General features: G+C 44.6%; 12 protein-coding genes across 22 annotated transcripts; 7 read left to right on the forward strand and 5 right to left on the reverse strand.

Annotated features, from left to right (window-relative positions):
- The first annotated feature begins 11,411 nt into the window (after positions 1–11,411).
- Positions 11,412–14,273, forward strand: LOC124467224 (1-acylglycerol-3-phosphate O-acyltransferase ABHD5). Of its 2 annotated transcripts, none has more exons than XM_047019424.1 (7): positions 11,412–11,658; positions 12,108–12,193; positions 12,341–12,755; positions 12,837–12,991; positions 13,081–13,192; positions 13,586–13,643; positions 13,820–14,273. In XM_047019424.1, exons 1-7 carry the CDS (start codon positions 11,618–11,620, stop codon positions 13,907–13,909), a joined length of 957 nt encoding a protein of 318 aa, XP_046875380.1. In that variant the 5' UTR covers positions 11,412–11,617; the 3' UTR covers positions 13,910–14,273. The 2 variants fall into 2 exon arrangements, with proteins under 2 accessions (XP_046875380.1, XP_046875379.1); XM_047019423.1 differs by having other exon boundaries at positions 11,413–11,658; positions 13,463–13,643.
- A 3,945-nt stretch (positions 14,274–18,218) lies between these two features.
- LOC124467037 (SNF-related serine/threonine-protein kinase-like) lies at positions 18,219–29,875 on the reverse strand. Of its 2 annotated transcripts, none has more exons than XM_047019110.1 (8): positions 29,741–29,875; positions 27,564–27,895; positions 27,243–27,461; positions 26,876–27,122; positions 22,630–22,771; positions 21,833–22,045; positions 21,236–21,370; positions 18,219–21,008 (listed from the first exon to the last, which is right to left on the reverse strand). In XM_047019110.1, exons 2-8 carry the CDS (start codon positions 27,684–27,686, stop codon positions 19,565–19,567), a joined length of 2,523 nt encoding a protein of 840 aa, XP_046875066.1. In that variant the 5' UTR covers positions 27,687–27,895; positions 29,741–29,875; the 3' UTR covers positions 18,219–19,564. The 2 variants fall into 2 exon arrangements, with proteins under 2 accessions (XP_046875066.1, XP_046875067.1); XM_047019111.1 differs by lacking the exon at positions 29,741–29,875 and adding an exon at positions 29,584–29,728.
- Positions 29,876–31,155: 1,280 nt separating this feature from the next.
- Positions 31,156–33,183, reverse strand: rpl14 (ribosomal protein L14). Its single transcript, XM_047019112.1, has 6 exons — positions 33,101–33,183; positions 32,218–32,319; positions 32,011–32,105; positions 31,772–31,871; positions 31,423–31,476; positions 31,156–31,252 (listed from the first exon to the last, which is right to left on the reverse strand). Exons 1-6 carry the CDS (start codon positions 33,101–33,103, stop codon positions 31,190–31,192), a joined length of 417 nt encoding a protein of 138 aa, XP_046875068.1. The 5' UTR covers positions 33,104–33,183; the 3' UTR covers positions 31,156–31,189.
- A 380-nt stretch (positions 33,184–33,563) lies between these two features.
- Positions 33,564–41,187, forward strand: abcf1 (ATP-binding cassette, sub-family F (GCN20), member 1). 2 transcript variants are annotated; one of them, XM_047019547.1, is made up of 27 exons: positions 33,564–33,789; positions 34,479–34,528; positions 34,651–34,728; positions 34,901–35,036; positions 35,200–35,234; positions 35,346–35,438; positions 35,965–36,024; positions 36,364–36,459; positions 36,544–36,609; positions 36,788–36,871; positions 37,112–37,210; positions 37,301–37,423; positions 37,516–37,616; positions 37,717–37,802; positions 37,894–38,033; positions 38,216–38,364; positions 38,541–38,624; positions 38,710–38,834; positions 38,948–39,060; positions 39,156–39,330; positions 39,452–39,526; positions 39,622–39,692; positions 39,778–39,810; positions 39,912–40,080; positions 40,207–40,271; positions 40,357–40,429; positions 40,624–41,187. In XM_047019547.1, the coding sequence occupies exons 1-27, from the start codon at positions 33,729–33,731 to the stop codon at positions 40,794–40,796; spliced, it is 2,613 nt and encodes an 870-aa protein (XP_046875503.1). In that variant the 5' UTR covers positions 33,564–33,728; the 3' UTR covers positions 40,797–41,187. The 2 variants fall into 2 exon arrangements, with proteins under 2 accessions (XP_046875503.1, XP_046875504.1); XM_047019548.1 differs by having other exon boundaries at positions 33,568–33,789; positions 34,482–34,528.
- On the reverse strand, positions 41,182–43,015 carry mrps18b (mitochondrial ribosomal protein S18B). 2 transcript variants are annotated; one of them, XM_047019549.1, is made up of 7 exons: positions 42,909–43,015; positions 42,471–42,633; positions 42,293–42,390; positions 42,122–42,190; positions 41,880–41,946; positions 41,701–41,760; positions 41,182–41,552 (listed from the first exon to the last, which is right to left on the reverse strand). In XM_047019549.1, the coding sequence occupies exons 1-7, from the start codon at positions 42,987–42,989 to the stop codon at positions 41,356–41,358; spliced, it is 735 nt and encodes a 244-aa protein (XP_046875505.1). In that variant the 5' UTR covers positions 42,990–43,015; the 3' UTR covers positions 41,182–41,355. The 2 variants fall into 2 exon arrangements, with proteins under 2 accessions (XP_046875505.1, XP_046875506.1); XM_047019550.1 differs by having other exon boundaries at positions 42,471–42,630; positions 42,909–43,014.
- A 673-nt stretch (positions 43,016–43,688) lies between these two features.
- Positions 43,689–54,923, forward strand: ppp1r10 (protein phosphatase 1, regulatory subunit 10). Of its 3 annotated transcripts, none has more exons than XM_047019171.1 (19): positions 43,689–43,719; positions 43,890–44,181; positions 47,795–47,903; positions 48,149–48,235; positions 48,686–48,821; positions 49,043–49,094; positions 49,248–49,337; positions 49,446–49,583; positions 49,691–49,796; positions 49,918–50,021; positions 50,117–50,226; positions 50,326–50,485; positions 50,617–50,760; positions 50,883–51,129; positions 51,323–51,398; positions 51,481–51,699; positions 51,800–51,929; positions 52,296–52,682; positions 52,777–54,923. In XM_047019171.1, exons 3-19 carry the CDS (start codon positions 47,797–47,799, stop codon positions 52,944–52,946), a joined length of 2,463 nt encoding a protein of 820 aa, XP_046875127.1. In that variant the 5' UTR covers positions 43,689–43,719; positions 43,890–44,181; positions 47,795–47,796; the 3' UTR covers positions 52,947–54,923. The 3 variants fall into 3 exon arrangements, with proteins under 3 accessions (XP_046875127.1, XP_046875128.1, XP_046875130.1); XM_047019172.1 differs by having other exon boundaries at positions 43,701–43,719; positions 43,890–43,962; XM_047019174.1 differs by lacking the exon at positions 43,689–43,719 and adding an exon at positions 45,678–45,761 and having other exon boundaries at positions 43,892–43,962.
- Positions 54,924–56,878: 1,955 nt separating this feature from the next.
- On the forward strand, positions 56,879–59,643 carry agr2 (anterior gradient 2). The gene is made up of 8 exons (XM_047019656.1): positions 56,879–56,989; positions 57,231–57,363; positions 57,568–57,631; positions 57,960–58,012; positions 58,378–58,454; positions 58,593–58,656; positions 58,761–58,844; positions 59,005–59,643. Exons 2-8 carry the CDS (start codon positions 57,246–57,248, stop codon positions 59,052–59,054), a joined length of 510 nt encoding a protein of 169 aa, XP_046875612.1. The 5' UTR covers positions 56,879–56,989; positions 57,231–57,245; the 3' UTR covers positions 59,055–59,643.
- A 177-nt stretch (positions 59,644–59,820) lies between these two features.
- Positions 59,821–65,674, reverse strand: tspan13b (tetraspanin 13b). Of its 2 annotated transcripts, none has more exons than XM_047019654.1 (6): positions 65,455–65,674; positions 64,140–64,307; positions 63,283–63,363; positions 61,232–61,345; positions 60,949–61,059; positions 59,821–60,751 (listed from the first exon to the last, which is right to left on the reverse strand). In XM_047019654.1, exons 1-6 carry the CDS (start codon positions 65,515–65,517, stop codon positions 60,677–60,679), a joined length of 612 nt encoding a protein of 203 aa, XP_046875610.1. In that variant the 5' UTR covers positions 65,518–65,674; the 3' UTR covers positions 59,821–60,676. The 2 variants fall into 2 exon arrangements, with proteins under 2 accessions (XP_046875610.1, XP_046875611.1); XM_047019655.1 differs by having other exon boundaries at positions 65,400–65,674.
- Positions 65,675–66,421: 747 nt separating this feature from the next.
- Positions 66,422–77,017, reverse strand: bzw2 (basic leucine zipper and W2 domains 2). Of its 4 annotated transcripts, XM_047019868.1 has the most exons (13): positions 76,913–77,017; positions 73,622–73,692; positions 71,891–72,067; positions 69,594–69,697; positions 69,339–69,404; positions 69,116–69,251; positions 68,843–68,952; positions 68,326–68,496; positions 67,616–67,762; positions 67,234–67,372; positions 66,950–67,072; positions 66,787–66,821; positions 66,422–66,742 (listed from the first exon to the last, which is right to left on the reverse strand). In XM_047019868.1, exons 2-12 carry the CDS (start codon positions 73,683–73,685, stop codon positions 66,793–66,795), a joined length of 1,266 nt encoding a protein of 421 aa, XP_046875824.1. In that variant the 5' UTR covers positions 73,686–73,692; positions 76,913–77,017; the 3' UTR covers positions 66,422–66,742; positions 66,787–66,792. The 4 variants fall into 4 exon arrangements, with proteins under 4 accessions (XP_046875824.1, XP_046875825.1, XP_046875822.1 ...); XM_047019869.1 differs by having other exon boundaries at positions 66,422–66,821; positions 68,326–68,472; XM_047019866.1 differs by having other exon boundaries at positions 66,422–66,821.
- Positions 77,018–77,270: 253 nt separating this feature from the next.
- Positions 77,271–83,311, forward strand: LOC124467294 (ankyrin repeat and MYND domain-containing protein 2-like). Its single transcript, XM_047019533.1, has 10 exons — positions 77,271–77,466; positions 77,880–77,944; positions 78,831–78,969; positions 79,113–79,211; positions 79,406–79,566; positions 81,014–81,228; positions 81,474–81,609; positions 81,775–81,903; positions 82,091–82,214; positions 82,358–83,311. Exons 1-10 carry the CDS (start codon positions 77,400–77,402, stop codon positions 82,540–82,542), a joined length of 1,320 nt encoding a protein of 439 aa, XP_046875489.1. The 5' UTR covers positions 77,271–77,399; the 3' UTR covers positions 82,543–83,311.
- Positions 83,312–85,628: 2,317 nt separating this feature from the next.
- Positions 85,629–87,358, forward strand: sostdc1b (sclerostin domain containing 1b). The gene is made up of 2 exons (XM_047019336.1): positions 85,629–85,995; positions 86,344–87,358. The coding sequence occupies exons 1-2, from the start codon at positions 85,803–85,805 to the stop codon at positions 86,793–86,795; spliced, it is 645 nt and encodes a 214-aa protein (XP_046875292.1). The 5' UTR covers positions 85,629–85,802; the 3' UTR covers positions 86,796–87,358.
- Positions 87,359–103,968: 16,610 nt separating this feature from the next.
- Positions 103,969–111,280, forward strand: meox2b (mesenchyme homeobox 2b). Its single transcript, XM_047019753.1, has 3 exons — positions 103,969–104,918; positions 107,910–108,082; positions 110,705–111,280. The coding sequence occupies exons 1-3, from the start codon at positions 104,444–104,446 to the stop codon at positions 110,927–110,929; spliced, it is 873 nt and encodes a 290-aa protein (XP_046875709.1). The 5' UTR covers positions 103,969–104,443; the 3' UTR covers positions 110,930–111,280.
- The last annotated feature ends 28,243 nt before the right edge of the window (positions 111,281–139,523 follow it).

Raw genomic sequence — 139,523 nt, forward strand, 5'->3', positions numbered from 1 at the left:
TTATTAGTGAGATGGCTCATCCCTGAGTGCATTCAGCCATGCTTGAAATCTGGGCTGTGCATAGATGGTCGCCTAATGAGAATGGAACGGAAAAAAAAACGTATACATAAATTAGACAACGGTCCTTATCTCGGGACGAAATGTACGTGTGAAAAAGCGTATGTGTGTGTGCTCGTATCCACATGTCTATTGGTCTATGCTCAAGAGCACGCCTTCACTTTCAAAGCTAATGATTAGCATAGTGACAGATTCTCATCATGAAAGCTAGGTTCTCCATTCTTCTCTGAAATTCTTTAGGCTCTACAAATGGTACAGAGATGTAGCATAAATCAGACTTCACAGAAGCAGGCAGTCATCATCTCCTTCAGGAGTGCAGTAAAATATTGCTTGGTAGTTACAATGGAGCCGCCTTTTTACTGGTGAAAGCCCTTATACTTGTTTTATCAACTGCTGTAAATCAGAAATGGCAGCAATGTTTTATGGGTAGCAAGCCCCTGTCCCAGACCCCGCCCCCCCTCTATGACACACACACGCACTGGCGCGCACACACACACACACACACACACACACACACACACAATCACACATGTCTACATGAGTGTATTGGATGCAGAATTTTTTTGTGTAAAAGTAGATATGTAGAAAAGGGCAGATAAATTGCCGCTGTACCGATGCCGGGAGCTGGCAAGCAAGGCGTGCCAGTGGAGCACTAACTCTGATGACTCCCTTAGGTGCCAAGGCTTGTGGGGCGGTTAGGGGGGAAGCGGGGGGGAGGGGGTGGTTGGTCTGGAGGGCGCGGCACGGCATAGGCCCGAGCACGGGGTGCGGAGAGCTGTCGAGAAAACGGCAAGGTCAGCTAGTTCGGCAGACACACTCAGCACCTCAGCACACAGTTTCATCAAAAACAGCAGCCCTCAGTCTGGAGCGTGGCTAGGACTAACGCAGGTGTCTGAGCACTTCCCATGGACCGACACGTATTCAAGCAATAACAGTTTCAGCATTTTGCACGCACCATATGAGAATATATATAAAGAATAGAATGTAGAATGTTGACAGATCTAGAATCTTGATGCTTCAACATGCCAAATTCTAAAACTGCTTAAACTGCCCCGGCTAGTGTGGCCTAATATATGTGCACCTGGTTTAAAATAGTTCAACATTTCAGAGGGGAAAACACTCGGCAGACAGACAGAACCCTGGCAGTCTTACTCTGGCTATCAGACTTCCTTCATGTGAGTGCACGCATATATATGCACAGCGGCTCACACAGACGTACGCACTCCTGTCCGCCATTACAGGCCCTGTGCCAGCGCGGCAGCCATTTTGTGTGGATGTTCTGGAATGTTCAATTAGGATAATTGTTGCTTACGAGGACAGTTCCCAGTGTTTCTAGCTTTATGTACGCGAACAATATATCAATTCAATCACGCCAGAATTACAGTTCACTTATGGGAGCTTCCGGAATATGAAAGAGAGGTTCTTTTTGCTCAGCCTACAGTCTGAGGAGCCTCCCAGAGAACATGTGCTTAAACACGACATACGTATGTGATCGGGCAATCATGAGCGTGTCGTTCAAGTGTACGTTGGAAAATTTGAGCTCGTCTGGCCGTGCACGAGGGCGTTCCCTCTTCATCCCACATGTGAAGAAGGAGATGGAGGGAAGGAAGGAGGGAGGACAGAGGAAGAGGAGGATGTACACGGAAAAGGGAGGAAGCAGAAAGGGTGAAATGGGAGCAAGGAAGGAAAGAAACGCATAGCTTGTTCTTTTTCGCCTCTGTCTTCAGACAGAGACTGCGACAGCAGCATAGCCCTTATATTAGCTGGAGGGGCCGCTACACTCCCTGTAGAACATAGGACACCCCCCCCCCCCACCACCTGAATGTAGAACGTAGAACATACCTCTCTTCCCCAACATAGGACAACGCCTGCCAGCTGAACATAGAATACAGCACGACACCCCCCCCCCCCCCTAATTTATAGAACCCGCCCCTACTAAACCCCACCATCTGATTACAGAACCCCCCCCTCCCTTTCCCTTTCAAACATTGGACATCTCAACATAGAACATAGGACACACCCCCTCACAGAACAGAAAACCTCCCAGAAAACCGTCTGAAAAGCGCTCCATCACGCACTTCTATCGGAACATGTATGCACAATGCAAGGCATTAGGCACGCAAGCCTGTCAAATTGCACAAAAGTTCATGATAACGTTTTGTGAGGACCAGGTTAAAATGAGGATCTAGATATGAGCAAGAATGGATGACATGTATTAACACACCGGCTGGTCTAAGGTTGGTTTACAGATCCATCACAGTAAGAACACAGGATCACATGAATCCAAGTTATGTAAGGATCTTGTGGCAAACATGGCTGAATAAGGCTCAATATGACTGCACAGTCATGTGGACGGGGTTAAGCAAGGCTTTCCAGTAGCACAATGGGGTTAGGTCCTGCTGCACAGGGACAGGGTTGAGTGGTGTCATAAGACTCAGGGGTTGAGTAAGGGCGTCGAGACTCGTGAGGGGAATATGGAGGACATCGTAGAGAGCAGTGCACATTTTGGAAACACACACACACACACATTTAATGTCAGTACGCCTCGTCTGTCTTTCTAACCTCTTGTTCTGTGTCTTTCTCTCTCACACACATGCACACACATGCACACACATGCACACACACGGAGCCGATCAGCTGATATAAAACAGCTCTTTGTCTTTTTGAACTGCACGGCTACTAGCAGTTCAATCAGACATGCAGAAGCCCCTCCGGAAAATCATGAGCCATGTGAGACCGACATGCTACATACAGGTCCCCCCCCCCCCCCCCCTCTCCACCCAATGTCGAAACTGTTACACGTGCAGCCCCCCCCCCCCCCCCCCCCCTCTGCCCCCTCCCTCCCCTGTAGCCTCAGAAAGCCTTTACAGAGGGAGGGGAGACGGTATTAGTAGAACATGATAAGGAGCAGAAATGTTGACCGTGATCCCGTTTGACAGGGTAGTAAGCCCACCGTGGTGGAAGCGTGTTCGACGAGCTACTGGGGAGGAGAGAGAGAGATAAAGAGGGGTGTGTGTGTGGTGGAGGGAGGGTGAAGGGGGGGTGAACTTTCCCACCCAGCCATGTCTAGAAGACCAGAGCTACAGTGGCAGACATAGGGGAGCCTTTGTCTCCCACCTCACCCAGGCAGGGGGGGGAGCATGCACACACACACACACACACACACACACGCACATAACACACATACACTTTACATGCCGGGTGAAACGCACACCCTATAATGGCATGCACTCCAGCTGAACATAGGATGTGACAACGCCTATACAAAATAATGTGTGTCTGTGCGTGTGTTTGTATGTGCGTAGTGCGTACATATACCTTCCTTGATTGCTTATGGGAAATTCAATGAGTCCACAACTATGTTAGTAATCTATGTTAGTAATCTATGTTGAATCTATAAATAGTAAGCAAATATTTGTTAACATTTGCGAGATCTGCAGACATATATGTGCTTGCTCGTGTGTGCATGTGTGTACGTGTGTATGCATGTGTGTGTTTGCATGTGTGTGTGTGTGAGAGAAAGTGTGTATCCTCAGACTCACCTGGCGGTCCCCTGGAGCTGGTTGTCGTGGTGATGCAGCTTCCTCTGGGGTTTGCAGTGCGCTGGCACCTGATGTCCCCTTTTTTCTCTCTCTCTTTCACCCTCTTTCTCTCTCTCCCTCTATCTCTCTCTCTCTCTCTCTCACTCTGTCTGTCTCTCTCTCTCTGCTCTTCCTCTTTCACTCTCTTCTACCTCTCACTTTCTCTTTCTCTCTTTCTTTCTCTCTCTTCCTGTCTTTCTCTCTTTCTCCTCCATCCCTCTCTCTCTCTTCATTGCTTCATTCCCTTCTCTCTCTCTCTTGTCTCTTTTTACCACTCTCTCTCACTCTCCATCCCTTTCTCTCTTTCTTCCTCTCCTTGCTCTAGTGTGGGATCAGTAGCTGCACCCTACCACTGACAGAACAGTGGGAGTCATAGAGGAGGAGCCTTATGGAGGAGGCAGATTGTACCATTCTCTCTCCATAGATGAGGAGGATTTGAAGGGAAAACCTTATCTTCTACTACTCATACTCTCTGAAGGAATGATATTTCACCCCTCCGTCTGCACAGACATGGTTTCTCCCAGCTCCATGATTCTCTGATTGGAGGATGTGCTTCCTACTTCACTAAAATGTAAAATTCCAAGACAACTGATAGTACAACTATGATCCAACTATGAGTTTACATGTGTGTGTGTGTGTGTTTGTCTGTGTGTGTGTGTGAAAGAGAGAGCGAGAGATCAAGAGAGAAAGAGTACAAGCATCATGCATGTGCAAGCAGTGCACCACCGGCGACAGTGTATAGTTCCATTTCTGCTGGTGCAGCACATGTGGTAGCGGCATTTTAGAACAGTGTGTTAGAGACAGTATAGAGACTCTCATTGTGTGTGTGTGTGTGTGTGTGTGTGTGTGGGAGAGATATCATCATGGTCAGAGCGCCTTCATCATGTCCTATGGGATATCTGCGAGGGACAAGTTTCTGTCAGTGACACACTCACACATGTAACATGTCACAAGATGTTGTGCTGGGTTCCACTGGGGAATCGTGTCAAGATGTCCCACTTGACTGACATCCACCCACCCACCCACCCCCAACCCCCACTCTCCATTCACCACCACCTCCCCCCATTCAGCCCCACCAACACATGTTCTTGTATTTGAACATATGCAGATCTGATGTTCTCGGGTCTTTCTTCGCTGTATTCGATTGATTTAACTTGATCTTAAGAAATGAGCTTAAGAATAGGTATAGACCCGCCATTGACGACTGCTGTACAAGAGACACTGAGGAGAGAGAGGAAGATGGGAGGTCTGCCTGGAATTGAGGACACACACGCATGCATACACACACACACACAAAGAGAGTGGCACGAGGCAGACGACAGGGGAAGCTCACACCCTGGTGTCTCAAGAGAACACAAAAGAAATCCTGCTGACTCACTCAGCCATTGGCAGTACGGACAAACAAACTCACTTACAGCTTGTGTGTGTGTGTGTGCGTGTGTGTAAGCAGAGATGTGTCCATATCTCTCGCATCCTACTTTTGTTCTGTCTCCCTCGTCATCTGGAACACTCAAACCTCCTCAAAATCTTCTCCGCGTTTGCCTCCGACATCAATACAATGCTGTACTTCTACACTGCGTTTAGAAATAGGTCAATGCGTTACATTCTATTTTATAGTCAGCTGGACCAATGTGTGCCTGGTAGCACATTGAAACCACTCATGGGATTGTTCTCTGCATCTACATTCAAAACTGATAACTGGCGCATGTGCTCGTATCAAAAAGGCTGTGTGTTTCGTACCAACGCATTAAATAGATCCCCCTCTTTCATAGTGTTCTCTCTCCTGCTCTCCATTTAATTACCTTCTATATTTAACGGAGCTTGAGGTGCTATTTTAAGGCTCTATGCTCTTGTCACTGATATCGGAAAGAGACATTATTCAGAGAGGGGGAGCTTACTGTCATGGACTGATATCAAAGCAAAGACAGGTATCTGGTATCTTTTTAAGTAAGTGGTCTTATTTCCTGAGCCTAGCGAGCTAGCGCGGGTTGCTAACACAGCGAGTGTGCCTCTCTAAGGTGTGGTCTCTCATCCCTGGCGCTTCCCCCAGTCTTCTGTCTCTGTCACCACATGGACAATGATAGGAGCGTGACAAATATGACTTTGTCAGGAAGAAACATGGCCACTGAATACACACACACACACACACACAAACCTCCTCAAAGCCAGTATAGATCTTTGTGCTCCATATTGGTTGTGATTTATGATTGTTCTTCAGTAGCGGCCACAGTCATCTGGGAGATGATGGCCATATTGATCCTACAAACAGTTTAATTTACTACCAAAGCCAGCTATTCATACTCACACACACACACAGAAAGACAAAGCATGCATTCACATTTAAGATGCACATAGACACATAAATACGTGGAGGCAGACACACACACAAACAGCAGGAATAACCCAGCTTTCTGCTTCATCAATTCCCTACCTCCTCCACGTCTGCTATTCTTCCCATCCTCTTTCTGTCAACCCCCCTCTCTCTCTCTCCCCCCCTCCCTCTCTCTCCCTCTATCTCTTATCTCCCCCAGGCCATCTCATCCTTTCAGCTCTCCTCTCATTTTAACTTGTTCCTATACCATTCTGTATCTTCTCCTTTTCGCTCCACTTCTTCTCTCTTTGTCTTATCTCCTCCCTCTTGTATTCTCATCCTCTCCCCTGTTTGTGTGTTTGTGTGTGTGAATGCAAGAGAATACAGCTTGAAGACACTGTAGCAGAGAATGGTCAGGCGGGCGGCCATCACTCTGACTCTCAGTTTCTAAATCAATCCCACATCCGCTGGGTCCTCCTCAGGAAGCATTAGGTCTATTAGTCAAAGTGTGTGTTTGTGTATTTGTGTATTTGTGTGTGTGTGTGTAGAAGCCGCATACTCAGCAGTGACGGACCTCAGTGCTGTAGATCCTGTGAGGTCAGCAGGTGCTACAATAAGAGAGGAGCCATCTTAGCGTGTGTGTATGTGTGTATGTGTTTGTATGTGTGTGTATGTGTCTGTGCTCTCCTTGCTTCCTGTGGGTTTGTTATGGCTCTAAAATTAACCTCAATTTACCAGAAGACACTTGACCGGGAGAGAGCTGCCAATACTGCACCCTGTGCAAGGGAGAGAGAGAGAGAGAGAGAGAGAGAGAGAGACGCGATGTTGAGAGAGAGAGAGAGAGAGAGCGGAGGAAGAAATAGGGAGATATGAAGAAATAGAAAGGTAACTATACGTTTAACCATTTAACCTGCAGCACAGCCTGAGTATTGGTTGGTTGCCTTCATGCAAATGGGTATGTTTACATATTTAAGAAATGACATTTAAGTAGAATTTGCGACTAAACACAACACATTCACATTGCTTGTCATGTTGTAGGAGACAACAATCCTCCTCTCTGTCCTCTTCCTCTATGCTTCATTAAAATGAATGTAGCTCTTTATGTTTATATATATATGTTTTTTTTTAAGTCATTTTTAGCAGACCCTCTTATCCAGAGCGACTTACAGTAAGTACAGGGACATTCCCCCGAGGCAAGTGGGGTGAAGTGCCTTGCCCAAGGACACAAAGTAATTTCACACAGCCAGGAATCGAACCGGCAACCTTCTGATTACTAACCCGATTAACCCGATTCCCTAACTGCTCAGCCACCTGACTCCCTATATGCACATCACCTCTCTATTTATCTTATACACTTTGTCCTTCCTCTCTTTCTCTGTTTTGGTCTTTCTCCCTCTCATTCCCTCTCTCTTTCTCTCTCACTCTGTCCTTTTCTCCCTTTGTCCCTCTCTACCTTCCTCCCCAGCTCTCTTCCTGTCTCTCTCTCTTTCTCTGACATTTGTCCCTGAGGGTTTTTTGAATCCCGAGGTAGATCAAGTCTCTGCAGATCAATATCATCCATTCATCTGTGTGTAGATTAAACACTCAATCTCCCTCCCTCTCCCTCTCCCTCTCTCTTTCTCTCTCTCTCTGTCTCACACACACACACACAGGACACTGGTGGCAGCATCTCTGTTACCTCAAGTAGCATGGCCTCCCATTCACAAAATCGGAAAGAGAAACAGGAACAAGGGAACGGGCAACAGGGAAAAGAGTGAGTCAGCGGAAAAGAGAGGGAGGAATCAGAATGAGGAACAGTGGAAGAGAGACAGAAAGACTGGCCTTTATAAATCATATCCAACACTGGCGCCAGCCATGTATCCTAGCAACCAGACAGTCCCCCCCCCCCCCCCCCCCCCCCCCCCCCACGCCTGCCCTCTCCTTCCCACCCCCTCCTCAAACCTCCCTCTCTCGAAAGTCTGGAAATTCTCGTCATTCATGCCACACGCCGCTCTATCACCATCAACCCCGGCAGCCAAGTCCTCTACAGTTGCCGAAAACCTGATTAAAGAGTCGTCCATTCTCATCCTCTTTCTAAACCGCTAGGCACTTTAGAATAATAGCAGCCTCTAGAGCACAAAATGGCACAAAATGGCCGCTGTGTATGTTAAAGCTGACAGATATTCTGTAGGTGCTGAATGTGGTGAGTTAAGACTTGACCCCTTTAGGCCCTTTGAGAACATGTTGGCTCTATACATGGTAGTACAGTAGTACAGTAATAGTCTAAGCAACTTTGATTTGAGCCTTTGTAGACTAAAGCCATCCACCCAAAAAATACATTTCAAAGCACTACATCTAATTATGTGAATTAGCAGCGTGCTTCTAACTCAGTCAACTTCCACCTGATGGTTTATGACATTGGCCAACTCAATAATACTCAGTTATTTAGCGGTCTCCAGACTACTAAGGTTTTATCCTTCCAACGTTTGTCTCTGCGTTCACCTACTGTTCAGTGGTCTGGTACTTGTGTACTCGTGTGTGATTTGGGGCACTCAGCAGCAAAAGGAGTGGGGGGAGTGTTTGTGTGCACTTTGAGCTGGGTGACAAAGAGGGTAGGCATGAGGCTTGTGGATGGAGGAGGATAGGAGAGTTGAGCTGTGTGTGTGTGTATTGTATGTGTGGGTGTCCGTCTGTGTGTCTGCTGTGTGTGTGTATAAATGTATATACTGTGTGTGTGTGTGTGTGTATGTGTGGGTGTCCGTCTGTGTGTCTGCTGTGTGTGTGTATAAATGTATATACTGTGTGTGTGTGTGTGTATGTGTGGGTGTCCGTCTGTGTGTCTGCTGTGTGTGTGTATAAATGTATATACTGTGTGTGTGTGTGTGTGTGTGTATGTGTGGGTGTCCGTCTGTGTGTCTGCTGTGTGTGTATAAATGTATATACTGTGTGTGTGTGTGTGTGTATCCGTCTGTGTGTCTGCTGTGTGTGTATAAATGTATATACTGTGCGTGTGTGTGTGTATGTGTATGTGTCTGTGAGCATGTGCCTTTGCTGCTGCTGTGTGTATATGTGTCTCCTGTGTGTGTGTGCGCGTGAGTGTGGTGGGGGGGAAAGAGGGATGGGTGGAAGGGTTGGAGGATCTGAGTGAGAGTGGTCTAGGTGCATTTGTAACCACTCACATTGACTGCTCAGAGTCTGAGAGCCACTAAGTGTGGATGGCATTAGAGGGAGTCAGAGGGAAATTGTGTGTGAGATTGTGTGTGAGATTGTGTGTGTGTGTGTGTCTGTGTGCGGGAGAGAAAGAGAGTTCATATAAAGAGGCAACTCGAAAAAGAGAAAGAGAGTGAATGTGTGTGTGGGTATACTTCCAGTCAGTCTGATAAATTGATCAATCTCCCAGACATTAGCACTAGAACAACCTTATGGCATCCAGGGATGAGTGTGCCAACCATGGATAAAACTGTGTTTTATGTTTATATTGCCAGTACTGATGGCATCATTATACTTAGAGCATGCTTCCAGTTAACACTGAATTTGTTTTGTCATTAGGTTAATGGAAAACACCAACAACTCAGCATTCATTGGAACCATCACATCAATCACTTGGATATATATAGTACGTATGCTACATTCCACAGAGAAGAGTATTTGACAGACAAGAAGTCTACACTGCACAGTAAAGATTTTTAGATATTAGACCAATTATCCGCATTCCACAATAGATATTTTTAGATATAGACCAAAGTCTACATTCCCCAGCAGATTATTTGGCATTGGACAATACAATTGACAAATTGATTCTCAACACAAGTGTGCCACCTTGTGGCCATAGAGAAACATGACTCTTTACACGTGTGGGTGACCCATGGCTCCATCGCTTAATGCAGCCAGCAATTTGTCAGCTAGCTAGCAAACGTTTACTGCTTAAATTTAAGCCAGAGGTAGCTAACGATGTAGGGAATGGATATAAACACAACCCATGCTTTAAAGCGAAAGGTGAATTCACCTTTCTTGATGGTTTTATCACAACAGTGTAGAATAGTAGGCCTGCAGGATCCAGCTATCCATGATTCTCTGGCCCAACTTTTGCCGGAACCGGTTGCATAGTTCGTTTCTTGTCCCTTCCATATGCAATATTAACTTCTTTGTAGTCTTGTTGTTTTCATAGCTAGTGCAATATCCGTGAGCAGAACACTAGGTGACGAATGCTAGTGCAGTGGCAGCTATTTAGATGTATTTGTCATGAAGCTTGCCTAAACCACTTCACACGCACCACTTCACGTCCTTGGTTCTTGAAAAATACACCTGCCACATTTCAACGTCATACAATGCTCTCAGTTATCGCGATAGTCGAGCCACAGACACAAACACTAGTGATGGGAAGTTCGGTTCTTTTTACTGATTCGGTTCTTTGAATCTCGTTCAGTAAAATGAACGAATCTTTTTTCGAGTCATTTGTTCATTTCAGGAGGGGGGGGGGGGGGGGGGGGGGGGGGGGGGGGGGGGGGTTGGGGGCTATACGTCCACTGCAAAGGACGTATAGCCCCTATACGTCCACTGTAGGTTAGTGCATGACATGTGCACCAGCAAATACTATTTCAAAATAAATTCCTGCATTAAAATAATGTATCATGAGTTTGTATGATTTGGTCATGTATTATCACACTAGCATTTAATTATCACGTCAAACACTGCACTAAACTGTAAGTGTAAATGTAGAGTGAAAATAACAAAACCAGTCAGTATGATGACTTGAGCGAATATAATTCATTCACGTCTTACTAAAACAGCGGCCACGCGAAAGGGAATAAGGAAACTGTTTCCTCTACTAAAAAATACAATGCAGGTCACGTGAAAAAAGGATCCAAAGACTCGTAGAAAGACCGAGTCGGGGAAGGAACTAATCATTCGTTTCCTCTAGCTACAGAGCCTATGCAGGTCACGTGAAAAATGATCCAAAGACTCGTAGAAAGACCGAGTCGGGAAAGGAACGAATCGTTCGTTTCCTCTTGCTACAGCCTATACAGGTCACGTGAAAAATGATCCAAAGACTCGTAGAAAGACCGAGTCGGGAAAGGAACGAATCGTTCGTTTCCTCTAGCTACAGAGCCTATGCAGGTCACGTGAAAAATGATCCAAAGACTCGTAGAAAGACCGAGTCGGGAAATGAACGAATCACTCGTTGAGAGGACTCGTTACTCCCGAGTCCTTATAAGGATTCGTTCAAAATGAACGAATCGTTCACGAACGACACATCACTAACAAACACACACACACACACACGCAGACATTCCTAGATATACTTTGCTTCATTAGTAGGCTATTCTCCATTTAAACGAAGACCAGTATCCAATCACTGTCACAAAGTTCACATTTAAAAACAAGAGTATCAAGAGAATATTAAAACAATGCACCCCACTAGACTACAGGTGGTGAAAGGTCAAACTAATCATGCTGTTTACGATGTCATCGTGGCATCCTCAACTTCCCTGTTGTAAAGTGACATTTTGCCTTTATAGCCTCAGTTATTGTTAATAGACAGAAGAGAGATAAGAACATATGCGTTACTAAACTTCAAGTTGGCGTTACTAAACTTCAAGTTGGCGTTACTCAACTCCGACTTGTCATTACCATCACAGTGTAGAGTTGATCAGATGGAGTCAAGGGAGAGGAGCTGTCACTGTTCAGTATGCGGAGGATGGCGGAGGAAGTGCAACCCACGGAGCCGAGGTAAGTGCATATAAACAACTTTCTGTGAGGCATTACTGACACCTGTTTTGATATGCCAACACATTTCTAATCAAGTGTTTAACGTAGGCTACAAGTTTATATAGCCCGGGCAGCTTTGAACGTGTATTCTTGGTGTCATTTACTACGCTAAATGGTAATCTTGATGTCCCATTGCACGAAATATACAATCATACGCCTTTGTCTTAATTTGTAGATTCAGTTATCCATCCGACCATAATTGAAGTGTAAAAAAAAAAAGCTTTGAAATATTTTGTTGTGGTGAAAGAACTAATTCCTTCAAAACATCGGAAGCAATTTGACAGACGTATTAGCAAAGATAAACGGTCGGATTATAGGTCAAAGTTCAGTGACTCATGAGGTTTATGAGTTTTCTCAAAAGAACAGTTTACGCAATGTGTGTATGTGTGTGTCTGTGTGTATGTTTGCAGTTCATGGTGGATTTCTAGTTGGCTTCCTTCTTGGTGTCCCACGTCCATCTCAAAGCTCAAGGATGCAGAGGCAAAAATGCTCACGTGTAAGAAAGATTGAGTACAGTATCCCCATCTCTCCTCTTATGTGTGCATCCAGTCACATTTTTCTCGTATCTTTAATCCTTCATGTCTCTCTCTCCCTCCATTTTTCTCCCCTTGAACCATCCTCCACCATTTCCCTCTTTAAACAGGTGTCAGAAACCCATTTTCCAGGCAGCATGTGCGTATATCAGATGGCAACTATCTTTGGACCTTAGCCTTTACCTCTCAACAGCGATCTCTAGACGGGGCCCAGCCCAAACACCGAGCCCAGCCTCGGCTCAAGCCTCCCCTGGTCCTACTCCATGGTTTTGGGGGTGGCTTGGCGCTATGGGTCCATAACCTGGACGCTCTCTCAGACTTCGGAGCTGTCTATGCCGTGGACCTTCTGGGCTTCGGCCGGAGTAGCCGGCCCCAGTTTGGCATTGACCCCCAGCAGGTGGAGGAGCGGTTTGTGGCCTCCCTGGAGGAGTGGAGGGAGAAGGTGGCTCTGGAGCAGATTGTGTTGCTGGGACACAACCTGGGGGGATATCTATCTGCAGCCTACACACTAGCATACCCACACAGGTAGGGGAGCCTGAGAGAGAGAAAAGGTGTTTGTGCGTGTGGGTATTTACCATAAATAAGGAAGGTTGTGTGTCTGTGCAGGGTGAAGCACCTAATCTTGGTGGAGCCGTGGGGATTCCCCGCCCGTCCAGAGAAGACCGATCACGAGAGCAGAATCCCGGTGTGGATCAGAGCCATGGGGGCCGTGTGGAGCCCTTTCAACCCCCTGGCTGGCCTCCGACTGGCTGGACCTCTGGGTTAGCTAGCGCCCGACACCCAGTACCTCTCTAACAGGACCAAACTGGGTTTGTAAAGATGCTGATTTGGTTTATTTATTCTCCTCTAGGGCCAACGCTTGTCCAGACGATCAGATCGGATTTTAAACAGAAGTATTTGTCCATGTTTGATGACAACACTGTGTCTGACTACATCTATCATCTGAATGTACAGACTCCTAGGTTTGTACACACACATACATTAATACATGTATACATTTGATTAATTTAGCAGATGCTGTTATCCAAAACGACAAATAGTGAATATAAAAAGTACAGTAGAAGATCAAGGATCAGAAGTGCCGTCAGAGTCAAGGAATAATATTTCACCATACACATATGTACACAGACACACACAAACACACACACACACTCCCTACACACATGTACACAAAAACACACACTCAAATTCCCTACACACACAGAGTGCTAAGCTTCTCCCTCACTCTGCAGTGGAGAGACTGCATTTAGAAATATGACCATTCCTTATGGTTGGGCCAAGAGACCCATGCTGGAGAGAATTGGACATATCAGAGCTGACATTCCCATGTCCTTCATCTACGGATCCCGCTCCAGCATCGACAGTAACTCCGGATACACCATCCAGAAAACCAGGCCGGATGTGGATATCAATGTGAGAATTATCTGCCAATAGATAGCAGTTCTATCAGCGAGGAGTAATGGATTTAGAAATTCACTTTCTATCTTGTTTTTATTTTGCTCTCACACATTTCTTTCTATCTTTATTTTTCTCACTTGCTTTCTCTCACGCTTTTTCCTCTTTTCTCACTCTCTCTCTCTATCTCCCAGGTGATTAGGGGAGCAGGTCACTATGTCTTCGCCGATCAGCCAGGTGACTTTAACCAGACCATCCTCAAGATTCTAGCAGACATGGATTAGAGAAGGGAACTGGAGGAGAGAGACTAGCAGGAAGAGAGGCGGGGGGGCAAAGACAGAAGGAGATCGCTGAATCAGGAAGAAGGACCCACACACATGTACAGACCTGGTACAGAGTTGACTGTGATTCCAACATGATGATGATGATGAAAACAGTAAAGATGGCAGTTATGGCGACTTAATTGTGTCCTTCACGAAAGTCTTATGTGTCTCTACAGTATACTCAGTGAGTCGTGCTGATATTATTTAATCTTTCTTTCGAAAAATGTACGAGATGAGTAGGGATGAAAATAACTTGTAGTAACATGTACAGTTGTTGTCAAAGGATGGTCCGGTACAGGTGTGTCATTGGGATGTAAATAACAGTTGTAAATAAACATACAGTACAGGATGTTCCCTACAGTTCTAGTTTTGCTTATTCATTAGCAGGCTTTGCTGTATACAGGTCAGTGTGCCCTAAAGATCCTGATAACAAAAACTTCTAAAATGGAACAGAATGTTCTAAAAAATTATTGAGCAAGTTTCTGCCAGATGTTTTAAGGAGTAGTAGTTTGTCCCAATGGGAAATATTGGACTCTATCTAACTAGACCAAAAGCTAACATGTTGGTTTTACCTTTCACCTTCATTGAGTTTTGAAATTGAGTTGTTTTCCTTTTCCAAAAAAATGCACTACAATTTTTTGTTCACTCTCGAGTAAACTTCTCTCAAACCAGACCAGCAGAGGGCGATAGTGTCATCACAATATGTCTGGCTGCTGTGGGAAGGGACCCATCTGTCCGTTAATGCACAGCCTTACATTCTGTTACATTTACATTTTAAAGTTTGCTCGGCACGTTTGCGGCGGAGGCCCCCGAAGACGGCTTGTGCTCTCTCTTCCAGTGAGAGGGAGAGTGGTTAAAGTTCTGTGGATCCATGTCTGCTCAGCACCTGGTATTTAAAAGTGCCACTTCACAAACACATCTTATGTGTCACCTTGTTTTTAGCAGTGACATCCTTGCCAAGTCCTCCTCCCAACCATCGCCCCCAGAGCCGTTTCCTGGCAACAGGGTAGCCACGGAGACCAAAGACTTCACCAACACCAGCAAAAATATAGGAAGTGATGCATGTATGTCCTGACAGGGGAATTAAGGGTTGTTGATTTACTTAAGGATGGTAGCTGGTGTGTATTGAGTCAGCGGGTGACAATCAACGGCTACATACACAGCCACCGTACACAGCCACCGTGCATGGCCACCGCACACAGCCTCTGTGCACAGCCACCATACATAGACATACATGAACACAGCTTTGGATCTGGCTTATGTCTACAGAACCTAATATGGTTTCTGTACATGAAAGATAGCAAACACCCCCTCCCCTCCATGTGAATGCACACACACACACACGTACTGAGACTCACACACACACACACGTACTGAGACACACACAGACACACCAATCTCATTTCATTACAAGCTAAAACTCAGTGACAGGCGAGTGACAGGAGCTGAGTTTGGCCATAATTGAATTTCTGAAACACAGGGGAATTGGTCTGCAGTGCCAGCGATACACAGGCACAAACAAACGTGGACACACATACACACAGATGCACATACCCCTAATTCACATATACTCGGTGTAAGCTCTGAAAATGGCAGCCCACCTGGCTGCTTTCTTATCAGAGGCAAGAGCTCAAAACAAGGTCCTGGGGCCTTGCTGTCTTATCAATAGTCAACAGCAACACCACACACAGTGGCTGTCTCCTTTGTGCAAGGTGTTATGCAACCTAACACTTCTAAACCTCTTGCACAACCCAACACAGACACGGATGCAGCATTAAAGGTTAAGTTGATGGCCCTGACAGACCACTTTCTCTGCATTGGCAGGCAGCCAGCTGAAGTGATCCTCTCTCCAATCAGATTCTATTTAAGTAACCACAAACATGAAGCTTACCTCCAACTTTGCATAATCGCATCCCTCCTCAGTCCATTTGTGCAGGTGGTTACGAGTGCAGAGCTGCAACCAACCAAACTAGACAGGCAAAGGAACAAAGTGTATTTTGTATCGAACCACAAGAGCAGATTGTGTTCATTTGCAGGGCGGACAAAGACTAGTATAATGAGTCTCATTCATCACTCGAGCAACCCTGGCCTTTGTTGTCAAGTCCTGCAAATTTAACCTGGGTTTGGATGAAATGGTTGAGATGGATGAGGCAAGGTGCTCCCTGGAGATGAGCAACCAAGCAGGTTGTTCAAGTTAAATCGTTTTTTTAGTGTTAATTCGATAGTAATAATCATAGTTTGGGAAATTTGCCAGTACTTGCCAGTCCTGACCTTATGTGGTTTAACCGATCTGTCTAAACTACATCTCATTGATTTCATAGATCGCTTCCAGTAAGAACGAATGTTACGTATCGACATTTCCATAGTTACTGCACTGTTCCATAGTTGAATAATCAATCATTGATAGACAGTGGACCCACATGCAGTTTGCAGCCATGGGATATTTCTAAGAACTGACATTATGATGTCACAATAGTATCTGTTTATTCGGACACCTTTTGTCACATCATAAAAGCAGCAGTCTAGATTAGAGTGTAATGTCATAAAAGTGTTTAGATCTCTACCCTTTGTAAGGTCATATTCAAATTTCTTGTTTTCTTAGGATTCAGCATTATGCAATCTATTTGTCTTTTCCAAAATTGGATGAAAAGAGAATTGTAACTGAGATCGGCAATAGGCTCCTCACCTCTCATTCAATCAAACTGGCTGGTGAATTGCAACTCTCTCGCTCGCTCTCTCCTTCCTCGTGCTTCTCATGGAGTGACAGGTCCTAATGATTTCAGCTTTTAATTGTGACGGTGTTGGACTGACGCGTTGCATTTGGGAAAGCACACAGCAGTAAGGCTTTGCCAGCTGCAGAAAACATATCTGACACTTCTTTTCCTCTTCAAAACTGAAGAGACTGAATAGAGGAGTTATTTTTTCACACAATAGATCAGGATTTGTTTTCTTCTACAGACTCGGGGCTGAAGTTTCAGATTGCATAGTCTCTGAGACATCTACAAACACAGACGTATACTGTACATGAAAGTAAGCTGAATAAAGGCACACGCTGCCATTTCCTTGGTGTCACACAGTGAGTGGGAAACGGGTAAACAGGCAGCAAAACTGAACAAACACGAGCCTCCCTCGCTTTCGCTTACATCACTAAGCATACACACTGCTCATACACACAACCACACACAAACATGCACACGAGCAAACACACACACACATTTACACACACAAAACCACATCTATCCTCAAATGCACACACAGCTACTTTGTAATAGCTGTTGGGCTCATCCCTTCTCCAAACAGTCAGGGACCATGTACCTTGCTCGGCTGTGTGTGTGATACGGACCATGGGGATAATCACTCTGTCATTGGGTTTTCCCATTGTAGCTCTGCTCTGTCTGTGAGCTGTGTTTATGAATAGAGGTGTGTGGGTTCAGTCAGGTTTTTTGTAAGAATTTATGTCAACTGTTTCCCTCTCCATGTGTGTGTCTGAGTGTTGTTATACACTGCCGGGCCCCAAAAAGTTGCCACCTGGATATAACTAGGCAAATAGGTAGGTCTAGGTTCAGCAACAGCATGTGCTCAAAGAATGAGGTCAGCTAACTACCTGAATACACTGAATGACCAGGTTAGATTTTTTCTTCCCTGATGGCATGGGCATATTCCAAGATGACAATGCCAGGATTCATCGGGCTCAAATTGTGAAAGAGTGGTTCAGGGAGCATGATTTATCATTTTCACGCATGGATTGGCCACCACAGAGTCCAGACCTTAACCCCATTGAGAATCTTTGGGATGTGCTGGAGAAGGCTTTGGGCAGCAGTCAGACTCTACCATCATCAATACAAGATCTTGGTGAGTGATTAATGCAACACTGGATGGAAATAAATGTTTTGACAATTCAGAAGCTTATCGAAACAATGCCACAGCGAATGTGTGCTGTGATCAAAGCTAAAGGTGGTCCAACGAAATATTAGTGTGACCTGTTTTTTTGGCCAGGCAGTGTATGTGTGTGATGCTAAAGGTTGTAGGTCAATAGAGTTCACTAGCCTAAAAACGACAACATTATTTGTCCCCTGATCTGTTGTAGGACGTCAAGATGTTAAATCGGATTACAATGCTCCAGAACTTGCTGATGTGAAGATTAGAGGCCTTTCAGTAAAGCTCATAGATCATTCTCTCTCTCTCCCACACACACACACGACTAATGTATAACTGGTGTGCAACCTTAAACATTCACTTCCTGTTCAAAACAAAAGGTCCCAGACCATACTTTATTCACAACTTTTTAATTATTTTTGTACACTTTTATATCATATACATACAGTACGTTATGCTCAAGACAATAATTTTATGGCACATCCATTTTGTTGTACATTTTGTTTGCAGTCGTTGGTATTGCTGTTAGGCTACAGAAAGTTACTTAGCTAAGAGTTAGGACCCAGAAGTCCGATGGACAGGTGCTGTTCTCTGGCTGATAGGCCTTGATGGGAAGGAAAGTAGCGACGGCAAAAACACATGCACTGTCAGGTATATATCCTACAACCATCAACACACACCAATACATGAAATAGGAGGGCTGGTTAAAGGAGGCTGGGGGACATGTGGCTTTTGCCCCCTCTCTGTTGCTTTTGTATTGGTACACGCTACAGTTGTAGTCAACAGCCATGGTCCTAGAGAGATACAGTGCATGTGTGTGTGTGTGTGTGTGTGTTACATAACCCTCTACCAACCGTACATCTCCAGGACCAGGAGTGGAGAACACAGGTCTATGGGAAAGACTTTAAATAGAGCTAAACATACTTTATTAAATACTTACAAGTTCTCTAAATACTACAGTTTATTTCGACATATGTACAAGTCAGTGAGTTATCAGTGACTGAGAAGTGTGTGTATGATCCGTCCATGACAGTCCATAGAAGTACAAAACTAAGTGTGAAAAACTATCAGATAACACTTTGTACCCGCAATATGTAGCATTTGCAATGCCTTCTTCTCTATTCAAACGTTAGTCACATCATGGTCCTATCTCAAACCATTTCAGTCAGCATAAAAAAAGTTTGACATGATTGTCTAAAAACATGGGTTAAAAAAAGAACTGGCCTTTAAAAAAAAACTGCATAACACAATATAAACAACAGGGCAAATGAAAACATATTCTAAAACATTTTTGGGGAGACAGGGGAGAGAGGAGGGACATGGAAGTGATTAACAAACAAAAGATTGTCGTTGTGCAACATCAAGTAACAATGCAGTAGCATTTAGAAATCTCAGAGTGCACATAACCCCACCCTGACCATTCAGCCAGCTGCTGTCTCCTCTACAATTTGTGCCCACTCTGACCTCGTCAGACCAGACTCTGTGTGTGGAGAGTGACACAGCGTTTTCCCAAAGTGCTTCAAGAGGTAGAAAATAAATAAATAAACCAGTTGTCCACACACACACACACAGAGAAATAGTCACTTGACAGTGGAGTGAAAACTTAAACCCCAAAGCCAAAAACGATTTCTGGCATCACATGGGTTGGTTAGAGGAGGGAGGAGTGAAAGAGTACGGAGGGGAGGAGTGAAACAGAAGGGGGACAAGACGGAGGATAATGGTGATGGTGGTGAGGGGGGTCTAGATGACCTGGCAGCAGCTGTGTGGGGTGGGGGTGCAGAGGAGACCCTCTTTGGGGCTCCTGTGGATGTTGACCGAGAGAGTCTTGTCGGTCAGAGGCATCTGCATCACGCGGTTCTTCAGATTGTGGTGGTTCTCCCTGGCCAGGTCTAGCTCTCCCAACCTCAGGGTGCCCGAACAAGGGCCCTCCAGCAGGGGGTCGGCCAGGGGGTCCAGGGGGGTTTGGTGGTGGAGGTTCCCTCTGGGCGACGGACCACCCAGTAGGGAGACCTTATCCAGGCTGCCGGTGGAGCCCCCCATGCACATCCGCCACATGGGCCGATCCTGGGGCTCCCCTACGCCGCCGCCACCCCCTCCTCCACCCCCTCCTCCTCCACTCGTCAGGCTGTGGAACTGGGAGCTCAGACATAGGCTCATGAGCTTCAGGCTTTCTACCAATCCACTGCTGGGCTTGGCCGAGCCCATACTTTGACCCGCGCCTCCCCCTGGACTAGCACAGCTGGGGGGGCTGCCCTGTCCCGTTACCACCCTGTCTAACCCTTTGTCTCCTCCCCCGTCTCCCCCTTTCTCAAGCCCCTTCCCTTCCCCGTCTCCCCCACTGGCACAGCTGGAGGGACTAACGTGCCCTGCATCCCTCCTCCCTCCTGCTCCTCCTCCCCCCTCCCCCCCTTCCGAGAGACTCCTGCCATGTCTGTTGCCGTTGGCGACGCGTACCATGCCCTTCTCCAGCGGTCTCTTCCAGTGGCTTTCTGAGTCGTCGTCGTCGTCGCTCGTCTCCGAGCCAGGGGATGTCATGGCAACGGTGGCTGCCGGGGGCGACTCCAGCAAAGACGACATCCGGTTGTTCACGTTGGTACAGAGGAGCAGGGTGGGTTTGGTTGGAGGGGCAGGCGCCCGCTTCGAACCGCACTCCTTTCTCTCCTCCTCCTCCTCCCTCTCCTCCTCGTGTATCTGATTGAGGATGGGTGCACTCTTCCGGGACGCCAGACGGTTGTTGGTAGAGGAGGATAAGGAGGGGGCTTTGCATCGAAGTACCACCTGAGCAGGGATGGCCGAGGGGGAGGAGGAGTCCTCCTCCTGCTTCCCGTCCTCCTCCTCGTCCTCCTCCACGCTGAACAGGCTGGGGCTCCGCGGCTTGGAGGGGGCAGAGGGGGCCAAAGAGCCCAGCCGGAGGTGGTTGGTGTGGGGCTTGCCCTGGGGCCTGAGCCCCCTTCCCTGGTTCTGTATGCCAGGCTGCAGAGAGGGCCCTGCTGAGGGAGGTGCGTTCGAGTCGTTCTGTCGTCGCTGGTTCAGGTCCAGTAGAGCCGTTTTTGGACGAGGGCCGTTGTGGAGGCTCTCAGCACTGCGGGCAGGGGACTGGGGGCCTCCGGGGTGGGAGATGGAGGGCCCTCCAAGACTGTCCCCAATGTCTTGATGCACGTCCACCCTGGTGGGCCACGACTGCCTGTAAGCCGGATGTGAGGGTGAGGCGGAGAGTTCAGGAACGAAGCAGAAAACAAATTTTTCTCTGACCACTGCAATGCTTTCTTTCTCTCCATTCTGTCCTCATATACTTGCTGCCACATATTCTCCCACAATGTGTCTATTTGCGTGTGTTTTTTGCACAGTGTGCATGTGAAAATGCACGTGTGTGGGGGCGCGGTTTGTGCGTGCTTGCACATGTGTGTGTACCTGAACTGGGCTTTGCTGGGGCTGGCTGAGCGTATCTGGTTGTGCTGCTCTCTCTCCTGCCTCTCCCTCAGAGTCCTCTCTGCCAGCAGGAAGTAAGTTGCTGTGATGTGGTTGTACTTGTCAGACTCAAGGGCCCTAGGGGAGAGAAAGAGAGAGAAAATAAGTGCCATAATCAAGAAAATGCTGGTACATGGTGTCCTATAATTACTGGCGCGTTTCTATACTACACTGTGAGAATAATACTTAACATTAGAATGATGAATGTCTACCCTTCAAAAAGAACAAGCTGATCAAAGCCCTGACGGCAAAGTCCAACTGCGGCTCAAGATTAGGGGAGAAGGGTGGGGAATCCATTTAGCGTGACACCAGCTGAGGACCGGGCACTTGTGGCCAGGGTGCTAATGACAAATAAATGGATGATGATGGGGGCAAGGGGGGGCAATTAAGTGTGGCACCAGCTGTCCTGATTCATAGTGACAGATATCCAAGGATGTGGCAAAAAGACAGTTATTAAGACTGATGAAGCGGATTCATTACCTACTAATGACAGGTTCTCATTGGTGTGTGAGTGTGTGTGTGTGTGTTCACATGTCTCACTCTGTGATGGTGTCGCGGTCCGCAATGCCGCCTAGAACCATGCGTTGGATGATGCTACCCTGCTCCTCCTCTGATAGGCTGCGGTAGGACACGAGGGGTGTGGTCAGCTTGGTGGCAGGGGAGGGGTCAATGCCTTGAAGCCAATCGTGCGCCTCAATCAGCCCCAGAGAAGCGCGCTTCTTGGGGTCCCTCTGGAGCATATGACCTATCAAGCTGGAGAGAAAGAGAGAGACCACATGAAGACAAGGTGCAACATGAAATCCAACCATGGACACAAACATGCCTTGGGCATTCAGCAGATACAGACACATACACACTCTTTAGCATACTGTATGTTCACTCTACAAGAGCATGGGAATAGGCCATTTGGTTTGACAGGAGCCTGGTTAAGTGGTTTATCCTACAGAGAGTTATGCTCCAGTGTAAGCTCACAACAGCACCTAGTTATAAATAGAGGCTAGAGTTTAATGGATGCATTAGATCCACTCAACACGGTGCCACAGCGCTGGTAGTACAGGGGGTTGCAGTAGAGTGGGAAGCTGGACAGAGAGAGGGACAGAGAGAGAGAGAGACAGAGAGGAAGAGATAGAGAGATAGTGAAAGAGAGAGAGGGAGGGGGAAGAGATAGAGAGATGGTGAAAGAGACTGAGCAGAAGAGATGCTGTGCGAGGCCTCTCTCTCTCCATCCCTCCTTCGCTGTCCCTACCACTCTCCCTCTTCACACGTCGACAACCATGAAATATGCAGCACCTGCAGAGTACTCTCAAACTGTGTGTGTGTCTGTCTGTATTACTCACTCTCTGCAAGCGTGGGAGATGTGTTGCGGCACTGTGTATTTGCAGTCCATGATCATAGTGAGGGTCTCGCTGTCGTTGGCCTCCTGGAAGGGGGGCTGGCCGCACACCAGCATGAAGAGAATCACACCCAGACTCCAGATATCTACACACACACACAGAGAGAGAGAGAGAGAGAGAGAGAGAGAGAGAGAGAGAGAGAGAGAGAGAGAGAGAGAGAGAGAGAGAGAGAGAGAGAGAGAGAGAGAGAGAGAGATGAGCTTACATGTACTGTGTATACAGTGTTCATCACAGCACACAATGTCATCTGAAACAACACCTCAAAGTCATTTTGACTAAACATAAGATAACAAGGGGAGAAAAGGTTGAGTTTTTTTTTTACGCATCATGAGCATCCTCAGTGACCTACATAACTTATGCGTGTACCCATTCAAATGAAGCATGAATCATATTTGACCAGGACATCTGCATAAATACGCAAGCGCAGCCGGGACTGCTCCTGGGTGTTTGCACTCACAAATACCCAAACACACTCACTGTCACACGCCTGTGAAGAGGCACATGCTCGCAGGGACGAGTGTTCACAGGGGCGGATCTAGAGATTTTCATTTGGGGTGGCAGAAGGAAGTTGTTGGGTGGCCTCCTGGAGGCGAATCAAACCCAAAGTAGGGGGGTACAGTACTCCCCATGGTAAATTATTAAGCTAGAACATTGTAGTTTAAATTAAACAGTAACATTAATATTATTTATTGAAATGTTCTGTAATGTACAAATAATATTTTTCCATGGGAAGATTGAGGTTCATGTTGTTAAATTGTAACTTGTTTCACTACATGCTCTTATGGTTCTTCCTTTTGGGAACGTTTTTTCACAATGTCTGCTTCATGTTTTGGCTACCCGCAATGTTTGGGGCTATCTCGTTGTTATGATCAGAGACCTACGCACTTTTGTAAAGCTCTCTCTTTGGATACAAGCATCTGCTAAATGCATTAAAAAAAATTTATATATATATATTGAAATGTTCTGTAATGTACAAATAATATTTTTCCATGGGAAGATTGAGGTTCATGTTGTTAAATTGTAACTTGTTTCACTACATGCTCTTATGGTTCTTCCTTTTGGGAACGTTTTTTCACAATGTCTGCTTCATGTTTTGGCTACCCGCAATGTTTGGGGCTATCTCGTTGTTATGATCAGAGACCTACGCACTTTTGTAAAGCTCTCTCTTTGGATACAAGCATCTGCTAAATGCATTAAAAAAAATATATATATATATATTGAAATGTTCTGTAATGTACAAATAATATTTTTCCATGGGAAGATTGAGGTTCATGTTGTTAAATTGTAACTTGTTTCACTACATGCTCTTATGGTTCTTCCTTTTGGGAACGTTTTTTCACAATGTCTGCTTCATGTTTTGGCTACCCGCAATGTTTGGGGCTATCTCGTTGTTATGATCAGAGACCTACGCACTTTTGTAAAGCTCTCTCTTTGGATACAAGCATCTGCTAAATGCATTAAAAAAAAAAAAAAAAAAAATATATATATATATATATATATATATATATATATATATATATATATATATTGGGGTGGCAGCTGCTACCCCTTGCCACCCCTTAGATCCGCCACTGAGTGTTCACATACGCACGCACACGCAACAGCACACAACATGTACATGTACCGATTACACACGACCACGGGTGATTGCAAATCTGCACACAGGAAATTGGGTCAGTGTGTTCACTCATCCTTCATAGCCCCTCACATGTTTGAAGAAATGGGAAGAACAGTCTGTCTAAGTAGGAGCTCAGCTGAGCATCCATGCCCTCCAACCCTCCTCCCATCCATGCCCTCCAACCTCCTCCATCCATGCCCTCCAACCTCCTCCATCCACACCCTCGCCCCCTCCTCCATCCATGCCCTCCAACCCTCCTCCCATCCATGCCCTCCAACCCTCCTTCCATCCATGCCCTCCAACCCTCCTCCATCCATGCCCTCCAACCCTCCTCCCATCCATGCCCTCCAACCCTCCTCCATCCATGCCTCCCTGATCCAATGACACACATTCTGCAGAGGCAAGAAAATACAGCTACTGTAAACACGTCCACCAAACCCCGGTCTCGGTTTTCACTGTCCTCTGCTTTTGGTCCATACCATGAAACTTAAATGTGAGTTCATCTATCTTGTCTCGATGCCAGTAGTATGGAACACAACCAGGTGAACTGATGGCATTAGTATTGGATGTTTTAGATTTCACGTCAAGTTTGTCATAGTACTGTCAAACTTGCTGTCAGTGTCAGTGGTATGGTTTATTGATATATGAGATGGCTGAATTCAAATCACCCGTTTAATCCTGAAGGATAGTCAAGGCCATTTTCTACGGAGACCATGCTGGTGGAGAAAAACTAGCCTTGTTATCGGCACACTTTGGGGTCCTAAGTATCCTAGCAACAGTGACCCCAGCTCTGTCATTACCCTGCCGGAGGTCCACTAAATTCCTGGATAACTTTATTTATAAACCAGCAGGCTGACAGCTCACTGGATCACTTTATTTATAAACCATCAGATGGAAAGCTTTCTAGAGAACTTCCTTGAAGTACAGAACATGTCACAGTAACTCGGTCATTATCGTCCACAGCATGGATATTAGTAGTGACAGCTAGTTATGTGTTTAAACACCTCCTGAACCTCTCTTTCAACAACCCGGTGCTGAGATACAATCTTCTCTCGATAACAGCCAGCACCCCTTAATTTCCTATTTCCTTATCCCTGAGCCAATCTTGGCTTCATTCAATATCACAATTCCAGTCAACATTGTGCAATATTCTAGACAATGGTACATTCAACACAACTTAAATAGTTACGCAAGACATCAAAATTGCATTGGTACTATTACTGTGGAAAGCCAATGCTAATCTTGTCAAATAGACTGTTCAAATTCATGACATTTTCTTGACGCAGTTCCAAGTGAACACATTCGCGAAGCATGATAAGCATCCTTATCATCCAATCAGAGCTCAGGTCTCTGCTTATCAGCTCTCAGAGGCAGCTCTGTGAAGACAATCCCCTCAAATCTTCAGCAAACCAGCACGTGGGCTCGGAACAAACTGCCACATGCCCGCCAGGCTCCCTCACACCTGACCGGCAGATGTCACCTTGGTAACGGCTACCGTCTGCCCTTTTCGCTCCAGGTCTCAAACCTCCAGTGCTCAAGCCCTCCCACATGCTCGGTCCACGGGTCAAACCTTTTACACCATGTCCAAAACATACATGTTACATGACCAACTGAGATCAAACGATACTACAACACATTATACGACTAAATCAACAGTTTACAAACAAGCACAAACCCACACCATGGGCATGGGTTTGTTTTCAAATGTGGGGGCGACAGATTTGCAGTTTTCAAAATTCAACCTAAGCCGATGATACACTGTAAAAACACTGCTGATCCAAGCACACACCACATCTGAAATCTGGGTCAAACACTCAGACAAGATGTTAAGGGACAAATGACCGATACAGAGCCAACCAATCACTGCAGGCCTTAGCAGCCTACCACTAACCAATCACTGCAGGCCTTAGCAGCCTACCACTAGTTTTAAATCTAGTGACACACAGTACACACACAGTACACACACACGGTACACACACACACACAGTACACACACACACACAGTACACACACACACAAGCACGTGTGAGCATGTGCAAACAGCCACATGCCGTTTCTTAGACTTGAGTGTTTGTGTCAGTGTGGGCACTCGGATCATCTGCTCGGCACAAAAGAGGAGGACCACAAAAGAGAGAGAGAGAGAGAAAGAGAGAGAGAGGGGAGAAAAATAGGAGAAGATTGCCGCTGTTTCTCCACTCAGTCAGAAAAATGAAAACCATTTGTTGTTGCCCTCTACCTTTTGGTCGGACGCACAGGCCTATGGGTGGAGGGGGTGAATACTGATGCCTGTTCTCTTTCTCTCATACTTTCTCTTTCTTTTCATTTCATCATCATTATCAGATATGGGACTTGAGATAAAAGGACGTAATGTCCCAGAAAAAGTACTACACACACTGTGGACTATGGCCTCTGTTACAATAAACCCAGCACACAAAGCAAATCCACACAGACACATTAAAAACACTTTGTATACTCACAGCAAAGGCATCGCGTCACAATCTATTTGCGCTAAAGATAGAATGAGTACGTGCCATATCTCAAGAAAATACACACACACACACACCAACCTACCTACAGCGGGAGCATCGTATTCGTCGCCTAGCAGTATCTCAGGAGCAGAATATGCCAGGGAGCCACAGGAGGTGTTGAGGGTCTTCCCGGGCTGGAACTTGTTACTGAAGCCAAAGTCAGTGAGTTTGACCAGGCCCTGCTTTTCAAAGAACACCACATTCTCCGGCTTCAGGTCCCGGTGCACCACATGCAGTCGATGGCAATAGGAGATGGCGTGAACGATCTGGGCAAAGTAACACTTGGCCACCTTCCAGAGGGGAAAATTAGGTATTAGTGATCAAATACAATTAGGTATTGATTCAATACAATTTGTTGATTTTTTTCCAGCAGGAAAAAGACACACAAGCGAGCACACACACACACACACCTCTTCGCTCAGGCCTCCCTCGTGCTTCATGATGCAGTCGTACATGTCTCCGCCATCACCGAGCTCCAGGATGAGGTAGAGTTTGGTTGCCGTGTCGATGACCTCGTACAGGCGCACCACGTTGGGGTGCTGTACCAGCTTCATACAGCGCACTTCCTGGAACAGGTGTGCCCTGGCAACGGGGTCCAGCTTGGTCTTATCAATCACCTTCACAGCCACCTGTGACGGCCACACAAGACACAGCACCAACAAAAAATTTTGAAGATTACATTATTATCGTTGTTGTCTTCATCAACGTGGTGGAGAAATGATGAACAGTACCTTTTCCCCCGTGAAGACATGGCGTGCCAGCTTGACCACGGCAAAGTGTCCACGCCCCAGCGTCTTGTCCAGGTCATACAGGCCGGCAATCTTGCCATCGTGACCTCGTTTGAACCCCGCCATGGTGCCTGGGGAGTAAGAGGACAATACTGCTGTGCCCTGATCTGAGGTCAGCCGTCCATCATCCTGGTCACTGGTCCAGGACGGGAACAGAGGCGAAATTCAGTTTGTCCTAGATCACTTCCTGTGGACACCTTCTAACCAGGGGCAGGTTGGTGGACAAGATGTTAAGACCCCTGGAGGTAAATGCACTCAGATATACTTCTCAGATCCTGCAGGAAAAGATGGAAAGAAAGACAAACAGAGATAATAGTATTTAATCAGATATCAAGGAATTATCATCATATAGGCGTGCAGCAGAGCAGGTTACTTATTCATGTGTCCACACACCTTACACACACACACACCTCATTGTGAATTGCCAACTATGCATGACATTCCAGTACCACTGAGCCAAGCACGCACAGTCTGTGCTTCAGAACATTCCTGACAGGTGATTCTCACAAAGGTGTGTCATTTTCTCTAGGATCATCATAGTTACGCTGATTGTATCCAACATGACTTCTACAAAACAATGACACAACTATTTTACTTTTTAATTATTAGGAACAAGACATCATGTTTCTAGGACAAATATCAACAAATGTGTTTCTCTCGGTCTCTGGTTTCTTTCTTTCTTTCTTTCTTTCTTTACTCTTTCTCTTACAGTAGGTGTGGGCAATCCATTTTGGTTTCATTCATTCTCTCTTGTAAACAAACTTTTTACCTTCTTGACAAGACCCGCCGTGGGCGCATCAGACCAACCACAGCACTTACCCCCCTCCACCTCCCTGCCCAACACACCCAGCAAACAACACAGAGCTGAAGGATCAAAGCAGACCACACACTGAGCTGTCGTAGTCCAACCAGGCCACATCAGAGCCCAGACCAGGCTAACAGGATTATGTTGTTCAGGGTGGAGGGTTGAGTGATCTGATAAGCCCCGTACTGACAATCACCTTCAGAAATCCCACCAGCTGGCAACAACTGTACTTGTGTGTGTGTACGTGAGTGTACGTGTGTGGGCCTGTGTGATTGTGAGCTCTAAGCTCTGCAGATAAATGAGATGGAGAGAGTCAGCCACAGACTGCATGCAGCCAACTGGGCCACAAACCAGACCAGAGAATGTACCCGGAGTGGACACAGCTAAAATGGGTGCAAATTCAAATCAGACGTATACACAGACATGTTGTGTAACTGTACCATTTGCAAGTAGTCTATTGATTTTCTTGTTAATGGACAGTGTACATGGTTCACTGTAAAGGCTGGGTCAAGGTCTAATACCCGTAGACATTTCATTCATCAATCTTCACAACAGGAATTTGACAGCATGACAGCACTGAGGAGGCCCAAAGCTGTCAATCAAAATGACTGTCACATGAATCCCAGAAATGCAAACTCCTTTCAGAAATGAATACGTATAATTATTCAGTATTATTATTGTTTTTCCATTATTATTATTATTTGTAATATTGTTATTATTAGTAGTAGTATCTCTACTTTATATATTTGTATTATTATATAAACATTTGGGCCTAGTGCCTGAGAATGACCAACAACGATATTCAAATGATGACTGAAAAGGCTGCATCAAAAAAACATAGCCTACTCCTGCTTTATGGAGACCTTTCTGTGTTGTCCGTGTCAATATACCCAGGACTGCATCCAAGTTCTCACTGATTCAAAATATGATGGGATACATGCTGACGAAGCCAGTAAGCAACGCTCTATTACTGCATAAAGCAAAGGAGCGACCACAATGGAAACAGCTAAAATTCAATCTGCCTGCGCATATATAATCAAACATGCATTGGTCACTATTTGGCTTAGACCTCGAAGCATACAGTGAAACAAGACATGGCACAAACATGGACAAAGCTCTAAGAAACCGTGTACATGTGCTGTGAAGCGCTGCACATACCTGCCTGGTCAATAGTCGCTCAGGTGAAAGCTCCTGTTCTACAGCGTCTAATGTTGGCTATACGTCCTTTCGGTTATTTACGGCTGTTAAAGGACCATTTGCTTATTTTACAATCATAAATATCAAGCTGACAAGATTAGTCGGTAATGGAACTTACCACTGCAGCAAATAACAGCACCTCACGAAAAAAAATGTCCAACATCAGTGAATCTGCCAACTCTATCAAGCGCTTGAAGCCACACTGCGCATACTTGCTCGGTCCCATTCATCTCTGACGTCAGAAGTACGCACACCACAAAGCATGTTTATTTCTGTATCAAAAAAAAAAATGTTTATTCATATCTTACTGCTACATGAGTCAACCGCCAGCTTTTTTATAATCTCAATAGCGCGAATACATAAAAAAAAATATGATCTTACATTTACTTCATGGTCTTGGCCAGCCCCACAACAATGTGATTGTGTGATTTAACTGTTTGCATTACTGTGTGGGGGAGATGTGTCATGTCAGCTAGGTGTCATATCAGCTGGAGATCAATGAGAAAGACAGCGACATGCCATCCTCAACCATGATTCCACCTAATTATCCATGATAGTAGAATACATTTCGACAGAAAACGCATGGATGGATCTCTCATCTTTGTTCCCCCTTCTCACGTTGACACAACCAATTTATGTGTAGTTTAGATTTTCTCATGTAACTAATTAAGTAATGTTTGTATCCGACATCCACATAAATTCATAGCGATTACAACTCTGTAGTTACCCATTATCCGTTCTCATCACTGAACCAAGGCAAGGGCAATGTTCAGTTACGTAATATAAGCACTTTATAGTGTGGAACCTGTTTGTCAAGGGAGGCCCATACAATGAAGTACTGAACAGTTAGGGTGAACCTAAACCAAAGACATGTGCTTTACATAAGTAGTTCAGTGCAACTTCTCCAGTATTCAATGTCAAACATTATCATATGTACAACTTAAGTCTTTGTGCTTTAATAAAAAGATAAAATTACATACTTCCATGAATACCCTTGACATTTTGATTGCAGTTGTAAAACCTCATACTTTCTGGTAGTCTTTATTTACACTGTCATTTCCAATCTGAACAATTGACATCCAAGGTGTCATAGCACGAATATTAACCTTTTGCTGCCTTCTAGTGTTTTGGGGGGAGAATGACAGGTACTACTGATCCTAATCCATCTGCCAAATGCTTGCTACTTGATATTCAATTTCAATTACAACTGAAGGACAATTTACCTTAAAACGTCAGTTTGTAACATCCTGCATGCAGACTTTGAATTGGCATGACGAATGTAGTGTAGGGGTATAACCCTGAGAATATCTCATTTTGCTAGAGATGTCCACAGATCCCAGATCGTTATAGTTTTTCCAATACTGAGCCAATAAAGAACAAATTCTCTATTTTCAACACATTTACTTCTTTTTTTTTTATCCACACTGGTACTTGGTCACATGAGCCATCCACCATTGCATGGGCAGTGTACCATAAGCATACAAGCTTTCCAAAACAAGACTGGTGATGTAAACAGACTTGGAGACACAGGAGAACAATTGAACAAGATTGTTTATTTGGGGACAGATTATGCCTTCTTTGTGGCCTCCTTCTGCAGCTTCTTCACCTCGTGCTTGATGATCTTGTTCCTCTGAGGACAGGAGACAAAGGTAAAAGTCAGGAAAACAGCAGAAGCAAAAAGATATGCTTCCAGAAAAAAGGTTTTAAAGGTAGAGAAGACCAACACATTAGTTCATTGTCTTGTATAGGTCCTTTGATCTGGACCTGCTTAAGTACACAAATCAGATTGGTTTTACTCACCATCTTCTTGGCCTTCATCACCTTGTAACGGTCAAAGTCAGTCATTTGGGACCTCTGCAAAGAGAAAGAACAGAAGACGAAATAAGCGACCACACCAACTGGATTCTAAATTATTTCAATTTAAAACATATCAAACAAATGATAAAAAAAATATCAAGGACTACATTTTATAATGTCATGACAGAACTGTGTGGGGAGCTCCAATTCCATACTTTAAATGTGGTTTTACCCTCATGTTCAAACATGTGGGCACGCTTGTCCCCCCAATAACAAATCTCTTGAAAAAAATCTAGGTCACAATAACATTTACAGACAATAATACAGAAGTACATCAGGATCTTGGCATCACCTTTTGTCTGGCCTCGATCTTCTTGGCCCAGCTGCTTTCTGCCCACTTCTTGTTTACCTCGGCCTTTTCCCAGGCGCGCTTCACAAACTTCATGCGGGCGCTGTGAATAAAAAACACCTCAGGGGGTTAAATACTGGAGTGAGCATGACCATGTCTGAGTTCAACTGTGCCAACTGTCAAATGGAAAGAGTCAAGGGAGTTGAGGCACAGGGTTAGATAGGGAGGGGGGCATCATTTACCTGTGTGGTACTTTGATCACGTAGTCAGTAAGCTGCATGCACTTGAAGGGCATAGACTGCCTCTTCACCCCTGTGCATGGTCCATCCACCAAGGCCTGAGAGAACCAAAGTAGAGCATTCAGCACATTGGACATATTGCCATTTGGTTTTACCATTAGATATCAGGTGCAGTTGTAGCACAGGATGAAAATTATATAGGGTACTCACCCTGTTTTGGTCAATGACATCGACAATGGCTACTAGCTTGCCCTCGTGGGGTCCAAAGGACACAAAGGCGACCCTGCCAATCTCAACGTAGCGTTTGAAGACCTGAAGGGAAGACATGAGATATGTACTGAGGTTGATACTATTAACATTGTCAGGTCCCTACAGACGTTGGAATTGGACAAGCATTGTACACAATAACTATATCCAAATTACCTACGGCCCCCGCCCCCAAAAAATATTTCACAAGTTGGTAACCAATAATCAGCTAACATCACTACCTGAGTTTGAGTCAACTTGCTTTGGCTTGTCTCTCTGTGGGTAACGTAGGCTGCTTGCCATTGTCTACCTAATACGTATATTTGAGTAGTCGAGCTGTGTATTGTGCATACATACAACATCATTGATCAAGGGGCACACTGATTTTTTAAGCAACTTAAAACTGACGCTTATGGCAGTAGCATGTGTGACAGAACCATGAAGCTAGCTAGTTAACTTAAACACGGCTTCTGTCTGAAAAGTAGCACCACCACACTGCAATTAAGTCAGCAAGCTAAAAACCAACGCCTCCGAAGCAGACCATATTGTATCCTCACAGATTTGCTAATTCAGCTCTTCATTTTGAACATGCTTGTTAGACCTTAGTACAGAGATACCACTCGGTTGGGCGGCCCGTGGAGGACCACGTTGTAGCTTTACAGGCAGTGGGCACGACATTTCGAAAATATATAAACATAGGATACTGTTGTAATCAACTTACAAAACGTAACATAAACTAACGTATCGATATATAATGTATGAAAATACATCAGTAGTCGATCGTTTTGAATAAAAGTCACCTATGTATTCATATTTCTAAATTCCAGAAGCTTCATGGCGAACTCACCATGATGGCAGTCAGCGATCAGAAAGGCCGTAGCATTTCCGTTCGTGGCACATACTCTTTCCGCTCTGTATGTGCACATGCGCGTGTGATGTTACATTGGTTTGGAACATAAGTTCACATCATACCAAAGTAAACTGAGTACATTTAGTCAACATTTTAAATTGACATTTCAAACAGCTGATATAGCTACCGGCATTCGTATGATAAACATTTAATTAAAACCCTTGCAATACAAATCAACATAACATAACATTTACAAACAACAGAAATAGAACACGGTCGTTTCCTTCATAAATCTCTCCCCTTTGACTGACTACTCAATTAATGTGAGTGTGTATGTTAAGGGATCGTTACACAAATGTATTTATGTATTTTATTTTTGATTGGGTGCAATAGCTGTTGCAAATCTAACGATGGCGCTGTGAAAAAGATGGACAGTCAGTTGTCAGCCGGCTGAACTGCTGCAGCAGCCAGCATCATCATAGTGGGACACTTCAGGCCGCATGAGTGTGTCTGACAATACATCCTTGATACTGACTTGACAGTAATCAGTGTTGAAGCTGTAGTTATTTTACAAATAAAAACCAAACCTTTGGTTTGTTTATAATCGTAGAAATATATAGTCGAAATGCCGAAGAAATCGAAAGAAGAGGCAGAATGGGAAGGAGACGAGGTGGCACCAGCGGCAGGTAATGCAGCATACCCCTACTAGCCAGCTGCTAGTCCTATTAGCAACGATGCTAAGCTACAATTGTGCCTGCTGGCTAACTGCATACTGTGTCAGGAATGTATTTGCTACAGTTAACGTTGGTCACTTGTTTCACTGTTGCCACATACTTTAATCTCAGTTAATTGAGCATGCCCCACTTATGTAGGAACAACTTAACAGTTTACTTTGACTAATAAAGTTATCTGGCCATCTGAAAGTGACGGATGCTAGATATTAGCTATCAGTAACAGTTAGCTGTATCGAATGATGTAATGCCAATGTAATAGAGCACTACATCGTTTTAAACTACTAACTCAATCAATGCACATGGTGCGTATATAAACTACCATTGCAATATTGTTTTGCGTCTAGATGACAACTGCCAAAAATTCTTGTCGTCAGTGTTAATCTTTGTCTAAGAATTGTCTGTCATCGTAGCTAACCAGTGTCAGTGTGTTGACTGGTCCAGACTAGGTAGTCTTGCTCGCAAGCTAGCTAAATGTTTTGTTCAGCTTGCTGGAACGGATTGCTGTGTTGTCAAAATGCCCCTTGTTGCGCCCGCTCGAGTCATGTGGTTTCTGTCTTTGTCATTTCAATATGTTGAGAAAGACAGTTTGTTTTGTCTGCAATGTATTACATAAACAAATGAATTTACCTATCACTTCTTAGCAGAAAAATCGGTAAAGAAAGGAAAAAAAGACAAGAAGGGGAAAAAGAGTGTAAGTTTATGTTTAAGCTAAATTTCTTTTCCATTAATTATCTATGAATAAATGATGTTTCAGCATTAAATCCTAATGTATGAAGGTAGTCATGCTCAGGTACATATCATCCACTTTCACAGTTCTTTGAGGAGCTTGCTACAGACAACACAGCTGAGAAAGAGGAGGAAACTGCCATGAAGGAGGCACAGGGAAAGCAGGTATCTGTACTCTGAGTGACACTATGAGGCGACCTATGATGTATAGTGACTGTTACTTTGTATCATTCGCATCAATGTGGCCTTTAGATGTAAAGTTGCAACTTGATTTTGAATTAAGGAATGTTTTCAAACTTGATGTAGGCCTACCTGTTAAATTGTTTCTTTCTTTAAGCCCCAGAAAAAAAAGAAAGACCGGCGGAAAGGAAGAGGTGGAGACGGAGATGAGGATGATGAGGAGATCATGGAGCGACTTAAAAAGCTGTCCGTGCAGCCCAGTGATGATGAAGAGGAGGAAGAAGAAGACCAAAGTAGGTTGATGCGTGTCTACTGGTCAGAGAAACACATCAGCTGTGTGTATCCTTTAAGAGAATAGAAGGGAGCGTTTGCTACACACTACTTAGTTCATTTATATGGATGTAAATGAAATGGAATGTACTGGGTTTGGTTTCTCATCAAGTTTTATTCCCACAGTTGTGGCCCCCATGAAAGGAGGCAAGAAAAATAAGGCAAGTGTTTCATACAAATGTATGCTTTGATCTATAAATATAATTAACATTGGCTAGATATACTTTGTTTCTCCAAGGTTGCTGTGGTTAAGTATGGTGGTTCTCTTTCAGGGTGGGAACATCTTTGCTGCTCTTAGTCAGAGTCACAGTGATGAGGATGGTGATGCAGGAGGGGATGATGAAGATGATGCACCAGTGAAAAAGGTGTGTAGTTAACTCTCCATCTCTATACTTGTATCCAGAAAGAAACACTTAACTATTTTACTCACACAGTTTTTCTAAAATAGATGTTTTGTTAGTTTCTCTCTGTGTCTACTGTTTGAGATAAATTGGAGATTGTTAAATGTTTAGTGCTAAGAATGATACTGTTAGTGATGCAATAGGATGTAAGCCCTTGAATGATACTAACCTCATTTCAAAGTCTTGTGTCGTGTGTTTGTGCCTCACAATCTAATCTAATCCATCGTCTTCTACTTCTCCACTCCTGTCTTCAATCTGGCATCTGGCCAATTCTTCAAATCCTCTCTGTCTGACCAATAACCATTTCACTACTATATACACTCCATATCAGTTAGTTCTCTGTGTTTTTCATCCTGGAATTTCATCTGTCCCTGTGTATGTGTCTGTATATGTTGGAGTTTAGACAATTACATTCTTCACTTTCAGAAAGTCACAAGGCAAGTTTTCATGAAAACAAATTGGTATTTGTGTCTGGTCATCTTTAATACAGGAGGTTGAGAAGGTGCTTAAGGGCAAGAAAAAAGATAAACCTAAACCCAAGAAGGTCAAGGTGGGTGCCGGAATGTGTTACTGCTTTTATTATCTTGACCTCTACCATCACTGCAGCACTCTAAATCACCCCCCTCCCTCCACCTGTCTGCTTTCACTCATTCTTTCTTGCTAAAAGGTGTCTAATCACGAAGGGAAGGGAAATTACAAAAACACTTTTTATATTCTTTCTTTGCCGCCTTTTTAACATGTCACACTGACCAACCCTCTGACTTTTCTCCATGTTGAAATGTACAGCTCATCTGCTTGCTGCTGTAACCCCACCTCATGCTACGAGCCTGCGTTCTGTCCTTCCAAAATTGTGTTTCTCACATGTACTTATTTCCTGAAACGGGAGCAGCCTCCGTCTGATGACGAGGAAGAGGCTGAAAAGAAAGACGAGCATGAGAAGACGGCTTTGAAGAACAAGAAGACGGAAGCCAAGGCACCAGCGAAGGTGAGACAGGTGACTCTGACGGTTTCTCTCTGGACTGATGAGGACCAGTGATAAAAATAAAGACTCACCTCTGTGTCTCTGCAGGCACCTGAGGAAGATGAGAAGGAGGATAAGCCCCAGCCAAAGAAAGGCAAGAAAGAACAGCCAAAGGTAATTTAAGATGGATCAAACTTTATTGAGGTAATTGGTGACAAAAAAAAAGTGGAAAAGGTTTTCTTGGAGAGTGTGTTCTGGAATACTTTGTGGTCTTGCAGGGTGTGTGCTGCACTCATCAGGCTTTGACTTAATGGTGTCATACTGTTATTTTAATTGTACATTGCCAATCTAGAAAGGTAAACCCAATCGTCCACCACCCAGTGACGATGATGATGAAGATGAGGAGGAGAACAGCGACGGAGAGGACACAATGATGGTAACTATAGGGGAGGGTATAGCTCAGTGGTTAGAGCACTTGACTGCAAATAAAGGAGGTGTCAGGTTAAAATCGGTTATAAACATCGCTTTAGATACAATTGTCTGCTAAATTAACACAGTTTTGTACATATTCTTATTTGAATTCTGGTTTTCTGTACTAACTATGGAATATCAGCATCACAAAGGTTTGATGGTTCAATCCCTCAGTCAATTTCTTCATTTCTCCCTCAACTACCAGTGTGCTGAGGATGTCATTGCAGAGCAGGCTAAGGGAAAGGATGACGATGACCCCTTCGCAAACCTCAGCAAAAAGGAGAAAAAGAAGAAGAAGAAAATGGTAATCTGTCAGACTAAACCCACCATGCGAATGACAGTAGAAAAAAAAGAGAGAAATGACCTCTGACCTTGCTCGTGTGTTTGACTGCAGATGGAGTACGAGAGGCAGGTGGCGAGCGTGCGCGCTCAGAACGCCATCGAGGGGGACTTCTCTGTGTCCCAGGCTGAGATGTCGTCCAGGCAGGCCATGCTGGAGAACGCCTCAGACATTAAGGTGAGGACTCCTAAGTCCTGCTTCCTTTTCATTCCTGACGAAAGTACATATATGTCTTGGCTGTGTAATTCCATGCACTTGTTTTCCCTTAGCTGGAGAGGTTTAGCATATCCGCCCATGGAAAGGAGCTCTTTGTCAACGCCGACCTGTTGATTGTTGCGGGGCGTCGATATGGTTTGGTTGGGCCAAACGGGTAAGCAGTCATTCTTTATAGGTTTGTTTATTCCTTTTAAAAATTGAAGCGTCAATAGGATACGGCGAACACTAATGTTGTTATTTACTTCCTTTTTCAGCAAAGGGAAGACCACCTTGCTGAAACATATCGCTAACAGAGCCCTCAGTATTCCTCCCAACATTGACGTGCTGCTGTGTGAACAAGGTAAACAACCTGCCCCCTTAAAAAGGCATATTTATGCCCCTCACTCACTCCCACGCTCACCCTCTTGTCTGTGTGCGCTGTGTATCCACAGAGGTGATCGCTGACGACACTCCGGCCGTGCAGGCGGTGCTGAAGGCCGACACCAAGCGCCTGAAGCTGTTGGAGGAGGAGAAGCAGCTGCAGGCCCTGCTAGATAAGGGGGAGGACAGCGTGGGGGAGAGGCTGGAGAAGGTGAGGGGAACCCCACTCCGACAGGGGATGTAAAGTAGAGCTTTGGTGGGCAGCATACGACTCATGGTAATATTAAAATGGTGGATGCGCTTCACAGTGCTTTACCTCTGCCGTAAGAGGTTCTTGTCTGACTTTGGGAGTAGCACAGATAAAGCTGCAACTGCGTGGTTTGGATCTCCTAGGTGTACGAGGAGTTGAGGATTATTGGTGCTGCTGCAGCAGAGGCCAAAGCCCGTCGAATTCTGGCTGGACTGTCTTTCACCACTGAGATGCAGAACAGAGCCACAAAGAAATTCTCCGGAGGCTGGAGAATGAGAGTCTCTCTAGCCAGGTAACAACAGCATCACCTGTTTGCTATCCAAGCATCGATTTACATCGTATCTGGGGACTCACTTTGTTTTAGGTACCAAGTGCTATCTACAACTGAGTAACAAGTAGCTATGCTTTAGGGAAATTTACACAACCTACCAAGTTTGTCTTGTTTTATTGTGCCTGTCCTTTTCCCAGGGCTTTGTTCATGGAGCCAACCCTGTTGATGCTGGACGAGCCCACCAACCACCTGGATCTGAACGCCGTCATCTGGCTTAACAAGTACGAAGCAATCAGGCTTTTAACTAGCGATCCGTAGGAAAATAACGAATACAATCAACACAATGCTTTTTTTGGTCCTCTACAGTTACCTTCAAGGCTGGAAGAAGACGCTTCTCATTGTCTCTCACGACCAGAGTTTCCTTGATGAGGTGTGTACGGACATTGTTCACCTGGACTACCAGAAACTCTTCTACTACAGGGGAAACTATTGTAAGTAAACAGCCAAGGATATTGGATCAGAGAAACTGTGCCGAGATCTGAGGTAAATAGAGAGGAATTGGTAAGTAGAGCATTAAAAGCCTTGCCTTGCCTGTCTCCCCCAGTGACCTTCAAGAAGATGTATGTGCAGAAGCAGAAGGAGCTCCAGAAGCAGTACGACAAGCAGGAGAAAAAGCTCAAGGACCTGAAGGCTGGTGGCAAGTCGACCAAACAGGCTGTGAGTGGAACTTGCTCCTCAGCTGACTATCCCAACCCTCTCATCGGGTTCCTTTATCCCCGCTCACTCATTCTTTCTATCTCTTTCCTTCCCAGGAGAAGCAGACCAAGGAGGCCCTCACAAGAAAGCAGCAGAAGGGCAAGAAGAAGGGAGGGTTGGAGGAGGAGAGCCAGGAGACCCAGGATCTACTGAAGAGGCCCAAAGAGTACACTGTCAAGTTCACCTTCCCCAACCCGCCCCCTCTCTCACCACCCATACTGGGGCTGCACAGTGAGTCACCCTGTTCCTCCTGTTCGTCTGTTCCCTCCAATCTTATGGGCCACACATTGCCCATCTGTGCCACTTGCAGACCAGGTTGTCACATTCCTTAACCATGTGTCTTCTAACTCAGCTGTGGACTTCGGCTATGACGGTCAAAAGCCTCTTTTCAAGAACGTGGACTTTGGTATTGACATGGAGTCTAGGAGTAAGTAGAGCTTTTCAAATCCTTGAAACGGGAAAAAGGATTCACTTTTGCTCCATATTTCTTCAGTGTCTGATGCACATGGCTTCCTTGTTTAGTTTGCATAGTTGGCCCCAATGGTGTTGGGAAGAGTACCCTGCTCCTTCTCCTCACTGGCAGATTAGAACCGGTGAGTGTACATTGTAGGAAAATACACAGAATCTCTGCTCATTAGTGGTATTGTGATTCTAATAAGCCTTGTTTTGCCTTTCCAGACCAAGGGAGAAATGAGGAAGAATCATCGTCTGGTGAGTCATCTTTCCTATGCATTTTTGCACTCTTGAAAGATGTGAGATGTTTGTCTGTGGCCACTCAAATCTGTGGTGTCTGTCTTTGTGTCTCTTTCCAGAAAGTGGGCTTCTTCAACCAGCAGTATGCCGACCAGCTAAACATGGACGAGGCAGCGACCGAGTATCTGCAGAGGAACTTCAACCTGCCCTACCAAGACAGCAGGAAGTGCCTGGGACGCTTTGGCCTGGAGAGCCATGCCCACACCATCCAGATCTCCAAACTGTCAGGTAGCAGCACGACTAAAACCTTTCGTTGGTCCACTGTTTGTCAAAGTAGCATAGCTCAAGGCTGCTGTTGGAGAGGACACCGTGGGTGATCTATGTCAAAATAAATGACTTCCTTTTCCTCTTCAGGAGGTCAGAAGGCCAGAGTGGTGTTTGCTGAGCTCTCCTGCCGGCAGCCTGATGTGCTGATCCTGGTCAGTAGTGCTCTCTCTGTATTCAGTCTGTGTGTTGTCCCAAGAACCACACCAAATGACTTACTTTGTTGATTTGCCCCACCAGGATGAGCCTACCAACAACCTGGACATTGAGTCGATCGACGCCTTATCTGAAGCTATCAATGAGTACAAAGGAGGTAAGTAGCTACAATAATATAACAATGTACCCTTGCAGTGACAATGAATACACGCATTCATTTGAATGTGAAGCAAATAGAGGACATGGCATTCTTTAAGTTACAAGTTTTGTGCTTGATCATCAGTATTCAGCAATCTTTATCTGACTGGTTGTGTCATATAATGATTATATATTGATCTTCACCTCCTCCAGCCGTGATCATTGTGAGCCACGACGCCAGGCTGATCACAGAGACCCAGTGTCAGATGTGGGTAGTGGAGGACAAGGCCGTCAACCAGATCGACGGGGACTTTGAGGACTACAAGCGGGAGGTGTTGGAGGCCCTTGGAGAGACCCTGATCAACAAAGTCAAAGAAAACCCCTAGTCACAGACACCCCTTTGAGGAATGACCACAGAAGGAACCACACTATAAAAAGAAAACAAATGCTGTCCAATCAGCAGGACCATGTCATCTTCTCAGTGCTGATGTGCTGTGGTGTCCTCTCCACATACTGAATGAAGACCTACACGCCATCTGGACAGGTTGGGATGTGTCAAACGGCACACATGGACAATGGGACAGATTGAAGCGGCAGGATGCTAGTGTTTTCATTACCCGTATTACATGTCAAGAGGAAATGACAATACATTAACACTGGCCCTATAAATGTAGACAATAAAGCTCTAATTGACATAACAATTGTCTGGGCTAATTGATATATGTTACCTGTAACACGCAACGCAAGCAAAGACAAAATAAAAGATTTTTGCATCTTATATGTTATAATTTATTGTGTAATTTAGATATACAGAAGCATTGTCTCATTGTGTCAATTCTGTGAACTTAGAGGGTGGATTTGTTACTTCAGATACCAGGGTTGACATATCTACATTTCAGCAATAACTGAAGTTGTTTCACTGATCCACAAATGGTATCCTGTCATCTATTTGAGATAAGCCTTGTAGAGTCTCTTGATTTTAGACAGTTCTTTTTCATCTGGTTCGATTCTGTGGTACCACTTGTACCAGGCTTCACCTTTGGCCAAGGCTGAAGGAGTGGAGGTGCATCCCACTGCATCATGGGAGTTGGAGTAATCCTCTCCTGTGAAGTCAACGTAAGGAACCTGGAAGGGTATCAACCCTAGAAGACAAACCATATTCAAGTTTCAAGAGGACTGATTGAGTGTCACGACAAGCACTGACAGGTTGCCCTTCAAGGACATGCATGCAAGGAAGACAAATGGATGCTGAAATAGATTCAACTTTGAATAGATTTAGAAACAGCTCACCATGGTCTTGTGCTGTGTTGATTGCTATTTGTAGCTGCTTCTGCTGTTTCATGCACACACCTTAGACAGGGAAAATACAATTGTTTACAAGATATCGGTTTTACAGTTAACATTACACAGGAATGTTTTAATATTTTGTATCTATTTTACTTATATACTTCCTCAGGTAGCTTTATTACCTGTTCGTGTAGGGTCATACACTATACCAGTGTAGGGACTAATAAACTGTTGCAACAACTTTACATTCTGCAGGGAGATATTAACAAATGTCAGCCTGTTTGAAGTGAAGTCAAGTAATTACGCAGTAGTCTACATTTAATGACCACAATGTAACGCTCCATGGTAGCAAATTAATTAAAAGAATGGAGGTAAATGTCAACTGTCTGGAACATATTGTGTTATGAGTGGAGCCTTATTGGACCTGGTAATGGATGATGACGTTGGGATCTCGACAGATTGGGCAGGCATTGCCACATATCTTGCTTCCTCTCTGAAAACAACAAAAAAGCTTTGTGTTGACAAGTGCCATACAAACAAGAAGTCTTTCTATGATGAATCACATTGGTCTACATCCAATTAGTTTCGTGCTTACAATGCAAGTCTTGCGTGTTTTCTGGGGGGGAATTCCTCCTTTGTGGTTTCTCCTGTAGTCTGCCCATACGGGACTGCTTCCATAGCGTTCAATGTACTCTGAAAGAAAACAGACTATCAATGGGGACAACCTAGAGCAATGACACATATGTACACCTCAACACCATCAATACTCATACCTTCACTCTCAAGGTAATCCCAGGGTCTGTCCTTGAAGCGGACTTGAGTTTCAGATACATTTAAAGCATCGTTATCACCTTCTAGAGATGGTTTAGTGCCCATATAATGGCCTGGCTGCAAAAATGGAGACACTGCCTGAAACCATATCCTGACAGGAAACTTCTGGAAAATAAGGAAAGCACAGATGAACCACCGGCACAGTTACAACCCTAATCCTTGGACTTGCTGGTAACAATAAACCTACAAACCATCTGCTGCAACGTATGATTGCCCAGAGTTAGGCTTGGCTAAAGTGGCTTCAGCTCAAATCTATTTAGCATACACTCTAGCTAACTTGGTCATTATGTACTAACAGCACATCACTTGCAAAGAAATTTAATGATAAGCAGAGGTTGGTTTTTCCAATAAGTTGCGCTTTGCATACAATCACTAAATACCTTAGAATGCGGACTTTTCAATATAAACAAGGGAGAAACACGACTAAAAATCCTTCCAATGCCTCGTACGGATGCTGCCATTTTGTTTTTCCTGATGTAAATTGAAGGGTCAAAGGTAGAAGTTGGGGGGGGGGGGGAGTATTTGCTTTTTATTACTAGAATATTATTACGTAGTTAAAAAATTTCATTTTATATTTTTGTTAATGTTTTAAGAACAGTAGGCCTACATACGTTTTAAAGTCGTGATTTTAAGGCTGGTATTAAGGAGGAGTTGAACAAATCTCAATAGTTCGAGACCTTTCCTTCAATGATGTCTTCACAAATTTAACGAAACTTTACTCATGTTTATAAACAGGAAATAAATACCCGCTAGTTTGGTTAAATCTAGCAAAATTATATGATAGTACGCTACTAAAGGCGAGGAGACAAGATAAGGAAACACATCTACACTATTGGAATTTGGCCGTGTTTCGATGCTCAGCGGCCATTTTGTAAAATAAATGCGTAGTCATTTATATCAAAAATACAGATTATGAACTTTTACAACCCCATTATTGTATCGTCTGAAAGGACAAATCGTTGAACTGTTATAGCATGCGTGACTAAAATCGAACTTGGTCAAAGGACTACACCAATAACGTTCACCAAGCCAATTCTCTGTCCTTGAGTTAACAATGAAGGTCATTCCACAAAAGCGCGTGACAGAAAACGCCATTTTGTCACCATAAGTACGACGCGTTTGACGTCAAAAACGTCAGGAGTATATAAATAAATCCCACCCCCTTTCTGTCATTCCTGGATTTGTTCTGAGGTGAGTAACGTCGTAAAGAAGACGTGGCAATTTTAAACAAAAATACTACGCAATAATACATATTTTCATGCTGTACATTTTGACACATCAGCAAAAATTAAGGTTTGACCGACGACGGAAAAAAAACGATTTGGGGATTTATTTTAAATGGCTTTCGTTGTCTCTTTCAGGTCTGACTTTGTCTCGAAGATTGGGCGTCGAGGACTTTGAACAACCTAACTCAAAAATCATTTTTTTCTTCAAGTAATGGACATTTGATTACTATTTTTGCCTCCAGTTTGTTGAAGAAGGAAAAGATAGCTTTTAACTTCCACTACCCCGCCCATAAAAGCAGTTTTTCAGCCATTAAGTTTGTTATAAAACCATGACGGTTAACGTTATAAAACTGATGAAATAAGGAATAGATGTTGCTGTAAAGCACAATATAATAAGTACCCGAGACGCTGAGGAGAGGTATTTATAGTAAGTGTTTATTTTCAAACGAATTTGATCCGAAATTCATGAAATCAAGCTTAAAGAAAGGAATCTGGCTAGCCTCCGTAACGAGGCTTAGCAGCATATAGCTAGCAACATCAGACGAACGCTACGTCAACGGTAGCTAAGCTAGTTTATGAGCTCACACAGGAAAGTCTACGGAGCCAAAACGGTCCGTTTCTTTGTGTGTGAGACTTATTTTACGGAAATATATTAACGATGAAATTTTCAGTCAGCTGAGTCGTAAATTAACCATAAGCAATCTATTCATAAAGATTGCCGTAGGCACAGCCAGGGATATTTTTTATTTGGATTTTTGCCTGCTAAATTGATGCATCTAGGGGAGCTCCTTGGAACAAACACCCAACGCAATCTATACATAAAGATTGCTTAGTTTGAGGATGTCGGATTTATGTTGTACAGGAAAATGGGTCCTTTTGTAAATTAGTCATAATTTGAAATTCTGTGCTTTGATACCGACCTACCTCTTATTGTTGTCGATATTGTTAGCTAGCACTTTGTCCATGTGCCCGATATTTGTACATGGCAATCTGAGGATAAAGATTGCAGGATTGAAATGCTCAGGGGAAATATTCTTCCTAGGGCCAGAACACGTTTGGCTGGAATTGCATTGCAACAACATGGTGGACTGGTTGTCGTTTTGTCCAAAGAGAACACTAGGGACTATTATGGCTTCATCGTGCTTCGGAAAGACGGTTGGGAGTGAAACCCAGGATGTTTATCCAACAACTGCTTTGCAGTTTAGTCCATTTACTTCCGTTTGTTTCTAGTGTTAGTTTCGGCTGGAGATTTTGGTATATGTGTCCTCATGAAGTGCCTTAACTAGTTACTCTGGTGTCAGAGCCATTGTTCTTTTGCTATCCGTGGCTACAACGAAGTGGTTAACAAAAGAGGGCAGGGCTTCGATATTTTCGGTGGATCACGGGGTTCTCCCCCTCTAATACACACTCCCCTCGAGCTCATTGAAGCAGCGTAACAGCGAATATGGCAGATGTCCTTTTACCGTATGTTTTACAAAGAATGTTGAAATCTTGCGCAACTAATATTGGTTTTGGCCATATGCCAGGCGATTTAAACACGGGAGTAGTAAGACAACCATTGACTTATTTACTTTTATGTTTAACTTATTTACATATTAAATTAGTTTAATCAAGAACAATGTAAGTTCACTAAACCGTCAAAGATAATTTAGGATGGTGATACACTACAAAAATAAGCAAACGTGTACTTTAAATAACAATGCTTTTTAATTTAAAACCCATCTCACTAACAGAATTAAAAATAATAATAATAACCCTAGAGAGATGTTTCTTTGTATAGATAAAAACTGGGTGGGATACTTAACCCTACCTTTCCATTGACATGTAAAAATATGAACACTCACTATGACATTCCGTTCCATGAACTTGCAATTAGGATCATGTCTAACAATTCTGTATTGGTTTTGTCTACTTGTGTAACAGTGGCATTTGCAGGAGTTGTGTGTTGTTATCCCGTGTTGTGGAGTTCTGAGACTATATAAAACTTCTACTACAACAGTTTAACGGGTAAGACCAAACTGATTTCTCACATGATACTTCAATTTATACATACAGATCCATTACATGGGGAGAATAATTCCAAGCTCCTGGTAATGTATTCAGAGCTTGTGTTGCCATAACAAGCAATTAAAAATAGTCTAAAATGAACATCTAGGGATTGAATAATAAATGCATGCAGTCCTCACCCCACCCAGTGTCAGATAGGCCCATAGATGGAGGGGAGAGGTTTGCTGACAGGATGAACACAAATTCCAAACAGGCAGATTGATGTTGTAATGGACCCATGTTCTAATAGTTGCCCAACCATGCATATTAAATAGTTTTGAAGTGATCTCAAAATACTTTCTTAATTTACTGCAGGCTGATATATTGGTTTACAATTTTCCAGCAGTATTTTATTTCTTTGCATTGAATATGTGCTACAGCACATCGGCTAGTATATTATTTTGTGGTTATCATTTGTGGTATTTTTTTTTCACCGAAATGAAACTCAACGACTAGTGAAGGCATCCATTTCAGTACATTTACTGCCTACCAAAATGAATAAAATACTGTAGTGTCTTAAGAAGAATAATTATTTGATCAATTTTGTTATCTAATATTTATACATAAACGTTTATTGTATTCAACTGCTTAACCCTAACCAAGGTGATGACATGGTTGTAAATCTGTATATTTTGTTAGATAACATTGGATTACAATTACCAATAGAGCTTGTAATACCATATTTTACCATGTGATGGCACCATATGCCCAAATCTGCTTTTTACTGTAGACATGTTTCTTAATCCCAATGTAGTGTCTTTGTGAGACGTAACATTTTAGGGTAATATAATTTGCAACGTGTAGCTATTATATGTATATTTACCAACATTTTAATATAATTTGTCACCTATGTTTGTGTATCTGAGAAAATGCTACAGACATGTTTACCAAATTTAACTTTGTGTCTTAAATATCCAACATGGAATCTTACCTTTTTGGGGGCAGTTAATCATTATTCTTGAGTTAAGAAAGCTTTTGATTGGCCAGTCAATGTTTATAAAATGTTTTAAGGGAAGGTTTTGGAAATGAATTACATTATACACAATGGGAAGAAACGATCAATTTATTTCATCTTCACAAGATCTTCCCCATAGAGTGGGCAGTTTCTCAGTTCTCCAAATCTTATTACTAAGCCTTTGTCATCCTTTTTTCCAGATTTGTTTACGAAGACAAAGAACCACTAATGTTTTTCTTTTGTTTATTAATTTGTAATAGTAAAAAAAAAAAATGAATAAAGCATAGTGATTTGAATAGTCGACATGAACATATACTGTGCTAGTTCAGTGTTGTCATTGTATGCCATTACCTGCTAAACTGACTCATTTCACATCTACTTCCTCAATGGTCAAACTTATAACAACAGGAGATTTGTTTGTCCTTCTAACAGTTTTAGTGCAGAACACAGGACTCTGAAAGGAAATTAACTGGACACCGTGTGTATAGTCTCTGTTTAATACTATATTCCATGGAGAAGAACTGGCAACGCCCTGTCCCGCCCCTCTGTTGTAGTAAAAAAAAAAAACTGTCCAAAAATGTATGCAAATGATTGAGTTGTGCGTTAAAACAAGTGAGGCATGAGAAGTTGCCGATTGTGGAGGTTCCCAGTGGAACCTGTGGCTGGTGTCTGGTGTTGTGTGACCAGGACTTGATGCAGACCTCTTTGGTCCTTGCAGTGCTGTTCTGAAGCCTCGGGTTGTCAAATATTCAAGTGACTAGGATATTGGATTTCAGTTGGATACCGGAATAGGAAATGTTTCTAGTGTGGTTTGCAGTGCGCACGTTGACCCTGTTCTAGACCGTTCCAGATGAGATCTGGACTGTGTTTGTTCCATGGAGCTCTCCCTATAGGAAGTTAGACTGACAGGCCCATTAGCATGTTTGTTGAACAAATATTAAGTTTTGCATTTCTAACCTTCCAGATGAACGATAAATCATGTCCAGGAAATATCCTGCTTGTTTGTATTAAATGTGCTTGTTGGGTGTGTTTGTTTCAGAGATGGCAGTGGGCCCGGTGGACCCCAGAGAGATCCTGAAGGGCGTGGAGGCGCTTCTGGGGAAGGATGGAGAGCTGCGCAGCCTGGAAGGAGTCCCCAAAGTGTTCAGGTGAGGAGCTGAACATCACTGGAGCCCAGTAACTGGATCAACTGTTGATAGGTGGTGAAATGGCTGGTTCATTATTGTAATGTCTCACCCATGTTTAACTTGGGACCAAACCTGACAGAATGTTTCACCCGGGAATACATTTTAAATTAAACGTTGTTTTGTTTCCCCCCCGTAACAAAATAACTATGTTGAGAATATCATCTTGACAAATATTTCCTGTTTTGTTCCCTTGTTTGTCCCTTCAGTCTGATGAAAGCCTCACACAAGATGGTCAGCAGGTGTATGTACCTGAACATCTTACTGCAGACCAAATCCCACGACGTGCTCAACAGGTGAGCTGAACCACTTCTCTTTTGTCAAGTACATTTGATTTATCCCACTAGGGGAAATGTGTTTGTAGACAGGTATTAAAACTACATAAATACTACATAAACGGCCTACCTGACACCACACAGAGACAACTACACAAAACAATACAGTACAGTACAAGGATCACTTCATGTTGAAACCCAGAAATAAGTTCCGTCAATGAATACTTGTGCCATTCATTTATGCGAATTTAGCCTCCCAATAGCAAAAACAAACAAAAGACCCCCCAAGTATTTTTGTTCTGTGGGTGGAAACTCTATAGAGAGAAGAGCAAGAGCTAAACGGGGGGGAAGGGAAGGGGGAGTTTGGAACTATCTGGAACTATCAAGCTCGTCATTCACATTTCCACGAATATCGGTTTCATGGTTTGTCGCCGGGACAGTTTGTAATGTCTCGTTCTTCCTTGTGTTCAGGTTTATCCGTGTCGGGGGCTACAAGCTGCTCAACGCATGGCTCACCTACGCCAAGAGCACCACCAACACTCCTCTGCTGCAGCTCATCCTGCTCACCCTGCAGAAGCTGCCCCTCAAGGTGGACCACCTCAAACAGGTAGAGCACAGCCCCAGCCCCACACACGCTCTCTGCATACAGGCTGGACCTCTTTAGGAGCTAACATCATTCAGTGAACTCTAGTCCTGTTGGATGATGGTTGTGTGGTAGTCCTAACTCTCCTGTCTAACCGTCTGGTCTAACCCTCTGGTCTAACCCTCTTGTCTAACCTTCTGGTCTAACTCTCTGGTCTAACCCTCTGGTCTGTTCTATTTTACCAGAACAACACAGCTAAGCTGGTGAAGCAACTGAGCAAATCTGGAGAGACAGAGGGTGAGTTTGATGAACTATCACATGCCTGTGGTTATAAAAAAATACTCATTAGCCACAATTACAGGGCGGACCCATTTTTTATGACTTTCATTTGGCGCACGGCCATTTCCTGGTGTTGGTGGTGTGTTTCTAACCATGTCTCTTCCCCCTCAGAGCTGAGGAAGCTGGCTGCCGTGCTGGTGGAAGGCTGGATGGCCATCATCCGCTCGCAGAGCGTGTCCGCCAGTGGGGTTTCTCCCGCAGGTACGCCCCCCCCAACCCCTACACACACATTCTGTACACTCTTAACTTACACTTTCCCTGCGTCTATCTTTCCATAACCCCCCCGCCATCTTGACGTTCCCTCCCCAGATAAGAAACGAAAGAAGGAGGAGGGGAAGGTGCTGACGCGGGACCCAAAGATCGAAGCAGCAAAGGTGGCAGAGGAGGAGAAGAAGAAGGAGAAGCCCAAGGCTCACGCTCCGAGCCACGCCAAGATCCGCTCCATAGGTAGGTCCTCCTCCACGCTCTCTTTCACAACCGTAACACCTCAATATTTGTATACAGGTGTTTTAAACACCTGCTTTCGTGTGTATATTAATTTTTTTTTCTCACAGGACTTGAGATGGACACCCCCACTCCTGTTCCCATCAAGAAGCCCCCCGTGCCCCTCCAGCTGGGGGACAAGTACAACATCAAGCCCGCTCTTCTCAAGAGACCCAGGTAATGCGATTTTGCGTATTCTTTGCACTTCAGCGCCCCCTCCTGGCCGCGACACAGTACTGCGTTTCTAGTGGACTTCACTTGTATCCTTCTGACAGGTGTCTTTTTCTCTCCCTCACAGCTCTGGTCCAGGGGATGCCCCCCCGGTAGAGAAGAAATACAAACCACTCAACATGTCCACCAACTCCACCAAAGAGATCAAAGTCAAGATCATCCCTGCACAACGTGAGTCCCAGTGCCCCCTAGTGTTTCCCTGTCAGTAGCACTGCTGCATTATTCCTGGTAGCTTCGAAGCTGACCCTCGATGTCCACCTCCACAGCTATCGAGTGCACAGGGTTCCTGGACGCGCTCAACTCCGCGCCAGTGGTCGGCCACAAGATCAAGAAGAAGAAGCTCAATGCCAAGGCGGTCTCTCCAACGTCCAACAAGGTGAGACCCCCTGTCGCCTTTGAGACGCCCTGTCATACTCGGAGCCTTTTGTAACATGGACATGTTCAGTTAGACACTGTCTCGTCTCTGTCTCTGTAGCCGAGTCCGTTTGACGGCAAAGCGTCTTCCTACCCGTCGTCCCAGGGCCGTCCCTCGTCCCCGGACGCCCCTGCCTCCACCTCGCCCCCCAACGAGCCCCAGGAGCTGGAGCAGCCCGGCACCCCTGTGCCTGCCGACGACCCCGAGGCCGCCGAGAACGGTAAGGAACAGGCTCAAGGACCTCCCCCCCCACCCCCCCTTTGGCCACTTCATTTGTGCTCCTACTCCCCCCCCCTTGTATCTCTGCTAAAAGTCTCTCTCCCTCCCTCTCTCTCGGTCTCTCTCTCTCAGGTGACAAGCCCAACGCCCTGGCAGAGCCCCGGGGCGAGGAGGAGACTCTGACCAAGAAAGGCAAGAAGAAGAAGAGCGTCCGCTGGGCGGAGGAGGAGCAGCTGAAGGAGTACTTCTACTTTGACCTGGACGAGACGGAGAGAGGTCAGGGGATGAGTACGCAGTGCATTTGACCATGTTTCTCGTCCAGTAACGGCCACCTCTGAGACGTCTTGAATGTGACGTGGCTGCGGCTCATCTAAACATCCCCGTGTCTCCCCTTCTAGTCAACGTCAACAAGGTCAAGGACTTTGGCGAGGCGGCCAAGCGCGAGCTGATGATGGACCGCCACACGTTTGAGATGTCCCGCCGGCTCTCCCACGACACCATGGAGGAGAGGGTCCCCTGGACGCCCCCCCGGCCCCTCACCCTCACGGGCTCCCTGGCCGCCTCGGGGGCCAACAGCAAGGAGAAGCTCACCCAGAGAGATCGGGAGATGGGCATCCTGCAGGAGATCTTCCTCACCAAAGAGAGGTACGTACGGGCCTCTCGCCCTGACAGAGGCACATCAAGGCCATTTCCATTCATGGGTTCCTTTGTTTTGGGGGACCTCAGACGGGTTCTGGAATGTGGGCGTGTTCTGGAATGTGGGCGTGTTCAAGTGGCATCTTCTTATGCCTGGTGTTTGTGTGTCCCCCCCCCCCCCCCCCCCCCCCCCCCCTTGCAGTGTGCCTGACTGCCCACATGAGCCGGACCCAGAGGCCTATGAGCCCATGCCTCCACGCCTCATTCCTCTCGACGAGGTAGGTGTCTCCCACACACACACACACACACCCTGCCTTCACGGTGCACACCTCTCTAACCCCCATCCCGCTCCCCTCTCAGGACTCTACCATGATGGATGACAGCTACCCAGAGCCCATGGACACCACTCCCCAGCCAGGCCCCGCCGGGGTCCCCATCGAGGGCTCCAAGCTGCCCCCTGTCCTGGCCAACCTCATCAAGTTGGGCACCAGCGGACCCAGCCCCCAGGCAGTGGGCACGCCCGGCGGCCCCGTGGTGCCGCCCTCCGTCAACGTCCAGGAGCTCCTGTCCTCCATCATGGTGAGTGGGGAGGGCAGACTGTGTCCAGGCGCTGCGCCGGGCTCCCTGGGAGCTTCCCCCGACCCTGACGGCTCTTTCTCCCTTCCTCCCCCCCCCCCAGGGCGCCCAGGGCACACAGTCCACCGAGGACCTGATCAAGCAGCCCGACTTCTCTGACAAGATCAAGCAGCTGCTGGGCTCTCTGCAGCAGACCCAGAACCAGACCCCCCCCATCGGACCCCCCCCCGGAGGTAGCTACAGCACCACCTTATACTGAACACACCCCTCCACCCCTCACACAACACCCCTCCACCCCCCACACAACACCCCTCCACCCCCCACACAACACCCCTCCACCCCCCACACAACACCCCTCCACCCCCCACACAACACCCCTCCACCCCCCACACAACACCCCTCCACCCCCACACAACACCCCTCCACCCCCCACACAACACCCCTCCACCCCCCACACAACACCCCTCCACCCCCCACACAACACCCCTCCACCCCCCACACAACACCCCTCCACCCCCACACAACACCCTACATGAGATACTGGTCGCTCCACCTTTTTGGATTTACCAGCTAACACTGTGTGTGTTCTGTCTCCACAGTGAACCAGGGCTTGCTCGGACACGGCCCAGGCATGAACAACATGAACATGGGCAACATGAACATGGGCATGCAGATGCCCATGAACGGAGGCTACCCTCCCAACAAGCCCCCAGGCGCCCCCCCGCACTTTAACCACCCCCCGCCCCCGCACAACCACGGGCCCCCCTTCAATGCCGGGGGCGGCCCCCGCATGATGGGCCCCCCGCCGGGCCAGGGGCGAGGCGGAGACAACGGCAACTACTGGGGAGACGACTCCATGAGGGGCGGGCCCCACCGGGGGGGCGGCGGGGGGGGGCACTTCCACCGTGGCCGAGGCAGGGGAGGGGAGCAGGGGTTTAGAGGTCGCGGACGAGGGGGTCCTAGAGGAGGCCTCAACAACATGGGAGGTAAGTCACCCCGTGGCTCCAATCACCAGAGCAGTTGACAGATAGCGGTGGAGTTCCTGGTTCTAACACGCTAACTCTCTGTTCTCCTCCTCAGACATGTCCAAGAGACCTGTGTGTCGCCATTTCATGATGAAGGGTAACTGCCGCTACGAGAGCAACTGTGCTTTCTACCACCCTGGAGTGAACGGACCCCCGCTGCCCCCCAATCACCCGGCCAACAGTCAGCACAGCCAGCACCCCCCCCACCCTCAACATGGACACTAGATGTGACAACTCCCCGCACACACACTCTTCTCCACTAGGTGGCCGGCATCCGGTACCGGCAACCAGAACCAGGGCTTCCTGAGAGACTTGCCCAGCTTTGTCCTGCAGCAATCAAAGACTGAAACTAAAGAGCTTTTACAGGATGCTACCACTATGGTTGTCCTAGGGCTGTGGTGGGACTTGTCATGATGACACAAGACTGGGGAAACACAAACTGAAGAGGGTGCAAGTACGCCTGGTTTTGGACTCAAGTTCTTCCTTCAGAACACACTGAGCTGGAAGCGTCACATGCCAGTCACATCTGAAGAACAGAGCCTGCATTAGCTGATAACTAAGCGCCCCCCCCCCCCCCCCCATCAGGGCACAGTACACACAAACACACCCTCTTTCTCCCTCTCGATCTCCCCCTCTTGCTTTCTTTCTACCCCCCTCTCTGGGAACACGTAGGGGAAGGATAGCTGTGAGATGAATATGATCCAGGATTATAGGTGTACAGATATTTTATTGCGATCATTTTTAACACCACAGTTGTTCCCAGAGTAATGACCACTATTTATGGAGGGGGGGTTTGCACGCCTCTCACTGTATCTGGCCCGCGTCTCGCCCCGCTGCAGCGCTCCAGGCCAGCTATGCTTATGGGATCTAATACTGACTCCTCCATGGTTTCACTTGGTTTAGTCCAATCACCAATGGGCATAAACCCCCTTAACTGTCCCCACCATGAACCTGTAAAAGATGAGCAGCTCACCGTGAGATCTCACAGTGAGAGTCAGCTCACCAGGACATGAGCCCTGGACAGCCAGGGCCAGATGAACTCCCAGGTGGAAAATCTTGCACTGTTTCCAATTGTGGTCCTGTTTCTCATATGAAAAGCTTCTAGAAGCCAGTTGATATATATCACATCTTATAGTAAGGTGGCTTCCGTTGAAATGAATGTCGTATTCACCAAATATTTCCTAGGCAGTGATGTATGAACGTGTGATTTAGTGAGCCAGCTCTCCCTCTCCCAGGGCAACTTGGATCACGGGGTCAGCTGCTCTGCTCATTCAGATGCACAGGGCGACCGTAGAGATATATATCTTTTTTTTTTCTCTCTCCATCAAACTTAGGAAGCACTTTGAAAAATGGCATTAGCATTAGTGCTAGTAAATTAGAGCCAATCCCATGCCTAACCTGCCCACTAATGACTGATCTAGCCTTTAGTCTTCATTGGCTTTCCCATGGGACATATTCTGTAAGAAAGGCCTAAGGCCTTGAATGTTTCCCTAAGATAATCGATCATACCATAGTCTTTAATTTATGTAATTGACCAACCCAGACGAATGGCTTCTGGAATATGTATATATGTTTTATTTGACCGACCTGAGGGCCTTTGTGGAAGTGCTAGTTTGCCTTGCAGTGACTGGTAAGGCATATATCAGACTGTCAGTTGTCATTGTGCCGGAGACGGCCTGACCGCAGACTTCCTGGTTTCTCCAAGCCCCGGTGTCGTGAGGGCCTCCTGATCCTCCCGTAGGACTTAGCAACAGGATTACATGTGACAATCATGAAGGTTAAAAGTCCTCGATTCCCATCGGCATCCACTTGCTTCTTAGCTCTGCTCCGTCACCTGCTCTGCTGGACCTGCGTGCATGGGCATCCGAGGGCATGGGCTCACCGAGGGCATCGGGTCATCGAGGGCGTCTTCATTGTTACACGAAGCTCAATTGAAATCAATTATTCTCTGGGTCAACAATTTCAAGTGTTTTCTGTGAAAACAGTGGCCTTCATGTCTCTTGTGGGACTGTAATAGTGTCGTCTCCTTTTTATTTTCAGTTTCTTCTGTTTTTATTTTTATACAAATGTTGATTTCGGGCGAAGTCCAGTTTTTTGTTTTGAGATGTTTGTATTGATGTGGTTGTGTAAATACGTACACACACATTCATACACATACAGTATAAGTATTTTGTACATGAAGTAATAAATGTTATAAAATTAGTTATTTGTGTCTTTTAGTGTCTTATTGTTTTTTTTTTTGTCAGGTTTCTCTTTCAATATTAAAATAGTAAGATAAATAAATGGAGATTATCGGTAAGGTATCGATGAAAATTGAAAGCTATTAATAATATTGAGACCTATGAAATAAAAATTGCCAGTTGAGCAAGCTGTCGTTAAACTTTACCTGTTAGGGATGTCCTCATTCAGTAAAGGATTGTTCAGTTTGACATATACCATTTATGACCTCAGCAGAGTAAGTAATATCTCTCTAATGGGTTTAAACAGGGCTATATACTCCCATAATACAGCCATTCAAACTATCCTTGTCCAAACTCAGCTGCATCCTGTTCAGCCAATCAGGATAAAGGACAGCCCAGCCAATGGCAGAAGGCCTGGTGTAGCCGGTGAGATCCGTGTTCTCAGGGCTGGGCTGAACCCAGATGGTCGACGCAATGTGTGATCAGGAGTGGCTTTCCACCCTGCCCAACCGTTCAAATATTGACCAGGTGCTATGACACACATCAGAAACCCCGCCAGAGAAAGAGAGAGAGTGAAAGGATGTGTGGTGGCCCAGAGCTTAGGGCCACCTCAGCATTCTGCTGGTCCACCATCCATCCACACGTTTCATACCAAGCCTGCTGCCTCAGTGTGGACGTCAATTTGTCAAGTCTTTGGTGGATCTTAGTGGTCATCAAAGCACTTTGAGCTGCAATTCTTGTAAGAAATGTGCTATATAAATAAAGTCTTATTATTATTATTATTATATTATCATTGGAAGACTGCACAAGGATAGTTCTGTGTCAGGGCCCTCACTCATTAACCACCTTTAGTGGGTTCCTTTGTGAATGGTTGGGCAGTTTGTTCAGTAGAGACAGGGGGAGGACCTTATGCTAAATCATTACAATTACTGTGGCAAACAGCCAACCCATGCAACAGACAGTTACTGTATGATAAGTGTCAATAAGGAACTTTTTCCTAAATTGTTCCTACCTAAAGTTCCTGTCTGATAAAAAGTTTTCTTCTGGCTCCGTGCTGTGCTCTACAGATATATTAGTAATTAAATTGCTTAAAAGAGGATCAAGATAAATCAAGAATGTTTATTAAATTAGATTTATACAAAACATTTGGAAAAAAATCTAATAGGAATTGAGCAGATCTGTGTGTGAGACAGCCATATACAGGGAATGGTGATTCTTGCTCTAGATAAGTTGTTAGAGAGGCCCTGGTAGAGTCCAGAACAAAGCTTTCATTGATCTCAGGCTGGTCACATTATCCCCTGCTCAGATGAACTGGTGCGCGAGGAGGAGGTGGAAGGCAGGTGGAGGTGTCTTGGCAGTAGGCTATTGTGTATGCTTTTATTTAGTGCATATTTTACCATTTACAACCTTGTCATAGTGACCCTGTGATGTGGTTTAATCGCCTACTCAACCCAGCAGAATGCTATAGATGTAATTAATATGCAAGCAGTACAACATAGCCAACACAGTCCCATGATTTGCATGACATCATGTGCAAGTCTTATTAAATATAGCAGTATACATCAAATATGTAATCACAAAACGAAGCATCCAGATCTCCTAATCTCCATTAAATCCCTGTACCTTACATAAGGACATTCATGAAGACTATCTCACGGATCTGACTTGAACCAATCAAAAGTAGACCAGTCATCCCAGTGTCAAATCAGATTCCTGAACTATATGCTGACTTGTCCTTGGACCTGAGCCAAAAATTCTCATTTGATAGATGTCCAGAGGTGTTTTGTCTCTGCAAAACCTGTTCGTTTGACAACCACACTGTCATTTCATGGTGGAATATGAAATACGTCAACAAGATGAATTACTTGCTTTAAAGAATCGCTGTCAAAGAAAACAATAGCAGCATTCCAAGATTCCGAATGTGGAGTTGTAGAACTGGCCTTTAGGAACATTCCAGCAGGGGAGTGAGAGGGGGTGTGTCCACCAGGTGAGCAGGTGTATAAATGCATTTGAGGTGAGAGCGGAGTGACACAGCAGGTCCCACAGCAGCAGCAGACGGAGCCCACACAAAGGTACCAGTGATACCAGGTAAGAGATCTGGCCTGTCGTCAAAGACTTCCTTTTTTCTCTCCATCAGCAGTCTTTCTTCACTCTCTGATATCTCCTGATCTTGTCCTTCATTCAGAAGGCAGCTGTAATCGCTCCAGGTCCTCTTCAGTGCTGCTCACAAATGCTTATAATCATGTGAAATCCTACATAGGACACAATCCTTCATTCATCCATTCCGAGATTGTTACGTGACAACCCTGCGGTGCTTGTGTGCTTCCAGAGAGAGCTAGCAAGTATGATCAAAGGACTGTTGTCAGTACTGTTGGTCCTCGTGGCCGTCTCCTCTGCTCTGGGAAAGCCGGAGAAGAACATCGCCAGGAGAGGAAAGAGGATCCCCCAGACTCTGTCCAGAGGTACAACACTTCTCTCCTCCATTCTTCTCATTACAAATGCTAAACTTCTCAGGGCAGCACAAAATGATTAGCCTGGCTGAGGAGTGGACTAGACGGACGAGGTATTTAGAGGGGTTTCTTGTGGTCTGCAAACCTGGTGTTGTTTTAACATTTGAGAATGTAAAGATATGAAGTTCACTTCCACGTTGTGTGGTGTTTCTGCAGGATGGGGTGACCAGCTGATCTGGGCTCAGACATATGAGGAAGGCCTCTACTGGGCCAGGATGCAGTAAGTCAGAAAAAAGGGAGTCAGATGGCTGAGCGGTTAGGGAATCGGGCTAGTAATCAGAAGGTCACTGGTTCGATTCCCAGCCATGCCAAATGACGTTGTGTCCTTGGGCAAGGCACTTCACCTTACTTGCCTCAGGGGGAATGTCCCTGTACTTACTGTAAGTCGCTCTGGATAAGAGCGTCTGGTAAATGTAAATGTTAGTCAGTTCATACTTAACACTTGTAAATACGTTTATTATTAACATCTAGAAATGTTAATAAGTTATATTTGTTAGATAAGGAAACTAAATGTAAAATAAAAACGGACTGACCTTTTGTCTCTATAGGAACAAGCCTCTCATGGTCATCTTTCATCTAGAGGACTGCCCCCACAGTCTTGGTAAGGCTCCACATCCAGCCAATAGGCTGTCTCTCTACCGTTGGGGAACATTTTCCAATTTGTTACAAAAAATTGGAGGTTTTCTGTTTCTCTTCAGTCGTCATATCCTGAATACTGAAGTTCTGTTGATCTTGTTGATTATTCAAACAGTTTGGGAGCGTCATCCAACTTGTTGGAAAGCAAACACACATTTGTTTGCTCAGTTTGTTGTGCGTTGTACATCCTGGCGCTAGGATTGGGGGGAGGGGTGGGGGGGTGAGGGGGGCGTGAGGGGGGACGGGTGGGAAGGGGGGCCTGTAGTTGAATGGTTCCATCAATGAATGCTTGGTCTCTGGTGTAAATGTGACATTACTTTCATGTGTCAGCTATGAAGAAATCCTTCACCGAGGACAAGGACATCCAAAAAGTAGCTGATGAGGACCTCATCGTCCTCAATCTTGTGGTACGTTTACCTTCAGGAGCAACAAACTAAAAAGTTAAATGGTGGACATGACTCAAATGTTTTATCCGAAAGCTATTCATGAGCTCTTCGTCTTCCATTAAACCCACTGATCAAGCACCTTGTTCTCCCTGGTTCCAGTATGAAACCACCGACAAGCATCTCTCCCCAGATGGGCAGTACGTCCCCAGAATCATCTTTGTCGGTGAGTCTGATCTCGAATGCCTCAGGTCTTCCATCTATCATGCAAAATACTTGGAACTTTTGCCATTTGAATCATGCTGTTCTCTCTTTTTGATCTTGTTCCAGATCCTTCCATGACAGTGAGAGCTGACATCACGGGACGTTACTCCAACCGCATGTATGCCTACGAGCCCTCTGACATCAAACTCTGTGAGTACCTTAATGCAGGTTGACTGAACAGACAATACTGTCTGACACTGATAAAGCATGTACATGCAAACACCTAATTCAGACTCATCTGTCTAGATACAGGAGTGAATAAAATGCTCTTTTGCACCAAATAAAGTTGATTTGCTTTCTCTGTCTATAGTGCTGGCCAACATGGAGAAGGCCAAGAAGCTTCTGAAGACTGAGCTGTAAGCTCGGTGACAAGACTGGCAGCTGATGATGAAAATATCTCTTGTTCTACAGCTGAAGAGTTAACATCCTGCTGTCATCAGAATCATACCAAGCACTGGAGTGAATGAATCTCTACTTTACTGGGAAAAAAAACAACACAATTCTTCTCTTGTACTCTGTTACTTCTCGTTTCCTACCTGTATTGTCTTTGTAATGTATTACCGTACATTTGACATGTCTTTTTAATAAATTTTGTGCTGTTCAATGCCCCAAACAATGCCCCAATCTCATAGTTTTTTGTAAAAAAAAAAAACGTTCTCAAGGATTGTGTGTGAAGCGAAGAAAAAACCCCACACACGATTGCTGAATCGACCTCCGGCTCACATCCTGGATGGGCGGGACCACAGGAGCTGAAAGACCTTTTCCTGAGTCACAGGGTTGCTATGGTTACAGAACCCCAACCATTGTTCTGTAACGAGTTCCGTGTGCACAGCAGCCGTGGCAGATGCTGGTTGGTCAGGGGTTGAGAGGGGGACACATTTGTGTTGGGCAAGATTGTGTGCCAATGTTACTCATGAATGCAAATAAAATCATTCTTTTTGTCAGTTAATTTTCAGTTCACAAAAGCTCCGGAGATTTCTCCATATGATTCCAGGATTTATACATTGCAATGTAGATAAGTAAAGGAATGTGTAGAGCCCTCAACTTTAAGAAAGGGTCAAATGTCACACAATTCAGGAATACAATGGCTGTTTTAAAAATAATTAAAAAGGACAGAAGAGAAATTGACATTGTTGCTTTTATTGTGATTTACAGTACAAAGGCTCAGGTAAATAGTTCACAGAACTGTCCGTGCAGTGGCTGTGGCACACACCAGCAGAGAATTCATGCAAGAGGCCAAACACACAGCACACAGTCAAAATGATGCCCTTACGGTTGAAACACCAGTGAGCAAATCGAAAGACGCGCACACACGCACACCTGACACTAGATAAACTATCACCAGGGTTTCAACAATCAGAAAGTTTGATATCATTGTTTTTCACTCTTCAGTGGTCCTCAATTACCCCCACATGTTCTAGTCCATAGTTCCACTGTACAACAGTAGCTTGAGGCTTTGGATTATTGCATTGACAGAAACACTGACATTTTTTTTGCAGATTTCAAATTAAGAATATTTGAATACAAATGTTATACAGGAAACTAAAAACATTATGCAAATCTAGGCAGTAAGGTTCAATACCAGCAAGCAAAACAAAATGCATAAATAGTAGTAGAGAATATACAGCATACGATTACTGACAAACAGTCTGCAGTTGAGTATCAAATCAAATATACACATACTTCAACTCATCGGTCCACATGCCAACGAAACCACATCGGTTCTTCATCATACGACATTAGCCATATTGATTGAAAACGTAGATTCCTTAAGGGAATATGTCCTTAGAGTGTTTACACACACACACACACACCCTTCATATAGCAGAGGAATAGTCTCTCACTCCTTAAAAACAAGTTGAATGCTTAAAAAACGGACCACGTCCGTCCCAACGGCCTTTTGATTTACAAACGTATCCTCTAAAACATCCAGAAGGTAGGAGGTGACAGTGCAAAGGGACAATACAAGAGGTTGCTCGCGGTTACAGGAAAGCACTGGGGTTTGCGCGTGGGTCTTTCTGGTTCCTGTACCTGTACGTCTGCCACACCCCCAGGATCTGGAATGCAGAGAAAGAGAAAAGGAGAAGAGAGAGAGAGAGAGAGAGAGAGAGAGAGAGAGAGAGAGAGAGAGAGAGAGAGAGAGAGAGAGAGAGAGTGAACTTTCTTCCACGGGACAGGGGCAAAGAGAGAGCAAGAAATAGAGAAATGGCGATATTAAAAGAGCAAAGATAAGAACAAGCCTGAGAGAGATCACCTCAGTGAAGCTGAAAAAGAGGCCTATCCCTCCCACGAAGCGGAGCACCTCCCCAGCATGCTTCTGGATCTTATCACCGCAGGGTGTGCAGGAGTGGTTAGGGAAACACGCCTGCAGGGGGCAACACACACAACCACACAAACACACAACCACACAAACACACACAACCACACACAACCACACGCACACACAACCACACACACACTCAAGATCACAGAATGACTAAACCGAACAAGATTGACCATCTATGGAGAAGACTGAGACGCAAAGAGGAGATTCTTACCGCATCACAGGTCATGTTGACCTCCACATGTCGGAAACCGCAGCAGTTAAGATTCTTCTCCACATCTCCCTGCGTGGCTTGAGAATTGTTCCATCCCACTTCCAGCAGATGCTCCTGCAAAACAATGCACACCACACACCATCAAACACACTACTACCCCTGTATGACGATAGAACCAGACCCATTTTATTCTAACATTCCCTCACCCCAATGCTGAATGCAAACAAAGTCCTGCCTGAATAAGTCAGTGATTTTGACTCAATGGCAGAGAGCTTCTAAATATACTTTCTCATGCTGGGGGTTTAGTAAACAGACCAGACTGCGGCAGACCCTCCTAAGAGACAAGTTAAAAGCCTCTCTGGTCTGCCACAGGCTCTTTAGAGTGGCCACAAACAACCCACATTTCATTAGCGACACCTAGTAAGCTACAACAGGAAGTGAAAGCTGGGAGGAAAGCTGTTTCTTCAGTATAATAACTTGTCAGTTTGATTTAAGTTTTTACACACAAAGTAGTGTATCACACCTATAGTCGTATGCAAAAGTTTGGGCACCCCTGATAATCTCCATTACTTTCATCTATAAATTGTTGGGTGTTTGGATCAGGAACTTCTTTGTCATATATATATAATACCTAATGGACACTGTGATATTTTAGCAGTGAAATAAGGTTTATTTGATAAACAGAAAATATGCCATATGCATCATAAGAGAATTAGACAGGTGCATACATTTGGGCACCCCAACAGAAAAATCACATTAATATTTACTAGAGCTTTCTTTTTCAAAAATAACAGCCTCTAGAAGGTTCTTATATGCCTCTTATGAGCCTCTGATGACTGTCTGGATTCTGGATGAAGGTATTTTGGACCATTCTCCCTTACAATACATCTCCAGTTCAGTAAGGTTTGATGGGTGCCTAGTGTGGACAGCCCATTTCAAGTCATCCCATAGATTTTCAATTATATTCAAGTCTGGGGACTGAGATGGCCATTCCAGAACATTGTAGTTGTTCATCTGCATAAATGCCTTAGTGGATTTGGAGCAATGTTTCGTTTTGTTGTCCTGCTGGAACACCCAACTCCGCCATAACTTCAGCTTTGTTACAGATTCTTGGAACATTATTGTCAACTGTGTTATTTTGCCTCCATACGTAACGCCTCTTGTTGTGACCAAATAGCTCTATCTTTGTCTCATCAGTTTGGCAAACCTCAAACAAGCCGGTTTGAGGCGTGGGTGCAGAAAAGGCTACTACTCTCCCATACAGCTGTTCTCTATGCAATGTGCGCTGAATGGTCGAGCAATGCACAGTGACACCATCTGCAGCAAGATGACCTTGCAGGTCTTTGGAGGTGGTCTGAGGGTTGTCCTTGACCATTCTGACCATTCTTCGCCTTTGCCTCTTTGTTATTTTTCTTGGCCTGCCACTTCTGGCCTTAACAAGAACTGTGCCTGTTATCTTCCATTTCTTAATGATTCCTCACAGTGGAAAGTGATAACTGAAACCTCCTGGATAACCTTTTGTAGCTTTCCTCTAAACCATACTGCTGAACAATCATTGTTTTAAGATCATTCAATAGCTGGTTTGATGCCCCCATTTTGCCACTGTTCAGAGGAGAATCAAAGAGAAGCACAACTTGCAATTGGCTACCTTAAATACCTTTTCTAATGCTAGGATGCACCTTTCAATGGAATTGAAGGCTTAACGAGTTAAAAGGACTAATTATGTGTTGCAGTTAATCAGCATTTAGTAGGTAGAGGTATTCAAATCAACAAAATGATTAGGGTGCCCAAACTTTTTCACATTTGATTTAATTTCACACAACTAAATACTGCTACACTAAAAATGTTTGTCTGGAAAACACCCCAGCACTCAGTGTTATCTAGAAAATGAATATTACACCACTGTGATCTTTTTTTGGTGAAGACAGAGTCAATTATCATGCAGCCTCAGAGGGACGCCTAAACTTTTGCATACGACTGTAGTTTTTAGCAGGGATGTAGTGTAGCAATATTAGCTTTTGATGTCCTGTGAGGATGCTGTTGGTTCCTACCTGCTGGTCTTTGTTGATAGCCAGACAGGCACTGGAGACGGAGATTTGCACGATGAAAACCATGAACAGTATGATCATGTACTGGGCTCCCCTGTAAAGGAATAACAAACCAAGGGGCACATCGAGTACATCCTCAATGAAAAAAAGCTACTTTTGAGGCCAGCTCTTTGTACATGGGCTTTTCCCAAATAGAAATATACCAGGGCTGACCTTCTAAATGGATAATGTGGAATATTCCAGACTGAACGGATAAGGGTTAATTATGTCTGTGTTGTATTGTGTCAGGGTCCTTGGGAACATAACGATCAGCAGTATCTGCTAAGCCTGAATACAGAGTGAAACAGGATGCTCGGCTCCCAGATCTTGTTGCTTATATGCATGCATGAATGGACAAGCAACGTGGATTTTCCAAAACATTCAGTTAAGAGTGCAGCCAGGAAAACAATCACTATTCACACTCATTTCACTTTAATTTTTTTGAAAGGCAAAGGTAATTCATTATAGTTCCTGAAGGAATTGTTTGGCCAACCATCCATCCATTCCTTCTTTATGATCAACCAACAACTAAAAATCATCATACAACCAGCCAAGTATGACTAACTGTGTAACATGGACCTGTATGAGGATCTAGAGCAGTGTGAGGTTTTACCATGCAGCGGGTTCAGAGCCCACTGACGGTCACACACACAGGCTTGGGGAAGGATACTTCAAAATAAATAAATAAATCACCTTTATTTAACCAGGCAGAATCATTTAAGAACAAATTCTTATTTCCAAAGATGGCCTGGCAAAAAGCAAAATCTTTTTGAGGGAGAGGGGAAGGGGGCTATGGAATAAAAGTCTGGTTCAAAGGATACGAAGAAAAGGAGGACCTGGTGGTGCTTCATGGCTCCGATGAGCCCGGCCAGGGCCACGAAGAAAAGGAAGACCCCCACTCCGATGATTCCCCCCACCACCTGGAAACTAGACACCAGGCCAAACCACTTCCCCCACGCTGCGATGCCAATCATCAGAAGACTCACCATCTGAGAGAGAGAGGTATGGGTGAAGAAGAATTTGGTGAGAGGCCCCTGGACTAGCTATCCATTGGCAGCCACACAGATCAAGCCTATAACAAGATGCCGGAATTCTGCCCTTCTCCTCCCTCTATGAGTAAGTGAGAATTGTCACATGACATAAAAACATGGATAGCCCATCCTTGGTTTTGAGAATCACATTACTGGCAGCTTGAAAACTTTTACCCAATGTTGTTTTTGCAGACATAAATATAGTATTAAATCAGTCATTTCTAAGTACTATATAATGTCCTCTATTTATGTTTTAGGAGAAAATTTGCTGTTAAAGCATATTATTCTTTTACTACCTCTCCATTATGCCAAAAGGCTGTTCTTCCAAAGCAACAACGGTGTGACTTTAAGCGGACGTTGACCACACACTATCAGATAAGCGATATGGCGCGCAATAAAATAAAAACGTGAAGCAATGGGTTTAACCGGCTTCTATGTAGCACATATGCCCCAGGTTTTAATAAGGTAAACTTATTAAAACCATTAAAACAAACAAAAGTCATAAAACATGGTCACTGGAATACAACTTATGACCCCTCTTTTAAGTGTTCGAGAATTCTCATTTGCCAGCTTCTATCTAGGTCACCTTTTCGTCATCAAGGCTGTTCAGAGAGGCATTTTGGTAGTGCATTTTGGTAGTGGGCACGTCCAGGGCGTGAACAAAAGCGCAATATTGTTTTGGGGTTGGCAGAGACAAAGCTTCACAATTTGTTGAATCATTTTGCATTTAGTAAGTAACCCACTTGATGACACATATCAGGAGTGGAAGCCATTAACAATGACAGGATGTGCCAGTGATACATTTGAGAAAGAAGGGAAAAGGAAACGTCAAGGGAAGACAGAAAAAACAGAAATCAGTAATATTTTTACGAGCTGAGGTTGCAATTGTGTATCCTTGTAGCCTACACGCAGACCTAATTCCAGACAATGCATCACCCTGAATAATTGATAAAAGCTGAGCTGTGCCGACCCGGTGAATTGTTTACAATGTGCAACAATGTTTTCAAACCAAACATTAAAAAAATAACAGGGAAGAAACATAAAGCTTACGCCCAAAAGCAGTTAGGATGATCCATATGGTAGCCTACATTCTGACCACACTCACCACATAGAGGATGTTGAGCGCGCAGAGAGAATGTTTGGAGCAGGTGAAACCGGCGCAGCCCATTTTGGCGTATTGTGATGACTCGAAAATATGACAGTAAGATCAAAAATCTCCTTATAACGATCACTTATATAACATCGATTCACCCTGAAGTCATAAATAAGGATTTCCCACTATAAAGGCTGATCATCTAATTGCATGTCTAACTGGGAGGGCGCTGGCAAACATATGACTAACAGGGGAGGGCTCTCCGAAGATGCTAGTCCTCTGATTGGCGAAAGCAGAATGTATGTCATTTGTATGCAAATCATTGCGGGAGACGCTGGCAGTTGGGTGGATGAGAGCTGAACGTCGTCCGCTTAAATGACGTCAGAAATTCATCGTTCCATCAGTCGTCGGATGGCCTAAACTTAGTACTTATCATATAAAATAGTCTATTCTCTAGTCTAAGTACAGTCACTCATTGTATAACCGTGTGACAATTCGATTCAAGTTTCGTATGCTTAATCGTCCAGTGTGAGTTACTCCTCTCTGTATTCAACTTGAAACTGATGTCAGCATGAATACCAAAAGGCCTCACTGACGTGCATGCATTTGTTACTGTAACATATTGAAACTAAAGCACTGGCTCCACTGGACGTAACCGACCACGTCCACAGGTGAAACTGTTTTCAATTTCCCACAGTCGTTAATGTATTACCTGATGCGGGAATTGGGGAGTTGAACCTTTGAATATAAACGGCATGACTCAAGGCCATTAAAAGCTGTTTCCATGACCATGTGCATAGGTCACAGGAGCAGCCCAGCATACCTCTTATTGTTGCAGACATGTTCAAGGTGAAGTAACTTAATGATTGGTTGGAAGTATGCTACTTCCTTTTCAGGTAATTTTCTGGTTGAGTTACTTAACTACAAAAACGTGTGTGAAGTTGTTTTGTATTGTGGTTTCAAATCAGACAAAGCAAAATAATACATACAAAACACTTTATTCATAAAAAGATCAAAGCATTGCCATGTTCCATATATGCGAGTTTCATAAATCAAGTTTCAAAATCTACAGCATATTATGAGGTCCTTATCGCTATACCTGAACAACATTGTTAAAGGGAGTTTTTCTTACACCAGAGTGTGTGACCTTGTGGAAAGTTTGACATGTCTTCTTTTGCTGAGGTGTCAAGTGGTATATGCCCTGGTGACTTGCTTGGCTACCTAGGGCCTGTGGTCTGGGCCCAAGAGGACTGGCGTGGCTGGACGCTAAATGCAAAGTGGGGACTACAGGGGCCGGGACACAGGACACTGGCCACAGGATGTAGAGAGCGACTCCTGTCTGTCCAGTGGTTAATCTTCCTCTCCCTCAGACTCAGACTCTGTGGGGGGAAACAATTACATCAAGACTCATTAGCGGCCTCTAGTGGTCAAAATAACAGTTTTCGCGTCTCCTGTTTGTGCTCGTGTTGGACAGTTGTACGTCTGACAGCTGCGGTCGTTCATTTACCTTCTTCAGCATTCTGCAGCCACTCGACAAACTTCTTCATCTGTTCCAGAAAGACACTCTTCCCTTTGGTAGAGTGTCCATCTTTGTACCACCTCATGATGGCCTCCTCGCTCAGTACGTCAGCTGTGGGGGGGGGGGGGGGGGGGGGGGGGGGGGGGGGGGGTTATCCCGGAGAGGCAGACAGAGCATCACATACCCACTCCAAGTCACAGTAGGGAGGGGAAACAAAAAACGAAGAAAGAGGCAATTATCACACCAGGATGTGATTATTTGGGGAAACCCACCTTTATAGAAAAGCATCACAATCTTGCAGAAGGACTTCATGAAGTGGATGTTGTCGTAGCAGTATTCCTGGATCTTCAGCAGCAGGACCAGCTCTGACTGGCCCTGGGTGCTGAACACAGCCAGCAGAGGGGCATAGTACTACAGAGAGAGAGGGAGAGAGAAGGGGTGAGAGAGGTAGAGGGAGAGAGAGTGGAGGAGAGAGAGAGGGAGAGAGTGTGAGAGAGAGGACACAGTCATGGGTTATTTAAAAAATCACTATTAAGGACAGTAATACAGTAGACCAGCATTGCCACAGCACTGCAATATGTTTGCCAGTTGCTGGAGACACCTAATTTGTGGTCCAGTACAGTTAGGATAGTTGTGGAGGTGGTGTAGCTGTACCTTGAGGTGTTTGAGAGCCTGCTCGGTGACCAGCTCCTCCTTCTTGTTCCACTCCATAGCGTTCATGAGGCACGTCCACAACAGACCAATCACAGCCTGCTCCTGAAGCTCATTCTTCTTCATCTCCTCCTTTACATATACCACCATCTACCACAAGATGGAGAAGACACACAAGATAAAGTGTACACATACAGTACATACACACACTTTTTTTGTTGCAAATACCAGAAAAATGTACTGATGTACTGAAACGAAGTGTTTTTTACAGGTAAACTGTTGTACATCTTCAGCCATCTAGAGGAGCTAGATAGCGTCTGTTTCACACATACAGTACATAACGCTAATCAAGGGTGCATCACAACCACCCTCCCTGCTGAGAAAGATGTGCTATCTCCACCCTCCCTGCTGAGAGAGACGTGCTATTTCCACCCTCCTGCTGAGAGAGACGTGCTATTTCCACCCTCCCTGCTGAGAGAGACGTGCTATTTCCACCCTCCCTGCTGAGAGAGACGTGCTATTTCCACCCTCCCTGCTGAGAGAGATGTGCTATCTCCACCCTCCCTGCTGAGAGAGACGTGCTATTTCCACCCTCCCTGCTGAGAGAGACGTGCTATTTCCACCCTCCCTGCTGAGAGAGACGTGCTATCTCCACCCTCCCTGCTGAGAGAGACGTGCTATTTCCACCCTCCCTGCTGAGAGAGACGTGCTACCTCTCGGATGGGGCACTCCTGAGACAGGCGCTCTTGCAGCTCTTTCTGAAGCTCCTTGCGGGTTCCCAGGCTTTGCTGCACACGCAGGAAGTCTGATAACTCCTTCAGCCCCGCTTCGTTGAAGTACACAGAGAAATGCTCCACGTTCTGTTTGTTGACAGGAAACAACTCCTGGAATGATCAGATTGATAATCCACAAACATAACTAGGAGGAGGTAATTTATAGACAAATGGAAACATTTACAAAATATCGACATTCTAAGTAAATAATGAAATCTGATGTAGTTTTTAAGCTGCAGCTCTGGTATAAAAATGACTATGTGGACTTAAGAGGCAATGAGCACGACAACAGACTAACCCTCCCGTATCCTCATCATAATCATAGTGCATGTATGACAACACCTGAAGTCTGCACCTGACAAGTGAAAACCGTCTCCATGGAGACAGTCTCTCGACACTAACACTCAGGGTGTTCCGGAGAGAATAAAATAACATGTTATGCTTCCTCAATCCTCACCAGCAGTCTTTTATCGAGGCTGGCCTTTCTCAGGGCAGAAGTAACTGAATTGGCATCTTTCTCGGCTATCCACGCCTTAAACATCTTTACTGCAAAGGATGCAGAGATGCCTGCAAAGTACAGATCAAATGAGTGTTATATAGCTTATTGCATGTACAACAACACATTTATACACACAAAACTCCACGACCACACACATGCACCTCTTCACACACAAACATTCCCCGTCCACACAGAGAAACAATCACACACCACACACACACACGTACACACCTTCCTTGACAACATTGTCACTGAAGAGGCTGGTGAGGATAGGGGGGGGCAGTGTTCCGTTAGCCAGGAGGATGCCGGTCAGCATGGCCAGCTTGGTCTGCTCAGACTCACTGAAGGCTTTCAGGAAGAGCAACAGCTGCAACAGGAAGTGACAAGAGACAGGATGATGAGGTCCCCTGGCAACAACTGATGAGGTGAGAAAGATGACATCATGGCATTTTACCTTTTTGATCTCCTCTTCAAAGCCCTTCTCTAGGTATTTGTATCTCCTGATGAGCTTATTAAAAACCTAAGAGGGAGAGAGAGAGAGACAGAGAGAGAGAGAATAATGGTAAATCCTGGAGGATGTGGACAGGGTGAATTATATGTACCCCCCCCCCCCCCCTTGTATTGGTATAATCCATGGCCTTAAAGTCTAAGTGCCAATATGGAGCACGTCATGTGTATAAATGGGGGGGGAGGGGTTGCTGAAACATACCTGAGCATAGCGTTTGAGGGCAGAATGATTTTCTTCGATAGTGAACACACAGTGTGCCGTCACCTTGGTCTTGTCACCCTCATCGATGCGCGTCCCTCCGGGAGCTGAGTCAGGGAAAGCAGGGTCAAAGGTCAAAGACTTCAATTCTGTTGAACCTTTGATTCCACAGCTCAGAATATCCCACTATACTAGATATCCACAAGTCACAACAATGGGCAGGGCCTCAAACTGATATTGAATACATGCATTCAGACACAACAATGATAAAACCATGCTCTACTATCTCATCTAATTATGCCAACAACACCCTTTTGAAACTATTTTTGGTCGATTCTAAATGATGGTTAACTGGGTTGCACTGGCTAGGATCCCTGTGTAACCACAATAGACTAAGGGCTTAGTGGGGATGTTTCTGCCCTTGGCCCAATCACTGCTTGATGTACGGTAATCAGTCTTTAATGAGATTACACAACTTTACTGCAATGCCTAACAGCCCCATCCAATTCTGTTGGGAAACTCCCTGACTAATGTCTGATCCCAATAACTTAAATGACTCCCCTCTCCTCTCCCCTCCTCCTTGATCTCCCCTCCCCTCTTCTCTCTTCTGGCTATATATACATTAATACAGCATTGATCTGGTTGTTGTGTCCTGCGACTTTTCATGCTGCCAATGACATTTAATCTCTTCCTGTAGATTAATGACAACAGGAGAATATACAAACCTGCTGCCTGCCTGCCTGCCTGCCAGGGAGAATACCTCTCCATTGTTGACCTGTTGTCCTGTCAGTTTTGGACAGGCTTATAGTCCTGTTAAAAGGACTTGAATTTAAACATAATACCCTGTGTGATGTTATTGTGTTATAATCAGATCACATCTGATGCGCAAACTCCATTGTCTTAATCAATCTACGCACTCATTGTCAGAGTAACAGGATTCAAGAGGCTGGGTTCTTTTGTGTCCACAGCTTGTAGTACTGTGCCCCTTATACAGAGCGGGAGTAAACCTTTTAGCTCTAATTGGTTTGACAGAGAGTGCTTCATTCTAGATTCAGACCTGGAAGTACAATAAACTAATTTGAGACAGATTAAAGGGACAGGATGGAAATGAGTGTGTGTATTGTGGGTTCATGTGTGTTAATGTCCTCTAGGTGTGTTCGGTGCATGCAAGCGTGAGTGTGTGTGTGATGTGTGGTCCTGTGTGAGCGTGTGTGCATATGTATTTCTGGGTTTATGTGTGTTAATGTAATTGCCCATGTGTATGTGTGTGTGTGTTGGGCAGTGACAGCATGTGTGGATCAAGGTATATAAACAAAAAAAGAGTGGAAAGCCAGACTGATTAAGAACATCTAGCAGCTTAGGCCTACAGGTCATTGAAGTTCAAAAGCTTACAGCGTACCGACACACTGAGCTTAGCTACAAACATAATACCTTGTGCAATGCCTCAAACTCCACTACGTTTCCCACAATTACTGTTCTGTACTGCCCTTGTACCCTGATGTTATAATATATTTGATTATTAAAGCCCAGCGCCTTCTCCAATGTTCAGGCATGTACATGGGAAATACAATAAAATGTGGAAAACTTAAAGAGTCAAATGAATTGTCAAAGTTTGGAAAACGTTGTTCTGGTGACCTTCAAGGAGCCACACAGATTTCTGAGCCTTACACGGACAGAAGCAGACACTCTCCAAGAGAGAGTGTCTGTAATGGGTGATGAGGAGAGGATCTCTTTGATCATGGGGCATTACTGTGTTAATCTGACAAAGCCAGCAGTGATCACTTTGTCCTTGCCTGGGCGAGCGAGCACAGCCCTGCACCCAGCTGGTCACTCGTCCACTGTTGCCGACGGCACACGCTCCTCTCTTTGTCGCCTAGCTACATGGATCCTGGGGGCTTGCTGTTTAATTGTAACTTGTCTAACTACATGCTCTTATTGTTCTTCCCTTTGGGACTTACTTGGTTTCACAATGTATGCTTCATGTTTGGCTACCCGCAATGTTTGGGGCTATCTCGTTGTTATGATTAGTGACCTATGGACTTTTGTAAAACTCTGTCTTGGAAGTCGCTTTTGATAAAAGCGTCTGCTAAATGCATAAATGTAATGTACTGTAATGTGGGGTAGGGTTTTATAATGTGATGTTATGCTAATCTAACACCCTTTAAATGTGTCTAATAACCATCTTGGGGGAATACCACATGACAACAATATTGGTTTGAATCTATTCATGATCGCAACAGATTACATTTCCCTCTGTGAAAGGTTTCCTAATGCATCCCAGACACCCAGAACACACTCACCGAGCATGCTCCCTGTGATGAGGATGTCAAAGAGGGTGTCGGCATAGCGACGGTAATCGAGTCGTGAGCCCGTGACATCAAGGAACTTGGCCAAAGCGTCTAGGTCCCCTCCTGCTTCGTTGAGGCCCAGAACGATCGTGTCTCGGAAAACTGTGGGCTCAAACTTCTCCTTTTCATCTGGGAGGGAAGACAGAGGGAGAGGGTTAGGGCGGGGATGTCTACTAACATCTGCTGTTCATAGGTGTTGTCATTCGTAACACAGTTGAGTTGAGTGAGGTCAACTGTAAGCCAGTGTGTGGATGATGTCTATTCTCAGTGTGTGGATGATGTCTATCCTCAGTGTGTGGTTGATGTCTATCCTCAGTGTGTGGATGATGTCTATTCTCAGTGTGTGGATGATGTCTATCCTCAGTGTGTGGATGATGTCTATCCTCAGTGTGTGGATGATGTCTATTCTCAGGGTGTGGATGATGTCTATTCTCAGTGTGTGGATGATGTCTATCCTCAGTGTGTGGATGATGTCTATCCTCAGTGTGTGGATGATGTCTATTCTCAGGGTGTGGATGATGTCTATTCTCAGTGTGTGGATGATGTCTATTCTCAGGGTGTTTGCCAGCAGGGATTAAAGCTAAGAATTAGTTCTTAGAATGCGTGTGTTCTGAATGTGTATTTTTCTAATCTGTATTTTTAAAATTGTATATTGTTTTTATTATGTGCTATTGTAGAAAGGCCCATCCAGGGACGGGAGTTGAAAATTAGCTTTTGCTATAATCTCTATGTGCATCACATCAGCTGCAAACTTTGCTCTGTAGCTATGTTTAACTGCATTGTCCCTGTCAAATAAACTAATAAATAAAGTAGCTGATCACACAGACACACAGAGCCAGGTATGGGACGTGTAACTTCTGACCTGAGAAGACCTAACTCCTGGGCAGGGATTGATTTGGGGCTGCCCTGCTTAATCCTGTCTGTGTCTTCACAAACATCTAAATATCATAACTTAGAGGTGGCCACACTGGGAGTGGGGCAGTTTGGACATGCTACAAATATGTCAATAACTTGAGCCAGTCAGCAACCTAGGCAGCCAACCAACCAACCAGTTGGTCAACAAACCATCCTCCCAGCCAGATAACCAACTAGCCAGCCCCAAAAAACAACCTTCCAACTAGTCGGGCAAGCTGGCCAGTAAACCAGCCTGCAAGCAGGGTTTTATGTAGAGGTTTTGTGTAAGAGCCAGAGAATGCCAACAACAACCTGTTAACACTGCAGGCAGGCCTTGCAACTCAGTCAAGTTTAGGGAAGGGCTTCAAAGTGTTTACTGTATGGGAGTGAGAATATGTGTAGAGTGTGAGGACAGTATGTGCTTGTTGGCTGTTGGAGTATTGAGTCGACAGACCAGCTAATATTGAGAATACCAACACCGGAGGTTGAGAGGGACCTTGACTGCCGAAACATTCAACACATTTTGTCTGGAGCAAAAAATATCTTGAGGTTTGGTCACTAATAAACTGTCATCAAACAAATCTTCTGCTGTTTATTTACACCTTGTATTACAATTATACGAGTATACAAGAGTATATTTCTAAACTTGTTCATAGTAACAAGACTTTGCAAAGAACATTCAGTACCTTTGCAACATTGCATTGCAACACAACAAAACATTTGTTTCCTTGCCAACGTGTCTGGTAAAGAGCGAGCATGCGGCCACGAACAGCTGTCTGAGGTACTTACCCCTTTTCCTGGTCTTAAACCTCTGGCCTGTAAGCACTGGCTTCTGCTGCTTACCGGTATTCATAAAAGTCCTGAATAGGAAAACACAACACTTCTTAGCACTAAACACTTTTTTATCATCTAACACACACATGGACAAACACACACAAGGTCCAAACAGTAACCCCTTTTGTGTTTTATATAAAGATATGATTTAATTAGTAACCTTTCTGTTAAGTACATGATATGTACAAATGATTTGATACATTTGAAAAGTGGTCAAGCAAAGCTTATATGGTTCTATGATAACATATCTTATCACCCTAGGTTTCACACTTCCTCAGACTAACCACTGAGGGACACCCTGTAAGCCTCAATGTTCAAGGTCTCCGCCCTTTGCTTACCAGCTGTGAGTTCCTCTTAACACAGTGTCGGCCTGAGTGTAACTGTTGAAGAGTTGTCCTGCTTGCCAACCTTGTGCTCTGTGCTAAATATAGGGAGCTCATCCCCACAGTGCAAACTTCAGACTCTCTCCAAGCCCCCCTTACACCCATCCCCAAACACACACACATACATGCCCCCTTTCACTCTCTTTCTTTCTGTCTCTCTTGCTTTCTCTGGGCTAGGACATCTCTTGCCATGGTACATGCACAAACACACACACACACACAAGAAAAACAATGCACATGCAGTGCACACTTCTTTCCAACAGCTGGTCCAAATCAGAATACTCAATGAGAGGGCAGCCATTTCTGTAGCGGGCAGACTCTTACTTTGGAGAGCCTCAGGCAACCGGTCGGGGAAGGATTACAGCACGTTCTAATCTACGACAACTGAATGGATTCTGTAGTCAACAGATTCCAAGGAAAGCTGTCTGGTTCACCGCGGTCACTTTGGCTTGACAGATTCTGTTATAGAGATGCTAGAACTTAAAAACAGTGGTTCCTGCAATAGCTTTATGTATAGGGCTAGCTCTGGATCACCTAATGTACAGGACACACTGTTAAACACTTATAGTAGGTACAAATCTCCATTTTTTCTCTCTCTTTTGAAGCGTGTGGGTGGTTTAGTGTTCTCCACTCACACATATAAGCACCATTAAAGGCTCCCACTGACTGACACAGCAGTTTGACAATGTTACAGCTGCAGTCATTGAAAAATGAATACATGATCTGAATTTGCACTATGACAACTTGGAAAATAAACTAAATGTATTTCACAGAATTTAAATGAGTGTTTGAAAGCCGTGTTTCCATGATGTATCACCTGTCCTTGTACACCACAACACAGCGTTAGGTGTGTGTGTTACTTTTGTTCTATCTATCAGCTGATGTTCACTGTGTTCTGAGGAGAGGCCCTGAAGGAGCACCAAGGGACCCACTCAGAGCCATTTCTTCACCCCAAGGAGAGCAGAGGTAGCTGGGCTAAGCACCAGCGTGCCTACTCTTGGGACCCCCTGGATGAATTTCACAGTGGTGTGTGTTTGTGTTTGTATGTGTGTGTACGTTTGTGTTTGTGTACATGTTTGTGGTTGCGTGTATAATTATGTGTTTGTGTTTGAGTGAACAAGAGAGAGGGATGTAGAAGAAGAGGAAAAGATAGATGAGTTCATGTCAGTTTAAATGTGTGATTTGGGCAGAAATAGTACAGCTGTTCAGAGATTGGGTTTCATGTTGTTTAATTGTACTTGCACTTTTTGAGTTTCATATTGTTTAATTGTAACTTGTTTAACTGCATGCTCCTATATGATTTTTCCCTTTGGCACTTATTTGTTTTTTCACAATGTATACTTCATGTTTCGGCTGCTTGCAATGTTTGGGACTACCTCGTTGTTATGATCAGTGACCTATGACCTATGACCTTTTGTAAAGCTCTCTCTTGGAAGTCGCTTTGGATAAAAGCGTCTGCTAAATGCATAAATGTAATGCAGAGATTCTATCTCACAGACATTACTGTGTTACCTGAGAGGGGAGTATATGAGGAACAGCTCTTTGTTCATCTCAACACCTCTCTACCACACACTTCTGCATATTTGACATGTTTCTTCTCCATTTTGAGATTTTATTTCATGGGCAGTTGAATTTTGAATATGCCATGGCCATGCCAAATAAATAGTTTGTCACCACAGTCCCCAGTCTATAACACAGTGTGCGGACATAGGTCATGTGCATTATCAAAAAGACTTGTCATGCCCCAGCCCTCCAACCCCCTCTTCCACCCCCCCCCCCCCCCCCACCCCCCTCCAGGGGTGTGTGGGCTGTACGCCCAGTTGACACCCCATGCCCAAAATAATGTTCTCCTCATTAAATTCCAGGAAGCAAAGCCAACATAGCAGAAAACATTGACCAGAGTGAGAGACAAGCAAACTATTGGAAAGTATCTGAAGTGGTCTGATAGGCTATCTAGGTGCCCCCTCAAGAGGGTGATGAGAAGGCCTGGCGAGAGAAGACAGGACGAAGGATTTTCATCCTCACCTCCACACCCTGCTTTTTTATCATGACTGAAGGTTTCCACTTCCGTGAATTAATGCACGATGAGTCCAACGAAGTTATATACTCGAATAAAAGGACTAGGCCTGTACAAGTTGAGCTCGACTAGATACGTACCAGTTAGGTTGAACAGGCTGCACAAAACTGTCAGCCACATCGAGCCTTTTAAAGCACTGCATTTGGCCGCCGGCAAGAAAGGTCCACCGGAACACTACAACCGATTAATTATAGGGAGTAGGCTAACGGTAGCCTGAAGTGCGCCGCTTTTCTATAAACAAAATCGCAGCATTCCAGGAATGCCCTTGAAAGATTTCACCCTGACAACCTTTCAATTCAAGATATGTGATAATCTGTACACGTGTATAGATGCTGTGCTATATCATTTAGTCATTTAGCAGACGCTCTTATCAATTTCCAAAATCCCTTTTCTCAGTGTGTTGAAAAGGAGGAAAGGTATTCACCCTTCAAATTAATCCTCTTCTGTCCACACTGTGACGAATTAAACAAACATTTCTTCAACTTGTTGTTGAACAATATCGCGCACCTGTGGCAGTGCTTCTACATCTAAAGATCTTTAATTAGACCGCTAACAAAATAACAAAGATACATATCATGGCCTAAATTGCGGTCTATAAAAACGAATACAATCAGCTCTTAATGTTTAGGCTACTTGTGTGAGTATAGGACTAATTGCCACTGAATCATCAACAATAGGCACATTTTTGTATGACAACAAATGTTAAATCTTGTAAGTTTTTACGACATTGAGATATAGCAATTCTAATGAATGTTAATAGGATAACATAGAAAAATAGTGACTTACCTGACTGTGGGTGACTAGCAAGTTTAGGTGGTCGAAGAGAGGCAAGGAACTCAGATACACATCAACGTACATCGAGTGGCAGTCTGGTAATATGCAGCCCGGCAAAATCCTATGTACCTAAAATAGGGGCTTCCTCAAATAGTGATACAGCTACAATTTCAAATATGACCCCGCAAAGTGATAAATATTAGACTGGCAAGTAGTAATTGGTCTTAAACGGAACATTCGCAATACATTGAGACAAATACGGGTTTCTTTCCGTTTTCAGTCCGAGATAAATCTAAGGCACCCCTCTTTGCTTCTCTGTGGTGTATTCCAAGGATGGTTTATCTAACAGTTTAGTGACAGTGTTATAAATTGGTGGAGTCACTTACTCTAGCCCTCAGCCCACACCTGAGTCTTGCAGAGGGTGTAACCTGTCAAGCATAACGAGCATCTTCAGCAAGAGATTGTGTACTGTTTGTCACAAGAATATTGCCGTAAAACAATGGCAGCTCCAAAAAAGGGGGATCTTTCAGCGGCAGAGAGGGAACTATTACAGGTTATTGCCGCAGGTAAGGAGTATGTTCTTAATATGTTAGATATCGAATTGTTTAAGAAAACAGTTACCTTTCAAACCTTTCAATTATGTAGCAACTATAACTTTATCGATCTTTTTCTAAATAAAAAAATTAAGGCATGATAACCGCACCTTGTCTAGTTGCCAATGTGGTGTCGTAAGTCTGGTCAAAGTTATTTTGAGTCATTGTAGGTTCTCATTCAGTCATGAATAAAAAGGTTTACTGTCATAACGATGTCGAAACAATGATTATGTAGTATCTGTTTCCAGAACCTAATGGATTGAACGTGGAGTGAGACAATTATGCCTTTTCCCCTTGGGGATGAATATTATATATTCAGTGTGAAAAGATATATATAATTTATATATACTGTATCATTGTTTTGTGTTGTCCTCTTTTTCATAAAGGTGATGAACAAGAAGTTGCAAGGCTACTTGGAAGCAATGATGTCCGGGTGAACTGTTTGGATGAGGTATGGGAGGGTAGACAGTATTATACGAGTCCATAATCTTCACTGAGAAGGCTGTGGTAAGATTGGGTACCTTTGTTATTTGTTAATAAACAATAAAACAAAACAAAAATTCCTCAAATTGCAAATAATTTTGGAATTCAACAGAAACTGTGAAGTTTAAATCAGTCAAGTATCTCCAAAATTGTTCACATCTTCCATTTCAGTTAAACGCAAAGAATTGAGCACTGAGAATTGATTGACATTCATGATATTTGTGACAGTGAGTAGAATTATGTTGCTGCTACTTTAGATGTCTTTATACAACTGTGATACATTGATGGGGTGGCATAAGCAGCATATGTTAGTCATTGTTATGAAGACATATGGAGAAGACTCTTAAGGGCCGGATGCACTTCTCCATGGTATTGTGTAATAGCATCATGCCACTAGATGCACCACTCAGAGTCCTTCAGGGGCCTTTGTCTCCAGGAGCAGGGGGTGGGTTTAAAACAGCAGTTCATAAGTGTTTCTGGTCTGTCAAGATCAGATGTGACAGCAGACTTTGACATCATTAACAACACAGTAACTGTCAGGTGGATTTATATCATAGCAGGTCTAACATGTTTTTCCTCGTTTTCACACGTTGTTGTTGCTACGGCAGCACTTAATGCATAAATAATTCAGACTGGCACTGTTATCATTTGTGAATGAGATTAGTCAGAGACTCAATTTAAAATCTGATTAACAAAAAAACGAACTCTCATTGCACAAAGCTCTTACCACCAAGTGTCTAATCTCTAACCATCCCTCCCTCTGGTCCCTCTCCTCTCTCTCCTCTCCTCTCCTCCTCCTCCTATCCTCCTCTCCTCCTGTCCTCCCTCTCCTTCCTCCCCTGCTCTCCTCTCAGTATGGTATGACTCCTTTAATGCATGCAGCATACAAGGGCAAGGCCGAAATGTGCCGACTGCTACTGCAGCACGGGGCAGATGTCAACTACAACGAGCATGATTATGGCTACACCGCACTGATGTTCGCAGGCCTTTCAGGTCAGTCAGCGACACCTTTATGTGGAGTTGACTTCTAACAACATAATTATCCATCAAAACAAGACCTAAAGAGAGAAACTGGGGTCTATGGGCAGGATTTCCCATTTGACGTATACCCCTGTATGTGGTTCTTGTCTCAACAGGAAATACAGATATCACCACCATGATCCTGGACGCAGGAGCAGAGACTGACCTGGTCAACTCTGTGGGCCGCACAGCTGCACAGATGGCTGCCTTTGTGGGTGAGAAGTGCACTTTGAGGCCAAGATCTGCCCCTACTTGTACCTGCACTTGTGTACTTGTTACCTGTACTTGTTGAAAAACTGCAAATAAACTCAGCACACCTCATTAAGTTAGCACAGCCCATGACTCCTGCACATGAGCTAACCTGTCTGAGGGTTCCTTTATCAGTCCACCTCTTCCTCTGCTTCTTCAGGCCAGCATGACTGTGTGACAGTGATCAACAACTTCTTCTCGCTGGCGAGGCTGGAGTATTTCACCAGGCCCCAGGGGCTGGAGAGGGAACCCAAACTGCCCCCCAAACTGGCTGGGCCGCTCCACAAGATCATCATGACCACCAACCTCAACCCAGTCAAGGTACTGGACTGTTTCGATTCTGATGCCATTGTAACACAGTTGATGGGATACAGTCACTATGAAGTTTTAGGTAGTTTTAGAGGGAGTTAACGGCTAATCTTTTTTTCATAGACAAACAACAGGTGGAGTAAAATATAGAACAGATTTAGTTGAATCAATGAGTTGTCTATTATGCTTTATTTGATTCCAGATCTAATGTGCCTAATGTGATCATGTACATATCAATCACAGCTTCTTAAGTGCTTTAATGTTTGTTTTTATCTGGAAGTTATGATTTTCAGTAGAAAGCCTTTTAGGAGATAGAAAAGCTCAGTCACTAGATAGTTTCTATTGCTACTGCATAGGATATCAAATTGTATATTATAACTTTTTTTTTAAATAGTTCTCTCAGGGACTAATACATTTTTAGGCAGCTTAGTTGGCAATAAATGGTTGGCAGTATGTCAAATCCATCAGATTGGATGTACAGTAGATATGTTGACTGACAACAGGGGGTACATGGCTACTATATGCTGTTAGTGGAACATGAGTCGGAGAATTCATTTCATAGCTGGGCCTGGACAGCCTTGTGCCCTTTAGATTCCATAAGACCCACATGATTGATGTTGGCTCAAACACAAGCCACTGGCACCCTGACTTCTTTGGGATCGTCTATATATATCTGACTGACTGGGAATGTACGCAGGACAAACTGACACTGTACAGTAACATAGCAAGTCCATGAATTAATTTGAATTTATGAATTGTTTGATTAATTTAAGTATATTCTTCTTTGTATTTTATTCAGCATGTATACAAAAACAACTTTTCTAATTTCTTTTAAAGCATGCATGGCTGATGGTGTGCTAATCTGTATTTGTGTAGTTGAAGTTTGTTGGCTGGCGGCCAAAATCACAAAAAGCACAGTTTATGACTGTCACAAAGGCATGGAAACTGTACTTAAACACCCAAGTCATAGTAGCTTGTTTAGCCGCCGTGACGAGAAACAAAAGCTATCATCTGGTCCTCATGTGTATGTCTGAAGGAGAAAGCAATGCATTTGGAAACATTGGAAAATCACAATTTGTTTCACTTAAAATGTTTTGTTTAACTTTGCCCACTTTGAAATGTGAACCATGATGACTACATCTGCTTCCTATCAAAGACACCAAGCCGTACCAGAGCAGAGCAAAGGATAGGGTGTGATATAAACAGTCTACTGTGAACAAGATCTTAGGATGAGTTTAGCATACTCTCCTCTTTTTAACACTTTCTTTCTGCTTTCTGTCACTTACTTACTTACTTAGAGATTTGAATGGCATTTGAGAAGTAACTGGATAGCTCTGCTCTACCTTCTGTAAGTTGTTTCTCTTAGTATTTTTTTTCTCCATCTCTCTCTCTCTCTCTCCACTTTCTTTCTCTCTCCTATCTCTCTCTCTCTCTCTCTCCGCCTTGTCCTCTCTCTCAGATGGTGATGTTAGTGAAAGAGAACCCATTGCTGGTGGATGTTGGCGCTCTGGAGAAGTGCTACCGTGTTATGGACCTGCTGTGTGAACAGTGTGTCAAGCAGCAAGACATGAATGAAGTGCTGGCCATGAAGATGCACTACATCAGCTGCGTTCTGCAGAAATGCCTTGCCTTCCTCCTGGAGCGCGACGACAAGCTGGACGCTCTTGTCAAGAGGTGGGTGGAGCCCGAGGGGGCGGAGTCTGGCTAAAGATTAGGTGACTGGAAGCATGCACATTGGCATGACTGAAATGATGACTTGTAAACATCTATATATCTCAGATTAGTGTATGTTTCGATTATTGTTATTCCGTTACCATCCCAGAGAACACCCACCAGTACTTTTAAACCTAATTGCTTTTAGGTTGTTACAGTATCTGGAGAAGTACTTACCCTCTTATTCCTTCAATGTTTTATGCAAGCTTGTTGAAAGGGAGGGATTGCGATGGCTTCCCACAGTACCAGGAGAAGTTCATTCGGGAGTGCATCCGAAAGTTTCCATACTGTGAGGCTACGCTTCTTCAGCAGCTGGTTAGAAGCATCGCCCCTGTGGAGATTGTAAGTAAACTTCCAGACAACAGGTTGATGCTGCATGGTTCTGTTCTCTCTGTAGAAACTCTGGCTGTCCACCCTTTACTGCAATTTGTTTGTGTTCTATTTGTTTGTTATGTTAAAGTGGCTACTTTTTGCCCCATCATCAATCAACGCTTTTTCTGTTTCTAGGGCAACGACCCAACAGCCTTCTCGGTGCTAACCCAAGCTCTGACGGGCAAGATGGCCTTTGTGGACGCTGACTATTGTGCTACATGTGGGGATAGGGGGGCAGGGAAGCGGTGCTCGCTCTGCAAATCGGTAGGACTAAAGATTAGATCTCTCTCTTTTTCTCTCTCTCTCTTTCTGACCTTCTCTCTGTGCCTAGATCCCTGTTAGACTCAGACCTCTCCTCCAAGTCAAATATGTTAATCAGGCACAAGTACGTAGACAAAACCAACTTTTTCAGCTACTACCTCATCCTAACCTCATCCTACCTGTCTTCCAGCTGATTTACTGCAGCCTGTCGTGTCAGAGGCTCCACTGGTTCACCCATAAAAAGATCTGCAGAGCCCTGCAAGCTCAAGAGATGGGCCCTGAGAGAGACACACCCAGGCTGAGAGAACTCAATGGTGACTGCTTCTAATCATCAATGGTGGACAGCATTGCTCCACTTGACTCGACTATATTCTACTCTACTCTGCTTTTGTCTGCTTTACTCTACTATACTCTACTCTGCTCTACTCTTATGTTCTGTTCTCTGATTGTGTTCTAGTGGAGGATGAGAACGACCTGGTGAAGGAGACTGCCAACTTCCTCCAGGAGCTGTGTGTGAGAGCAGAGGAGGTCGCGGCCGCCAGCTGCCCAGCCGAGCTACTAGGATGCCCCTCCACCTCCTCTACCACCCCCCCTCCCTCCTCCTCCTCTGCTGCCCCAGGCCCCACCTACTCCCAGGACTGAGAGGGAGGAGCCCTGGCACATTCTTAGCCCCTCCCCTCATCCACATGTGACCTCAAGGCCGTTAGGGATCGATCTTTCGGTTTTACCAGCCTATCGGCTGAGCTATGAGGTCTGTGCTACGGCCCCCCCCCCCCGGAGCCCTCATTGGTTCAGTAGTCTAGAGGGACAGCCGGGTGCCACAAACACCTAGTGTGTTTGCACCAATGGTGGAGCGGCATGCTTGCAGAAGAGGAAACAAGTCGATTTTTCAGAATTGTGGGTGCTGAGTTGAGATTTCACAGCCATAGAAGTGCCATGAAGGAAAGAACGATGGAGTTTAGACTTGGTTTGTATATGATGTATGTAGAGGCACTGAGTGTATCTATTCTGTAGGACATGCTGTTTGTTTATGTCTCTTGGTCTTACAGTGTATGCCTTACATGGTTATTGTGAAACCACAAATATTTGTGCCATATCCTCTGTGGAAAGTCTTCAAACATTCCTGTGAATCTGCAATGTCACTAATGAGTGCTTTATTTGAACCTTTAATATAAAAAGGAAAGAAAACTACATTCATAGCCAAATTGTGTGCTGTTTGTCAAATTAAGTATATTGTATGTGTTATATATAGATATTTTTAAGTTGATAATTTGTGTATGTTTTATCTTAATTGTGTTTTATTTAGTTTTCAGAAGGTCAAGCAATCCACCAATGACATTCTAACCTTGTTGGTGCTATATTTCCTTATCGGTTGGAAAACCTCTCTAAATTGCTTGTCTTAAATTGTAAAGTGCGTATTCTTCTTTCTACTGTCAATAAAGAGTGCTATTCTTAAATGTTGACGTCTTAGCTTTGCATTACCGACATTTCTATTGATTTCAAGATTGTGCCCTATTTTCTCTAGCCTGGCTTTGCCCTCCTACGTACTTCCGCTCAATTTGGATTTAGCTTCTGTACTAGGTCTGGCCATTCGGCAAGTAAGTCAGATTTTTCAGGTTGATTTTCTACCGGCGAATCAGCGAACAGAGGGAGTGGCTGAGAACGATGACGTTGATGTCGTGCGCTAGTGTGTGTTGTAGTTCCGTAATGGCGGCGGAGAAAGATGCGAGCGAAGCCATTCGATCCGTTGGCAACACTGCCGAAATCCATAAAGTTAAGCCGGAGCAAGAACAAGTTTTGCTGAGTTTTGTTGGTGGCCATGATGTTGTGGCCCTCCTCCCCACGGGGTTCGGGAACAGTTTGATTTTCCAGCTACGGCAGCTAGCTTTGTTACAGTAGTGGTGAAGGAATTGGCTAAGGCGAACGCTAGCAATTGGTTATGGCAGATCAGAGTGGCTGGGCAGATCCAATAGTTTTAAACTTCAACAGAGTACCCGCCTACAAGGAAGTCAACGCTTGTCAATGGAGCGAGGCCAGACTCTCTGTACAAATGAAATGTACGAGAGTCTGGTTAGGACCAGAGCCATAGAAAAAGAAAAAAAAGAAAAAAATATTTTTCTATGGCTCTGGTTAGGACCAGGCTATATTTTCTAACACTGCTCTGACACTAGGGGGCAGCAGTTCTCTTTTCAATATTCTTCCACAGATATTTCATGGGTTATGTGTACATTACAGGTACAGTACGTCCCAATAGCTTTGCAAGGGATGAGATTATGAAATGGTGATATCAGTCCCTTTCTACACTTGTACAGTACTGCTCCTTTCATAATTCCTTATCACTGCCTATTTAAATGACATGTACATTACACTTTAAGTCACACTGGAAACAGTCACCTGGCGGATTAAAATGAAACAGAAAATGGACACAGTGTAGACTTAATGCCCTGATTGAGCCTTCATGTTGTTTCACCAAATGACTAAATACATTTAAAATATGCACACCATAATGAGTGCCCATTAAGGTGCATTTTCAATGTCATCCTGATCTGGTTACACACCAGAAGGAACAGGAGACTTCTATGCTCAGTGTTCAGACCTTGTCACAGACGCACAGCGGATCCTTCGGCGATGCTCTGCTCTTCCATACCGCTCTGTTTCCCGGGAGATTTCATTCTTCATGTATCTAATGTACTCTCTTATCCCATGGGGAGGAACCCTGGACCTTGTTGCCCATAGACCAACTAATGAGCATGGCCCCTCGTCATGTGGCCTGTCAATAGACTCATAATTCACCCCCCTCAAACCCCCCCCCCCCCCTCTCCATTATCTCCCTCACTTCTTGCCCATATGTCAGACTCACTCAAGGCTTCAGGGGGGCATAAAAGGTGGAGCTCAAGTTTCTGTTTTTCTGAGATGTAAAAATTAGCGAACGCTGTGACGGCTCATATAACTGATAGTCTTCTTTCAAGCCCCCGAGGTTCACCCCCCCCGCTTTCCTCACCCTGCTTCTGCTCCTCTTCAACATGACTAACACAGCTTTTTGGGGTAACAAGAGATCATTTTGACAGCAAGGCTTTTTAGGCTTCTTTTTTTTTTTGAAAAAAAAAAAAAAAACTTTCGCGGGAACAATGGTGGCATGAGCTGGACAGTTAGAGAGTGGATTTATTTTCACCCGTATCAAAAGGGACACATAGCCTGAGAGAGTCCGGGTAACTTCATTGTCAGAGCCCTGGGAAACGGGTGAAAGAGGACACCTAATTCTTATAGGCAAAGTTTCTTCAGGATGAAGAAGGAGACGGCTCTTTGTGTTGCCACTGTGCAATTTACATTTTGAACATACATCATATTGGTGAGCTCATACATAGCAGATGGGATTCATACAGCAACACAATTTGTTTCCCATCGGGTTCCATCGTTTGATCCCAAGTTTCTGGCATGGTCCACTTCCTTATGGAAGTCTGCCTAGGAGTTATTTAAGGTTTTTTTCTCCATCAGTTCTGTATGTAATGAAACTTGAAATATAATACATTTAGAAATAAGTGTATCTCTTGACGTTAGGGTCTGTTACTGACCATTTATCTGATTGCACGAATGTGTGGCTTGGCTATATATTTAAATTGTGAACTGCTCTTTATCAGATGAGCACACAATATGTAAAGAAAAAAAGGAAAAGACAAATCCTTGTGGGCGTGTTCGTGCGTAATAAGTTCATTCAGAAACCAGCCGCGCTGACGTTGTTGCCAAAACAAGGGGACAGGTATATAAGTGGTTTAACTAAAGCTAAGGTAACATAGTAACGACAAAATACCTATGTGGTGCACATAGTGTTGCCATTTGTAACTGAACATCAAAAATTCAGAGATCACAAAATCACAAACTTCTGCCGAAGAAAAGGTGCAGCGATGCTTCTTACTTGTCTTTGGTACCACATCTTTGCTCTGTGTCTCATGATAAGGAACTGTCCAGCTGTTAAAAACGACGCAACGGAAAATGTAAACGCTCAAGTCATCGATCTGGCACCGGATACTCCAAGCAATATATCGATGAATCAAGCGCGTAACGGGGGGAGACAACAGGGTAGCGCTCCGCGCAAAGGTGGGCGCAATCTTGCTATTTCTTTCTTTCTAAATAGTTAGTTAATCATTAATTTAAAAGAAAAGTTTTTTCGGTGGTTGAAGTCTTTTGGAAAAAGTAGTAGGAAATTGGATTGGACAATGCCGGACAATGTGAATTTGTATCTTTTAACGTCAAACTGTCCTCACTGCTATAACAAATCTGCCCTAAAAACAATTACAGTCTATTATGAAAAAAACTGTCCAATTGTCTTTTATAATGCTGTATAATTGCCCCAACATATATAAATTAAGTAATGCAAGTTGTACATACAGCTTATAGCTGTCATAACCGTATTAACCTTTTGGTCTCCATTTCTACTGGTTACAGAGCAGGGTGAGATGGGCTGCAGGGAGCTAAGATCCACCAAGTACATCTCTGATGGACAGTGCACCAGCCTCAACCCCGTGAAGGAGCTGGTGTGCGCTGGGGAGTGCCTGCCTGCCCACCTCCTGCCCAACTGGATTGGCGGAGGGCAACCTGGGAAGTACTGGAGCCGGCGGCAGACCCAGGAGTGGCGCTGCGTCATCGACCGGACTCGGACACAGCGCATCAGGCTGCAGTGTCAGGACGGCAGCTCACGGACCTACAAGATCACCGTGGTGACCTCTTGCAAGTGCAAGCGCTACTCCAGGCAACACAACGACTCGGGGCACAAGTCTGAGGCCCAGGCCAAGGAGCAGGCCCCCCAAGTCTCCAGGAGGAGGAAGGACCAGAGGAGGAGCAGGCTGTCTGAGGACTGGCCTGAAGAGCAGCCCGAGGAGCAGCCCAAAAACAACTGAGGTCAGGGGTGACTAGGTGTGCCACCCTGAGAAAGAAGAAAGATCTCCGTTTGGCTACCACCCATTTCCAACTGTGTGGCTGGTAGTATGAGGTCCACCAGACTGTTGTTTTGTTCTGTCTATGATGTCTATGCTAGAAATAATGCGTTGATATCAAAGTAAAAAAGGCCAGCTAGACAGAAACTGACCGCTGAGGCTGAATGAATGACTATGAAGGTTATGTACATCTTTCTGTTATTGACTTTGTGTGGCCTTTGGATGTGTGTTTGCAATTGCAAAAGTTATATGAGGTGAAATCAGCAGCTTATCAAAATGTTGATCAAATGATGAAATCACAGAAGCACAAAAGACATATTTTATATTGTAGTGTGCATGTAAATACAATAATTGTAAGTTTAAGGGGGCTCCATTTTGATCTTTAAAGGAATGCTGTGATGATGTAATATATTTTTCTACTGGTATAGTTGAACTTAGAAACAAGTATCTTATAAAACATTTGCTGAGTAAAATGTAATCACTGTCTCAATGTTTTCCAACTGAATAAATATTGCATTAGAAATGATTGGTGTGATTCAGGTTATTTTTCTATATTGTAATCCTCACTTTCTCTGTGGATTATGCTGGAGACTGTGATGGGTAGCTTCACAGCAAACAGGAACTCAATGACAACAGGGGTATTAGTCAGTGATGAAATCTCCCTTTCAACAGTAGAAACCCTATGCTGTTTTATTGTGAAGGGATACCCTCACCTTCAGGCTACTGCAGCTATTCCAGCAGCGGCGACATGTTGTGTTGCTTCATTGTATCACATATCCCTTCATTGACCCACAGTGAAAGCTAAGTATTTAGTAGTTGAAGTGGATCTACTATGAGTAATACAGCACTTCCTCAGACAGATGTGGGAATTGTTAACTTCCTTTTGGAGTTCAAATGTTTGAGCCGAGGGCTGACAGGTTTTAGAATGTAGGCCAGAGACCTAACTGTACAAACTGGATGAATTTATAAGTGTTGCAGTGGTGTCTAATATCCTGTCTTATATCTAAATGGGCACCATAGAACAGCATGGCACCATTTTGTTTCTGTACCAGTAAAAAAACAAACTGTTTATGGACAGGCAGGAAATCTTAGAGCAGGTCTTATGTCACTCTAGCTGCAAGATCTAGTCTAACCTCCCGTCTCTGTAATTATCTCTGACAACAGATTCCCTCCTGAGTAGGCGGGATAGGAGGACCACCTACCTTTATTTATGGGCTCAACTAAAATCTCCTCTGAGAGAAAGACTCTCCAAGCATCCCTATCTCATGAGCCAAACTCCAAGTCCAGTTTGCTTTAGTTTGTTGCCGTTTTGCTGTAAACTCATTGCAGAAGCACGTTTGGAGGGAAGGACCTTTCCAAACACATAATAATAAAAAGAATAAATGCACTTCTTTTTATGTCAGTTATTCTTGCTTGTCAGTTATTCTTAAATAATGTCTAGATTATTTACTGTTGCTCCATAAACTGACATGGACAAGTAACGGTTATGAGCTTGTGTTCGTTTTCTGTGTACTGCAGGGCAAGAAAAAAAAAGGCCTGGCGTCACAGTCTAGCAAACAGTACCACTTTCCAGCCGGGCTTTTTGTGTTTAACTTGTGTGTACATTTCTTGAGAAATCATCTGCATTAACTTTCAATCACTTAAAACCCCGGCTCCTGATACTGGAGGAACAGTATTTGGGCCCTAAGGCCGCTTGTGTCTCCACATCTTTACTTCAGCAATGTGTAATTTGTTACTTAGCCTGTCAACACTCCCGAGCCTGACACTGTAAAACCCCACCTCTTTCTCTGTTGAACCCTGGCTTGTTTTTAGAGATGAAATCTCATAATTACATGCTTATGGAAGCACTTTTTAAGGCACTGCCTTGTACTGCTTTCTTCTGACAGACTTCACATCCTGCCCTTCCCCCCTGACATGCAGAGATAGAGGACTGACACTCTCCCATAAACTGGAACCCACTTCTACCTGCACATAGCTTGCACCTGAGAACAGGGTGCTTATGGGTAAGCGATGGGTTTTAGTGGGATATTGACCTGCTGAACTGGTTGCCTAAGCTGCCTGCCTCCATGTGGTAGCAATTCACAGCGTAATTAACCTCAGTTAATTTCTTGCCGTAATATTCAGCCAACACCAGGCGGCCTGCCAAACCTCTCAAGGAGCCAATGCGGCTCCAGGTCTTCCCCTTTTGTTGCCATGATACATAAGGTAGCTGCTCACTATGTCTGACACAAAGGAGAAAATAATATTTTTCCCATAAAATACACTCCATCAGTCTACCTATATATAATGATCAAGGTGTAGCTTAGGACAGGATTGATCCGTTTAATTCGAAGATCAGATGTTTTGAACCTCTGTTTTGGACTTTACAGCCCTCGGTACAACAGCATGTATGTCTTCATTGGTGTTCTGAAATCGATAGCCAGTGTGTAATGGAGGCTTCTGTTCCTTAATGCTCACAGGAGAGGGAGTTCAGTCCTTTGGTCTTCCTCAGACACACCTGTTTCTCATTCCTCCTGGACGAGGGATGTCCCTCTGTGTTCCTGAGCCCATGAATCTCGCTCTCTCTTCCTCTGAGAACAAAGACGCTCTGTGTTTCACAGACAGCACAGAGCTGCCCCTGCGGTCACCGCTTCTAATATATCCAATTATGGAAATGAAACTGTAATTTCACTTCACATGGCTGTTGAGTCAATCAAATGAACAGAGTAGGCATTAGGCAGTTGAGCTCAGGTTCGAAGTGTAAGGAGAAGCCAGGGCATTAAGTCATTTGAAACCAGGGGATACAAATCTGTGAGTTGAGTGTTTTTTCGTTTGTCTTTGCCTTTCCTGCATAAGGGAAGACGTGGTTAACAGACATCATGTGGTGAAATGCGATAACAGCAGTGTACTTATTACTGTAACTGGAATGTGTTTTAATGTCCTACACGTGCCTCTGCTGCTACCAAGACCCCCTACCCCAAGTCCAGACTTTCTCTCCCTCATCTGTCGGTCTCTCCGGTTTCATCTCACTGCCTGTCAGTCTGGCATCGTTGCCTCTGGCCTGATCACAGAGACTGATCACTGAAATAAGTACACGTTTAACCCTCTCAGAGTCTTTAGACACTCTCTCGTCTCTATGCTTACACCGAAGTAGTCATAATATGATTTGTGTGATTATCCTTGTGATTTCCCGTCATCCCATAATCAATTCATTAATCATATTCATGGCCAAATGGAGCAAGGGTTTTCAAACCAATTAATCCACTCACATGCAGGGCTTATCAGTGACTTCAAAGATGATCAAATGCGATGTATAAACCCCCATTATGTGACAAAGTGTTTATCTTCATGATGGAGTTTGTGTTTATGATCCTTACAGATTGACGTCTACACTGTATCTGGCAAGCACTGTCAATCGTGCAGTTGGAGCTATCATTTATTTGGAGTCCTTCTCCGCTCTGGCACCTGCAGGATCTTTCCCTCATTAGTGAGAAGTGTTGCGTTTGTCACTTCATCCGAAAAAGCCGGGCATTTTTCACTTCGTTAATGACATGGCACAGAAACTGGCAGCTCCACTGAGAAAAAGAAATGTTCCGTGCATGATAATATGGTGTTAGTTTGGCCCCAGTCAATCTGGTGAGTTAATGTGAACTTGTGCGTGGATCCAGAGGCCATACTCGTGCTCAGATCACTGATCTCCTTTCTTCTGGCTGACAGAGAGCTGAGAGTATCTGTCAGCCAAACCCTTCAGGACATAGAGAGAGAGAGATGGAGATGGAGACCCCAACAATGGCTGGATGATCCTGAGTTTGCATGTCACACTACTACTGCTCTAAGCCGACTGACACAGACACAAAGAGATACCTGAGATTCTCTTATGATTGAACAAATAAAGGCCGAACGACCATTCGCGTTCCCATAACCTGAGGACAGGCTTGCAAGCCACATACTGTGTCTGTATCACAGTCTTCGTTTTCCCGGCAATACTGTTATCAAACTATTATTTGTTTTATTTATATTCGAGAACCTATCTTCCCTTCCTCACTGTATGAGAGTATTCCTGTTTGATTGACAGGTCATGTCAATCAAACAGGAATAATGAGCCTTAACCTTGAACAGAAGTTTGCGGTTGACCAAGGTCAAGACAATCTTGGTGTGTATGCAAACACACATCAACAGGCTACTGCATGTAAAGTGGGCCACCAAAGTTCAAACGGTGTCTATGAGCATTTCCATTCGGACTTTTTGTGGATGAATTCACATTCAAATTATTTATCAAAATGATTTAGGCATGAACATTAGGTTGGAAGTTTCAGGTGACAGAGGTCATGGATAGTTAAAACTGACTCAGCTGAGGTGATCAGGAGAAGACTCCATTACAGACATGTATCCATAGAAGTAGGGGTTTACTTTGATTCTAGTGAATCACAAACCCCTCCAAGATCTCCTGCTTGGGCCATTTGTATATTGTACAATTATATTATTTTTAAACTTTCTATAAAACAAAACAAAAAGAATCTTGCCATATTTAGAGAGTCCAAACTGAGAGTTGTTGATGTTTGAATGTAGTTTCTGGTTTGCTTAGAGAAAATGGTCTCCAGCTTGTTCCATTGGAGGGCCTGTATTATCACAGGTGTGCATGAAGTCCAGGTTCTTCATCTGTGAAGGGTTGAGTGTGTCACTTTACTTTGTTGCCAGAGTCTTGATAAGCCTCTTCCTCTCTGCCGTGATGGTGGGCGCCCTGATGACATCAGCACTCATCGCCACGGGAGATCAGTAAAGTTCTACTTGGGTGGGCCGGATGAGGAGGATATCTGCCGCCAGACCGCTAGCTGAGCCTGTCCAGGGAACTGCTGGTGAGCCTCACTGGCCCTACTGTCTCTTTCTCTCTCTCTATCTGTCCATGTCTCTCCTCCCCTCTCTTCCTCTTCTTCATTCTCTCTTTCTCTCATTCTCTTTTTCTCTCTTTCTTTTCCTCGCTCTCCCTCGCTCCCTATGCTTTCCCCCCTCTCTCTCTCTCTCTCTCTCTCTCTCTCTCTCTCTCTCTCTCTCTCTCTCTCTCTCTCTCTCTCTCTCTCTCTCTCTCTCTCTCTCTCTCTCTCTCTCTCTCTCTCTCCCTCTCTCCCTCCCTCCCTCCCTCCCTCCCTCCCTCCCTCCCTCTCTCTCTCTCTCTCTCTCTCTCTCTCTCTCTCTCTCTCTCTCTCTATCTATCTCTCTCTCTCTCTCTCTCTTTCTCTCTCTGAGTTCCTTCCTCCCTCAGTGAAGGATCATGATTAACTTTTTTTCAGAGGATCTGGGCTGGTCTCTCTTTCTGCTCCTCAGCTGGTCTGAAGAACAGCAGATGTGTAACTTAATGTCTCTCAGACAGCCAGAACAGATAAAGGTAACATCTGTCCGATTGCTCTGTATTCACATTGATTGTTCAAGCAACGGAGGAAGTTTGTTTGTCATTTGTTGTGTGGAAACTTGTGTTCTGGCTGTGCTTCATGCAGAGGGTTGGATTGGAAGATATTACAAGTTGAGTTGAATACATACACACACGCACATGCCAATTGCAGAAAAAAAATAAATCCTTATCAATACTTAGAATGTGGAGACTTAAGGTCGTTCGACTATGTTCAGATCACTCGTCGGTTAAAGATTCAAATCAAGGTTTCTGAGACTTTTGTTGACGCCAAACTTGCAAGATCAAACACATTTATAATCAAAAACAAGAATCTGTATGACTGATACCTTTATGTTTACAAAGTAGCTTGATCACACAAAGAAAACTCAAAGGAAAGAAATGTAATCTCTACATGTGAGAGTAACCGTTTCACCCTTGGTAATAGTTTGATTACAAATCAACAAAGCGTTACCGGGAGAAGCAAGGCCTGCAGCAGTAGGCTTCCTGGCAGAGATCCTCTTAATCAGAGAGAACACTGTAATCTGATTAAACACAGTTTTGGGGGGTTGACTCCGACTGCGGCTAAATGTGACTGAACAAATTGCTACGTGGGTTATGGTTTACAAGTTACAAGAGACTGATGGATGGATTGACAGATGATAGCCTCAGGAAAGGTGAGAGTGAGTGAGAGAGAGAGAGAGAGAGAGAGAGCGAGCGAGAGAGAGAGAAAGTGTATCAGAGAGAAAGTAAACGAGAAAAAGCGAGAGAGAGAGAGAGAGAGAGAGAGAGAGAGAGAGAGAGAGAGGGGGGGAGATATTATGATTTTCGGGGCAAGCGAATATGCCAACCAATTGAATCTAATCAAATTAGTGTCCTAAAATGATGTCTGTTTAAGTCTTAACATGTTATAAACATCACAGCATCTGTTTGTTAAATGGAGCAGGACCCGCTTCATTATCTGGGCTACAAAGTAAATACTGATGGAGAAAAACGTAAACAACATTAGACATTGTATCAAAAGTATTATAACTATTGTAATCATGGTGATAATGGTCATTTTTGGCATTTCCTGCATGGTGGCACACAAGTTCTCTGTGAAACCAATTGATGTCACTATAGCGGAGTGATCTCAGTGCTCTCGACTGATGATGAAACTGTTAGAGGAGTCTGCCTGCGCGCACATGAAGCCTACAGAGTTTCCTGTCCACGAGACCGCCTCATTGTGACGGGCACCCGATCCTGAGAGACAGGAAACGAGGAGAGCTCGGCTATTTGTGCCTAGATGAGGATTGTGTGACACAACTGAATGCTCAGAAACCACCCGATATGCTTGTTCCTCACACGATGAGCTCATGTTTTTGGATATGCGCCTTTGACAAAAACTTCACGCGTTACATTGCACCAAGCTCTGATGTTACTGAGAAAAAGCACTGTTAAGTGCTACCGGTGTTGTGTATGTGTATAGATGAACTGCATCAAGCCTTTTTAGCTGGATTCACAGCAGTAACATGAGCTTGTCTTCTATAACAGCTGCGGAGTGACTTTCCCTAAAAAATCCCTTATCAATGGTTGCCATGGCAACTGGAGGTGACATGAGATCCTGCCGGCTTGCCTTGAACCTGGCTGCCCGTTGGTGTTGGTTGAATGGAGTCTTGTCACAATGATGTATGGATTTGTTTTCTAATCCTTGTGGTGAAACATCCAGGTGTTTACACACAAAACACTTCCTCCTGGTCAAAAAGGAAGTTGTTAGGAGATGAAAGGCATAACAGATCCATTAAAGATGGAACCTTGAATCAGAGAATGAAAATAAAATAGAATAGATTTACTGTCACAGGTTTGTACTGTAGGACAGGTTTGTCCTACAGTACATTTTCAAAACATTTTGTATTTCCAAGAAAAGCTTCTCTTTTCCAAAGATTTAACAAATGTAATAATAAGGATTTAGCTTCTTAACTGTGAATAATCTCATTCTGTATATACAAATGATACATGGCCTGTAATACCAATTTGTGGTTCCCTAAGGGAAACATGCTTGGGGTTGAGGTTGTAGAAGATGCTGTGTGAATGCTCATGAGGAGGGCTAATGCCATGCTTTGGTCAAATATACATCCAAGTGGAAACAGGATATATCGCTGAGAGGATGATGGACAAACCCCAGAGTTGGCCTGTGGCTGGTGTTTGTGCACAGGAGTGCATTTGGAAATGGGCATGAGTAGTTGGGTAGTTGGTAATGGAAAAATATCCTGGAGAATGTTGAATAGGAGACATGAAGACCATGTACAGCATATTTTATCCATGACAAAATATGACTGCAGCTCTCAAAATCTGTTTTGAGTTATACAAAGTTTGACTTTAGCCAAATACGCTGCCGATGGGTTGGCTCTCAATGAAACTCCCATTTGAGCTAAGATATCAGTTAGAAACTCAGAGACAGCACACTTCCAGGGAGTCATCTGTCAAATCACTGATGCATCATTCCTCTCAGGACCAAGGTGTTAGTGGGGTGTGTGAAGTCTGCAGACCGCACCAGTGCTGTGCTAATTGATCGGTTTGTGTCACTTGGACTCTCTGAAGAGGACCCACAGTATTAAAACGTCACAGACACATTTACACTCGCTTGTTAAAGATCTAGCCATGCCTCTCTGAAAGTATTTCTGCCGGCGGTGCCACATTGTCTAGACTGTGCACTGTATATGTGGCAAAAATATATCAGTGTTTTGTCACAATATGATAATTTGTCACGCAATCATTTGTAACACAGTGCCTTTCAGAGACAATCTATTTTGTATCGTGGACATTTAAAACTGAATTGTAACACATTGGCATGTGGACTGGCAATGTGTAAACTCTTCATTAGAATGAGAGATCAGGAATCTGCTCACTGAAGTGTCTGCTGACCCCTGATCAAACCTCTGCTTTCAGTTTTCTCTGACCTGCCACTATAGACAAGGAAATGATTTCCCATTTAGGATGGAGCTGTGTTAGAAATAAGATTTGGATTTAGTTGCGTTTATGGTCCAATGTTTGTGCTTGTGGATCATGGTAGATACAAAACACTGAATTACCTGTGCATGCCCTTACCTGGAACACATCATACAGTACGATGTGCCACTTCCATAAGAATGGAATGGGTGTCATAGAAGTGTGCATATCATTTTACAAATATTCATCACAGCATTCACATTTTTTATTGAAATTTTATAATCTAATTATGAGTAAAACTGATATTTCATGGTGGAATTGGAATCTCAAATAGACCAATTCACTATGCATATGGCACTTACACATCATCTTTGTTGTGAGTTAAATGGCTCAAAAAGCTTTTGTGGTACAATCTATTGGATCACAATGCCACCTAGTGGTTAAAAATGAACTGCTTCAAGAACAAAAAGGAGACATTGGCCCAGTAGATGGCTGTGGAACAATCTACTTACATGCCAAAATAGTACCACACACTTGCGGCTGAAGATAAACACAACACTGTTCTGGTTATCAGCATCTTTAACCACAAGTGATTTTTGTTTAAAATGGTTGGGTCTTACCAGAACCCACAGTGGGTAGAAGAAGCTGATGTTAGTGTATCTGGGTAGTGACGCACTGGAACCCCAGTGTCCAGTCATGGGATTTAGTGGACAGGGGTCAGGGAGAAGTCACGTATAGCAAACGTAGAGAGTTTTGACCACAAGGATGTGGACAGACATAGAACAACAGAAACCAACCGTCCCAGAACTCTCTGCTGTTGCTATCGGCCTCTCTGGTTAGAAAAAGAAACACAAATATTGCTCTGAGGCCAAGGAGGAATGATGAGAGAAATATGCCAATGCAGTTCTGTAATTTGCTTTTCAAAACATACAAACCGAAAACACATAAAATGCAATGGGCCAAGAAATCGCTCATTACAACAACAATTTCCTGTTTGTACGAGTCTTCTAGCTGCCAATGAAAATGCTGTGTTCACCCCTTGGATTATATGTCAATAATGTGCAATGATATTGTGAGGAGGAATGAGTGTGTGATTTGTATGATAACTAGTATTGTGACATGTAATCTACAAATATATACAGATATGTGAATAAATGAGTCTTTCATATTCATATTTCTCACTTGATCTAGTAGGGTAAATGCGTTGCTCTTTGTATTGCCCAAATCCTTATTTTGGAGCCAGTGTATTTAGCCCTGGGTCGACTGAAACCATTTCCACTCCCAGTATAGCTCATGTTGATTGAATTATGGAGCCTACTGTAAAAGGCAGAGTGGAAAAGTCGAGCATGCATGGTGACATGTTTAGGTGATTTTGTTCTGAGAATTCTTCTCGTCTGGTAACAAATCTATAGCGAGGAGCTCTGTGCTCGAGAGACTTGGGTGATTTGGTTGCAGCGTTTGTCAAGATAAATACATTTTCATTAAGTGAAAAAATAGATGCTGAACAGTGAATTCCCTGCCATGGCATAAATAGTCCTATTTGGAATGGAAAATGGCGTTCCAGAGGTTTTACATGCTCTCAGTACTCTGTCAGCACAATATCTGTGAAATGAATTTGCAGTGTGTGAATCTGGCCATGGGCACAATGTCGGGCTATCCCTTCTACTCTCATTTTTCCTATAAAGCATTTTGAAAGTTTCTGAGTTCTGAAAACAATGAAATTTAACAATGAAAAGTAAATGCCTTACAATTTCTATTGCTAGAAATACATTAACATCAACAAAACCTCAAGAAAATCAACCATATTTACCCTATTTTTTGAAGACCCCAAATAGCATTGCACACAGTGAGACTGCTGGAAGTACCTACCCAGCTCTATAGAATATGTTCGGGTGCTCCTGTAGAAAGAATAAACAGTCCTATGTGAAGTCCTACATGACATGCTAAAGATATATTGAACTATAGGTCTACCATTGCTGGCTGGGTCTATATGTAATCATATTGTGCTAATTGAAGACAAGACTAATGTGTCATGTTTGTCTGCCAGATTGTTATTGAATGAATGATACTGGGTGGAAAACCAGGAAAGTCTTCAGTCTAAAAGAAGCATGTAATTACGGCCAAGGGATGCCATGTTTACCCCACACACACACACTCTCTCTCTCTCTCTCTCTCTCTCTCTCTCTCTCTCTCTCTCTCTCTCTCTCTCTCTCTCTCTCTCTCTCTCTCTCTCTCGCTCTCGCTCACACACACACACACACACACACACACACACACACACACACACACACACACACACACACACACACACACACACACACACAGAGCAGTGATATACCACAGTTCCAAGATTAGTGACCAAGCACCAACTGCCTATTATAGCCCTGAGCCAGGCATGAGGCCTGCTAATAAATCCTGCGTGTACTCTCGCTTGTGATAGGCAGCCGTGTGTGTCCTCTGGCTTGTGATTGGATGTTTGGGAACCAACCCAGACAAGTGGTGTGTCTCGGCGGGGGCCCAGAATGTTGGTGCGCCCGCAGACTTTTGGTCGCGTGAGCCTAGCCATAGATCCACGGCCTCCACATTAGTGCATGTCTACATCACACAAGTGATTTTGTCAAGCAACTAACCACGCATGATGTCATTTCCTCATTTTGGGCCCTGATATTATTTGCTGTGGGATCTAAGGGAGGGGCATGTGTGTGTGTGTGTTTGTGTGTGTGTGTGGGGGGGGGGGGTCGAGGAGGAGGAGAAAGGAGGAGCGCAGTCTAGTTGGACCACCATTCTAATTACAGATTTAGGAAGGAAAGAGGCCCCTGGAAGGTCTTCTGGAGCGCTCCCATCTATGGACATGATGGATGGGACTAGAGGGATGGAGAGAGAGAGAGTGAGAAAGAGAGAGAGAAAGGCTGTCTATAGAATGCATCACCGCAAACTCCTCTAGAAAGAGAGAGTGACAGAAAGAGTGAAAGAAAAGAAGAAGAGAACAACGTCAAACTAGTTGAGTTGTTTTCCAACGTCAGATCCAAGAGGCTAGATTGATCAGGGACTGGAAGCTGACATCAGAATGATTGATATTCTTATTCTCTAACTCTGCCTAATTCATGGAGGCAAGCCAGCCTGGAGAGAAAGAGACTAGTTAAAGAGCTTCCTCTTGTTCAGGCCCAACAAATGATCCCAACTCAATTCAATCATATTCTTTCCACATGCGTTTTAATGATTGGAATGAAGTCCCTCATATACTCATATATAAAAAATACTTGTACTGATATCATAAAAAAAATATATATATATTTAAATATAAATTATAGAGAAATGGAAGGAGACAATGTACTGTAAGTAAGACATTTTTCAAAACATTTGTTTCTATGTCAGAAAAGGTTTATCTTTCTGGTGAAAGAAAACAGAAAAAAAGAAAAACATAATTCATGGGAAATTGTGCACTGTAAATGACACCCCAAACTTCCTGTAGATTACGTAAATACTGTTTTGTATCGGCCATCATTGTGATGAGACAGGGCATGCTGCTTCACCACTAAATAGCTGCACTCAAAATTTTAGATTTTCTTGACGCTTTGAATTATCATACAGAATCGAATGTCATGTCACAAGGACTTTGAGTTAGGAGTGAGAGAGGGAGTCTGTTCGGAGCAACACCTGTGACCATTCAGTGGGTGTGTTGGCTCTGCATCAATCTGGCAGCATGTGAGGTTCTAATTAGAACGACAGCCCTGAGTGTTCCCATTCATAGTGAACAAATCCAAGGACAGTGTTTTCATTTGAGAGTCTTGGGGACGGGATGAGTTGTCTGCTCAGTGTCGTAGGAGCAGCGCACGCTCATGTCTAGAGATATGTTTATGGGAGAGTGATCATAGACACAGATCGAGATTTACAACCTATTAAACTTTCATCCATGTCTGAGCCTCTGGGCTGAAGAGGATGATCTCAGATCAATCAAGCTGTGATTTAGTGATATAAACACAATGTTGGTTGAAACAGAGTCAAGGGAAACAGCATGTGTGTTAGGGTGTGTGTGTAGGTCATGGTATGTGCGTGTGTAGACATATGTTTAGGTGAGCATTGACTGAACAAGGGGGAGAGAGAGAGAGAGAGAGAGAGAGAGAGAGAGAGAGAGAGAGAGAGAGAGAGAGAGAGAGAGAAAGAGAGAGAGAGAGGGAAGAAGGGAGAGTGTGTGTTAAACCAAAAAAAAGTTATAATCAGTCCTTTTCTGATGAATCGTTCCCCCGTAAAGAGGTTAATCTTGTTCAATGTAAACATGGCATGGTGGTGCGACATGGCCCATTTGCAAAGAAAATGGTGCATTATGGGTCGTTTGATTGTGGGCTCTGTAGGATGAGTGTTATTTACCCACAAGGCCCGCAGCGAGCACGGTGGCACAGCCTAGTCCGCTCACACTGTTTACTGTTCATCCTCCTGCTGGATTAGTGTTCCACAGGCCAAAATAGGAAATTGAGTCCTGATTACAGAACCAAGGGGCCCGAACATGTGGGAAGGAGGAGGCCATGATTAACAGGCTGAATTAAGCATTTTGTCTGTTTTTACTGGTTTGTTGTTTAAAAGAGCTGATTTGAAAAACCTCATGTATAAACATGAAAGATTCCACACCTTGTACTCAATGCGTGAGAAAACTTGAGTTGTGTCCCTGCCAGCAATCCTTCTGTTTTTGTCTCCTGCACTGTAGACTCAGAAAGGTCGTCACCGATGTTGAACAGGGAATGAACTTCAAGTGCAGTGCTGCTTCCATAGTAAAAACAATTTTTGGAACAAGGTTTCCTGAACTAATGATACTGACGGTCCTAGCGGAACTTTCTTGAATAAAACTCATCTTAATACTACTTATGAATCAGGAATTGCTAAAGGATTTGGTTCTGCAAAAAATGCAAAATGCAGGTGGTATTTCTCTAAAATCTCTGTTACTGTAGTATTCCTCCATATCAGCAGAGGGCAGCGTGGCCATACAATCCCACATCAACACCTTGTTAAAGCATCAGGTTGTGACCCAGTCACAAAAACATTGCTGCAATAATTTCGTTTTTCCTGCTTGCTTAGTTTTTTTTTCATTGATTGTCAAGGGCGCTGAGAAAACAGAATTAGAGGTCAAAAACAGGCATTTTATTTGACATCTGATCATTTATATGATCATCCTTTTTCCTAATCTCTGGAACTAATTTGTGTGTTAGTCTACAAGGCCTGCCATAGTGTGTCCAGATCTGGAACATGTGAGAGACAGAAGAGGTTTGTGAGCACTGACCCTTAACAAGCCACAGGGAAACGTTAAATCCGAGAAATAAACGATCAAAACACTAATGATCAGATTTTACAGCCACAACTGCACAGAATGCGTGTGGCATATTTTCTGAAAGAATTGATAGGTCGGATTCCGTTGCCAGAAATAAAGCTGAGCAACAACTGGTACAATAATATAACTAAAATCATTAGGCTTAGATCTATGTGGGCAACAGTACTACAAGAGAACTAATGCGCTGGCAGAACAAAAGACCATGCAGGAACTTGGCCAGAGCCTGGATAATTTAAGAAGAGAAGGAAGTCATTAAACCATAAGATGTCAACTTTACTTTTCTGAAATATTGCTAATATTAGAACAGCATGGTGTGCTGGAGGTATTGTGAAGTATAGCTTGGAAAGACAAGGGCTTTTTCCCCACTCATTTAAAATCAGTACAGGCTGTGTGTCTGGGTTTGGTGGACATGTTCACTTAAAAAAATAAGTTTCTCCTTGAGACATAGCAAAGAGTATCCAAAATGTACAAACTGTACACTTCGCATTCTAAAATCTCAGTTGATCTCAATGAACTGTGCTCTAAGTTTGTGTGCCTGATACCATACATCCCTGAATAATATGATAATGCACAGTAAAAACAATATATGGGTACATTAAAAAGACACTGCATTGGTCAGTCGCACACACACAGTATTTTCATATTTATCATCTGTATTTGCAGGACGAATGTATGAAACTCTCAGATATCCATGATCATTTTCAAGACTTCCTCTTCCATCACAAAAGATATTTCAAGCACAAAGGTAAGCCCTCTGACATCACATCCTTCAATACAAAAGGCAGCTGCTGAACTCCTTAAAGTCACTATAATATGAATTTAATGTCGTACGAAGAACTGTCTGAACACCTTAACACGTTTAAAATGGCATTATGTCCATCTCATGGAAATGGAAGACACACTGCTGTCAAATCAATTTGCTGCCGTAGTTGTGGATGGATTTCAGATCTCAGATGGAGTTAAGACAGTAATGTTATGAAGTTACACACTCCCGCCTACCCTGTCTCTTTTACTCACACAACAGGCTTCAATTCAAATTCACTGCGAAATGGCCCAGTGGAACCGGCTTTGAAACACACCAGTAAACGGACCACAAGAAAGAGAAAATACATAACAGAGTTAGCTTTTCATTACTATTATTCATTTGGAAAGTTTGCATTTTAACATTCATTAAAGTAACAAAAAGTCATAAAAGACAGCGCTGAACTGTAAGTTGAAAGCAACTCAGTTTAAAAGAAAGCCAAAAGCTCATAAGAAAACTTAATAAACTCTTAAAGGCATTGTTGATGCTTTATTTTAATAGAGAATAATATTTCAGAAATGTACAGAATGGGAAGCTAAGGACTACACAATAAATCTCATTAATTTTAAAATGAATATCCAATATCAAATCGTAACTTTATTTTGAAAACCCTTTGGTATTCCGATTAAGAGTATGAAAGATGCATTTAGATTGTGATTTTACAAACCACAACTTCTACAAAATAGGCTGGGGCATGTGAGTCTCTTTAGAAAACGTATCATGGGTTCAGTAAGTTGTGCCTAGGCTTGCGTTACCTTACAGTGTACCTGATTGACAAAGCCAGGTTGCTGAAGGGATGCCTGTAGAGGTGTAAGTTAAACTCAAGCATCATATTCACCTCTTCACAGACTTAAAAAAAATCTCCAGAAATAAAAAGCACACACACACAAACTCACAAATACACACCTGCAAAAGACTATGCAGTGAAAAGACTCACCTGCAGAAAATTCCTCCTCCCTCTGGGAGCAGTCAAATTAGCGGTGCAGTATTACTGAGACTTAGGTCTTTGTCGGAGCAAGAGGGGCTGCCCTGCCCAGGGAGGGCTCACAGGACTGGGTTCAGAAGCACCACGACAAGCCCTGGGGGTACTGCCTTGGCATTGCTCGCCTGGCCCAGCCAAACTGAAACCATATGAGCATTAATACACACCCTGGGCCAGCAGCGACGGATTCCTTTACATAACTACTAATTGCCCTAATTTGTTAGGTAAACAGAGTGTTTTTCTTCTGGACCTTAAACACGGGACCACCGGATGTGGCGCTCTCCTCGTACAGGACTGAGAGAACACTAACAGCCGTCAAGGCTTTTGGTGGTCTGTTAAAGCAATTTCCTACAAAATGAATCTAATTTCCTCTCTGTTCCAGACTTCATATATGTGGTTTACCCACTGCCGTAGCCTATAGGTCTAAACCAGGGCACGGGAATATCAATAGATCCCTGTAAGAAGACAGATATTTTTAAATATTTTCATCATACAGCACAATAAAGTTATTAGAATAATGGAATTGAGGTAATACAGGAAATCAAATGATGGGCATTTTTTTATGTAACATTTATTTAAACAATATTTAAATAAAAGGATTACATTTTCCAGAGTTCCTTTTTAAATTAGCAGTGTAGTGAACACATACTGAAAGCAGACTGAAAATGTAGATAGTTATAGACTGTGAAAAAACAAGAATAATTAAAAGACACACTACCCTTCATTTACTTTATTGATAAAAAAAAGTTATTAGGCATCTTTCAAACAATGTTTGAAATAATAAATTGAAGTAATCGAAAATGAAAATAAATTAACTAAATATGAATAGACACTGATATGAAATTCTTTCCAGTTTTCGTATGGAAACCGAATGTGATAAAACATATCATATTCATTTTACTTCCACCATAACCCAACACCATACCCTTATGCATACTTGCACGTTTTCCCTAGCCACAAAATACATTTTCCCCATGGTGGAGAAAATAAAAATACGTCAATTCAGCCAGATAACCATATTAAAAACCCAAAGTAGAATAAATCACTCTCACCAACAACAACGCATTTAATTGTGCTGAATATAATGTTATCAATCTGTTGTGTTTCCCCAACACCCCCTGTCATTTTCCTTTTGTGTGTTTACAGTGTGGCATTTAAATAAACTTACAGAGTAAACTATTGGATTTAAACCGTGTCTTGCTGTTAAGTATTCTACACACAGAGTGTGATGCTTACATATGAGTTTCAAAACACAAAATCACACAAACTCACAGTAAGAAGACTGTGGAAGTCTCTTTCATGAATAGTGAGTTCTGGTTAAAAACTGGTTAGATACTTGCTGAGATGTGTTTTGCGTTACCAGCCTGAGAAATGCACAAAATAGCATCAGCTGTCAGGCCATGGACAGTCGACTCTATCACCTGACTGAATAAGTTCACCTTGCAACGCATCAACCCCATAAATACACGCACAGCTAATAATGTGTCGAACCCTCCGAATCCAAAACCTGGGCTATGACGCAACACAGGCCTTAAAAAAAGTGTTGGTAGGGGTCAGATAGCTCAGGTCCAAAATAAATTGGCCACTTTTTCTGAGGCAACAGCATCGGAATGGTGCAGATTTATTGTGCGTTGCGTTTTGGAGGAAGATCGTATGCATGTGGTCAGTCGCAGTGAGCCAGTGACCCAGCCTCCCTCTCACGTTACGCCCTATATATAACATCCCCCCTTGGCCTCCTCCTCCTACCCTCCCTTGCGCTCTCTCTCTCTTGCTTCCCCTCTCTTTCCCTCTCTCACACAACTTCCCTGGAACCACCTTCCTTGTCCACACTGGCCCCGACCGTCTCTCCTGTCACCCGAGATCCTCCTCAGTCTCCCTGTGTTTACCCGCGCGCCGCCTGGCAACCGTCCGCATGCTCAGGATTATCGGAGGCCCTGCCTTTCAACGCCAGCGTCTCTGCCTTCCAGCAGCCCGATTCTCTGGGAAATACAGGGCTGGAGGTGCGAGTTGAGTGGGGCCGTGGAGGAGTGCTGTGATTTAGGCTTCCCACCTCCGTGCTTTCTCTTTCACCCCCCTTTCTCCCCACTCTCTCTCTCTCTCTCTCTCTCTCTCTCTCTCTCGCTCCCTCTTTCTCCCTCCTCTGTGGTGCTCTCACTCGTGTTGACTTGGGAAGCTTTGGTCCAGCCAGGCGGACAGGGCCGGGTGGATACCACGAACGATGGATCACTCTCTGTTCGGCTGTCTGCGCAGCCCTCATGCCCCCACGCAGGGCCTACACCCCGCCTTCACGCAGTCGCCCCTCACCCTGCACGGGCGCTCTGACCACGTCTCCTACCCAGACCTGCCGGGTTCCTCGCCCACCTGCGGCTACCCGGGGGAGGACGTCTATGGAGCGCCACCCCACCGAGGGCACCTGCCTCAGCAGCATCCCCACCACCCGCAGCACCAGTCTGGATGGCATGTGCAGCAGATGCCCTCGCCCAACGGCAGGCACGCCCTCTGCCTGCCACCGCCCGACACCTCCGCCCAGGAACTCTGTGCGGGAGCGGCCAATCTCTGCGGCAGCAACAACCCCAGTCTGGGGAACAGTGACTCCGTGGGGGTGGCGTGCGTGTCCGGGGACTATGGGCGCCAGACGGTATCTCCAGAGCATTCGGACAGGCGGAACAGTAAAGGGAAGAGTGATAGCTCAGGTAAGACGGAAACTTCCTAACCCCTCAAAAGTTTCAACTTTGCAATTAATGACTGGTTTGGTTTCTTAAAAATGTAATGGTATATGTTTATGCAATGAGACCTAAAAAGGATCTAAAGCAAAAATTAACGCCATTTGGAGCTCATTTTCACTCAATTCTGGGGGGCAGATGAAGTAAACAAAGGGTTTGATGGCATCGCTTTTGCATTTAGTTGTTTTAGCGTTCATGTGCATATTTACACAGCAATTTCCACCAAACTTCACATACTGTATTTTCAATGTAGTTATTTTAGTAGCAATGTGCATATTATTTAAATGTAGTTTAGTTTTATCAATGCAAAAGAACACAAAATGTTGTCAAGGTAAAATCACACAGCTGTTATGTTATATAAATATAAAAGAGAAGTTCTGTTTTTACATTAAGTATGCCTTTGGCTGGACAATGACAAAAAGTTTCATTTCCAAAACAACCTACAGTGATAAAAAAAGAAAATCCTTATTTAATACCCTTCATACAAAATGGGCATTAACTAAGCCCCTGATATATATATTTTTTACATTAGATTGCGTTTAACAAAACAGTACTGCAATTTTTAGACTGCAAGATTTACGATGACAATAAAAGGTACGGTTTAAAAGAGGACGGAACTTTACCTTTGTCTAAATAACATTATTCTACATTTGTACTTTTCAGTTGAATTCATGTGAGAGGCTGTTTTGCGCACATCTCCGCCTCCACTTGCTTTGTCAGTGGACTCATTGTTGGCGAAATCTCCACAATTATGATAGCTTTTATAATATATTGCAACAATATTGTAATACATAATTTTTTTAAACGTATTTGATTATACCAGCTTCAAGGTGAAACCCAAATCATGTGATATTTCAAACAAATGGCACTCAAGTATTGGTGAGTGTTTCTCAGAATGTGTTGTTTTATAGTCCGACTTGCCGTAGACGGGTGTTTCTTTGTCTGTCTCCTCAGCCTCTGAGCTGTAATTGGCTGAGACGTTTTCCCCTCAAGGCATTAATGGCCTACAGGTGTAATCCTTGTGAAGCCTGCTTTTAAAAACTGTTACAATGGTTCTCCACCTGGTCTTTTTCATAGGCTGGACCATAGGCAGAGTTTACGACCTCCAAGGCAGAGCTCACCTGTCTGGGTACAGCTGGGCTCAGAAACAGGCTCAGGACTCCAGAGGAGAAATAATCAATCACATACACCATCAAATTGCGTGTCAGCCTGAAATAGATCGAGAAATCACGAGAGTATGGTAAATAACTAGAACAAACAACGTACAAACATAAAGTAACAATAAAGACTCCTTATTCTCTGTTCAGATTCTGGTATGGTGCTTCTTAGGAGTGGTCTAAGATTTGAACAACAAAATTAAGTTTTTTTTTATGTGTCCTTGGTAAAATTATCTCATTGGTAAAATGGTGGACGGTTAAATCTGTAGAGCAATGGACAGAGCAGAGCAGACGCCACAGGGCAATGCCCTGCCGCACGTGTCTCGGCCACCTGAGGCCTTTATATGTCACTGCCGTGGTGGCTGACGTCTATGATTTGATTTAAGCGACGAACACTGGCTACCCTCGTTGGTGTAAGTTCACACCATTGGAGCCTTAACTGTTGTTTACTGTAGATAAAAAAAAATTATCTATAGGACCTATAGGATCACGTTGGATGGATCTGTGTTATTCTCCTCACTGAGCTGTGCTCACAAGAACTAGAAGGAGTGTGGCACTGCCATGAACTAAGTGTTCCATTTCCAATGGATTTTTATGTCGGGGGTGCCAATGTCCAAATACAGTATGTCTGGTGGAGGACTCTGATGGATGTCCACAAACATCCACAGTCTTTAAGAACCGAAATCCAATTTCCTAAAGTTAACTTAGTTGGCACTAAGAGATGCCACAAACGTTTGTGGCAAACATTTTGGGGGAAATATTTCCTGCTTCATGGAGTACAGTCAGTGTATGGACCATCTTTAAAATTTGTGGAGAAATCAATAAAGCTGGTTTTGATTACATTACCAAGAGAGATTATACCAATTCAAACCCCACATATCTTCTAAAACAGGTTTTCTACTCTTTTTTTCATTAGCAAGTAAATACAATTCCTCAAATGAACCATTACTGAGGTGTTGGTTATGAAGATTTTTTTTCTGTATCATTACTTTATTTCATTGTCCCAAGCTGAATCCCCATAAAATTGATGTGCTGTATAGGGAGGCTGTGTGTTTGGTCCCAGCGATGCGGCAGTGCATCTTTCCTTGTTTATGTGATTTGTGAGCACATCTAGCATTCATTGGATAACTAATGGAATGTCAACAGGATTAATGTGTCGTGGATTTATGTGTTGTGTACTGTAGAACAGTGTCTATGTCACAACTCTGAACTGTCTTTTCTCGCCTTTAAATGTGATGGTCAGAAATCTCTGCTCATTGAATCTTCAGTATTTAAACATGGATGCATTCTGTTTAATGGATGCCAGAAAAAACTTCTGTAAAGGAGGTAGCTTTTGTGTTGATTTCACACATAACACAACACACACACACACGCACAATCCTGAACTGGGATAAAAGATACAATGATATCACACAAATGTTATTTGTCTTAAAAAAAAAAAAACAGACGTCAGAAAAATGAATCACTCCACAGGCTCATCTTTCGTCAGAAAGTGTTGCAACACATTAATGAAAGAGATCTCATTCTGTCTGCGTTGGAAAAAGCCCAGGGCCGTCCGACTCTGGGAACCCGTTCTCTGCCAGGGCTTTATCAGGCCATCCTAGAAACGTGCAGTGTGCATGACCAATATCCCGATCATAAAAGGTGATTGGCATTCCTAATTGTTTTGCTTTCATTTTATTTTTTGTTTCAGACGGGACCCTGCAGTTTATCACACAATCCCTGTTTTTTCACCCCTTTTTCTCTCTCTTTCTTTTTTTGGCGACTTAACTGTGGCTGGAAAATGTTCTGTTTTTCATTTCAGATTCCCAAGACGGGAGCTATAAGTCAGACGTGAACAGCAAACCCAGGAAGGAGCGCACGGCGTTCACCAAGGAACAGATTCGGGAACTGGAGTCAGAGTTTGCACACCACAACTATCTGACGCGACTGAGGCGCTATGAGATAGCTGTCAACCTTGACCTGACAGAAAGACAAGTATGTTACCTGTTAAGTCTTGCTTAAAACAACACACTTGATTTATACATACATCTAACCCATTGTCTTAGAACAATTTTTTTTGCCAATAATTTGGCCCATAACAACTCTCCTTTTCTGTAATTCTTTCAGGAATCAAAATGATAGAATTATTACCACAATGACTATAATCATCCACAGCAATTTTTGCTTAAAGATTCTTCAACATAATTCAAAGAGTTTACCCTGTAGCCTCAGCCTCACATCACAGTGTGACAGCAGTTGGTGTGGTTTCTATTAAGACCTACACAGGCATCACAAGTTAAAAAGCCCTCTGTGTTTTGACATTAGCAAACGGTTAGACATGTCATACTAATGCTCTGAGGCTAATCGATTCCAAACTGCTGAGGCTCTTTGATATCCCAGCACTGCTGCTCTGGGTGTCTCAGATAGCATGTGTCACGCTCCAGATGTGCCTGTTATTCCCTTCAGATGCTGACACCAAACACACGAGAGACAAAAGAAACTTCAAGTTTTTTGTCCAAAAGATATTTATGACAAGACAGCTGTCCGCATTCTAAAACACATTGAAATCCAAGGGGGATGCTGCGTAAGCACTTGCAAATAGATACAGTACCTGCGAAGCAAAGAGGCAATCGTGCTGTAGAATGATAGACACAGTGTTGCAATAACTATTACTGATTGCCGATAAAGGCAGGAATAAAAGCAACTTCTGGCTAAAATAAAAGTCTAAAACGGTGCATTCATTTTCTCTGAGTGGATCTCAATGATCGCACTGTTTGTAGCAGTTCTGTAATCCAAGAGCAACCTACAAACTCAGCACACCCACAAGTACTTTCGGAGATCTGTTGTATAAATCCAATCAAAGTGTCTTGGCTCAGGCTGAAGCCAACTAAACCCACCCAGGATTTTGGTCTTCCTGCCTGGGGCCTGGTCCCTTACCACTCCCCCTCATATTGGCTGCCTCTCCAAACATTCCCAATACAACTCCAATAAATCTGTGTGTGTGGGGGTTGATTCTAGATCTCAACCATTTCAACATCCTCCTCACTATTGTCTTATACCTCCTGTTACCTTCACTACTGTACAGTTTTAAGAAAAGAGACTGAGCAACCGGGGTTGGCTACAAGGTCACGTACAGAGTGGCAGGGGATTATTTGCGCAGTACAGAAGTCCGAGCAACTCACACTTCAGATCTGGCATTTGGACCTGCGATTGAGAGTGAGCACAGGAACACGGTACGGGAAAGTCAGTTATACGAGTTGTCGCGCGCTGAGGCGTTCATTAGAAAACGAGCCACACATCGCGCGTGTTTACTCTGCTCACTTACCCCGTCTTTGAGTGGCAGGCCTCTATGCAGCGCTTCCTAAAATAAATCCGACAGGATAGGGGTTACTGTGAGAAAGCAGGTCACTCCTGGGGGCCAACAGGAGGGGCCTGAGGTGGGGGGGGGGGGGGGGTAAGAGAGAGGACGAGAGGGGGTGAGAGGTACAAGGCTTTAGGGGATGGGAGGGAAGAGGGAGCAGCCGGGAGTGTCGAGGGGGATGAGGTGGGGGCGCGGGGGGTTGTTGATTGGTCCAGATCTACGCCGGCCGTTTTAGGCAGCAGCTTAATCATCACTGTGGGAGACGCAAATACTAAACAAGCTGTCGAGTCAGGGAAAGAAGGCTGGGGACGAGAGCCAGAGGGCCGCCGTCACCCACGCATCAGCACATACCTGACCATGTGGAAATAAGATGCCCCACCACCTACCCAACTTCAGCGCCCCCGCCGTTCGCCTGCCTGCTCACTATCTCACACAGTTACCCCCACATGAAGACAACCAACCTCAGAGACGCCTGTTTGTCTTTATATCTGTTTGTCTGTCAGTCCCTCTCCGTTCCCCCTTTCTCTCTGTCCATCTGGACACCCTTCCACTGTATGTCTGTCTCTTTGTGCCCAACCTGGAGTTCTAGCTAGGAATGATATTAAAGATAATGATCTCCCACTTTTCTGCCAGTGGTTTGAGCTGAGGTGTCGCAGGGTGTGTGTGTGTGTGAATGTGTGTGTGTTGTATGTGAATGTGTGTGTGGGGGGGGGGGTTTATGTAAGTCCCATGGCGTGTGAGTGGAGAGGTGAGAGAGCCGGTGCTGTGCTGGCAGAGGTCTGTTTCACTTAGCCCGTAAATCTCTCAGTCACACACACTGATAGAAGAGGGTTCACACGAACAGAGTCAGGATGTGAGGTTTCCTGACGCACAGGGGGCGGTAGAGTTTTACTGAGGTTTTCTCCACACTGAGAAACCAGAAAAAAATATATAACAATTTCACAGCCGACGTTTCTCACAAGGCTTCAAGTTACCACTGGTCTCACCCTCCATCCTCAAATTCTCACCCTCCATCCGCAAATTGAGACCAGATGACCTGAGGGTCATTAAGTTAGGAAGCACTTGAAACAAATCCAATCTTTCTCATTGTAGTTAAAGAGGGTTACATTTGAACAGGTCTACCGATGAATAGGCTTTAAAAACATTAGTATTGTCTTGCAGTGTGGTACTCCTGATCACATGTTGTACATGTCATCCTGTTGACATTCCTCTTCTCTGGCCTGCCTACTGCCCCCTCCCCCCTGCCCTCTCCTCAGGTCAAGGTGTGGTTCCAGAACAGGAGGATGAAGTGGAAGAGAGTGAAGGGTGGTCAGCAAGGGGCTGCGGCTCGCGAGAAGGAACTGGTGAACGTGAAAAAAGGAACGTTGCTGCCATCTGAGTTTTCCGGCATGGTGGGATTGCATCACTCGCCACTAGCCAGCTCGCCCGCAAACGAGGACAGTCACGACAGTGACCAGAGCTCTGAGCATGCCCACTTATGACCCCTCTGCTGGCCACGCCCACCTGCCAGAGGCACCGCCTCCTCCTCTCTCAGGAATCAGCTACAGGAGCTCTTCAGGAACACTGTTTGATCATCAACAAAGAGTGACCGGAGACGGAAGCTGACGTGGAAGAGATGATGAACGACTTGTTGTGTGCAGCAAGATGTGTTAAACAGACGTGTCAAAAATATATTATTCTTGATTTGAGCAAAGCCACCCCGAGACTGTACATTGGGATAAAAATGTTGTGAACATTCCACAGATGCTTTGCATTGAAAACTGGCTTGGATTTTGCACTGTAGAGAATTTGCTTACGTCAAATTCTACTGTAATAACTCAAAAAGGCGTGTACAATTAACTTAAAAGTGAACATACTGTGGAATTGAAGCATATAGAGGCTACTAAGCAAGGAACCACCAACAAACTATCCCTCGTTCCTGCATGTGTGTCTTACTACACAGCCTAATGATTCTTATCAAAATATATAGTCTGTTAATCTATTGGTTTTTGTATTTGGCTTCCTTTACATCTTCAAAGTTTACTTGGAAAAGCTGGAAAAGAGTGATCTCCAAAGCTAATAAAATGAAACTAATTACAATTTGTCTCTGTGAGGATTCTTGAATACAACAATAATAATGTGCCCTCAAAACAATAAACTGTGCCCTCTATAAACTGTTAACCCTTGTGCTGCCTTCGGGTAACAATGACCCGAAGGTTCACAACAACCCATCGTTGTGCTGCGACAACTTTACCCAATACAAAAAATAAATAAAAGCATTTTCTTTTAACCTTCGCGCTGTGGGGGGTGTGAGAAAAAAAGAAAATGCTTCACTTTAATTTTGTATGAGGTAAAGTTGTCGCAACACGTGGGGGGGGGGGGGGGGGGGGGGGGGGGTCACATTGACTGAAGGGTCACACAGACCCGAAGATAACACAAGGGTTAAACAGACAAACATCTTTTTTATTCATATAAATAAACGTATTTGTCTTGCGAAAAATCACCTATTGCAAAACTGTAATATGAACATATGTGTTTTCAAAGCCATATGAAGTCATTTAACCCCAGCAGTTTTCAGACTTCTGTATGAGTGTGCATTCTAATTCCTGGAGTGGGTTCCTGGCATCAGAGCTGTAGCCTCTTTCTCATAGGCAGCTGCTTATCCAATAACTTCTCAAGTTTAGAGTGAGCTGATTTGTGGCTTTCCAGTTCTCCCAGGCACTACTTGGACAAAAGCGCGTTTGTAGGCAGTTGTGGTGAAACTCTGCTTTCTTTTCATGGAAGATGTTTTTGATCAAACGTCCGATTTAGATGTTTGTATATGTGACATGCTTTGATCAGAGCTCAGCACAGAGCCCTCCCTCTTGGTGAAATGGCTCTTTGCTGTGAGAGAATACATTGGAGACGTGCCTACAGTGTTCGTTAGAGTTGTAAGTCTATGCCAAAGGTCTAGCTTTGAGAAACTGTATAAACAGATTGTGAAAACTCCAACCTAACCAAGTCTGATTCAGCTCTCTCAAGAGAATAGATATCAAGTAAATAAGTACCCCTAACTTAATGCAACACTTGATGCAAAACATAAAAAACGTTAAAAATTTAACATAAAAACAAAAAACAAAACTCATACAGTCCAGCTTTACCGAGCCATTGCTTTTAAAATGTTTACATTCTACACAACAGAAGAAGTTATCTAAACAGATTATAAGCAAAGGAGTTTCACAATCGAGTCTTCATATTTGTTATGGTTATTTATCTATGACTTTATTTACTCACTAGAATTATACAACAAATCCTGAGTTTGTTCACATTTGTGACAATATAAAAAGCCCAGGATGTCCTCACAAATGCACAAAAGAAAAAATACGATGGGCAGTTTGATTGCAAACACCAGTGTACACTACAGGGGCTACGAATGGTCTCAGATGGTTAAAAGAACAATAGTTATTTGATCTACCGGTTGCTCCACCAGTATATGATGGCTATAATTGAACATTTGCATACATGTAAATTAAACTAACTAAGAATTTAGATGTTCATATTGATGATTATAAATAACTCTAATTCTTCATAAACATTTAAAATAGCATCCATTATTCCTTCTGAGTTACCTCATCATAAAGCCTTTTTTCTCATTTTAAGAGTGGGATTAGAAGAAATTAGTTGTTTAGGAATACCTCTGGCCTGAGTTACTTTTGATCTTGGATGAACCCTCTACCTTGACCCCTTAGGGAGCAGCTTTCCTCTTACAGGAAGGCTAATGTTGTCATTACAAGCTGCCTGGCCAAAAACAACACAGTCAGTTAAATACTTTTCCACATTGAATTTGAGCATCTATTTTGCTTTTCCAACAAAAAGATTGAGTGTCATTCTCAGCATAGCCTAAGTGTTGATAGGTGATGACCACTGAACTAGAATAACCTAAACTATTATGAATAGTAACATTATAGTATGATATCTGATGGGCTTGGTGCAAGTGTCAGAATCCAAGACCTTCACCAATATAATGAAACCAATACTGAAATATTGGTATCTTTCAAACCAAGTTTCAGTCTAACTAGTCTAACACTGCCTGTGGATATGCCTGCATTGAATTTCTCACAGTTTTTACAGACACTTTGGGACCTTTTCCAGGACATGGGTCATCTGGGAAAGATTTAAAAAGCCATCTGTGAAAAACTGCTACATGTTTATTCAAATAATTAGGCAGAACTGTGAGATCAGGTCAGATCACAGACATTCTGCCTGATATACTGTACAACACATTCTTGGAATTTGAAGGTAAATATGTTCATGTATCATCAGAAAATGTGGCTGGATTAAATAAATCAAACTCTACTTTGCCAAACTGAAACTCAACTGATATTACTCTTGTAATATTATCAAATTTGTCAATTATGTTGCAGTTTAAATAATAAAGTACATTTGCGTTATAACATAATGATAACCTTTGTGAGTGTTATGCCATGCTACGAACAGAATATTAGAACCTGAGGAGTTGACTCGTGCTCAGGAAATTGTTCAGAATCTGAAGATTATGGCCGGATGATATTGGATGACGAAATGCAGGAAACCGCAAGTCCTCCAATAAACTGGCTGGGGACCATGAGTGACAGCTGTTTTAGCCATTTAGAACTTTATTTATTGGCATAAAAGCCACTTTTACAATAGTTGGTCAGGAGAAAGTGAAAAGTGAAGTGACCACAAAGTGAAGGTAAGAGCAAAATGTGACTTCACACCTGGAGCGATAAAGCATTGAGTCACGCATGTCATAGTGAAGCCAAACAGAATACGATGCATACAACAAAAAACTTGTAAATTCTTCTTTTACATCAACGGGTTATCATTTCAGATACTATTGTACGTACACAAACTTTATAAATACTGTCAAAACAAAGCTAAAATAATGTTATATTGATGAATGTCAAACAACAGCTATATTTTTATCACCAGTCCATCCCTCCCCACATGTGATCATTTAAAACTACATTTCTGAGTGTTATTACTCATTTACATTACATTTAGTCATTTAGCAGACGCTCTAATTCAGGGCGATTTACAATAAGTACAGGAAGGGACATTCACCCTGAGGCAAGTAGGGTGAAGTGCCTTGCCCAAGGACACAACGTAATTTTGCACTTTGGGGATTCGAACCGGCAACCTTCTGTTTACTAGCCTGATTCCCTAACCGCTCAGGCACCTGACTCCCCCTACCCCCCTACTCTCCCTCCCACTACTCAAGAGCATAGTTCACATTCATTGTCTGACCTGCCAGACTCCACTACAACAGAAAACACAAACATCTGCCTAGCAACTACTGCCATTTTCCATGCAAGACGTGAGCCCAGACCCTGTAGATTTAATGAAACAACATCTGTCTTAACATTTGGCACCAACTTAACAGCCAATATTTGAGGTTCAGTGGCTTTGCTATAAAGTACAAGATTAATCTTCTGTGAAAATGGAATTAAACAACATTGGTTATTTAACCACAGCAAGCTGATGTTGTGCTTGCATTTGCATTGAGGAAGAAGGCTGAAGAAGACAAATACTTATGATTCTTCTTTGTACGCCACATCTCTATTCATGCAGTCTCCAAACGTTGAAAGTATGTTTACATTTGAAGAAATTACGATGGGTGAAAGGTCTGAAATCCAGCTGCCACTCTCCACCATGCAAGCAGTCCCATGTCAGGTGACCTGGGTCTCTCCACCATGCAAGCAGTCCTATGTCAGGTGACCTGGGTCTCTCCACCATGCAAGCAGTCCCATGTCAGGTGACCTGGGTCTCTCCACCATGCAAGCAGTCCTATATCAGGTGACCTGGGTCTCTCCACCATGCCAGCAGTCCCATGTCAGGTGACCTGGGTCTCTCCACCATCCCAGCAGTCCCATGTCAGGTGACCTGGGTCTCTCCACCATGCAAGCAGTCCCATGTCAGGTGACCTGGGTCTCTCCACCCTGCAAACAGTCCCATGTCAGGTGACCTGGGTCTCTCCACCATGCAAACAGTCCCATGTCAGGTGACCTGGGTCTTTCCACCCTGCAAGCAGTCCCATGTCAGGTGACCTGGGTCTCTCCACCATGCAAGCAGTCCCTTGTCAGGTGACCTGGGTCTCTCCACCATGCAAGCAGTCCCATGTCAGGTGACCTGGCCTCCCAGGTGGCCCCGCTGGACCCACAGGTCTGTACTTCACACAGGGCATTTCAGACACTCTCTCTGCCTTTCCTGTTCTTGTTTAACACTGTGAAAACAGAAAACTCACTGCACTCAAATAGTGTTCTGTAGGGTGTCAACAGTAAAATACATGATTCCCCCAAAAATGTTATCAAAAAAACATTTAACAGATGTTGTAAAAGAGTTTGAAAATACTGCCATGAAACATGTGAGAAGAAGAGAATGTACTGTGATAAGAATTGTACATAGAAACAAAGCCATAGTTACCCTACAATCAAACAAGCTGTAGTGTCGCTAAATATACACTGTCTGTAATCTGAAACACATGAAACCGATAAAAATTAAATAAAATGTGTGTTTAAAAATGTGACTACATGTTGAGTCATTGTCAGTCTTGATAGGATGATAAAGCTGTTTCTATTGTACAGTAGACCTCCTGACTTGGGACCTGATCCATCTTTATTGTGTATTTAAAAACCCTGTTTGATCCCAAAGCAAACAGCTAAGGTTCTTGGGAACATTAGAGTGAAATAAGGCACTATGCAAAGGCATTCCGTTTTCCTAGCATACTAGGGAGAAATACCGTTGGCTGTGGAAGGTAGGCTTCTACTTTAGCATGACTGGCCACAGCCAAGCCGTTGAGGTAGACTGTGAGCTGTCTTTGGAAATTGGCTTTTCGGTTTGCAACAACAAAATCATTTTCTGTGATTTTGTAACTTATATGATATTTATTTAGCAAACGGTCCCGGTGAAAGATGATCTGCAGTTGTTGGAATACTGTATGTGTGCGTACTGCTGTGAAATGAAATTATACACACCACTCAGGAAAAACAATATGTAGCATGAACATAAAACTCTGCACAGTGATGACTGATGTCTGGATAGGCATCACTCGGAAGAAGCTTTCCAAACTGAGTGGTTGGTAGTTTGTGTGGTTAATTTAGGAGAGAGAGTGAAGGAGAGAAGCCTGCTGTTGCATATTTTCTATTTTCTTACATAACATTTCAGCGACGTTTAGAGAACACTGTGATCCGTCTATAGTTTGGTGTCAAGTCTGAGCCATACTGTACATGATGATCTCTCCATCCCTCCCTCCCACCTTCCAATTCTCTCTCCCTCCCTCCCTCCCTCCCTCCCTCCCTCCCTCCCTCCCTCCCTCCCTCCCTCCCTCCCTCCCTCCCTCCCTCCCTCCCTCCCTCCCTCCCTCCCTCCCTCCCTCCCACCTTCCAATTCTCCCTCCCTCCCTCCCACCTTCCAATTCTCCCTCCCTCCCTCCCTCCCTCCCTCCCTCCCTCCCTCCTACCTTCCTTTGTACCCTCACTCCCACCTTCCTCTGCCCCACTTCCCGCCCTCCCTCCTTGGGCTGGGTGCTGTGATGTGCACCTGCATTGTGGGACTGGCTGGGTCTCCTGTCAATGGAGCAGTCCAGTGAAGGGCTGTTTAATAACACGTTTGCATAAGATCCTTTCCCTCTCTTGTCTCCACAGAGACAGAGAAAGCAGAATACAGCATCTATATTATCCTCAAAGTACCACACCGCACTGTAGGACATACAGTATATTATTCAACGCGGGAATGTTATTTAGCCAACAGCCGCTGTGTGACTGTGTGAGCTCTGACAACTGAATCAATCGGTGCCATCAAATAGGTCAGGTATTTCAAAATTATACTTAAGAATAACACAACTTTTTATTTGCTTGAACATCAAATGATTTACTGGAGCTACAACATCTGATGAAATCAACACAGACCCTGGTGTGCTGTTAGTGACCGAGAGGGAGACCCTCGCCAGATGAAGTGACAGAACAGCAGGCTCCCAGGTTTACATTTGCTCTCATCCGTGGCTTTCATGAAAATGGTGGCCAACTGCAACACTGAAACGCGGACTGTTTGTGTCCTGGGGCTCCAATTCTTCATCCCACAGTCTATTTGGAAACACCATTCTTGTGCTGCGATTGGGTTTGGAAAGAAAAGCTGGAGTGCCCTCATCAAGAGGACAGTGGGAATGCGGTGAGGGCAGTGATGTAGATTGGAATGAGGCTGTTCTGGAATCAGATGCTGACTTGCGGCTCTACTGTTGGCTACACAACGTCGGCAGAATGTATAAAGTCCTGAATTGTATGCCCATACATAGCATGGATGACCAAAAAACTCAGACAATTCCCATTCCCTTCACCCCCCACTCACCCCTGTGATTGGATTTATAACCTGCAGTGGGAGCCTGGTGGCAAATGACAGATCTGATTGGTCAGTTAGCCTTAGTCTGTGGGAGTGGGGGAGATGGTGGGGGTGGTGGTGGGAAGGGGGGGGGGTATGCTCCCAAAAAAATGCGCACAAATGTTTAAATGGATTTACAAAAGGAAACTGAGATTTACAGCCCCTCTCCAGATGGCTCTGGAAGGGCCAGATGTTGCACAGTAAGGCTTGTTGCTGGGCGGATTGTCCTATACCTGCACCTTTGCACAAAAACAACATAAATAGTTGAGATGTTGACGATAACGCCACAGGGGTGGTGACTGACTTACCCAGGCTCAGTCTGCACAGCCAACTTTTTTGTCTCAGTCTGTGCGAGACGAAGGCCTGAAAATCCTATCAAGCAGGAAACCTGTTCTAGCAAAATTTCTTCGAAATTTATGTCTGGACAGAAAGTCAATTTTCTGCCCAATCAAAGGATGGACAGAAACGTTGTATCTGGTTTATCTTGTGACATCCATCAGAGCTCCAGCAGTGATTTACATCCCAAAATTCTTCAAAGCCCTTATCCAGGGTTTTTTCCCCCCCGGAAGCTACAGTTCAGTTATAGGTTTTAGGCTGCTGTACTATCAAACGTACAATATGCTATGTCACTTGATATTGAAAGCAGTATCTAGGAACTGACCTGTTTCAGTGAATCGGTGTCATTTCACCGACCTATGACACAGTTATAAACTACCGTGTCAGCCACATTGCATTTAAGATAGGAGTTCTCTCTAGTTTTTTTTTACTGGGGATTTCCAGTGTCTTCCTTCCAGACTCTATTTTCCCTTTTTCTCCGCTCACCATCCTTCTCTCATCTTAACGCATGCTTCCTAGTCATGCCGCAATTTTCCAGGGTTTGCTTTTCCAGTCATCAAGACGTTCAGCCGGTCCTGATCCCGTCTTCCCAGCTGCCAGAGAAAGAGGGCCGCATGCTGTCACTGCCCTGCTGGCTTTTCCGACCGCCAGTTCCTGACACGGAACCAGTGGTTGGCGTGCCCGGTGCTCTGGTGAAGGTTCTGGAAAGGTCTCTAACGGTCCAGAAGGGTTGGAGAAGGGTTTTGCTTCCTCTTCTCAACACAGGGCAGAAGGTCAAAAATAATGAGACGTGATCTTGCTCGTGGTTGTAGAGGGACAATGCATAGGGGTTTGGAAGGCAGATAGAAAAATACAATCCAGAGGGTGCAGACAGGAGGAGGGGTGGTGGAGGAAGAGGGGAAGCCTAAATAAAGGGGATTTGGTGAAGTGCAGACTTGCGGTGGGCCAGCGGTTGGTCCTTGGGGACTAAATAAAGCCTGAGACCAGAGGGAGGGAGGGAGGGAGAAGGGGGAGGGAGGGGGAGGTGGAGGGGGGGGGAGAGGAGTGAAAAGAGCAGGTTGTTGACAGACAAACCATCCCACTACTGGGGCTCCCTGCTCAGGGAAAGTCTGGCTGGTGTAGGCTGTCTGAGGCTAGAAAAAAACCTGCCATTCTGACCAATCTCATGCTCATGGTGGGCCTCAAGATGCTCAAAGCCTGTCAGTCAGATCACAGATTAAACGTAAGTAAAACTAACATTCTACCGCAAAAGAGTCAATGGCTGCAGTTTAAGCATGGGGTATGAATTAAAACAGCCAGAGCAATAAGGGTTCACCAGAAGGTGTGTCTGAGGACTGTATTTTTATGCAGCTCCATGTTCTGAGTGCAACCAGTTGCAACCAACGTGTGAGATAGGGGGAGAGAGGGATAGGGGATGTGGAAGGAAAGGGGGGTATGGGGGGGAGCAGGCATTTGAAGAGGGCACAGTTTGGAGTAGCGAAGGGAGCCGTAAAACCGAGGTTGGTAGGGTTGAGGTGGGAGACTATAAACAAATACCATGGGAGATATAGCGTGAGTGACCAGGGCTTGCTTTGTGGCTGTGGAGCCATAAGCACTTTATAGGCTTGGTGCAGACAGTGCAGCTAGGATAGCCTGGGGAGCCCAGATGAGTCGTCTTCAGAAAAGGTATTCTCTAGAGAAGGACATATCACCAGTCCAACAGACTATTTCACGATATTTGACATTTATTGAATAACTTGTCCTTCATTTGACCTTGAATATGGATGGCCAACTTTAGTTGACTTCAAGTTGAACATAGAACTGCACTTGAAAAATAGGCTTGCTCTACTGAATCCATATCGTTAACTCATCTGTGTGTTGATTGTGCCAAAGATGGTACTTGGTTTCTGCACCTGCAAAAGGAAGCAAGAAATGTTTTTAGACCCTTAGTTAGCCACTTAGCCCCGAGTGTATTGACAGTTCAAGTACAGCGCTCCTATTCTCTTTCCATCTCATTCTCATTCCTTTAACACCTCCTCATGTGTCTGAGTGAGAGCGACCTTTCACCCTGTGACCCTGGGTTCATTCAAACAAATCACTGTGAACACCAGCCACCGAGCCGGCCTGTCGAAAAGCACGCTGATACAAAGATCTCCACACCTGCTCGGATCTCCATCCCACGCTTCTCTTCCATCAATAGCAATTATTGGTTGCAAAATAAACTAAAGCTATTCATTTCAAACCCATATCATGAAAACCCAAATATGAAATATGAAATGCATGAAAGAAACCCATGTGCTAATGGCAGTCTCTCGCACATGTTTTGACTGGTCTTTCATCACTCCCACTACCCCCACACACACACATTTCTGGAGAGGTCTGGCATGTGTTAAACTGTCCGGAACAGAGGGAGAGAGAGAGCAAGAAAAAGAGAAAAAAAGAGAGAGAGAGAGGGAAAATGAAGGGGAGGGGGGTGGGAGGCACAAGCAGACAGGACCAGGAGTGGGAGGTAGGGAGGAAAAGCACATATAACACAGAACAAAATAAAACAAACATCTCCAAGCCTGCATTGGTAAACTCAGTCTGAATTGTACACTCAACGTGAACTCTCTATTACACCGCCAGGATCAATATGGCTCTAAACTGGCCCACGGTGTGTTGTGCTCAGTGCCGCCTGCTTGGTCACGAACGCTGGGTGTGGTCACTGTGTGACGGCCCAGGCTCCCAGAAGCACACTTGTGGATGAGAGGACAAACAGAGCATGACCCCGTTGCCCTTTTCCCCCACCTAGCCCATCCTAACCAAGCCTAGCCCAGCCTGATCCTACCCCCACCTAGCCCATCCTAACCAAGAGTAGTCTAGCCTAGACCATCCAAACCCGATCCTACCCCCACCTAGCCCATCCTAACCAAGCACAGCCCAGCCTGATCCTACCCCCGCCTAGCCCATCCTAACCAAGAGTAGTCCAGAGCTCTACTCTGTACTAACCACCTATAGAGAGCAGTGATGGCGAGGCTGTGGCTGGATGTTATTGTTTAAAGAACAAACCCATGGGCCCGGTGCTGGGGGGGCACGCCCCCCGACAGTGAGGGCTTCATAAATCTTCTCCGTGACTGGAAGTTCCTGGCCGAGCAGGTTGGAGGGCGGACAAAAACACCAAAGCTGCCTCAGGATGTGGGGGAACAGCGCTGCAGCGGCGCCCAAGGGGCCGTGAAACAACATCAACAGAGCTCCGGGCGGCTCGCGCCGGTTGGGGTCACGGGGGGTCGCGTGACATGTGTGGACGGCGCTGTCGTAATTGAGGAGGGTCTCGTCTTGTGCACACGGTTGCAGGGTGGGGACAGATGCGCTCATTTCTAGGTCAACAGAGTTGTTACATACAGACACTGTTTGTGAGTGTGTCTATGTGTGTGTGTGTGTGTGTGTGCGTGTGTTGTGTCTGTGTTGGGTTGGTAAGGTCCCTTGGGAAGGGGACTTGGAAGGCTTGGCCTGCGGGGGCAGTAGCGAGCCCCCTGTCTAACGCTGCTCCCAGAGGTTAGACTGCCCTCGTGTGCTCTCTCACGGGAATACATGAGAGAGCTTTTGAGAATACAAACACAAAATTAACCACACTCCACACGCACTCACACACAGTCACACACAGACACACACACAGTTACACACACACACTATAAACTTCCTTGCATAAAACAGATGAAAAAGGCTGTCACAGAGGTCTGTTAAGGAAAAACAAGGTTAGAAACGACACTGAATACAGCCCCACCAGTATATTATCATGACCAAAAGTAATTGCTGAGATTGTGGAAAATACTCCCAGTTAACACACAGTAGATCACCTTTTCGAACTGCTTCAGCAAAGCAGTAGGAGAACTTCAGTCTTAACCATGCGTAGGACCATTCACTCTCCTTCCAAACCCGACTCTAGGTTTATTTTTCTTCTCCCTCTTATGAGACATGTCAATGGCCTATTATACGGATTAATAAAGCAAATCCCTGTCTACCTCCATTTCCAGCTCCAGCTCCCGCTCCCGCTCTGCTTGTCTTTTTGGACGGAGTGGTTCTGTTTGTGGCAGTTAGTGAGGAGAGTCTTTGACTTCCACATAATGTGCACTGCTTATTTTTGGCCGGAGAGCGGCGGAGACAGCGTGAAGTATTGCGATGACAGAGAACGGTTTGTCCAGTGTCCTGGGGCTGAAGCTGATGTTTGAGTTGGCTCTCTGACTGAGGATATCTCATGTGTCAAATACCAATAGTTCTCACACCCCATTGACAACGTGAATGACGAGGCATCCAATCATTCAGCAGATTGCAAATCAATGGCTCGTTTAAAGCCACTGGTGAATACACGGCAACTGCATATTTTCGTGAGTACAACACATAGGTAATTTCGCCAATTTCCTGCTATGAGAATATATGGATTAGATCTGTTATTTGTGAAATAAAAAGTGTGGAGTTAGTGTGTGTATGTGTGTGTATGTGTGCGTGTGTGTGTGCGCGTGTGTGTGTATGTGTGTGTGTGTGTGTCTTCAGGCTCACATTCCCCTCCTTGCACATAAGTCAGTGTTCCTAAGCTACGAGTGAAGCGACAGGGTGCTGGCAACAAGGGATTTGAAACTCTCAGCTTCTTTCTTTTCTGAAAATGTTCCTGTGCCATTCTCTCTGATCTCTGCGTTCCCCTATCCCTACCTCCCTACCTCCCTGCCTCCCTCTCTCTCTCTCTCTCTCTCTTCTCTCTCTCTCTCTCTCGCTCTCTCTCTCTCTCTCTCTCTCTCTCTCTCTCTCTCTCTCTCTCTCTCTCTCTCTCTCTCTCTCTCTCTCTCTCTCTCTCTCTCTCTCTCTCTCTCTCTCTCTCTCTCTGTGTCTCTGTGCCCTGCTGCGTAAAGGAGCAAAGACAGTCTCATGCATAGAAGTCTGGCCTCTCTGACACAACCCTGCAATGACACCCCACATCAATCTTCCATCAGAAACTGTCCAGGGAAAGAGTACTGGAAGGAGTCAACACTCATCTTTCAGCTCTCAGTCACTGGTGTTTGAGGCTGGGTAGTGGGGGTTTATTTATGCAGACAAATTTGTTGTGGAATCATTGGAAATCAACAACTGTCTGATCATTCAGGAGTAACTCTCAGCGGTACCTCTGCAGCAACTTGTTATCTCATAAAAACAACAACACTTCAGTAACCAGAGTTGTAAAACGACCGTACGGAGTATTCAACATTTTCCGATTTTCCAGCTTCCAGAAAAACGGAAAGGCAGCCAGCTCATGCAGTACACTGTAAACACATTTCAAAAGCCCTTTCAGCTTATGCTGCTCTGTTTGGTTGGCAAGGCCTGCCTGTGTATTTCGTTTGGCACAAAAATCCCATCCAGTTCACAGGCTGGAAATACCTTGTGTAAAAAGTGAAAATAACTCTAACAATGACAATCTCTACTAGGAAAGTAGGACTATTTCTTATATGTTGATAAGAAGTATGTTGGCCATACAGCAAAAAAAGCACTTTTGAACATATTGTGTGGCCTCTCTGAAAGAGATAACCTTTCATCGTTTTTGTGGTTCTCCCAAGAGCGAGGGGTTAGAGCCGTCATGGAGGCGCCTGTGCTGGGCTGCTTTGCTGCCAGAGGGCCTGGAGAGGGTCGGATGGGTGGTCGGCGCAGAGACGGCTCAAGAGCCCTCTGAAACTCAGCGGCCATATCATCAACCCAGCACAGGAAGAGGCACGCGGCGGGGCTGAGGAGCTGGGGCAGGGCTGGGGGGGACACACTGCCTTTATCACAACATGGAAGAAGGATGTAGTCCTCTGAATTTTGCGTTACGACGGTCTGCTCGCCATCTGCGGGAGCGAGAGCTCACTTTACAAGGCGCTCATCATGGCTTCCCATAATCCTGGCTCATGCTGGGCCAAAATGAGAGGTAGTCTGTAAAAAACTCTCACTTCACAAAAACCTGGATTCAGCCAGAGGGCTTTAGCCTTGCCGTTGTCGCCACTCAGAGACTGAGTCCTGCTGGCTAGCTGTAGTTGTAGTTGTTGTCAGAGCAGAACTTAAGTTCAAAATGCAACAGTGACAAGCTGGCGTGGGTTAAAGCACACCTATTATGCTATCGTTGTGCTGCCACTAATCTGACAAACCAAAAATGATTTACTTCCCTTTCTGTGAAATAATAATGTTTCATTTGCCGATTATTCTGTTCTGGCCCAGAACACTTGACATTTATGACAGGATCGTCTTTTTGTGCATCAGTTAGACTGTAACTTGGATGTCCCCTGAGGGATGTGATCAGTCTGTTCTGTTCTGGGAGCGTAGCAGCCAGCATTGTTGGGGTGCGACTAAGCGGACCATCCCTTGGCAGATCGCAGAGTAGGAGGTCCTAGACTGTCTCCTGGCCAGATGACCCCAGATTGAGTCTAACGGGAGGTCAGACCAACTTCACTGGAGCAGACTGATGGCTCTCCATTCAAATTTCTCACATATTTTCAGCCAACAGCCATGATATGAACCTAAATTATATATTGAAACAGGCATCTCAAATGGCTACTCAATAGATAGGGATTAGGTGATGATTAGACAAGATGGTTGTCATTTAAATCCCCCTTCACAGCCCTAAATAAACATCGGATCATCCTGTTGGGACACTGGAGATCCAATGAATAACCGAGTCGTTTCTGGACACGGGGTATGATAATCCACCAGAAGCCCTTGACTGGAGTAGAATATCCAATAGACATTTCCTGTTCATCTGAGGGAGACTTGAGATTCTGGCAGGAGGCGCAGCGATCCTCCTGCAAGCTTCTGGTGGGAGTCTTAATGGCCACTGAGCTACATTCAGACTGGTGTCTCCAGTAACACGAAAACAATAAGCCTTTTATTGTTGCAGTGAGAAGCGGTAGTGTACTCTTTCATTGGAGTGGGTGTGTGTATCTGTTTTTGCAGTTTGTTGGCGAGTCAGGGGAGCTGCTTGGAATTTACAGCTCTGGCTTTATCAGACAGGATGCTTTTCATCAGATTAATCATAACTAAAGAAAGCTGAGAAGCTTTATTGGTTCTAATTTATGTTTTCCTGTCCATCCAAAAGAGAAACCCTTTCGAATCTAATGTTATTGAAAACAAATCTGTGCAGTAGAAATGCCTTCAACTCCTTTTTCCTACTCATTCAACAGTGATTATTTGTATTTTTTTAGGTAACTGGTTGTAAATGAATCGGAAAGTTGGCGGAAATTCCAGATAAACGCCTTTGACTGTATAATTTTTTATCACCACAGTGCAAAAGTGGGTGCTGCTGTAGCCTAATATTTTCAAGATGCAATACATACTTTGGTCATATGTGTGTACATGATAGTCATGGGGCCAAAAATTCAAGCTCATGTGAAGGGGTTGTAAACACTGGAGAGTACTAATATTACTAGCAGATGACCCTAGCCTTATCTACTGAATCTCCTTAAGAGCTCCACCTGGTCCTTCCGATGCAACACAGCCTATGGAACAAGGCCCGTGGTGGTCAGCGAGAAAGATGAAAATATCTGGGTGGTAAGGCGACCCATTTCCTGTCCAAATGATCTTCAGGACACATCAATCACAGCATTTCTGAACCAACATGGCTGCCGTGGAGAGTTTGGCCTCACAGCCGGCAGCGGCGAGCCTCATCTGTTTATTATTTTTTCGGTGGTCAGCGACGTAGGCGTTGGTGCGTTTTCTAAAGGACGGGGGCCAACGGACTATAAAAAGTATATATACATTGAGTAATCCTGTGTGCTGTTTACATGACATCATCGCGCCAGCGTCGTACTACAATCGTCCCAAGCAGAGATATAAAGGGAACCAGAAACGAGTCCTAGCCACAGAGTGTTAGAAGTTGCAGCTGGGATTTTCCTCTCAAAATCATCTAATTTTAGCACACATGGATTGCATCACTCCAACTCATTCTGCGCTATTTCCTCTGAGTTCCAGTGAACAGAGGACCAGCTCTTAGGGGGCCTGGTGACAGGACTGTATGGCAGTTTGTCTATGTAAGGAAAGAGACGCAGATTTCCATCTAATGAATACACTCAGGAGTTTGTTGGATGACAGTTAGAATGAGATGGCATTGCCTCCTTCGCGCCCTCAAAGTCAGTTTCCACTGATTGTGGTGAGGTTCACTTACAAGAGATGAAAGAATTCAATTATGCTCCGGGTGGAATATTTCAAAGTTCGACCATGTTGTCAAATCTATCATTCTTATGCGTACAAATCGAAGTAATCTCACACGAGCTGACACTGCAGAATTACGTTTCAAAAGAATGTTTTTGTGTCTGTCTGTGTGTGTGCATGCGTGCAGTGTGTGTGTCAGTGTCTGTGCGTGCGGTTGTGCGCCCTTGAGCAAGTGTGTGTCACAGCAAGTGTGTGTCACAGCAAGTGTGTGTCAGAGCTGAAGCTGGGTTCAGATTCCCACCGTAGAGGCAGCGTGATGTATGGACCCAGACGAAGGGACCAATTGACCATAAAATTGCAGCGCTTTTCTGTAGCCGTGGTGGCAACGGCGAGTCGTGAATGGCGAGCGAGCGAGCGACCTCTCATTACTCGGCTTCCTCCCCTGCCATCCCGCATCTGGAATCAATTAGACATGTCTGGCGCTAACGAGAGGGGCCTGATGGGATTCCCACGTGCGTCCGAGGGGCGTCTTTTATTGTGTTAGTGCACATCTGCAGGCTCAGGTGGAAAAGCCCCTTGAGAAGACCCTCCCTGAAGGGTTTACACACTCACACACACTCACGCACACACTCACACCTATCACAGCCACAGTCACTCACGAGCAGGTTATGAATGAGAAGCGATTATAACTGTCTGTAAGAAAAATTCTGTGAGACAATTCGAGCACTAGACATAAATTCCTTCCGATTTATGGGGCCAATCGATCGACACAGATGAAGGATTACAGTTTATCTATAAATGTGATGATTGCTGGTTGAGAACTTAAGAGTTTTTCTCTCCAACAGTGATATGGTGAAGCCTTGTTAAAAAGCATGAGACTGTCAGCCCCCAGTAGAAAATGTACTTATAAAGCTATAATGATTTTTTTCGTCTAACAGAACCAGCCTCCGTTCCCAAGGTTGGAATAAGACGTTAACGACATATAATATCCCATAATATGTCGGGCCCTGATGGTGACTGGCCGTGGCCACAACTTCAAGGAAGGCGTTTTTGAAGCTGTGCCAGTCGATTAACTGTGGCAAAGACCAAGGACTTATGGGTGGAGGTGGGAGGGGGGGGAGGGGGGGGGGGAGACTTTAATTGCGTTCTTTCTTCTAGAAAAAGTAAAGTGTAGACCAGAGCGTGGCAGTGAATGAATGCCATGCCCGTGTGATCTACAGCTTCTTTCAGAAGTAACACCGCTAGTTAAGGTGAAGCAGGGGGTTCTCCCTGCTCGAGCCTTGAGTCTGGACTGGAAAGACACACACACACACACACATCTGCTCTTTTACTGTGAGCGTTGTGGAGCACATGCATGTTGGATGTGTGTGCACTCGCACTGTGTGCGTGTTAAAATGTCTCTCCAGCGTTAAATATACAGTACATCTTTATGTACAGTATGAACAGTAATCATTTTGAATTGTAAAGGAGCCTCCAGTCATTTTATATAGGGAACTATCAGTGTGTGTGTGCCCGTGTGAGTGTGTCTGATTCGTCTGTAATGATGTAACACCTGGCCCGGTGTGCGACATTCGAAGGCTGAGCACGTCCTGTAGTAATTACCGAGCAAATCTGTGTGATGGCATCTGGCCCGCTCCCACCAATGAGCTCATAGCCAGAGTAGAGGACAGCCAATAAAAACCCACCTGCCCAGCCCTGCGAGAGCCGACCGCACGGCAGCGGTGCGCCACAGTTACAGGTCATGACTGACCGCTCAGGCTCTTTCTCAGTTGGAGGTCAGCTGGAAACAGACACCCGTTTTATCACGTAGTTGACATTTCCAGGTCAGTAGACACACAGTAAAGACATTCCCAGGTCAGTAAAGACAATTGTGTAAACATCTAGTGTGGTGACTGTGATAAGTATGAAGAAGAACGCCGGACCTATGCATAGGATTCTTACTAAAGGTGTTGGCCTACGTTCGCCCAAAAGCCTAAAATGGTGTAATCCCCCCCAAAATTCAGATTTAAAAAACCGTGCGTACGCACACCTGTAAGCAATGTTCCCTTTAAAAATCAGAGATTATCCACAAGTGCGCATATGTGAATCAGCATCTTACCCCGCCCTGAACACGCCGACTTTTTACCATAAATGGTCAATGCAAAGCACCTCATGAATGCTAATCCAGTATATTAATGACCCTGGCTTGCGATTGTTCTCTACGGTGAATCATGGCGACCGGTGGGGGAAAAAAAACTACAAAAAATATTTACTTTCTGCAGTCTGACTACAGTAGCCTACTTTCATCTGCGTCGCCAATTCCCATGTCTCCAAAATGTGCGTAGGCCTACGCATGGGTCAGAGTTTGCGTGGAGGACCGCACATTCTCCCGTTAAGTTAGTTTTTTATAAATCACAAACTTTGCATGGGAAGTGGCGTACGCACATTTTCAGCCCTATTTTGTGCATACACAACGTTTAGAAATGAGACCCCTGGAGGGTTGTAGCTACTTCCATTTGAAATCAACTTTTTATTGCTTATTCCATGGCTCTGGAGCTAATTTATCACCACTGTTTAATTGCAGCTTTAAAAATGTTGGACCGCAATTAACATTTGACTTTCCTCTCCAGGAAAAATCATATTTTTGGGGAACATTCATCTTCTGCGTTTGTGCTCTCTCCCGTCCTCACAGGGCTGAGGGGAGGGGCAACCTGTCTGAGGCTATTTCGAGCCCTGTGTGTGTGTGTGTGTGTGTGTGTGTGTGTGTGTGTGTGTGTGTGTGTGTGTGTGTGTGTCTGTGTGTGTGTGTGTGTGTGTGTGTGTGTGTGTGTGTGTGTGTGTGTGTGTGTGTGTGTGTGTGTGTGAGAGTGTGACACATGCCCTTGTGTGAGTAGGCGTGTGTGTGGATGGAAGTGGGTCAGGTCATCCCTGGTCTCAAAGGGTGTTTAGTGCTTTAATGCCTGGGGTCACTGAAAGAGGCAGTGAGGAGGAAATATAGACCTGGCTCTGTGTCCTGGATTGGAGTTGACCTGTGTGACCCTGCTGAGGTGGCCCACTGTCGCCCACACTGTGGAATAAATGGATGCATGATAATACCCCGTAAGACTCTCAGTGGATATCTCCCGGTTAAAGAATAACAAGAAGATTAAATTAAAAACAAATTAGAACCTCGGAATTTCATCGACAACCTTTTTTATTTATATCCCAGGATCAGGTTTATTTAGTTCATCTGGGCAAGCAGTGAGACGAACACCTTGTTTGTTGACCTAGCAGGCAGCTCTCTGGGCAGCCCTCCCAGGGGGTTGCCTGTAGTGGTGGGGTCCTTGAGGGGAACATGCTGTGAGGGCCCATTAGGCTGAGAGAGGATGTGGTCATGGACAGCCGGGTGTGTCGGTGTTGATGTATCCCAGGCTGGAGCAGCAGTGAGGGCTGGAGGTGTTATGGTTGGGGGGAGGGGGGAGAGGGGAGGGAGGGGGGGGGCACTTTCTCCCCTCCAGGGTGGGATCCGGTCGTGACACAGGGGCTGCGTAGTCCAGGGGGTTACCGGGACAACACACTGAGGATGGAGGTGGTGCTGTCTGCTCCCTCCTCTACATTCACATTCTCTGTAAACACACATCAAGATTTCCATATTGATATTGACACACACTCTCTCTCACCCACACGGCGACGTGAGTGCACACGCCTGAATACCTTTGTTCTTGTGGAGTGGATTGCTCAAACCCACTAGAGGGCAACTGCACCAGTATAAGTTGTGTGTGTGCGTAAGAGTGTGTCTGGTGTGTGTGTGAACCTGTCCATGTGTGTGTGACCATGTCCTTGTGTGTGCGTGAGCACGTTTACGTGTCATGCTCACATTTATGTGCTACGCGTTATGCTGGGTGCGTCTTCGCATGCATTTGTGTGTGTGCGTGTGTGTGCGTATGTGTGTGTGCGTGTGTGCGTGCGTGCCTGTCTACCAGATGTGGAGCAGTGAGAGTCCCTCGCTCTGTAGGCGGTGGGTGTTGCTGAACGTGTCGGCAGCCATATGGACAGGAGGGTTTGGAAACATCCCATTACAAGTCATACATCAGAGGCCTGACAGGCCCCATTCCGGCCTGTTTTGATTTCAGTCACGAGTGCAGCTGCTCCCAGACCCTGGCCGCTTAACCCCTTACCGGCCACACCATCTCCCCCTCAGCCGGGCTAACTGTCCTCAAAGTACCAGGACGACACCTGCTTGTCAAAATGTGTTTGGCAAATGGCACTTTTACAGGTTATCTAGCTGAAACGGTGCTCCTCCACCATCTATCCATCCAATATTAGCATTTCACTCCACAGTTCCCTACAGGGAGTAGGGAGTTTGGAGGTTTTCTTTTGTTTTTTCCCACCTCCTCTTCAGAAGCATCTGACCAAGGGAATGTTTTTACGGATACCATGGGACACTTCCTCTGAACCTACTGCATGTGAGCCATCCGGCCTCTCAGTTTCTTCCTTTCTCTCTCTGACTTTTTTTTTCTTTCTCTCTTTGTTTCAATCTCTCTAGTTTGTCTCTGTTTCTCTCTCTTTCTCTCTGTCTCCCTCTCTTCCTCTGTCTGCCTCAGTCTCTCTGTTTGTCTCTGTTTGTCTCTATCTCTCTCTCTCTCTCTCTCTCTCTCTGATTGTTTATATTTTCTAAAGAGGGAATTGAAGTGAATGTAATACGATCGGAGTGCTGAAGTCCAGGAGTGATAATGTGTGGGAACACTAGTCTGCATCAGAACCTAGAGGGAGGAGGAAACGGTGAATATGGAGGGGGAGGGAAAGGGGGAAGAAGAGGAAGAGGGAGAAGAGGTAGGAGGAGGAGGAAAAGGAGACGGAAGAAGGGAGGGAGACATGATGGAGTAGCATGAGAGGGGGCGAGAAGGAGGAGATGAAGAAAGTGGATGAGGTCTTATACTTCTAACCCACGCGCTGGTCCAAGTTTTACTATCCCACAATGCCTTTGGAACTGCTGCAAGTCATCCCCAGAAGACGACTCCATCAGTGCTCATTCAGAGGCGGACGGTGGAACGAAACAGGACAAAATTCAGAAATGTAGCATGCCACATAAAAGATGTCAAATGATACCTTTGCTGGAAATACTAAACCGTCCTTATCTCCCTCCTGGGACCAGAGGGCGGACAGGAACTGAAATAAATCTTTCTATTTTTTGAAGAAATAGGAAGATATTGACAAGTTCAGACTAGTGGAGCATAGATGAATCAACTGGCCTTTCCTGGTTCCAAACCCTTTAATTTATCTAAATGTGATTGATCTAAAACATGGAAAAGGGAAACCTTCTCATGATTATGATGACCCTAACCTTAAGTCTAAGTCACCATCACAGGAAGAGACAGGAAGCCTGTCGTTTTCGGGATGAGGTTCATCGTATTCAACACACCCACCCACACACGCCTCACACGCACCCACGCACACACATACTTTTCACACGTCCTACTCACACAGACACCCGCACCACACACACACCCACCCTCTCGGCCTCCGAGGTCTCCTGCATGTGAGGGAACTTGGCAGCTGGTGAGGAACAAGGCCTGAGGAGCCCAGAGAGACAACCCAGGGAGGACCGCTGTTCTTCATCTGGGAAAATCTAACGTGACTCCTGGCTCGCTGGGTCTTTGGTTCGGCCTATTTTGGGTTTTCCTCCGCTCCGGGTCTCTGGCTTTGTGGGGCCTTTGTTATGCTTGGTAGAAATACTGTACTTTCAGACTGAGCTGTGAGCTGTGAGAACGAAGATCTCATTTGAATCTTACAAAAGCGCACACGTAGACAGCCCTTCAGCTGAATCTGCTTTTTGTCTGTGCATTTGGATGTTTTGGGAAATATTAGTAATACAATTGTTGTCATCCCCTTCTGAGATGGAAAAATGACTTGAGTCCACACAAGGAATTCAAAAACCTTTCATGTTTAAGAATGACCGAAACGACTTGACGTTTAGTTCCTCTGAGTTTCGATAGCCGTGGTTGTGTAACCATCTGTAGCACATAATGTAACTATTGAAAAACAATCACAGCATCAGGCTGAACATAACAAGCAGTCATGAAACAGTATGAAGATACTACCGCATGTTTTTTCACTTGTATGTCATCTGAAATTTGCCAGGTAGGTCTACCATTGCCCGTAGTGACAGCACCCCCATGTGGTAACTTTCAGAACCACATCTTAAACACGTCATGATGTGTTTGTGTGTGTGTGTGTGTGTGTGTGTGTGTGGGGGGGGGGGGGGTGGTAAATAATTTTTTAACTTTTATCAATAACTGATAAATCTATGATCACACAAAGGTATATTGTGAGTACTTTGGCTATAGAGGGCTTTTATCAGGCCTGGGTGTTACAGTTTGTCAAGTTTATGTTAACTTTGTAATGTCTTATTGTACATTTGATTTAATTCTAATTCCACTTAGTACTGTTAGTTTATGTACCCTTAGTATAGATAGTTTGCATATTTAAATTTTGGGTTCCTATATGTTTATTGTATGCACCTTCCTGCCAAAGCAAATACCTTGTCTGTGCAAACTTTCATGGCGAATAAATCCCGTTCTGATTCTAATTCTACTCAACAATGTGTGTTTGTATCCACTAGATGGCAGTGTAACCATGGAACTGGACGAAATGCCCCTCAGTTGCACACTTGGCCATGACTGCTTTCTGGCTACAATAGTCTACTAACTACAAGTCTACAAAAGTCTCTCAATGTGTTTTGAGTTCTGCTTATCTTCCAGTTTGAGCTCAAGAGAATACATGTTGAATCCTCAAAGCCTGCTGCCTGGATGTCTACATAGTACTTCTTCCCTCTCTCGCTCTGTCCTCCAAGATAATACTCACCCATATTTAGAGCTTCTAGTACTTAGTGCTGAGATTACTCACTCAAACAGTCCCTTTGAAAGATCTCTTGAAAGCTCATTGTGGCTGCCCACACCAGTGAGAATTATTTAAAAAGATCCATTTTGTGTAATCACTGTGTTCACCATTGAAGCCTAGCAACGAGCTTTGAAATGATTGGGTCAAGCAAAAGCTGTTTCCCCTTGGGGCCTTGCTGTGGAATGGGTCTTGAAGCTCCATTCAGATAGACCCCCTTCCACGCTGCTTTCATCTCCTTTTAGGAAAAGTGAGACATTGTGTTTTAATATCGGATAGAAGCCTCCCCATTCGAGATGGAGGGATCCTCTCTGTTTCCTGTGTGTCCATTCTGTCTGGATCTGTGACCCGAGGGAAGATTCCGGACTTCTGGAGAAGGAAGGACAGGAAATGTCTAAGGAGGAGGAAGTCTGAGATGCGGTAACAAATTGGTTGAGGCCTAATATTATTGGATGTGTTGAAGATGAAAGACGAAAATATTCCATCCATATTCCCTGGGATCTACTATATGGTGCGCTGAAGTCTGAGGGTCCTTATTGCATGAGGGGAAGATGGCATGATGTCAACAAATGTGAAGAAGCCAAATCAAAACATGTTGTGATGTTTCAACATCACTCAAGTGGAATTCCGCCTTCCTTTCCAGTAGACATACTGCGTGTGTTTACTGGCACATTGAGTCATCCAGCGCTCCTTAAATCATCTGTTAGTGATTAGCCTTTAACCTCACTGTGCTCTCCTGTCCTGTCCTCCATTCGCCTCTCCCCTGTCCTCTCCTTCTTGCTCTGCTTTCTTATACCTTTCTGTCATCTCTCTTCCACGCCCCCCCCCCCCCCCCCCCCCCCCCCCCCCCCCCCCACCTACCACCAACAAAGCCTGGGCCAGATCCCGGTGTTGAAGACCTGTGAGCACATCGGATCTGAGACAGATGTAGAGCACGTGTGAAATGTCACGGCATTGGTGTGAGAGGGCTAGCTGAGCTTTAGGTGGAGAGAACCTATGGCACCCTGTCACAGGTGTGTGCACTCTGAGCCTGGCAAATTAGAGGCTGCTGGGAAACAGGAAGTGAGGGAGGGATGAAGGAAATACACACATGCAGAAAGTATGTATAGTGATTCACATGATGGTCTAAATAAATTGTCTCTGCATATCAGTTGGGGGGCCCCAGCTGCACGACAGGGGGTACGGGGGGGTATCAGGGTGTTTTGACAAGGTATCATTTTTCACCTCTGAGGTGAAGCTGTAAAGTCCACTCTCATCTGAGTGGGAAGTCAACAGCATAGAAGAGAGGAATCGCATGTCGTGGGAACCCACCTAGAAACGTCCAAAAGCGCTGGAACAGACGAGTAACCAACAACTGAAGAGTTGTGGATGATTATTGTTGATTTGTCACAATAGCTTTTAATGGAAACTCCATTAAGTTTCTTCCTGCATGATGATATTTTAGCCAGTGTGGTATTGAGCAAACAAGGACTAGTAAAAATACAGAATAATCCTTAACACTAACCATTGAAATACTGTTACAACTGTGAACTTCTGGTCTGATTAACAGCTGCACTTGCCACATGCACTGTTTGTAAAAGCTCTCCTTTATCAGTCCTCTGAGAGTGTTGTGTGGATGACACGGCGTAAGAAGTGTTTTCGAAAATAACAGGAAGCAACAGGCATCACTGTGAGTCTGACACACCTACAGTGTGCGTCCTGAAAGAAAGGCAACCCTAGCTTTGATATCTGCTTCATCCAACCCTGCATGCACATCATGGATTCACTCCATGCAATTTATTCTGGTGGGAGGCAGAGCCTCTTTCTCTCAGAAGTTTACATTCCCCTGCCTAATCCACCCCCCCCCTTCCCCCTGCCAACATACCACTGAATCACATGTTCAGCAGCTGGCCAGGTGCCAGGCTACACTGTGTCACACCGTGTGAGAGCAATTGGATCAATAAAATACAGTGCTCAGAAACCGATAAAAAAAAAGATCAAATGTACAATAGCAAACAACTTTGACAGTCCAGTCCAGAGTGTAACGGAACTGTGTCTGTACTGTCTGGGGCAGAAAGCCACACCACTCCACACCCCTCACCGCCACGCCATATAAACCTACAGCATACTAACTAAATGAAATGGACCTAAATAACTAAATGATGCTAACCTACAGCCTTCCAAGCTGTGTATCTCCAGGCTGCCTTAAGCCCTTGCTGAAAGTCAATCCTAACATTGTCTGAAAGGCTTAACCTTGCAGGCATACATATGAGAGTTGTAGGGGAGTCCATTATATGAAAGCAGGTTATGCAAGTGGGCAGCCAGTGTGGCTTAATCTCAGAGCAGAGATAACCATCGCATGCCAGGTCACCATCACTCCACATCAGGCTTCTCATTGTAAAGTGGACTAAGACTGAGCATCCTGACTGGTAACTAGTTGAACACAATGCCACTGTGTCAGTGAACAGAGACACTTATCACAATTTCAATCGCGATCCCATTGAGTGTATTGAAAGCTTCAGCCACTGTGTGAATGCGAGTCTTTGTGTGTTTTTGGGTGCCGGAGCAGCAGCCTGGAGAGGGTTAACGCTCCGTGTTTCTGTGTTGTGAGGGAGAGGGAAGCTGCACAGGATGTGGTCCCAGACACAAACCCCCCCCCCCCCGGACACTCGCCCTGACTCACCTCACCATCCCCCCACACCCACCCCCCAGCCCCCAGCCCCCACCCCCTCCTCAGACTTAAGGGGCAGCATGTTTTGGGGGGGGGGGGGGGGGGGGGCGGGACATCCAGGGCTGCGTCAGAGCAGGGACCCAGTCAGGACGGCCAGGAAGGGTCCTGACAGAGCGTGCGCCCGAGGAAAGGGCCCAGCGCCAAACAGGAAAGGAGTCAGCATAGGTCTTGACGTAGAGAGGGGCGGACGTGTGAAATATTCCTCTATGCCCACCCCCCTGACCTTCCCCCATAGGCCCAGTCAGGATCAAAGGCCTAGCACCATCAGGACATTAGCAGAGACACTGAGATATGATGAGGCTTGGAGAGCCAAGTTGCTTTGCCATACACGTTCCTGTTGAGCAACCATGTCACATCCTTATGGAAGATTTCTAACCATCATTGTCCTTGAGAGAAATCCCCCTGGATTACATCCTCGGCCCGATGCCGCACATTCTCTAACACTCACAGCCTCGGACAGTCTCCCAGTCTCTGACAGACCTCACAGCCTCAAACAGCCCCACAGCCTCTGACAGCCTCTAGCCTGTCTGTTGCCTTATAGGGAGGCTACATGGTCTCTCTGTTTACATACAACTTGAGTCGAGAGGTTGTTACGTAAGGGAAGCGGGGTGGGGGGTGGTGGGAGTAGCAGCAGACTAGACAGATAGAGCCCAGACTGACAGACATGAGAATCAATCAGGATTACAAAACAGTTCGGTTTAGTAAAAAACACATTGGGTCCATTACCATCCATTGCGTGAGAGACAGAATAAGAGGGGGAGGGGCAGAGCGAGGGAGAGAGAGAGAGAGAAGGAGAGAAACAAACGAGAGAGGCAGACAGACATGCCGGGGGGTGGAAGGGGGGGGGGATTAAACACAGGAGGTTGTGCCTGGGGGCAGTCTTTCGTGTGACCAGGGTACATAGTGTGTCTGGCTGGGACCCCAAATGGATATTACAGTGACAAAGAAATGTTGGATTAAAACCATTTCACAGCTCAGTGGCTTTTGGGCCCGGTGTGGACTTCAGTCACTGTTAATAAAAGCTTCCTCTGGCAGAACTCTCTCCAACATTCCCCATCTACCAACTTTCACTGGTAGGATTAAACAGTACAGTTTTAATTCCTTTGAAGCCACGTGATCACAAGACTGCTTGACAATTCTTTGTACATTATTTATTCAACATTGTCTGGGGTATTGTTGATATTCACATGTCGTAGTTTGCATGCCTGGCCTCAGAAACAAACTAGACCATGGTAAGGCAGTGTTAACGACATGTTATGCAACTTGAGCGCAATTAAGGTCAGTGGGCATGAATGTGTATGTCTACAGTTCAGACACATTTTTCCTTTACATGCCACTAGAACCAACCAGCCCTGACCCTGCCCAATTGTGTTTGCAGAGAAACACAATCCAATTCAGAGCAACCACATTATCACTCACACCCATCACCAGCCGATGCTGTGCCTCCCGCCCAGACAGCGTAGAAGATAAGCTGGTGAACACCCTCTGACTGCACTGACGGAACATAACCGTGCGTTCCCTCGTTAGTTATGCGGCAAATGCATCTCACTTTTGTTACGGAGCAAGACTCGGAGTGGGTTATACTGCCTGACTAAATGATGGTGTGGTTGAAACCCAACGTGGGTGGCCCTGGAAATGCATTTGCTTAATCACAGACAGGGAATGGGAAACGAGACTTGCAGCACAAGAATGGTGTGGCAAGATTGCACGGTTGGGGCCTGGGTTAGAATGTGTTTACTCAGTGGTGAGAGGAGGAGAGAGGAGGGGGGAGGGGAGACGAGAGGAGGGGGGAGAGGAGAGGAGAGGAAAGGAGGACAAACCAACCTACATCTGCATGTGCCCTCACACCTCTTCTGACAGATTAGCTGAAGTTTTCATGTGTGTCCCCTGGACATCAATGATGACTTCATCCCACATACCCTTCTAACAGCATCATTGCAAAATGGAGTGATAGATTTATGTCAGATCTGAATGGCATCCAAACTGTAAAATAAACTCAGAGGTTACACACATTAAATCACTCATTGTAAAGTAATCTCCAACCTATAAATATATTGGAGCATGCAATGTGTACCATGTGAATACAGCTACCCGAAGGGTTTTAAATTAGCTTTAAGTATTCGGTTGTGTGTTTGTGCGTGTGTGTGTGTGTGTGTGAGTGTGTATGTGTGTGCAAAGATTTCAGGTCAAACTGAAGGTAAGCTGACAATCACAGGATAGGTGACAATAACCTAATGATTTACTCTGGGCTCAGTCATTAGTCCAATAGCTGTGGGAGTCTGAGATCTCAGCAATGCAAAACCTCCTGTCCTGCCAACAGAGACACACGTCCTCATTGCCTGATCTTTGAACTGTGACCCCATTCTCTGCATTGCACACAAGCTTTGGGCAACTGTAATAATCTTGCATGCCCACTGGTTCCTTGATCTGTACGAGATCTATATAAGAACAATGCCCCTACTTAGGAGCTGAGGGGGACAGAGACACACACATGCACAAACACAAACAAACACAAACCATGTGTTGTACAGTAATAGCTTCATTGACAAATTCCCAGCCAAGCCATAATCAGATTAAAATGATTAGGGTCATTGAGTTAGATAACTACAATGCTTCAGATCACGTTACTGAATGAATGCAGAGAAAGCGCAGTGACATGAATTTCCACATTAACACATTAACCTTGTGATGGAGCCCATCAGGATTTTACTGTAACCTTTAGGTGGGGAAAAAACTTTTTAGTCCAACAAGCAAATTACATAACACTAAAACGCCCAAGCTAAGGCATTGTGGTGAAAGAGAATGGAAGAGCAGAACATGATGTGAGTGAATGAATGGACAAGGGGGAAAAAGAATACAATAAGAAAGGGCCATGTGCTATCTGTCTCTGTGTGTCAACACAGCAGTTAAAGAACAACTGGTGTTCTGCCACCGGGGTTCTCAAGGCTCAACTGTTATCAGGGGTCAAAATTAGGTCAAACCCATTGAGTACTTAGTAACCCTCTCCAACCACTCAACTAACCCTGTCTTCTAATGACAACAACCTCTGACCCCCTCCAGCACAGGTCCACTGTGTGTGTGTGAGTGTGTTGATGGGGGGGTATCCGACCCTCAAGACCCCATGATGTCACAGCCCTCCTGAAAGAGACGCACAGTCATGCACCCACCCACCCACCCACCCCACCCACCCTCACTGAGGGGTCTCCGTGCTGCTCTGCTGCAGGGGCCGAGCCCCCTGAGCACTCCTGTTCGAGCTGTTCCTGCTTGTTTCGGTCACAAGCTCGGAGAGAACTCCCTCCCCTCCCTCTCCCAGATCGACTCAATCTGGAACAGCATGTACACACAAACACGTTGTTCACGTCTGAGGGGGCCAGGCCTCCAGGATCTGGAATCCAGCTCAGCTATTTGCAGCGTAAATCTTGCTTTTAGACCGCACCATCTGTCTGAGGCACCCACACAAACATCAGAGTTGAACTGGAATGTAAGTGAAAGGTTCACCCATGGAAGCAGGTAAGAGCTACCAAAAAGAAGAAGAGAAAAAAAAAGAAAACAAGATTTGGGTTTGAAGATCAGACATGGCCCCAAGCCACAGCCCAAGTATTTCAATAACTACAGGACAGAACAGCCTGATCCTGTATGTTTGGTTTAGCTAGCTGTATTGTTTGAGGTATATTGTTTTTGAGTGGTTTGTTATCATTACGGGC

Source organism: Hypomesus transpacificus, chromosome 4 (assembly GCF_021917145.1).
Source record: "Hypomesus transpacificus isolate Combined female chromosome 4, fHypTra1, whole genome shotgun sequence".
In the NCBI taxonomy this organism is placed as follows: domain Eukaryota; kingdom Metazoa; phylum Chordata; class Actinopteri; order Osmeriformes; family Osmeridae; genus Hypomesus; species Hypomesus transpacificus.

Bases quoted from the DNA above. Each gene is read 5' to 3' on its own strand.
- tspan13b (XM_047019654.1), bottom strand. From the start codon at position 65,517: ATGGGCTGCGCCGGTTTCACCTGCTCCAAACATTCTCTCTGCGCGCTC. The intron at 64,308-65,454 runs GTGAGTGTGGTC...TCTCTCTCTCAG, and splicing joins CGCTCAACATCCTCTATGTG to ATGGTGAGTCTTCTGATGAT. The intron at 60,752-60,948 runs GTGATCTCTCTC...TCTGCATTCCAG, and splicing joins TCTTTTTCAGCTTCACTGAG to ATCCTGGGGGTGTGGCAGAC.
- LOC124467294 (XM_047019533.1), top strand. From the start codon at position 77,400: ATGGCAGCTCCAAAAAAGGGGGATCTTTCAGCGGCAGAGAGGGAACTA. The intron at 77,467-77,879 runs GTAAGGAGTATG...TTTTTCATAAAG, and splicing joins ATTACAGGTTATTGCCGCAG to GTGATGAACAAGAAGTTGCA. The intron at 77,945-78,830 runs GTATGGGAGGGT...CTCTCCTCTCAG, and splicing joins GGGTGAACTGTTTGGATGAG to TATGGTATGACTCCTTTAAT.
- meox2b (XM_047019753.1), top strand. From the start codon at position 104,444: ATGGATCACTCTCTGTTCGGCTGTCTGCGCAGCCCTCATGCCCCCACG. The intron at 104,919-107,909 runs GTAAGACGGAAA...TTTTCATTTCAG, and splicing joins AGGGAAGAGTGATAGCTCAG to ATTCCCAAGACGGGAGCTAT. The intron at 108,083-110,704 runs GTATGTTACCTG...CCCTCTCCTCAG, and splicing joins TTGACCTGACAGAAAGACAA to GTCAAGGTGTGGTTCCAGAA.
- rpl14 (XM_047019112.1), bottom strand. The intron at 32,106-32,217 runs GTGAGTACCCTA...TGGTTCTCTCAG, and splicing joins ATGTCATTGACCAAAACAGG to GCCTTGGTGGATGGACCATG. The intron at 31,253-31,422 runs GTGAGTAAAACC...TCCTGTCCTCAG, and splicing joins TGATGAAGGCCAAGAAGATG to AGGAACAAGATCATCAAGCA.
- agr2 (XM_047019656.1), top strand. From the start codon at position 57,246: ATGATCAAAGGACTGTTGTCAGTACTGTTGGTCCTCGTGGCCGTCTCC. The intron at 58,455-58,592 runs GTACGTTTACCT...CCCTGGTTCCAG, and splicing joins TCATCGTCCTCAATCTTGTG to TATGAAACCACCGACAAGCA. The intron at 58,657-58,760 runs GTGAGTCTGATC...ATCTTGTTCCAG, and splicing joins CCCCAGAATCATCTTTGTCG to ATCCTTCCATGACAGTGAGA.
- mrps18b (XM_047019549.1), bottom strand. From the start codon at position 42,989: ATGGCAGCATCCGTACGAGGCATTGGAAGGATTTTTAGTCGTGTTTCT. The intron at 42,191-42,292 runs GTAAGCACGAAA...TGTTGTTTTCAG, and splicing joins AAACACGCAAGACTTGCATT to AGAGGAAGCAAGATATGTGG. The intron at 41,553-41,700 runs GTGAGCTGTTTC...TTTGTCTTCTAG, and splicing joins CAACACAGCACAAGACCATG to GGTTGATACCCTTCCAGGTT.
- LOC124467037 (XM_047019110.1), bottom strand. From the start codon at position 27,686: ATGGCGGGGTTCAAACGAGGTCACGATGGCAAGATTGCCGGCCTGTAT. The intron at 27,123-27,242 runs GTGTGTGTGTGT...CCCCTCTGGAAG, and splicing joins AGGGAGGCCTGAGCGAAGAG to GTGGCCAAGTGTTACTTTGC. The intron at 22,046-22,629 runs GTGAGTAATACA...CTTTCTCTCCAG, and splicing joins ATCTCCCACGCTTGCAGAGA to CTTGATAGGTCATATGCTCC.
- abcf1 (XM_047019547.1), top strand. From the start codon at position 33,729: ATGCCGAAGAAATCGAAAGAAGAGGCAGAATGGGAAGGAGACGAGGTG. The intron at 38,835-38,947 runs GTAAGTAAACAG...TGTCTCCCCCAG, and splicing joins CTACTACAGGGGAAACTATT to TGACCTTCAAGAAGATGTAT. The intron at 39,693-39,777 runs GTGAGTGTACAT...TTGCCTTTCCAG, and splicing joins TCACTGGCAGATTAGAACCG to ACCAAGGGAGAAATGAGGAA.
- sostdc1b (XM_047019336.1), top strand. From the start codon at position 85,803: ATGCTTCTTACTTGTCTTTGGTACCACATCTTTGCTCTGTGTCTCATG. The intron at 85,996-86,343 runs GTGGGCGCAATC...TACTGGTTACAG, and splicing joins GGGTAGCGCTCCGCGCAAAG to AGCAGGGTGAGATGGGCTGC.
- ppp1r10 (XM_047019171.1), top strand. From the start codon at position 47,797: ATGGCAGTGGGCCCGGTGGACCCCAGAGAGATCCTGAAGGGCGTGGAG. The intron at 50,761-50,882 runs GTCAGGGGATGA...CTCCCCTTCTAG, and splicing joins CCTGGACGAGACGGAGAGAG to TCAACGTCAACAAGGTCAAG. The intron at 52,683-52,776 runs GTAAGTCACCCC...TCTCCTCCTCAG, and splicing joins AGGCCTCAACAACATGGGAG to ACATGTCCAAGAGACCTGTG.
- LOC124467224 (XM_047019423.1), top strand. From the start codon at position 11,618: ATGCGGAGGATGGCGGAGGAAGTGCAACCCACGGAGCCGAG. The intron at 12,992-13,080 runs GTTAGCTAGCGC...ATTCTCCTCTAG, and splicing joins CCGACTGGCTGGACCTCTGG to GGCCAACGCTTGTCCAGACG. The intron at 13,193-13,462 runs GTTTGTACACAC...CTCACTCTGCAG, and splicing joins CTGAATGTACAGACTCCTAG to TGGAGAGACTGCATTTAGAA.
- bzw2 (XM_047019868.1), bottom strand. From the start codon at position 73,685: ATGAATACCGGTAAGCAGCAGAAGCCAGTGCTTACAGGCCAGAGGTTT. The intron at 69,405-69,593 runs GTATGTTTCAGC...TCTCCCTCTTAG, and splicing joins CCCTCAAACGCTATGCTCAG to GTTTTTAATAAGCTCATCAG. The intron at 66,822-66,949 runs GTAAATGAACGA...TTCCCCCCACAG, and splicing joins GCTGCAGAATGCTGAAGAAG to AGTCTGAGTCTGAGGGAGAG.